We start from the raw sequence: 144,179 nt of genomic DNA, 5'->3' as shown, positions 1-144,179 counted from the left end.
TGCATTCATGTATTTATTTAAGAATGTAAGTTTTTTGTGTGAGCACAGAAAAAGCAAATTAAATACAGGTAGATTCAACATAGATTCAGATAAAGAATGGATATGCTAGCAGAAAACCTAGAGAGTATTGGAGGAGGTGCAAGTTAACTGAAGGTGAAGCAAATCAAAGTGTAGTGAATCAAGAGGCAGTAATGGTCAAATACTGGTTCCTGCTTGTTCTCGTGCATTGCTAAATTTTTACCAAAGTACTTCCACATCTAGAAAGATGGAGCAAAAAGAAGGAATAAAGAATTAGAAGCCCCATCAGAGATATCATGTGCTTCATCTTTTACTGTATTTTGTTCAGTCAAACTAGTATGGTTAAAAGACAGCGTTGTTGTCACTGTGACGATTCAAAACATCAATAGTATTTAACATAACTGACAATTCCTTCCTTAACACAGAATTTTTCCTTGCTCTCTTGGACACTTCTCTCCCTAAATTTTCCTTTTATGTCAACTGTTCCTTCTCAATTGTTCCTTTTATTTACTATGCCTCTACCTGGAGTAGTGTCCTGACGTCAGTCCTTGTGTCCTCTCTCTTCTGCACGTAATTTTGTCTAGTCTTGTGGCTTTACATACCATCTATATATCAACAACTCACAACACGTTTGCATTCCCAGTCCCTCACCTAACCACCAGCTGTGCATACACCATTGTTGTTTTGCCATCTCCAGTTGAAAACTAAGTGGATCTAACTCCTTAAAAACACAGTCCAGACTGCCTGCCTCTAAAACCTGTATTTCTGCAGCCTTCTCCCCAAGTCCATGTCAATTTCACTCTTCCAGTCTCCTAACTGCTCCAATAGCCGGCCAGTTACCTGTGCCTTCTCTCAGATCTCACAATATTCAGTTTGCCAACAAATTCTACTCCTCTATTTTCAGTATCTCAGAAAATGTATACTTTCCACTGCCTTCATGGCTCCCTTACTTGCACAAAATCATGGTCTCTTTTTTTTTTTTTCTGCAATTGACTACTAAGTGGTTTCCTGCTTCCATCCTTCCTCACAGTCCCCACTTAGCAGGCATATCCTCTTGAAGTCCAAAGGAGATCGTGGAGTTTCCTGATCTAAATTTTTGAGCAACTTCTCATTTTGTTAGGAGGAAGTAACAAAGTTCTTCCTATAAAACCTATAAAAGCCTATAAAAACCGACAGTCTGGTTTCATCCAACAATCTGAGCTCAACCTCTGGCCCCTCTTCAACTTTATTTCTTACTGCACACCATTTACACTGGCTTGCCAGGAGCACATCTAGGCCAAGGCCTTTGCACTCATGTCTTGCTCTCTCTCACGCTCACTACTCCTCCAAATATGGGTATAGTTTCTTCCTCACTTCCTTTAGGCCTCTGCTGTGTTGTCATATCACCAGAAGACTGCCTCAACTATTCCATGCAAAAATAGTATCCCTCTCCTTCAAATAAGGCTGCATGAGGGACACCCAGTTACATTTGAATTTTAGATGAATAACAAACAATTCACTTTTTAGTGTAACTATGCAGTTGACATACTTATGTGAAAAAAATTATCCCCAACTATTGCGTGAGACATCATTATACTAAAAAATTATTCAGTGTTTTAACTAAGTGTCCTGTATTTCATCTGGCAAGTGTAAACCCATTTTAATACTCCCACTTTTCTATTTTGGTTTTCTCCATAGTATATACTACCACCTGACTTACCACATATTTATTTGTTTCTGCTTGTCTCCTGAACTAGACTGAGGACAGGGACTTTGTTTTATTTGCTACTTCATTTTAGTACCAAGAACAATGCCTGGAATGCAGAGATCTGTTGAATGAATGAATGAGTATTGATATACTACAAGAGCTTAGGGATGTGGTCTTCTTGCTTTAGACTCACCTTTTATGACCTTTGCTCTTCCCTGGCCAGAAAAGGACCAGTATCTGAAGGCCTGGTTTGGCAGCTCTGGGCTTCTAGGAGAATTCTGCCTAAGCCTTCCCATTGTGCAGGCCTCTTTTCCAAGCCTCAGAAAGCTAATTTCAGTTTCTCATGCTTGCCTGGTACTTTACACTGGAACCAAAGGAGCAGAGTGGTTTGGGGATTCTTAGTGGGCTGTGTTTTCAGAAGGAAAAACCCTGTTGGATGGGGAATGACATTCTGAATTCCTCAAATGTCAGGGCAGAGCCCAGAGAAAGTCATTGTTTATGTCTAAAACAAATCTTTATTATGTGATTGAAAATGTTCTCAGTTACTCTAACTTACTTTTATTAAAAAGTTGAACGTGTTTTTATTTCTTCCAAGCAGTAGATAAAAAGGTGTCATACAAATATTGATTTAAAAGCCTAGCAAGTTTGACCTCTTTTCTAAATCATTTTTTGCTCTTTGAAGACAAATGTATGCTTTCATGGATATACGTGTGTGTGGAGGGGGGTGGCTAAGACTACTTTATGTCAGGAAGTAAATCACTATTCTCTTTACTTTCAGGAAGAAAATTATTATTTTCCAGTCCTACATTAACAAATGAAATGCAGCAATGCACTGTATTATCTAGCTTATTAAAATTAGTGTTAATAACGATACAACTTTTAAAGTGTGTAGGAATTCAACCATATTCCCTGAGAAAATATGCCAAGCAGGAATTATAACATATGAAATTCTATAACTTGAAAATTTAACTAGAAATAAAATTAAAGTGAAAGGATCAAGTCCACCTTACAGGTAAGAAAACAAAACAGTTTATAGAATAAACAACAATCTACTAAAACCCATAAAATGCTGTAATTTTTAAATTATAAATTCCAAGTTCCTCAAATCCCAAAGTAGCACTGTAAAGTTAATGGTTACAATTTAAAATGCCAGCAGTGACATTTTGCAATAAGTAATCCACTAATGATAATGTTCTAGTTTAACCACTTAAAACTTCACTATTTCTTTCATGGCTTCATAAAGAGCCTATTTCCCTGCCATGTATATTTTCCATACAGTTCTACCAATATTCTCCAATATGTTGTACCTGGAAATTTCAAACATGGCCCTTGCCCTTCAGCATACTTTACTTTTGTTCTTCATGAAGGTCTTTTCCCAATTACTGCCTCTTTGAGCCTCATAACCAACCTGACCCCCACCCCAGCTCTCAGAATCTCATTTTCCTCTTTGATTTATAAAGAACCATTCCTCCACTTTTAGTAGTAGCAGGTATAGGCCTCCATAATCTTCAGGCACACTTTTTTCTCTTTGAATTTGCTACAGCATATTATACTTATAATTTTTTTTTAATTCACTGAAAACTTACCAAGTAATTATTGTAGGCCAAGCACTTTCTCTGCAGTTTACAAATATTTGATGCTACCCTCTGAGTAGATCCTATTATTATTATGTCTATTTCTCAGAAAAGAATACTGAGGCCCAGAGACAGTAACCTAGAAGCCATCCAGAGAGCATAGCTCCAAAGTCCTGGGTTTCACCTGCCAGGATGACTTCCCTTGATCTCTGTGTACACGTGTCTCCCCACTGAACTGTGAGATCCTTCTGTTCAGTGGCTCTTCATTAATAAGCCCTGTATTTCCTGTGCCAGGCATAGTTCCTGAATCACAGTAGGAATTGAGGAATTACTTGCTATATTAAATGAAAGGAAGGAAAGAAGGAAGAAAAGGAGGGAGGAACACATCATCCTTTCTTTTAAACTCACTTGTTAAACTGTCAGTATTTTCTGAGCCTTCACCTATTTATTCTAACAAAGACAAAGAAGAAAACAAACAACAAAACAAAACAAATCCTTACCCAACCAAGAAAAACTGACGAACTAAGTCCTTATTTAAGCATAGCTCATTTCTTCCAGGACACAAAACACAAGATACACTGGAGTTCAAAGCACTATTCATTCAGCTGATCAATTATAAATAAAAGTTTATTAAATACATATTGAGTCAACCAATTCCCAGGGGCTTGCCTGTTCTATAATTTTTTGAGTGAAAATTCATCTTCTAACATATGTAATTTACTTACTAGTCACATTAATTGCTAACTGCTGTCTCACCCTTCTAGAATGTAAGCACCACAAAAGTACATCAGTCTTTTGCTTTATGCCCTGATGTATCCTAGCACATACAACCATACCTGACACATATTATACATTCAATAAATATTTATTAAATTAATGAATCAAAGTAAAAAAAGCATAGATGCTGTACAGAGTTTAGTGCATTTAGTAATAGAAAGGAATTCACAGGACTGGGGTTGAATAAGAGACCTACAGTAAAGGAAAATGTAAGTCAAGAGTCATTGAGAACTATGAATGATATTGCCCACAACCAAATAGGAAATACAAGAGAGAGTTTGGGGAATACATTTGGAATTAAATTTTGACTAGTTTTAATTTGAGCTGAATATAGAGCATCCAGCTGAAATCCAGGTGAATGTGTGTGTGTTTGTCTGACTAAGATATTTGGAGTACGAGTTGAACTGCCCCTTATTTTCTGAAGAGGAAGATGGGAAGGAGTTGGCTGATGCCAATTATTTTGTCTTATATTAGGATTGTGTTCACTAGCTGGGAAATGGGAAGACTGGTGGTGCAAATGAGAAAAGATTGGTAGAACACATCCTAGAAGAGAATTATGGAATCAAGAGCCATAAATGGAAATATAAATTTTGATAAGGAGGAGAGGCAAAGGAAAAAAGTGAGAGTAAACATAGAGATCCTTTTAAGAATGGAAAAATATTAATGGAACACAATTATAGGATATTGACATTACAGGAAAAATGCCTCAGTCAGGGTGTATATCTATCTATATCCATAGCTGTATCTGTCTATCTCCTAGCCTATACCTATACCTTTAAGGAATTGGCTCACACCATTGTGGGGGCTGGCAAGTCTGAGAGCCACAGGGTAGGCCAGGTGGCTAGAAACTCAGGCAGAAATTGATGCTGAAGTCTTGAGGCAGGATTTCTTCTTCAGGAAACCCCAGGTTTTGTTCTTAAAGCCTTCAAGAGATTGCATCAGGCCCATCCACATTATCAAGGTTAATTAAAGTCTACTGTTATAGATAAGAACCACAATCTAGCAATATCTAGATTTAGGTTTGATTAAGTAACTGCGTACTATAGCCTTACCATGTTGGACACATAAAATTAACTATTACAGAAAAATTATGTGCAAAGTTCAGGTTGAGTAACAGCAGGTCCAAAATAGCTCCTAGATGTATCTTATCATTTACTGAGGAACGAAGAGGAGGGAGGGTGTGAGAGTGGGAGACAAGGAGACACACAAGTCGAGAAGACAGCGACCTAGTGAGAACGTCAAGCTAGGCACAGGCATATGCCAGGAAGATCACTGGACCATGAAAACACCTGGTTCCCAATTTCCCATTTATTAGTGATTTTAATTTGGTTCTAGGGAACACCATTCCTCTGAGACTATATGGAAGTACTCATACGTCCTTCACCTGCATCAAAATATATTTTTTAAGTGAGATGATGTATGTGAAATATTGATATATATATCTTATTCTTATTATTACCACTATAAAGGTTTTATGAGTAGAACTCTATAGAGATGGAATTGAGTGAATATATGAACTCAAGAGATCCACCCAACTCAACACTGAAAGGAGAATGTCACCAAATGCCACTGTTCCACTTCATGTTGCCTATTTCGTTCCCTCAGTCTTATCTATTGGAGCTGCACAATTAAAGACTGCTGTGATTATAAAAAAACATCAATATTCCCTTTAAATTCAAACTATGATCTGAATGAATATATATTGCTTTTACCAGATTATGGTGATCAATATGGAATTAAAATCTACAAGTTCAAATGACACTTAGAGTTACTCTCTGAGTGAAGATTTAGCAACAAAAATTGCTGAGTATTTAATCAAAAGGTGATTCATAGTTTTAATCCTATGTTATTATTCCTTCTTCCAGATTTAGGAATGTTTTAGTAATCAAAATGTCTACACAGAAGACAAATAATTTGAAAGTCTTGAGTTATTGGAGGCTCACAAATTATACAAGCAAACTACATTTAAACATAATTAATAGCATATATTGTATTGTGATTAATGACTTGAGGGAACAGCAAAAGAAAAACACTTTCTTTTTTTCCCAATAAAAAGAGAAACATCTATGTGCATATACTATTCACTTTAACATGTTTGTGCATCAGAAAAAAGGCGCCATCCTTCCTATGAAAATGGGAGCACAATATTCAAGTCCAAATGAAGGGTATAGCAATAAGAATTAAAATATATACAAACCCGCATAACAAAACTATGGTCCAACATAAACTTATGAAAATACATGTTAGCAAGTAATTGTGCTTTGACCAGTAAAGAAATTATTTCTTGATCAATAATTTCTTTATGTAACTACATCATTAATACATTTAAATATTTATTTATAGATGATTATTTATTTGGTATAAAAGCTGCAAGGTATCCCAGGTGAGTTACAGAAAGAGTTAAAAGTCTATGCCAATTAAAGTTACATAACAAAATAACAATATGTCATTTCTGAAACTGAAATATAAATCAAAGCAAAATAATGCTCTAGAAAATTTTTAATTACACTAAAAATTTCAGAAACATTCTAGTTGAGTAAAATGAACTTCATGTACCTATCCTGATCCAATAGAAATGTTCCTTAATGGGTTCCCTCGAAAAGCAGCGCCTTAGAAGGGTTTAGGCACAGGTACCTTATTTTGGGAAATCCATCCAGAAAACAGTGGGGTTTAGGGGCTGGAAAAAAGTAAAACAGGAGAGTGAGGGAAGTATTGAATTGACTACCACTGTGGAAATTGGAGCTCAGTGTTTTTGGGCACTCTGAGAGAAATCATGTAGAATTCACCACAGAATCATCCACCTAAGACCAGGCAGAGGGGAATATTTCCTCATGGCTCCCACTCTCTCGTGGTCAAAGGTTGCTTGAGAATGTGAATCTTCTACCCTTTCAGAGGTGCATATGCCCCGCCTTTCACTCTGGACTGCAGAGAAGCCCAGGACAGAAAGCAAGAGGGTGCAGGTGAGCCCGACACTATCAGGCTCATCCGGGCTGCTGAAGGCCACAGCAGCGGCAAACAGGTGTGCTGACAGCCAAGGAGAGATCGGACCCAATGTCTCTAAAATGTTTGCCTTCTTCAAATATCATAGTTTAAAGTCAACCTGGATGGTCAAAGGTTTTCAGCAAAAACTAACTTATCAGAGCGATCGACTCCAGTGCTTTCAGCTAAGTTACGTAAGCAGAGTTATGGAACTTCAGCTCAGATTTTATCTTGGAAGTCTTCCTGTCAAGGCATATGCTTTTCTATATTAGGAAAGAGAGGCTCCTACATGTTTTAATACCACGCCACCCAGAGCAGGATGAGATCGAAGTATTTTCTTTCCTAATTCAGAGCTTTTTTTTTTTGACTGCATAGTTGAGACTCATTCATCTGTTAAACGAATACTGAATGCCTTCCAAGTATTGGTAGGAATGATGCTAGATGCTGGAGACACACTCGTGAGAAATTAGATGTGGTCTCTGCAGTGAAAGAGAAAGAGGTACAACTAGAGATGAAAAAGAGAGAAAAAGAGTGACGTAGGGAGAAGGAAGAAAGAGCAAATTAACAGTTACAAACCATGTTAAATGCTCTGAAGGAAAAAAAATCTAGAGTGCTAATCTGTGACCTCATAACGTAACCATCACTCAACAAGTCTTAGTCATTTGATTCCATACATTGCATACCAGTTTCTGTTTATCTATTTCAAGTCAGAATGGAGTTATTAGATTTTTTTTTAGCATTTACTAATACTAATGGAGCCAATAAAGAAATCTGATTCAATTTTGCCTCAGGATACACAGAGACCCATGTATTATGTTTTTTTTTCATTTTCTGCCATCTTGAAATCTTCTCATCCTTCAGCTTTCATCACATTATATTCACTTCCTTTTCTCCCACCTTCCTGACCATTGGTTTGGTTTCTTGGTCTAACTCTTCCTCATAATTTCAATATTGGAGTTTCCTGGGCAAGTGGGGTTCCAGGCCATTTCAGGGAAGCAGACATCACAGTAAAGTGAGTCAAAAGAATTTTTGGCTTCCCAGTGCATATAAAAATTATGGTTACACTATACTGTAGCCTATTAGATGTATAATAGCATTAAATTTAACAAAAACAATGTGTATGTCTTAATTTAAAAATGCTTTATTGTTAAGAAATGCTAACCATCATCTGTGTTTCAGTGAGTTGTAATCTTTTCCCTGGTGGAGGATCTTGCCTCCATGTTGATGGCTGCTGACTGATTAGGATGGTGGTTGCTGAAGGCTGGGATGGTTGTATCAATTTCTTAAAATAAGAAAACAATGAAGTTTGTCACTCAACTGACTCTTCCTTTCACAAATGATTTCTCTGTAACATGTGGCACCACTCGATAGCATTTCACCCGCACTAGAACTTTCTAAATTGGACTCATCCTCTCAAACCCTTCTGCTGCTTTATGCAAAAAAATGATAAAATAGTCTAAATCCTTTGCTGTCATTCCAACAATCTTCCAACCATTTTCACCAGGAGTAGATTCCATCTTAAGAAGCCACTTTCTTTGTTCATCCATAAGAGTCAATTCCTCATCCATTTAAGCTTTATCATGAGATTGCAGCCACTCTGTCACATCTTTCAGTCTCCACTTCTGAATGTATGTGCCTTGCTATTTCCACCACATCTGTAGTTACTTCCTCCATTAAAGTCTTGAACCCCTCAAAGTCATCCATGAGGGTTGGAATCAAATTCTTCCAAACTCCTCTGTTGATATTTTTACCTCTTCCCATGAACCACACATTTTCTTAAAGGCATCTAGAATGGTGAATCATTTCCAGAAGGTTTTCAATTTACTTTGCCCAGATCCATCAGAGGAATCACTATCAATGGCAGCTACAATTTATGAAATGTGTTTCTTAAAGAAAAAACCTTGAAAGTTAAAATCACTCCTTGATTCTTGGGCTTTAGAATGGAAGTTGTGTTACTGGGCATGAAAACAGCATGCATGTGATTGTACATCTCCATCAGATCTCTAAGGTGACCAGATGCATGGTCAAAAAGCAGTAATATTTTGCAAGGAATCATTTTTTTCTGAGGAGTAGGTCTCAACAGAGGGCTTAAAATATTCAGCAAACTATGTTTTAAACAGATGCGCAGTCATACAGGTCTTGCTCTATTTACAGAGCACAAGTGGAATAGATCAGCATAAGTCTTAAGGGCTCTAGGAATTTTACAGTGGTAAATGAGCACTGGCTTCAGCTTAAAGTTACCAGCTGCATTAGCCCCTAACAAGTGAGTCAATCTGTCCTTTAAAACTTTGAAGCCAGGCACTGACTTCTTCTCTCCAGCTATGAAAGCTCTAGGTGGCATCTTTTTCCAATAGAAGACTATTTCATTTACTTTTAAAACATGTTGTCCAGTGTATCCACCTTCACTAATGATCTGAGCTAGAACTTCTAAAGAAGTTGCTGGAGCTTCTTCATCTGCACTTGCTGCCTCACCTTGCTCTTTCTTTCCTTAAAACTCATGAACTAACCTCTGCTGGATTCCAACTTTTCTTTCGAAGCTTCACCTCTTTCATCCTTCATAGAATTGAAAAGAGTTAGAATGTTGCTCTGGATTAGACTTTGATTTAAGACAATGTTGTGACTGGCTTGATCTTCTATCCAGACCACTCAAACTTTCCCCATATCAGCAATAAGGCTGTTTCACTTTCTTACAATGTATGCGTTCACTGGAGAACCACTTTTAATTTCCTTTAGAAAGTTTTGGCTTTCATTCACAACTTGGTTGTTTGGTGCAAAAAGCCTAGCTTTCAGACTACCCTGGCTTTTGACATACCTTCTTCACTAAGCTTAATCATTTCTAGCTTTTGGTTTAAAGTGAAAGATATGTAACTCTTCCTCTCACTTCAACACTTAGAGGCCATTTTAAGGTTATTAACTGGCCTAATTTCAATATTGCTGTGTCTCATGGAATGGGGAGGCCCAAAGAGAGGGAGAGAGATGGGGGAACAGCTAGTCAGTGGAATGATCAGAACACACACATTTATCAGTTAAGTTCACCATCTTATACTGGCATGGTTTGTGACACCCCAAAATAATTATAAAAGCAATATCAAAATAATTTAAAAGTTTGAAATATTGTGAGAGTTACTGAAATGTGACAGAGACATGAATGAAGTGAGCAAATGATGTTGGAAAAAATGTCTCTTATAAACTTGCTCAATACAAGGTTGTCACAAACCATCAATTTATAAAAAAACCCAATGCCTGCAAAGTACGATAAAATGAGGTATGCCTAAATATCCTAATTTAACTCAAATACAGATTTTTCTAATCCCAGTCTTAATCAATACATTCAAAGTTATATTAACATAATTCCATCAGATATGCAGACATTTTGAGTACTATATATTGAGGGTAATAATTTACTTAACTTTTTATAATGAGATTTGGTTCTATTCCAGCCAAAACAAATGTTCTCTACTTTCACCACACAGAAGACATAATGATTGAATCCTACTCATCCTGTCATAGTGACACGTATGAATACCTGAATTTTATGTCTTTGGGAAAACGTCAAATCTGTCTAACAGCTTCTGGTTTCAGTATTCTCCCCCAAGCCCAATAGCAAGAAAACCTAAATAGCTACATATTCAAAAGGTTTAGTGCATTATTTAAATTCCATAAATGTAGAGTAGAATGATCACTATATTCCAGGAACAATGATCATTGAAGACTGAAATTATGGTCATTGCACACTTACAGAAGCGGAGTAGGAAGTGTGAGGGGAAAGAGGTGAAAAGGAAAGGGAAAGGGAAATTTTAAAAAATTTATTTTTAAAGTTGTTTTAATGAACAACTTGGTAAAGATGTAATCTGTTAGCAGCATTTGGTCAGCCATATCCTGATGAGAACATTGACAAGCCTCCACTCCAAAAAGTAAGGCCTATCTCCCAAGGAAGGGCAAGAATATGAGCACATCCTCTTCATTGAGAATTTAAAAAATTTTTTTACAAAGCCAAAGTGATGTTTACTTCAGTTCATGATAAGAGTTGCAGTTATGCTCTTGAAATAAGGCTCTTAGAAACATCAAGTTAAAAGAAAGAAATGTAGGAAAGAGGGGAAGCATGCCCTATTTTTTTTAATTGAATACACCTAAAATATGTGCCTGAAGAAATATCGTTTTCTTCCAGCTTTTTTCTTTCAAAATTTCAAAGGCAGGACAAATGCCCATAACAATAGGGAACAGCTAGAAAACTACAATATAAATATGTATTTTGTGGTCTTTGCTAAAACCTGCATTTTGAGCTATATTTCATGGTGACTGCTTTAGAAATGTCAATGCCACACAGACTCAAACTTCAAATTTGATCTATTGCCCAAGACTGATGTGGCATTCATATCACTGTTTTCATTTCTTTTAATAAACTAGTGCTGATTGCTTCTACAATTTAAAGAATTCCAAATATGAATGAATGTTTAGCATACTTTTCCCTTTTGAGTGACTAATGCAAGAAAGAAATGCAGAATTTAAAACAAACAAAATGGTCTTTTCCCAACACTAAGAAGTCCCTGGAACTATCCTTAACATATAAACATCAATAGAAATATCTAGGGAAGTTACTTCTCTTTATCTACTTAAGCTGAAGTGAAGACGTTAGGCAATTAGTTTAGAAATACCAAATCATGTTAATTGACCTCCTCTACTAATTAAATTTATTTGCTGATTGCTCAATATTCCACCCATTTTTTTTTTTTTTTGCACATGAGCTTTCAACTACAGCAAGGAACTATCAAATAGGAAAGTGAAAATATGACTGAATACTCAGTAAGTACTTAATACATGTTAACTAGCTATAGTTTTATGCAACATGTGTTCAATAAGTGTTCAATGTTTCTTCAAAGCTGCAATTTACATTATGTAATCAAGCTATGCCTAGTTGACTAAATGGGCATTTACCTTGAGATGAATATCTAAATTAGATCCCAGCAAAGGAGAATAAACAGCCATCACTGATGCCATGTGGTCTACTGGAAATGCACCTCTTCCGTTTGGCTGCTGTCTGTATCATGATTTTGTCATACAGAATGTCCACAAACTGGCAGTCACACACAAGCATACACAGACACACACACTCATACACAGACATCTCAAGGAAGCTAACAGTCCATGGAATCATTGAGTAGAGTGGGAATATTTTTCTCAGTTATCTAACAATCTATGGAATCATTGAGTAGAGTGGGAATATTTTTCTCATTTAATCTATATGATCTGTACAGTTGGAAGTAGATATTAATTCTACTTTTCACTTCCCAGAATTGAATTACTTTTCTTACAGAGATGAAAATATGTGATTCAATGACTTCAACATGTACACACACACACACACACACACTCTTCTGTCGCATATAAAAAAGAATCTATCTGGCTTCAGCAACACACATTTAACCTCCATGTAGGCTGATGAGAACTACAGATAGGTACAATGGCCTGGGGAGTAGGAATTTTTGCAGGTAGTTGTTATTGAAACAGAGTTTAGAGAGCACCTCACAGATGAATCAAAGTGGAGTTCACTTTAAATCTGCACTTTGATTGAAGAATAAAGTAAAAACCTTAAAATATTCCTTTTAAAAACTTTATAACTAATACTCAGAACTAAGAACAACAAGCTTCTATGAGTCTTCTGTTTCCCCTTTCAACCTTGTGCACCACATGAAGTTATATTGAAAACATTTTTACTACTTTAAGCCAGTCATATGCCAGAAATTCTCCATTAATCCAAATGATTACTTTCAATAGGCATATTTAAATCTCAGTCAGATCGGCAGCAGTTAAAAAAAAGCCTACATTTCTGGATCTCACATAATTTTGCACTAAGGATGTATAAGGTTTGCAAACAGGGAGATGAAAGAAAAGTCTTACCAAGTATTGGCTGCAACCAGCAATTTTATGAGTTAGTAATGGATGCAATAAATTGTCTAAGATCCTTCATAAAGAATGGTAGAGCATGCTACAAAACAGTAACAACAATTGTTTCAGACATTTCAGTTATTTTATTTCTTTATTAATACAGTAATATTTGTTAAGTATGTTTCAGGCAATGTACCAGGTGTTACAGATAGAATGATGGGCAAAAAGATGTCTGGGCCTTCATAAAGCTTTTATTTAAGCAGGAAAGTCAGGTATTCAGTGAGACTGCACAAATAATTATGGTGGGATGACATTTTGAAATGTTATTTCATATTTTCTATTTATTTTCTTGGGGCCCTTGGATTTTCTTTATTAATCAATTAACACCTCCTGTGGTTTTAACTCTGGGAAGGATGCCACCAAAACTTAAAGAAAAAAATAATCAAACCAAACAAGTCCATCTTTAGCTTGGTCCCCAAGAAGGAGCAGGGAAATAAACCTCAGGTAAAGAAAGTGTATTAATTAATGAGTTAGAACCAAGATAGTATCCTTCAAGATGAAAGATAAAATTTCCTGGAGGATCACAGAGTACATTTGGAAAGCTAAGATATTGCAAGGTGATGTGAAACATCTTTTCATGTGCCTGTTGGCCATCTGTACTTCTTTGAAAAAGATGTCTATTCAGGTCCCCTGCCCATTTTTAATTGCATTATTTGTTTTTTGGTGTTGAGATGTTTGAGTCCTTTATATATTTTGAATATTAACCCCTTATCAGATAAATCATTTACAAATATTTTCTCCCACTGCCTTTTTTTTAAAAAAAAATTGTAGATTCACTTTATTATAAGAAACAACACAGCAATTGTATCCTTTACTCAGTTTCCCCCTATGGAAACATCTTGCAAAACTATAGTACAACCAGGGCACTGACATTAGCACAATCCACCTGTCTTCTTCGGATTCCACTGGCTTTATTGTCCTCGTGTGCACAACTATTGTGGAAAGCAGTATGGAAGTTCCTCAAAATGCTCAAAATAGACTTACCATTTGACCCAGGAATTCCACTTCTAGGAATTTACCCTAAGGATACAGCACTCCAGTTTGAAAAAGACAGATGCACCCCTATGTTTATCACAGCACTATTTATTTATCGCAGCACTATTTACAATAGCCAAGAAATGGAAGCAACTTAAGTGTCCATCAGTAGATGAATGGATAAAGAAGATGTGGTACATACACACAATGGAATATTATTCAGCCATAAGAAGAAAACAAATCCTACCATTTGCAACAACATGGATGGAGCTAGAGGGTATTATGCTCAGTGAAATAAGCCAAGCGGAGAAAGAGAAATCCCACTGCCTCTTATCATAATATAATTTGGTCCCAGAGATGGAAGTTAGGCCTGAAGAATATAGTCAATGGTTCTGTAACATCGCTATATTGACACATAGTAACTGCATTAGTTGGGGAGAGGATTTAATAACGTGGGTAACTGTTGAATCACTGTGTTGTATATCTGAAACCAATGTAATATTGTCTATCAACTGTACTTTAATAAAAAATATGCTTAAAAAATGATATTGCAAGAAGAGTTGAAGATGATGGACTTGGTCCACTTAGAGTTTTTTGCATCTCATCATATTAAAATAGTGCTTATGTGCTCAAGTGTGGCTGAAACTGTGGCAAAAGGCCTCTCAGCCATTCCTGGGGCCCCAGGGGACCGTGGATTCCTAGGAACCCAGTGGAACTCGCTGAATTTTGCTCAGGGATATGCGAGGAGGCTGGTAAAGAAGAAAGAAAGAGAAAGCCATCAGTTTTGAACAATCCCAGCAGGCAGGATTCAAGCAACCTGTGTGAACCCAGCAGATGAAGACAAGGACACTGGCAACTCAGAGGTTCTCCTGGCCGTGACCCTGAAACTTGGACCCTTGTCTGAAGCCTTGGATCTGTGTAAACCCCTTGGTCCTGAGACCCAAGCCTGCTTTGAGTTGCTGTTGCCCACATTAACTCTCACCCTTACACATCCTTCTCCCCACCAACCTAGGGTCAGCCAAAGAGACTGCGAGCCTTTTTCTTTCCTCTAGGACCTTCCCATCCTAAATTCTCATGATTTATTTTCCAACTTTCTTCATGCCTCCAGCTTGAGAAAATTTTATCTAATAGGCAACAAGACAGCTTGGCTTACTTATTAGGTAGTTTTCTAAATATTTTCCCATGCCCTGAGCTCCTTCTGCTTCTGCCAAAGAGTAAGCTTTTGAAACTCAAAGACTAAGACTTTATTCATTTTTACTTTGCATTTTGAAGTGTTATCTCTTCCCTGACCTTTCAGGAAAGGGCCAAGGGGTACAAGGAAAAGAGAAAGCATCAGTGTTAATATTTCCAAACTTTAATACACCACATAATTATTTATGTACAGTGTAAAAAGCCATGAATAAAATTATAGAATTAATGAGAAGTATAAAATAGGGTGAAGCAAACTCAGGATATAAAAGAATTATAAGGAAAAAATGAAAGAAAATAGAGAAGAAAGTATGTATCTGTTTTCAAACTTATGTTTGGAAGAGGTTTGTACTCTTTGGTATGACACTGAGTAAATAGAGTTGGTAGTTCATGCCATGAAGGTATCTGAGATAGATCTCAGTATTTGAAGAAAGACATGAAAAAAATCATAGAACTGTTCTATTGTGACATTAGATGTATTTTGTGTATTTTTAAGCATGAAAATTTTAAGATGCACAGTTTTTCATTTTACTATACAAAGACATTTTAATTGCAATTAGCAAAATTGCTGAAACCCTGAATAGACACTGTTACCTCTAAGAATTTCTAAAAGCCTCCACAAAGAAAAATTATCCTCTCTGTCCCAAATTTCAACCCTCTCCCACTGTCCTTTCTCCAAAGCTCCCTTCAAATGCCTTGGACACAGGGCCAAAGCTCCCTTCAAATGCCTTGGTCACAGGGCGTAGATGAAAATATAGTATAAGCAGAGTCAGTGACGTGTCAATCATTTTCATTTCACCATGTTCACTAGTTGTAAAGGTAGCACTAGAAACAGAAGGCCCAATAAGGAAACGCCAGAGTTCTGTTAACTGTCCCTTGTAAAACACAACTCAATGAAAATTTGTGAAAAGAGATGACATTTTAAAAGGCAAAATCTTGACTATTATTCTTAGCTGACAAATTCTTTGGAAGCTTCTTAAAGGAATAAGCTGGCAATGTTCTCACATTGCAAGTTTAAAATGAAAGGAATCTCTGAACTTTCTTTTGCAACAAACTCCCTTAACCCTTTCCCACTCCCCCATAAAGCGAAACAAAGAGAGTAGAGGTTAGTATCTTTGGTATATAAGCCCCTCTCTTGGCCTAAAGCCAGATATAACCTGTAATCTGGGTTTATATCTCATTAGGCAAGTTTAACACTTTTATTTTCCTTTTTAGTTTAAATTTCATTTTCCCATGACAAAAATTGGATTGTGGTGGCTTGGAAAATGGGAAACTGGGCCAACTATGAACTAGAGCAAAGTTGAAGACAGCTCCAAGTATTTTGAGTATTTTCAGTAATTCCATGAGCTTTTCTGGCAATTGGTCATCCTGCCCTCACTGTGTCCTGTGGTATAATGTTTATGCCCAAATTTCACGATGCAGTACAGCACAACTTCAGGGATAGTGGTAGTTTTCCTTTTTCTTTTCTCTTCTTTTCCTTTCTTTTCTTTATAATTAAATGGCTTTTCCAAGCAAGCGTAATTATTTAATATTGTTTTAGCTCTGGAGTTGTGAGTTCATTAAAGATACTTGGTGTACTGGGCCTTTGAAGCTTAGCCACATGTGGCTATTGGATCACATATCCACTTCCCTGCCATGCAGAAGAAAACATCTCACAATATAACTATTAGTTGGCTTTGTGGTGTTGAGTTAGTGCACCAATCTGAGGTTAGGGCAGAGATGGGATCCCAAGCCCTGGGCTTTGTATTATATAGTATTGTATTTTTGATGTTGTACTTAAGGGTCAATTACTGTTTCCATTATAAACCCTGTTTTTCAAAAGTTTATAGCTCACCAGTTTTCATTTTGGTATGCAAGCTGCATGAATATACAGGTTTTAAAAATAGCTTAAATTGGGCAGTGCCATTTTTAGATGTGAACAGTAAAATGCACTTTCATTGGTTTCGGTTTGTTTTAGAAGTTGCCAATCTCCAAGTCTATTCTATCTTGAAATGCAAAATTGGATTTTTTTTCACACATTTTCATTACAGCTTTTCAGAGGAGAGATGATTAAAGGGAGCCAGGGGAGATAGTAAATGAAAATTCTAGGAAGAAAAGAAAACAATGAAAAATATCTTTTCTTGTGAAGAGTTGTGGGTAGACGTCATTTTGGTATTCAATCAGCACTTCCTGAGTCTTGGCACTATTTCATACCAATACTGTGGCGGGTCCTGTAAGGAATAAAGACCACCCTGCCCATAACCTGCTTGAAATCCTAGTTAGAGAAAAGCACAAATTAAGCAGAATAGCAACATACATTGAAGCATTAAAGTGGTAAGTCATGCGGCCAAGACTTTAAGAGGCAAAGGGAAAGCGTACAAAATTGTGCAATTTATTGGTCTCCCCAAAAGAGAACAAGGGATTCCAATGTATGGGCAATTGAACACATACGGAAATTTACCCACCTAGGATCATGGAGCTTTAAAACTCTATCCTTGACCATCAAAATCTGAAAATTCCTACTTAAGGGAAAAAGGGTTTATTCTGCTACTGAATGCTTCCAAATCATAAAAGTAAATTTTCTGTTGTATTAATTTAAGCTAAACTTCTTAAAACGGTCATCTACACTAAGTTCACTCTGTCCCCCAACTCTCACTCCTTAATGTAGTCCAGTCCTGCTTCCACGCCGCTCACTGTTCATACTGCTCTTACCGAAGTTACCGGTAACAACCTTATTGTTACTGCTAAGATGAAGACTGCTTTTTCCCTTTATCGCAATGGATCTCTATTTAAAGGATTGCCACAGTTTTCTAGCTTTCGTCTTATAATAATCTCTGTCATTTTTTTGTTCTATGAAGCATCCATTTCCCTCCCCTTGCTATTAACATCTCTATTTCCCTTTTGGAGAACGGAGTTTTGGTGGGAAGTAATGGTTGCTTCCCATGACGGAAGCTGAAGGGACATAACCTTTTCCCCAGCACAGCAAGTAGTTATGTAAGCACTGCTCAGCCAATCAGACACTTACTCCTGGGACTTTAAAGCTTGATTAAATCAGGGTACAGAAATGGTTGACATCATATTCATGTGCTGGCAGTGACAGAAACCCCCATCCCAGCTTTCACTGTATCATGTTTGTACAGTTTATGCTATCCAGTTCTCCAGAGATCACATTGTTCATGTCCATTTTCCAAACCTTGTTCTCCATGTTTTTTTCATTTATCTCCAGATAATCTTTAATAAATTTAAATTTCATTTAAGACAGATAGTCTCCCTCTGTTGCTTATAAAAAGAATGTTGATGGATTTAATTTCCATTTTTCTAGTTCTTTGTTATAGCTTTTGTAGATTAGTCTCCCTCTATCTCATTCTTATAAGTTATAATTCTCCCAGGCACTTGTTAGTAACTCTTCTCATTTCACCCTACATTATCTACCTGGGTTAGTTCAACTACTTCCTGGACTTCAACTTTCACCCATATGCCTATGGCTTATAAATCTACCCAGCCATTCCAAATCTCTCCTCTGTCCCTCATATTTCTTTTTTCATGCTATTTGCTCTTTCATTTATTCTATAAATATTTCATGAAATACTACACAGCAGACATATGACAGGCAATGAAGTAACCATAAGAAACAAACAGTAACAATTTCCATTTAATGGCAGTTAGCCCAGTGGATTCAGTAATTGTGAACTCCATAATTCCATAATTATGCACCATTAGCTAACAGATCTCATAGTCTAGTGAATTTCATAGATGCCATGTAATATTAAACATCCCACTTGGATATCTTGTGGTGAATATATCATCTTTCCTTGATGTCTGCACTTGTATATTCCTCCTACTGGGCTCCCTGATTCAATGAAAATACTCAAAGTTTTATGCCAGGAACTCGAGCCCACACTAACTTTTCCTCTCTGTTCCATTCCCTTCTATGTACCAATCATTTAAATACTGTTCATGCAACTTTCTCAGTATCTCTGGAAGCTGCCCTCCATCTGTTATCACTTCTCTCCTGCCCATTCTTTATCAGCTTCCATTCTCTTTTTCTAGGATTGACAAAACACTAGTCTCAGCTTTGATCTCTGAATGGCTGCTGGGATGAGCCTGACAAAATTCAAGCCTATGAATAACATGTTAGTTAAAATCCTTCAATGACTCCATAATAATCACAAGATTAAATGTAAAATCTTTTCTAACCTCTTCCCTTCTCACCGTTACATTTCTAATGCTTCCTTCATTGCCCCACAAATTTCCCACTTTAGCTACTGAAACTCTCTCACATCAGCAAATTAATTGTACTCTCTTTCAATTTTCCTTCTACTTGGAATATCTTTCCAGTTGCATATGAATTTCAACGAGGCCAACTTCACTTCATCTTTAGGTAACTTTACTTTCCCTAGGTAGCCTCACTGTTTATACAAACCTGGGTTATACCCTCTTTTATGAGTTCTTAAAACATCTTTTTCTCTCCACATTCTAACATTCATTACTCTGTATCATTAATTGCCATGTTTTATGGATAAATTTTACTAGATGGCAAGACATTTGAAGGCAGAAATCATCTCTTTCTACACTGCCTTAGTTCTTCTTTTTTGTATCTTTTATAGATTAATCTTCCTCTGTCTCATTCTTAAGTTATAATTCTCCCAGGCACTTTTTAATAACCCTTCTCATTTCACCCTACATTATCTACCTGGGTTAGTTCGACTACTTCTTGGACTTCAACTTTCACCCATATGCCTAGGGCTTATAAATCCACCTGGCCATTCCAAATCTCTCCTCTGTCCCTCATATTTCTTTTGTAGATTAGCATATGATCAGTAAGCATGAGCTAAACAAATGACTCTTAATACTTATCAAAAAGCCAATATCAAACTGTAAAAATACATGTGTTGCTTTTTTCCTGGCTTTAAATATTTTGCATAGATAGATTTAGCTAATGAAAGGCAGTTATATCCATCTGATCATTACAGAACTTATGTTTAGAAGCTGTGTTCCATTATATCAGTTATTGGATGACAAAATTGCAATAGGCTTTAGATGTGCCCCTCAGTCATATCTCAGTCATACCACACAATATACTACCAACACTCTGTTTGCTTTAAACCTGATATGTTTTTCAAAATATTTTAGAACCCACTAGGATTGCCTATTTAAGATGGATTACAGAAATCCAGAGTCCCAGATACGTAATTCTGTTCCTCATAAGGATCCCAAGAATCTATTTCCTTCATTCCCATTTCCTGCTCCTTTTCTTTCTTTAGGTAAAGGTAAAGAGATGTGGTTCCCTAAAGACCCCCCAAAGTGAGAGGATGTCATTAAGACCTGAAGCTATCTGGACTCTAAAGCACAAATCTGAAAGACTTACTTTGAGCTGAAGGATAATTGGAAATAAAATTACACTGAATGAGTACATAGTATGTGCTAGGTATTCTACTGAACTCATATGGGTGAAGGTACTTACACATATGACTTCAGCCCATAATAGACCAGCATTGTGATACACGAGGATCCTTGAGGGTCCTGAGACCTTTCCTGGGATTCCACAGAATCAAAACTATTTGCTTAATAATAAGATGTTTTTGCTTTTTTCATTCTCATTCTCTCATGAGTATACAGTGGAGTTTTCCAAAGGCTGTATAACATTTGATATGACAACTAATTGCATAAAAAAGCAGATATAAGAAATTAGATATTAGAGAGATTTGCTAAAATGTAAAGCAATGTCACTCCTCTTTTTATTTTTTTGTTTTGGAAAATGTAGTTATCTTTAAAAAAAACAAAGTTATGTCAAGGTAATAGATTCATTGTTTTAAAAATAAATTAATTAATATTTTTAAATGTCACTTTTAATTAGTAGAATACATATTGATATAATACCCAAGTATTGAATATCCTCAATAATTCTTGAATGTAATAGGGTTATGGGACCAAAAAGTTTGAGAACTGCTGACATAGACAGTGAAATAATCATAAGAAGGGGCATCTAGCCATCAGTGATATTGCGCTGAACATCACAGGAGCTGAAACAAGCCCAGGGGTGGGTGATGACCAGGTTTGCTTTAGTGCCCCATCCCACCATCTATCAGTCATAACAGTGCATCCACGTGAATGGAAGCAGTAGGCTTTCTGTGAGTGGCTGAGAACACTCTGCCAGACACTGTTGTTCCATTTTTCAGATCCTCAATTCAAAGAACATCATTATTTGATTCTCAGGGAAGGCTACTTTATTAGAGATATTTTTATAGTGCAGTAAATTTTGGTTGAATTGTGAGTAACACAAGGAGAATCTTTGAGCACCCATCTTTCTCCATTCTGCTAGCAAGTGTCCCATTGCAGTTAATTTATCAACAGTTAGCTGGGTGTTCTGCCAAAAAGGTATGTGATCAATGTTTGTAAAACTTACTGATTGATTCTTGTTTACAGTCCAGCAGAAGGCATGACTGAATTCTTGGTGGACTAGCCTATTAACTGTGTAGCAAATTACTTCCACGCATAGAGGTATTCAATTACTCTTCTATTCAATGTAATGTCTCATATTCTGAAAGAGTGAATACAAGGTCCATGCAAGTGTCCTCAGTGCCTTGAGAGAGGATTTTAGGGTTTCTCTTTGTAATGGACTTTTGCTGAGAGTAGCAAAGGCACCATTAAAAAGAACAGTTAACGAAACTTGTTTTCTTCATTACCAAACTTAATATAAATACTTCAACATGAATGTTCTTTTTTCTTTTTTTAATTATTCATGAAGTTTATCTTTGCTAGAGTTGGGGGGTGGTGATCTATAAGAATAATCTCAAAAATAATTGCAATAGGAGAGCAATAATATGATGGTTTTTTAAGCCCAACTAATAAAAGGAAGGATTTGGTAATCCAAAAAGAAAAAACACAACACAATAAAATTAACAATGCAGGTTAATCCTTAACTTGACCTATATTAAATAATTATCATGTAGAAGTAAAATCACAGATAATTTCAAGGTCTCCAGAGAGCTTCAGCTTAAGTAAATGAGATCTCAGATTTTTTACTCTGACATCCCTTATTTTGTTTTTCCCTCAGGTACAAACTCTCATGAGGACTCCTCTCCTGTGCAAGTAGAAAGGTAACTGCCTTACCTAGCTCACTTTGCCCCTTTTCATTTTGGGGTCTGCAAGCACTTGCCACTTACACTCAGATCATGTTTTGTGAGAGGCCACAGAGCTACTTTCTTTAAAGCTATCAAAGCCTTTCTCATTATCCTTTATGGCCTGTGCAGAAAACATCTCAACTATTAGACATTTAACTGGAGTGCAGTAGAATGGGTTTGCTGGCCCCCTCCAGTTCCTTGGGTAAAAGCTCTGTTCATAATCAGTTTCTGGTTTTTTAAATGACCCTCAAGAGGTTCCTTCCCGTCCACTTCAGTTCCCTTTTTAGTGTTCCATTGATTTTCCAGACTTTAGGAACGTGTCTGTAACCGCCTGCTTTTCCATGGGCTCTGTCCACTGAAGGCTAAAGGAACACTTTGTTATTTCATACACTGAGACAGGAATATCTTGAGAAGTAACACACCATTTATAACAGCACAGTTTACAATAGCATTTCCTGCAGAAAGAAGGTGCCTATCTCAGAAAGAGAAGGATGACTTCTGTACCCCATTTACTTTCAAAACTACAAGCAACACCCTTGTTTCTTGTCAATAAAAAGGAGGATAGAATAGAGTAGCAATCACAAAACATAAATGATATTATTCATCCCCAGAGTGCATACCAAATAGTAATTCACTCGGAGAGCTTGCATGAATTATGAATGGCAGGAAGGCACAGAGAGGGAACTTCAGAGTAGACTCACTCCACACTGCTGTTACAAGAACATTTTACAGTCAGAGAATCTACACGCACTATATGAGGATATTGCAAAGGTATATAATTTACTCTTGACCCCCCTCCTGCTCTAAATCTCATTTTAAATAATAAAGGGACACCACTGAGCTGTGAATTTGAAAGTACAACACGGATTACATTTTAGTATCAAGTCAGCTAATCAACATAAAATTTGAAAACCTCATGAGAGAGGTGAGCTTTTCAAAAAGTTGTTCCCCTGGCTCCACCCACACCTCAAATAATAACAAAAAAACAAAAAGGCAAGGGAAGAACAACAGAAAACCTTGGGTCCTAAACTATACGCAGAAGTGGAAGACAGAAATATAATCTTGTAGAAACTCGGGCATTTATGCAGCATTTGTTAATGTAATAGTGCACACTAAAGAGCTCTGCTTTGACCTGAGACTCAGGGGTAAATAAAGCCATTATTGTTTGTGTTGCTGAGAAAAAGTCTATTCATGTTGTAATATAACATGTCGTTATATTGTCTAGTTTCTTTTTAGACTCTGTAATAAAAAAACTGTAGTCATTTTCCAAAGAAAAGTCATGCAATGATCAGATCATAAGCCCTATAAATAAAAATATGCTGGAAACCTTCAGTCTTGCCTCAGAGTACCGTATCTATGCGTCCTGTTTTTTTATTTATCCTCTAGCATTTTCCTTGAGGTTCTTCTGAACTAAATAATCAGAAGGAATTGGGAGTATGAAGGGGGAAAGAAATATTTTTCTCCTGCAGAAAAAAATTATATGGAAGAATTTCTTACACATGCACGCGCACACACACACACACACACACACACACACACACACCAAAAGATAATAGTTGAGTTGAAGCAGACTCATTATTAGGAGTGTGTGTTAGGAGAAAGAGAAAAAGATAGAAAGCAAAGACTCATCCGAATGATCCTAGTTAAGGGCCTTACCAAGGAAACAGCTTAAGCTATCTTTGAAAACTGGTGAGTTGCCCAGCTTGGCTGAGTTTGAATTGAATGCTCCCAAAGTGACATTTCACAAGTAGGAATACCCTTCCATTTCACACTGCTCTTTCTCGAAATAGCAACACCATTTAGCAATATTTCATATCCAGACAATTACATTGTAGAATTATTGTAGTCTTAGTGCTTCATGAAAATTTTAAAAAAAAGTTCAATCCCTGTTTTGTCGCACACAAGAAATGAATAGTAAATATTGATTTAGAATGAATGCAAACATTTCCCTAGGAGTGGATAATTGCTGCCTTTCTATGCAAAACACTTATATTTGAAGAAGCACTTCACTGACTTTGCCATGCGGTATACATTCTTTAGTACATTTTAAATTATATGTTGTCCTGGACAGTGTCTGCTCTATAATTTCTTGTGTCTCTACACCAGAGTCGGGATGTAATTTTAAACTACGAAATTTCTGCCAACTAGGAGAATAGGCTTAACTCTTTCTCACTGTTGGGTTCACAAACCCTTACATGGGGAGATCTGGAAAGCCAAGGGACTAATGATCTCAGACCTGGAGCAGTTAAGGCTCTTTTTTTAGACTAACAGATATGCCACCACTAACTGGCTGCAGATTCATAAAGCAGAGACTAAATGGAATATAGAGTTTATGTGCCTACACCGGTTTGCAGTCCATCTAAGACAATGAATTCAATAATTAACATCAAAAATTTTGAATGAATCACAAGTGGTCTGATTGCTATAGAGAGGTCTAATTAAATAAGGGTGAATCATACTTTAGAATATATCTTTTGTCAAAATCTTTGTTGTTTTTTTAGTTTTATCCCTCTGCCAAGATATTTTCAACATAGCACTATTTAAATTACGTAAGGGAATACATTTTAACCATTTCAGTATCACCTTTGTAGATGGTGATTCAGTTCAGAAGTTCGTGTTAGAATATTTTAATGGGGTTCCTTAAAATAGAAACATAGAGAAGTACCAATTATAAAAGATAATACATGTAACAGTCATCATTTTTTACCTATAAAATTGTTCTTCACTCAAAAATACTTGCAAAGTAACCCCCTATTAGAAAGATTAAGCAGCCATCATTCCATTCTTTGTTTCTATGAAATTGGTTTTTGTTTTTATTCCACATATAAGTGATACTTATAAGAGAGTATTTATCTTTCTCTGCCTGGATTATTTCACTTAGCATAAAGCTTTCAGAATGGTGGTTACCAGAAACTGGGAAGAGGGGGAAAATGGGGAGATGTAGGTCAAAGGGTACAAACTTACAGTTCTGACAATCTAATATATAGCATGATTACTATACTTAGTAATAAGGTACTATACTTAAAAGTTGATGAGAGTAGATCTTAAGAGTTCTCACTAACAATACACAAAAAAGGTTAATTATGTGAGGTGATGGATATGCTAATTATCTTGATTTTGATAATCATTCCACAATGTACATATACATTAAATCATAACTTTGTACACTTTATATATATTTCACTTATTCCCCAATAAAATTGGAAAAATATAAGTAAATATATTGTTTAAAAAGGAAAAATGAAAGCATATGAAGAAAGGAAAGCAAAGAAATGCTAAATTTGGAGTAAAGTTTACTCTTCAGGAGAACAAGAGGAGACCAAGTGGTACCTCTCGCTTCCATAGAATCCTCACATGCATATTTGTACGACTTAGTCTCACTTACCCCCTCTGGCTGCAAATTATATAACTTTCTACCTCTTAGATATCCTAAGGTTTGCCATATAAAAAAGATAAACCCTAAGAGGAACAATAAAATTTCAGTGATTATAGCAACTATAAATATACTTGAAGAAGACAGATAAATGTTTTTTGCCATTCTGCTTGTCAGGTAGCATCTTGTAGTATCCACAGGGCTCTTATGTTTATACCCTCTCCCATTACTGGCTTATTTTAGACCAACTCACCTGGTTATAAGAACTGTCTGGGGAGTTCATTTAAAAAAAGAATCCCGATACCTTATTCCAGAGAGTCTGATCCAATGAATTTGGAACAGGACCCAGGAAACCTTTTTCTAATGCTCCAAATAACTTTCATGATTAAGTTTGGTAAGCATGGTTCTAGATTTTTATCCAACTCATCCTCTAAACTCAGTTTTACTTTTGATCACTGTGAACAGTATTTTCACTAGTCATACTTCGGGGGGAGAGAGTGGCATATACTCTCCAGTCTGCTCACTGAGAAATATCCTCCCTAAATGTTTCAGCACAAAAGGGAAACCCAACTAGGACTGACTTTAAGTTATAGCAAAGTAAAGTTAATTAATACCAGGCCCGTTTCTTGATGAAGGTTTTGATAGAGGTGTGTTTCAAGAACAGGAAGGTATGAGTTACTCCAGTGCAGACTGAAAAGGAAGTGGGCACAGTTAGTGGATACAGAACTGAGGGGGCTGGATGGCAAGAAACTGGTAAGTTACTTACAACCTAAATGAGTCCAAGCTTTGCTCCTTGGAAATAAATTAAATCCAATAGTTGATTGAAAATGGGCTTAATTTGCAAAAGGCTATGTGGATTTTGCTGATGTTAATTTTTTTAAATGCAAATGATAACATAATACTTCCACTGAAATTATGAATAGAGATAAAGCTGAGAATTTACTAGCACACAGAAAAATTTCTAAACTCCAGATTCAATCACAACCATTTGAATAAAATCCAACCTTGACTGTGCTTCTGCAAATGGTATCAAGAGGTATTTTGGGAGAAAATGTACTAAATATCCTAGAGGATGTCAATGCTACTGTGAATGGCATTAGTGACCATCAAAGGCAGTATTTATAACAGTAAATGGTCAAATTTTTACCACTATACAGATAATAAATGATTATATTAATGGATCTGACCATTTTATCTCTCCACATTCCTAACATAACCAGTGAATTTTGTCGGAAGTTTTGCCTTCTTAAGTGCATTTGTTAGCAGGATAAGCAGAAGGGGAGGTACGGGCAACACACCAAGATTCTTGCTAATAGAAGGAACCCTCAGGACAGGGTCTAGAATGAGCCCTTCACTCTTGGCATTCACTAACTTTAGGAACTACTTTATATCTAATCCAAGCCACTGCTGATTTTAACACACTTTCCAATTCTAGATATGCTAAAAGGTAAAAAAAAAATGTGCATCTTAGAATCTTGCAACTCTTAAAGAAAAACAAATAGGCAGCCTCCAGAGGTTTTAAAGGTATTTATCAAAGAAACTCAAAGGTGAGTAGATAAAGGTCTGAAAATGGTCAATCCCCAGGTCAGTCCCCAAGGCACTGATACCTGCAAGGGTGACATGAGTGGCTTAAAGTTACTTTGTCACAGCAGGAGAACGTTTGTCCTCCTAGATAAGGCTATGATAGGCAATGGACAAGGACATGTCTCAGAGCAGATCTGAGCAGCCAGACTGGGGGACCATGGAATCTTCTCTACCACCAGATGGAAGAGCTCCTGCTACTCTAGTCCAACAGAATTAGGTATATGCAAGCACTGTTGACCACTCTAAGTTGTTTCTCCTTCACTTTCTACATGTAGGCTTAGTGAATTTATCCCCTCATTCCTCTTCCATTACCCCTGCAGGTGGTTATTGAAAATACCACTTAGCATTCAGTGAGTGGGCCATAAAATTTCCCCATTTGCATCAGATTCAAGGCAAACACACATTCCCTAAAGATCCTACACTTGGACCTGGGAGAGTAAAGAGTGAGATTTGGGTTTGTACCTCTCTTGGAAGAGATGATTGTGCTTATAGTATACAGGAGGGTTGCATTATTTGAGGCAAGGGCATTACAAACTTATTCAAGTATGAAGAAGAGCCCATGTAGAGAAAAAAATGGGTCACAGGTGGTGACCATTACAGATATCTGAGGAAAAATCTAGACTTCAACATGGACATCATCTATACCACATCATTTTGATATCAATCCTCTAGGATTGCTAGCTGTAAGATCACCTATGCTGGAAAGCATATTTGCTATTATGTGGAAACAGCTTGCCTAAAATGAATTCATCATAGAGGAAAGTAAATCCTGAAGAGGGAACAGAGAAAGTAGAAAGTGTGTGTGTGTGTGTGTGTGTGTGTGTGTGTGTGTGTGTGTGTGTGTGTATGTGTACAAAGGAGTAGGGCAAGAAGGAAGAAGAGATAAGAAGAGTGGACAGATCAGAATTCCTAGAAGCATGAGAAAAAAATAAAAGTTTAATTTGGTTTTCTTTCACTGTCAATTGAAAGAGGCTGCAATACAGAAGGAGTTGGCTTTTGATCCAAATTTCACAACTGCTTTGCAAAGGTGACATCAAAGGAAACACTTATTGATTGTCATTAAATCAGTGAGAAGAGAAAGGAGGTTTTGTATCTTACCTCCACAGAAAAACTAAATCTAAATTCACCACAATACAAAATCAGGTAATATCCTGTCATTGAGGTCAGCACCAAACAGCCAAAATACCTAACACTTTTTGAGTTCTTATTATGTTCCAATCATTTATACACCATTAAGGACATACTTACATTAACTCCTCCCATCCCCTCAACAACCAAACGAAGTAGTTTTACTCCACTGTACAGATGAGAAAACTGAGGCCTAGAGAAGATAAACAATTTGCTGAAGATCACACATCCATCTGGTATTGGAACCCCAGGATTTTTTCCCTTAATCATCCATTCCCTTAACTGCTATGCTCAACTGGGGGCAAGTATACCAAAAAGAGCACTTTACAAATACCAGAGGAATTCTTGTATTTAACTTTATCTCCCGTCCAAGTCCAGAGTAAGACAAAAAAGTGTTTTCCTTCTGCCAACAATACCACTAACATTGCTACACTGATATTATTCAGCAAATAACTTTCCCTTAGTAATCATGGTGAGAGCTCTCTACCTAAACATTAGAGACTGTTTTCCAACCAGCACAAACTCAGCTAGAAATAGACCCCAAAATCCAAAAGTAGTGGGAGAGGTGGAATTTATTATTACTAATTGCACTTCAAGATTTATTTCAAGACCTGACCGACCATATTTCAGTGTTGGACGCTAGAGCAGAAGCTAATGTGCCTGGCTGTTCCTCAGCGTTGGTGTTCAAACTTATCCCACCTCAGCCCTCGTGACAGTACACCGCTTCAGAGAGCTGAGCGTTCAAAGGAATGCGACTTCTGCAAACAGCGTTCTTAATGCCAAACGATAAACCATCACAGTTGTGGGGAAACTTGTTCATCTACCAGGAAAATATTCACCAGTTGGTCATTCACTTTCCTTTGGCTATTTGGACATGTTTTTTTAGTGTGTATTAAAATACCCGTGAGATCTCCAATCTTAATTATGAAGCTTGAGAAAAAATATCCAGTGAAAGTTATTTTCAGGTACAATATTAGAACCTCCTTTTAAACTCCTTTACTTCAAGATGTATGTCATTGTAAGGGCAAAGAAATCAAATGATAAAAACACCATATACTACAGGTAAGAAATGACAAGTAAACCAGACGCAGGCCAGTTTCTTGCTACAAGTTCCAGTGGAGACAACGATTAATGTGGCTGAAAGAAGATGTAGTGTGGAGAGAAAAATCTCCCAGGATAATCAAGGGATATATTTCCAAGTCCATTTCGCCCCACAGAACTGTTTTGTTTTCTCACATCAATGAGCTAGAATAAAACGTGGATCCCATGATTAAGCTGGCAGAAGTCATGCTCCCTACCTGGATGCTCGCAAATTGTAAATCACAACTTTACAAGGATTTAACTTTTCCCTTTCCAAAATAATCAAATGTTGTGGTGAGGGGGCCACTAATCATGACAAAAAATATACTGCAAATTCTTTCTTTTGGTGCCAAGTCCAATAAGTTCTCTGAGTGAAATTAAATGCACAATCTTATTCCAAACCACAGCTTCCCTTGGGGATATTCAAATCTCAAGTGGGGGCTGAAAGGCCATTTGTATCAAAGCCCAGGGTTACACCCATTTTTTCAAGATTTTTTTCCCTCTTTTTTAACTACTGCCTATAGTATAAACGGCTCAGGCCCCTATGCTTTCCAGCCTTTACAGTCAAATCGGTGCTTCATACTTTCCATACTCTGCCTCAAAAAAGAGTGAGCCAGTCCCTGACTTCTCTTAGTTTCTCACAGTTTTTGTTTATTTTAAGAGATTCTCTGCTGAACTCTAGGGGAGGGGAAAGAAAAGGAGAGGGGGAAGGGGGGGGAATCTGTTATGTTGTAAGCAATTACTGGCTCCATCTCTTAGATCTGCAATATCACAGGAATTAGAGATGGAAAAGACCCATTAAGTCACCCTATGTACCCTGTGCCAACACAGCGCTATTCCCTACTGCAGATTATCTCTTCTGAGAGGTTTTAATATGTTTAAAGGGTCGCCAATGATAACACAGTCTCATTTTATTTCTTGGCTGCTTTATTCTGTCCAGTCTACAGCATGCCATTTCTAAGGATGGCTCTAGGGTGACTTCTCTAAGGACATTTTGACTTCCCATGAGGAATTAAAACAACATTTGTGCTCTCCAACAGCTATGTTCCGCAAGTTCAGAATGGAAGCATCTAGAAAAACAAATTTTAAAGAACCACCATTTAGTCCCAGGGACGGAAATGTTACATATAAAACAATTTTACATAGACCTAGTTTATATAGCTAGCACAGTATACCATAATATAATTGTGTGAGTGTGCATATATGTTCACATAGAGTGCAAATATTCATCATTACCCCAGAGTGTTCTGTTTTCTAAACATTGTGCCAAATGCTGCATAATTCACAAAAATGTGATCCAAAATATTTAAGGTTATGTTTCTCACAATTTTCTTCTTATCTCTCTTAAGTCACACATTTTAAATGTCAACTTGCCTAGAGAAACATTTAATTTCAAGGATACTCCTCCATCAAGAAATTCTTTAATCTTCCCTAGTTTAGTTTTTCTTCTATGTTCTTATCCTAAGATAATATAGTGTTTCAGTTTACTTTTTAACATGCCAAGCCTAGGTATCCCTACATATTAGACTACAAGTCTCATACCTCAGGAAATAAATACAATCTTAGGGAAACCTAGCATAAAGAATGAACACATTGTGTGTTCTTGACTGGCTACCATCTTAATCCATTGTCCTTAAAGGCTACCTGGAAGAAATAAAATCAATATTATTATTTGAAAGCATATCATCTTGAATTATAATCAACATTGATTGAATATGTGTTTTTATTAGGCCATATTCCAAGTTGTGCAGTATTTTCTGGGCATAACATAGAATACATTTTCATTTTTAATACATTTAACAAGTTGGCCCATCTTTGATAATTGTGGTGGAGATAAATAATTTCTCACTGCTTTACTGAAGGCAGAAGAGTTTAGTAATCAAAAGTCTGAAATATGGACACTTTATAAATGTTGTGATTATAGGTCACTTCTAGGTGAATTTGGTCAAGTTATTCATAATACTTTATTGGCTGTAAGGGGTCATGGATTCTAACACTGAGGATTATTTTATGTACTGTGAAGAAAATAAAAGCAATGCTAATTAAATGATGACATGATATGCATTTATCACTTAACATTTTTAACACAGTAGCATTAAATATGTCAGCAGAATACTGATGTTTCTTATCTTTAAGAATGCTATACCATTGTCTCTAAATTTTTTCCAAATCACTTGGAACTATTCTGCAAGTTTTGATTTTATGTTTCTTGATCTGATCACAAGGAGTGAACAGCAAGTTTTGAGACAACAATCAGGAAAGTGTTTTGAAAAGCAATTATGGGAGGGGTAAAACAAGTGAAGGGAACTAAGAGGTACTTGCCGTTATGAAATAAGTCATGGGGCTGTGATACACAACAGCAGGGAATATAGTCAATAATATTACAACAAGTTTGTATGGTGACAGATGGTAATGACTTATCGAGGGGATCATTTCATAATGTATAAAAATATTGCATCACAATGCACACCTAAATCTAATAGGATATTGTATGTCAATTATACTTCAGTAAAAAAATAAGCAGCAGTTATACTCAACATATGTAGTTCTAACAACCCACATATAACTCAATTGAAGTAAATTATATTATCTTTGACCAAGTGCCTTCATAAGTAGGCAATGAGAACTATGCTATGACTGGATTATAAGATGCAATCAATTATAAGACACATCTTGAGATCAAAGTTGTATCTGTAAAAGAGAGAGAAAAAAAAAGTATGCCCTCAATTCCATTGAGTTTTCTATTTTGTCCTAGGAAGTCCCAGTCATAAGCCTATAATATAAGCATATTTCACATGAGTTATGGGTAGAAAAGACATGGGCAATTTTTGGAATCATAAAAACAAGTCTTTCAGATCCCAGGTTTGCTACTAACCAGGTGGGTGGCCTCAGGCAAATTTAATCTTTCTGGCCTCATTGTGTAAAATAATTTCATGATACAACTGAACTATGAGATGTAAATGAGATAAAGTATATAAGGTACTTTCTGTGATGCTTGGTACATAGTAAGCACTAAAGACATTTTAGTTATTTCCCTGAATGTACTAAGGATCAGTGGAGTTCATTTGTAACAAACATGGTTATTTCAAAGAGAAGGCGGCAGCAAGGGAGATGGTAGAAACAATAAAATAAAAGGAGCAGAGATTAAAGACTAACAGTTTTGCAAAGGACTTTATTAAAAGGCAAAGTCTGTTCATGAAAATTAGGATTGACAGTTTATATACTATGCCACAAGAAAAAGAGCTTAATTTACCTCCAAAACAAATGTATATGAAAGAGAGATTCATTTTATTCTGTGTAACTTAGAAAGTAGAATTAAATTAGAAAACACTCAAGGAAGAGAGTTTGGGCTTCAAAATCTATCAGGTTCTTTTCCACTTTTGTTGGGGTAGCTTTTGAGCTTGTTCTTCCCTTCCCTCTTCCCAAGAGAAGGGCTTTTGTCATGACTAGTTCCTAGGATTCCCTTCCCACAAAGAGGTAGTCCCTCACCACTGTGGCTAACATAAGTCCCCCATTAAGCCTCGAACAGAGCCCTATTGATTTACTTTATAGCTCTAATAAGATTCAGTTATTGTATTGCTCATTTATTAGTATGGCCAGCAACTTAAAAAATGGCATGGTGTTAGGGTTAAGAGCATGGGCTCCAGACCATCACACCCTGCTCTGCCAACCTTTAGCTGCTTTTCTTTGGCAAGATACTTGCACTTCCTTCCTTACCTGCAAATGGGAAAAGAACAGGTCCACTTCACAGACTTGTTGTGAGGAGTAAATGAGTTAATACGTGTGAAGTACATGGTAACTAACATGTAGTGTGCTCCCCCAAAAAATTAGGTGCCAATGTTTCAGTATTAGCTCCCTTTGTTTCAAAGCCTAGTTTCATGCCTGGCTCATAATTGGCAGTCAGAAAATGGGTAATACATAAATGAAAAAAATGGATATTCTGAGGAATGTGTCTAAGGGGACAGTTCCAGCAATGAGAGACATTGCTCTTTGAATTCATAAGTCCCTGTCAGTCAACAGAATTGCTGATTTAACTCTCAGAAAGGTTTCAGAAGTCATTCTATAATCATGTGGGAGATGTACTAGTTAATCACTAAAGTCCCAGCCAACTGGGATATTCTAACTGATCTAAGGTAGTGCTCTCACCACTTCCCCTCTTTGGTGTCCGAGTTTTCTCAAAGGTAAAGTAAAGGTTTTTGACCAGATAATCTCTAGGGTCCCTCCTGTTCTAACATTCTTTGATTCTATATGTAAGCCAGTTGAACCTGTTATTATTATATCTTTCCTCCAAAAACTCCCATAGGAGAAAAGGTTTTCATTCGACAACTCAGGTAAACTGATGCAAATAGCAATTGGAACAGAGTCATTTTACCCCAGGAACAAGGAGCCCTGACAAACTGGGGACCGTGTCTGTAGTTACTGCCACTTGGCGACAGGAACATAAACAGCCCGTTTTCCATGCCTCTTCTTTCCACCACTATATTCTCCTTCACTTCCCACCATCCACAGTGACATAGCCTTGCCTTATGCAGCTCCAAGGAGAGGAATTCCACCCACACAGAACTGCAGAAATCAGAGCCAGAAAACCCCTATTAGGTCATGCAAGCCACACCCCTTCCAGCAGAGCAGGAACATCCTATCCAACTGACATTTCAGCTCCTCTTCTGGCTCCAAAATGTGGCTGTGCTTCAGTGGTTCCTGTATATGGTTTGAATAACAGTTTATAAGCATTCTGGGATCCTTTGAAAATAAAGGTTCCATATAAAGTTATATTGCCATTTTGTTTATTATAAAGTGTTTTTGGCCTTTTTAAAAAAATCTTTCTGGGAATAGTCACGTGCAGATTTTTCAAAGAAGAAATTGTACTAGTCAAGCCTTTGACCCAATTTTTATCAAACTTGATAGTCATTTAGAACCTGGTTGATTAATTCCCTGGCTTCCCTGCTATAGATGTACAATAGAAAAGTTAGTTTTGTAAACAATTAAAATATTGCTTAAAGTTTTATATGTTAATTACTGTTAATATATTTTCTTATATGTTCCTCAAGTATATATTTATTTATTGTTAATGTAAATGCTGTTTATTTTTAATTGTATAACAATGCTTTATTGCCTTTGAATATAAACCTTTCTAACTGTTAATTTGCTGAATGTTCAACATTTAAAAGTCTGTTTGCTTGTTTCATTGTGCTGAGTGTACAAATCCAACTTAACATTACTCCAGGTGGCCAAAAAGCCAAATGATTAACACAAATGTCAAACACCACTGGGGAGCCAACCCAAATCCTTGGCTACCATCCAGCTACTGCTCCAGCTCAAGGACAATGGCATTACTTCTCTGTGATGAAGGGAACATGAGGGTGGGAAACAAAGTCCTAAATGACATAGTAAGTAGCACTTTGCATGCTACTTAGGGTTTTCTTCTCTTGGAGAACTTAAGGCAAATAGCCAGGATAATATTTCTTTTTACTACATACACAAACAAAATTAACAATATCACACCCACTTTGCAGAGATGACAGCATGATTGTGGAGAAACAGGGCCAGTGGTCATTGTTACCCAAATCAAGTAACAGAGTCAGAGGGGTGCTAAAATCTATCTTCTAAGCCCGAACCCATAATCATATCCAAGAGACTACAGTTTCTTAAAAATCACCAGTAATGGGAACTACAAAGCACTTCACAAAATGTAAAATGCCTTTAAAAGGTATACTAATCATAATAAGCTTCTGAACTGGGAGAGTTTTTCTCCATCTGAAACTATACTAAAAAGAAGAATCATAAAAAGGAGCAATGCTAAATTTGAGATATTTTTAAGAAATTGCTATACCTTCAGATAATATTATAATGGGGTATAAACTTATCAGTAAAGTTTCATAAGCTAAGGATTATTTCCTGATTTTACAAAGGCTGTTTTTCACATTAGAACACTCCAGGTAAATGCTGTCTACTCTGACATATGACTGATAATGCAAAGGAACCCAACTGTGGACTAGAGTTAGGAATAAACTCAACTTTTAAAACTTTCCAATGGAACAGAGTCCAGAGAGGATTAGAGACAGATATGCCCTACTTAGAAATTTCTATTTTCATGTTTTTAGCAAATAGAAGAAGTCTTCAAAATAACAAATGAAAAGGGGGCTCAAGGGATAAGAAGCTATTGAAGAGAACATTGGGAACACAATTTTGGATCATTTAGAGGAACACAGACTGGGTATAAACTAACAGAAAGTACTAAGGGGCCAAGTGAACAACTAAAAGAAAACAATAGGTTCAGCAGTTTTAAAGCCATAATAGTAAATTAATGAACCATTATGGAAAGGTCAACATTTCCCTGAGAGGAAGCATTTCTCATAGAAATGCAGTCATTAAAGGTATTATAAAAGCACCAGAATTCATGCCGTATTCACCAAAATAAGAATTCTTTATCTATTTTCCTTTTAATGCATCTGGCCATTTAAGCAGAGACACCACCTCCAGTGGGAAGCTTCACCTAGAGTTTTTGCATTTTTGGGACCATCTAGAGGCTGCTAGAGATAGCCAACAAGTCTTATTTCAAGTTCACGTTGAGCAATGAAGATCACAAGAAGGCTGCTTGGGTCACTACACTGAAAATCCAGAGGCCTCACAGCGGCTCGGTGAGAGACTCTGTAATCAATTACTACTGCCTGTCATGGTCCTGAGATGGGGGACTCCAAGCCGCTTGATTTTCTGATCCAGTCCAACACTCTTAAATTACAGTTGAAGAATCTGACATACAGGGAGCTTACACTTAGGACTAAAGAGCTGGAATAATTGATGTTAGGGTAGACAGATACTTGGTTATTTTTCTTTGGAGAATTCAGGGATCCACCCTTTTGTTCTGCCAGTGCATTTCAAATGCTGATGATTTGGAATTCTACAAGCGAAATAACTAATACTCAGTTACACGTCTATAATAATATAGTCTTAGTTCACTCAACAAAAAAATAATCTTAATGCTTAAATGCATTCTCATGTCTCATCAAGCTTCTAATATATATCTTTCTGGGGAAAACAACATTTCTCACTAAAAACTTAATTTCTATCTCTAATAAATTTAATCCAATGGGTGTACTGTTTCTCCTAGACCCCATTCTTAGGCTTCTTTCTCTCTGTTGAAAGAGTTTATAAATCTAACTGACTTAATTCCATTCAGTGTGATACTAAAAAACTAGTCATGAAATGTAGCAGAACCATTAATGTACCAACTTCCTCTAAAATGCACACCAAAGTCCCTTGAATAATTTCAAGTACTAGCCATATTCCCTTGAAGCTTACAGCAAGAAGTATGGGCTATCCATTGGCCCAGCGTTAACCTTCCACAACCACACCCAATATAGAATTACTTTTCATAATTTCAAATGAAATGTTCCAGGTCACCAAATAGTTATTGCAGTTGTCATGACTGGATATCTAACATCTATACCAAAATGAAAACACCCAGTACCAACTGGTGTTGTTCTTCACCTAAATTTTCCTATGTCACTTGGGTTTTTTCAGCTTGTGCATTGGTATACTCATTCTAAAACTAACTTGAGGGCAATCACAAAGACAAGAAAGTAAATGTCTCTACAGAAAAGCTCCTGGTGAGAGGAAACACAGAGAAACCATCAGATGGGTTTGATGGATGTGCTTCACATGTGCTTGGATTCTTCCACCATATTTTTTAGGACTGTCTATATTGGTATTCATTGGGAAATTAATGGCTTTAACACAGACTACCCTTTAAAAAAATAGCAGGGGATAGGGTAGTTACAGGGAACATTTTATGACTTTTACTGCTTTTTCTCTCCAGCTGCACATTGAAGAGATAGTTTGGCTCAGGCTTACCTCTCATGGCAGCATGGGACCATGGGGACCCATGGAAGGTTGTAATGAGGGGCTTCATTAACCAGTTCCATTATTTCAGAAGGCCTAAGGGAATTACATACTTACCAATAATAAGGCTGCTAAAGCTGGAATGTCAAATTACTTTGCTTTGGGGCAAAATCTTATCAATTTCATATGAAAACTCTTACTACCTCATGCTGATAAGAGTCTCAGATTGGCAACTATGTAGATATTTGATTAATAAAGTGTAAAATAAAAACAAATGAATTGTTTTGTTTGGACATTAAAGTATTTCAAAACCGAGTCCCAGACATAGAAGATAATCAGAGAAGACTAATTAACATCAGTGTCTTAATGCCAATCAGTATCTTCAATAATGATGGTCGTGACAACACTAAGTAAGTGGCTAAAACTTACATGGCATTTACTAAGTACCAGGCACTGTTCTAAGCATTATACATACACCGATTCACTCAATCATTACAACCACCATATTAGGTAGGTACAAGCCTAAAGTAGGGTTATAAAATAAGAAGTGGGAAAAGTAAGACAGAGGGTAATCAAATGACATGCCCTCAGTCATACAGATAATTAAGCCACAGCAAGAATTTGAACCCAGGCAGTATAGCCTTAGAATCCATACTCTCAAATCTTCCTTTCAGGAAACTCTCTGGATAGGGTCTCGTTTTTAATTATAATGAAGATAATGTAGCATAATGGCTTTCTCATCTGTAAAATTAGGAATACTGATAGTTTCCTCAAGAGATGTTGATAAGATTTAATAAGTTAATTTTTGTAAAATTCTAGGCCAATACTTCACACAAGGCAAATTCTGTTAGGTGTTGGTCAATATTAATCATAACACTTTTCAAACTTCAAAGATTTTTTTCTCTCCTTAAATGCAAATCAACCTTCTCACCTATGTTCATTCAATATGAGTAACAAATTAACTTTAAAAATGATTTTGCTTTTGTCTACCGATATGCAAGGGAATTCAAATGGCTGCCTAAAAACAAACCCTTTTTAACTCCTCATACTGGTGAATGTCAGTGCGAATACACCCTTGAAGCAGGGAGGGAAAGGGGAGGAGGATGGGAGACTGTGCAGAATAGAGGTGCATTGTAACCAGGGACCTAAGTGCTGCCTTGGACGCTTGCTGAGTTTTTCTTCTTTTCTACCTCCTTGTAAACATTCCTGTGAGATGGGTAATTTGCCCCTAACTCTATGCTCACTGAAACAAACTTTTAAACTATAACATCTACCACATGATGTACGCATTCCTTGGACTAGCATATCATTGCATAATATTGCTCAGTTTTAATAAAACTCCAACCTTTGAAGCTCTGCTGTGGGGGAGAGTTATTTCACAGCAGCTTTGAAGTATACTCCCTTAAATAAAGTGAGAGAAAAAGCCATTGTTTATTTCACTACTATTTAAGAGTTAATGAGAGATTTGCACCTGTACAGCTGTTGTGGACTGAAACGAGCTCATGGAGTGAATGTGTTTTCTGCTTGAGACAGTTGTAAATGTCTTGAGTAAAAACACTGAGGACTGCTAATGGATAGGTTTATTTTAAAGCATGCCATCTGCTATCAATCACAGAGAAGTATAGGAAGCAAGTTTGGCTGGGCTCCCTCCTTGTGAGCCTGATAAAGACAGGGCTCCAGGACTCAGGAACATTGAGTCCTCAAGAGAATAAAACATCAAACCTACTCAGCAGCTCCACTAACAATAATAAAAATGCCTCTGCCTAAAGGTGACATTCTGAATTTACGATTATTTGTGTCTATAAAGTGTATTCTTTGGCTCCTGACTCATTCTGACTGTCTCACTCTGAGAACAATACATTAAGCCTGCCTGGAGTAAATGGAAATCCTATCCTTTTATAAAACCAGCAGCCAGTACCTGAGACGATCTAATGCCCTGTATGAGCTCGCAGGAAGATTTTAGGTTCTGTTCTGTTCCTTCTTCATGAATGTTAGGACAAAATTACAAATGAAATCTATGTTAATGCAGTAAATATATATAAATAATGTAGGCAACTTTATGTTTCCTGAAAGACAAAATAAAATGAAAGAAAAGAAGAGAGTGAATTGCAACTAGTTCTATCATTCTTCCATTGTGTGTCTATTACAATGCTGTTGGAAAATTACATTAGAGATATGTTATGGTAAAATTTAGAGCCAGTTGTTCAAAATTGTTATGTTCTTTGTGTCGTCTGGACCAAGCGTGTTTTCAAGAGGACAGACGTTATTTCCTCGGAAATCTTCCAGCTGTGGAATCATAACCAATATTGCTTTCAAAAATGGATCCCAAAGTATTCCTTGAAAAATGTTGAGCCTGGCTTATTAAAAGTGCTGCCTGTTGAAATCCTCAGTGAATGAAATGAGTTGTGGTGAAACTGGAACCTTCCACAGCTTATAACGTTAGATTCTGCCTCAAATCTGCAGCTTAACTTAATTCTACTGCTAGCCCAGAGAACAGAGTTGTGAGTATTTAGGGAAAATCCACCTGGCCAGCAAACTCATGAGTCTAATTAAAGTCAATAGAGAAATTAAAAGAGGAAAACACTGGGTCAGTAGTGGTAAGGAGAAATGTGTAAGGAAATAGATACTCAGGGCAGGAACCTACATTTTTGGATGATGTATTTTTTTTAAAATAATTCTTCCTAAAGATGGAAGAAGAATTGGGATTATTTGACTTACTGTATATTATGGGTGATACATTACAGTTCAATAAGTTATTTTCATGCTGAAGAAAATGAATGTTCCAGATTAAATACTGAAGAAGTAGAAATCCTGATAGAATCAATGAATACATTGGCAGATCTGCTGTTAACACAGTTTTTGTAATAGGAGGAGTATTAGCAAATTAACAGTATATTATTAAAAACACTAGTAAAAATATTAGTAATATATGTAATATTAGTAAAAGGTATTATTCTTGCCTTCCTTGGAGAAAAATATCTAACTGAATTGAATTGAATTCTATAGGAATATTATAAAGCCAATCTTAAAAGCTAAATTTTTAGAGGTAAAAAAAACGCTGGAAGAGTTCAGAAAAGAGGCAGAAAAGCAGAGTGCAGTAGTCAGGAAAAACTGGTTAGGAGACTTTACATCATTTCCTTAAAGACAGAAAGAAGATACAAAATGAATGAAGAAAGCCTGTAATTCATACTTAGAAGGATACAAAAGATATTTATCTATTGAAATTTCAGTGTGCTTTCTGAAGCATCATGCGATTAATTGCTGAGTCAAATTACAAAACATACCTGGGGCATAAGGAAGCATCAACAATGCTCTAGTCTTTGTTAGGGCTCAAAAAATTAAATTTCCATAGCCATCAAGTAGTAAATGGAGTAGAATTTGAGTGAGGCAGTCTAGGTCAGAGTTAGAGTACAGCCAGCGAAGGGCTCCTGCCTCCTCCAAGCAGGCAGCCTCTGCCCAGTACACTGCAAGTACTGACTGCAGAGGAAGAGAACCCAGTTGTCACATCCTCCAGTTTATCAAAGGAAGTTGGAAACCTGGCTTTTAATGAATACTGCCCAGTTTTTTAAAAGACTTTATGGTCAAGCCCAACACCTTATTAGTGTGGGACAGGTCCACCAGTACCCTGCTCTGGGCTTTTCAATAGTCCACATCATAGGGAAACCTCAATTTTTAATACTAGAAATCCTGAAAATAAGTCTATAAATGTTACGAAAAGCTCCTAAATTACATTTGAAGTCCTTCTACTTGGTGGAATCACTTAGTTTTTCATGAGGCCAATTCTGTGAATTATCTTAGAAGAGTCAGTCTGTTTCTGAAAGTGCTGAATACTTAATTATTATTAGGTATGTTTCTTATACCAGATTTCAGATCCCTGACAAGTCACTCAGTGGAGCACTAATGAAAACAGCACTTGTGGGGACTCTACTGCCAGAATTAGACGTTAGTGGCCATATCCAGAAGAGAAATACCTGAAAAATTAGCACAGTAATTTGTTTCTTCAAACCTGAGTCATTTAATCTCTTAAAAAAGCAGTGGTCTATGAACACGGTAAAAGAATTAAATTGCATTTATAAAGTGGTTTCTAAAAGATTTTAATGTTTTCAATAAAAAGGATGGGCCATTAAAATAGAGTTAATACATATTATTCAGAACTCATTACCTTAAATATTCCCTACTTAGAAATCCCAAATACTCACTGAATTGTAAGAAGACTATAATACCAGGTAGATATTCTGTGATATTTCCACAGTTAATATTTGTAACATAAGATCTACAGATTCAGAAAAATAAAAGTTTAAACCAAAATTCATCTACCCTTGTACTTCAGGAAATATTATTTTATTATCCTATACAAAGAAAGAGGCATATGAATTATTTAAACAATGTTGCCAATTCTGACTATACATAACTCTATATCATCAGAAAAGTGTTTCTGAAAACATCATGCATTTATTAATTTGGTCAACACATATTTATTGAATTCTTACAAGGCTTTATATTTGGGGCAGAAAAATACCTTACTAAAAGAACTTTGTGTTACTAGATTGGAAATAATGTATTCTGGTTTATTTTCCCTGTAGTTTTGATTTTGAGGCAATCTCAAATTCAAAATCATCCACGTTAAAAGTCAAATGCATAAACAGCAACAGGTTCAAAGTTAAAAGCTCTCGCTGCATATCAACGCTTATCAGACATTGTCTACACAACATTTTAGACTTCTGTTAATATTGTGACAGCCTTTTTCAATTTAGAATGTCAAACCACTGGCAATATCAAGAAACAGGTGATCATTTGAGAGGTAAATACCAACCAAATAATCCGAACTCTAATCAACATCAATGGCCTACGTGTAAACAAAGGAAGAACCACATTAATAAAATGCAGTACGTTGCATATTGGAACGAGTTTAGTGTTAGGACTTGTTCTGGCTCTATCACCAAGTGACTGTAACCTTGACTGATAAGAGATAATCACCTCTTTGTGTTTATTTCTTTCCTGGGAAAGTTGAGAGAGGAACAAGTTGGTCCCTTAGTCCTCTGCCCTATCTAGAATTTCTTTTCTTATTTAACCTATTTATTTTCTGTGGTGGTTAGATGTATGGAAAAAAAGGATGTTTTCTTAAATATACTTTGATATAGATATGCTCATAATTTATAATATTTACAAACTGAGTAAATATTTTTCTTTTTTATATTTAATAGATATGCATTTTCCTTCTTACAAAAAGAAGTTTCACCTAAATCTAATATCTGTCTATCCATCCATCCATCCATTCATCCATCCGTCCTACCTAGAACGTCAAGATACAAAGAAAATCACCTTTACAATTTCGGTATATTTCGTATTCATCATTCACTCTGTGTAATTACACATACATATTTATACAAGTTGTCATTGAGCCATGTTAGTTTCTTACTCTTCACTCTATGTTATGTCAAAACCTTTAGCCTGTTTCTTGGGGTATTCTTTAAAAACACAATTACAAAATATTTTATTAGATGGATGTATCATAGTTGACTAAACGATGGACTTTTAAGTTATTTTTACTTTGTATTTTGCAATGAAAATCCTTACTAATAGTGTACACTTATGAGCATTTCCTTAAGATCAATTCCTAAGTACAGATATTTGAGTTTTAAAGCTTTTGACTTGTAGTACTACAATGTCATCCAGAAAGTTGTGTCAATTCACTCTGCTACCAGTAGAGAAGATTGTTAATTTTTGGTTAACACAGTGGTGTTTACTGCATCACCATGATAGGTGGCTCATAGAAGATTTATGCTGCTTTGTAGACAGCACAAGGGGAGGAATTCCACCTTAATCTCTAATTTTCCTAATCACAGTGTGTGAGTGTTCTTAAAAGCTTAAAACTGGGCACTGTGCCCACCTCTTATACACACACACACAGAACATGCATGCACACATGGCCCCCGTGGTCATACATGTAAGATGAACTTTCTGATGACAGCAAACAGACTTCCACTGACATACACAATCAGAAAAAGGGAATTTTTGGAGACCACTTGGTTGTAAGCCAGCTGTCAAGAAGCCATGGAGAGTGAGAGTGAGTCCTCAGGGGATCCTGCCTGGTTGAGAAAATAGTTTCTAAGATGATAGAAGTGTTATATGGTGGAGATGGAAGAGATCTGTCCCTTTATCTACTAGAGAAAGATAACTGTGGCCAGGAAATGAAGTATTTTCAAAACCCAACAACAACTAAAAGAAAAATTTGCTAATTTTGCCAAGCTAGCACAAGGAACTCGGCCACTAGTCAAGAGGCTCCATGTCCAACTCAGAGCTGGGTCATTTTAACAAAAATTTCCCTCCTCAGCCACCTAAGTGTCTGTTGAATTAGGCAAGAAGCCAAGATGAGGCAGAAATAGTCACTCACATGAAATGTCCGTTTCCACTTGGATCTCTGTGGCCCTTTCCTATGTCATGGTGAAAAAATGCTTCCTCTGTTCGAATGTTTTCAGGATGCCTTGGTTTGGGGAGGAAGTCAGATCTCCTGTTCAGAAGGCGTCCATAGGAGGGGAAGCCACAGCTTTGCACACCCAGAACCAGGCTATCCATGCCTTTAAAAATAAAAGAAAGAAAAAGAAAATAAAAATTATTCCTCACCCACTCCTACCCATGATTTTGATGTTGAAAGAAACCTGTTGTGGTTTAAATGACTCGGTCAGTTCTTTTGGGATTTTCCAAAGCTTCCTATAAAAAGAAATCTGTGGGAAATGAATGATTGCATAATCACTAACATATGCCAACTTCTCTAAACCTGTTATCTTTTTGGTGTTTTGAATTGCATTGTCCCAACTAGTGAATTTCTATTTTCTAATAGTTTAAAGTGGTGATGCAGTTTGTATAGTCCCTCTTTCTCTTTTTTTAACCTTTGAAGGGTACCTAAAGAAAAAGCAAATGCCACAAAAGGTAAGGCGACATTTATGCAGCAAAATTAGCAGGACAGGAGGATGAAAGATGAGAAAATAAGGCAATTATTCAGATAAATGGTGGATGGAGGGAAAACTTGATTTTCTCTATTACCTGTATACCTTGAACAATATTATTTTTAGCCTGAATTAGAGTAAATGCATCTGTTTTTCTTCTTTGGTAGTGGAGGCTTAACAAACTAGTAAAATTATTCATCTTTTTTTGTCCATAGTAAACAGAGAATTTGTTCATCTTTGCTTTAAAAAATATTATAATGCTTGTGTCCAGAAAAACATCTTCTAAATTAAAGAAAAAGTGGAGATGAAGCTTACAGGCTAAGGCATCACATGGAAACAGGCCGGTGAAGGGAATAAAATGGATGCAGTTCACTTTCTGTGAGGATAAAGACCCCAAATGCCTGATCCCCAATTTATTGAATGAGTATATATAAAGAATTAGAGGCTGTTCTTCCTGGCGGCTGCATATGGAGAGTCCACAGGTTCACACATACTGGCAGTAGTAAAGATCCTATAAGAAAAGGGAAGCTAAAAGCAAACCCATTCTTTTTTTCAAAGTCCTTTGACTATTACTGTCCTTTGTGAACATTTGAAGAGGTACTGATGGTTGACCAGAAGGGGCTTGTGTTAGTACCATAGCAGACATTCAGTTAGAATGGGGACCCGTGGTTCTTGTTCCCTCCTATACATGGGAATCACCTGAGGAACTTTAAAACTACCTATGCCTGAGGTCTATTCCACACCAAGTGAGTACATTTAAAAAATGTATCCACAATCCACTTGCATGCTTTTATGGCATCTAGGGCTTCTCTGTCTTAACCCATACCCTACTCAATTAACCATTTTTCAAATGTACTATCTTTACAAGTAAATTAGACTATGAAATATTTTACATCTACTATATTCACAATACCTAAAATGCTATCTGAATTATACAAAGTGTTCAATGCATATTTCAAATAATAGTAATTGAATGATTTCATACTAATAAATAAATGATCATAGGGTAACTTTTTAACAGTTAATTATTATTTTATAAGTGATGTATACATTATGAAAGGAAAGTTTTAGCATAGGACATTATTGTTCAGAATAACTTTACAAAAATGCTGAATCTTGACCTGAGCATTAAAGGTAGTAGGAAATACAACTTCTGCAGAACTGAATGAGCAGACATTGAAGTGATTAGTGCTAAGCATTTTGCAGGATAAAAGAACTAAAATTCCACTGTCCTCTGTACTCATGCCAGAGTATCTGAATCTGTGAGAAAATTCACCAATTTTAAAGGGATTCTAGAAAATATTGAAAACTAAGTATGTATGAAAACATAATTTGTGATCAAATAAAACAACAGAACAGCGAGGAGCTAGTAAATACTTACAGGTAATAAGTAACATTTCAATTACTTCACTTCATTTTATGGGAATGTTTCTAGTTTGGGAGATTAGGGAAAAGCAAAAGAATGACATCTTTATCAACATCAAAAATTATACATCATATCTTCATTGATAAGATGGAGATCATGGGCTAAGTCATAGTACAGTTAAGGGGAGTTATATCTTGAAGGTTTCACTTTATTGCAGAATAATAATACTGTGTGGTCAAAATTGCCCTTGAAATTGTTTTTAATGTGCCTCAGTAAGAACAACCCAGCCAGTTCACCCTCCAGCTATGGAACTAATCATTTTTTCTATGATAGAGCATTATATGAAGTAGTTGGTTCATGTTTACAAAGCATATTGTATATCCCCCCAAAATCTTTAAAAAGTAGAATCACACTCACTCTGACAAAATGATCAAACTAAGAACTTCATAAAAACTAGGAATCTGATAAGAGCCGAAACCACAAGGCAAACTTCAATTCAGCAGAATGAAGAAGAAAGAGCCTCCATTATGTTCTGTGCTCGCTTTCTCTCTCCCTCTCAATTCTCTGCTCCTATTTGTTTCATGTAGAGAATAAAATACAATTAACATAAGCTAAATTCATCTCTGATGAAATGCAACTACAGTCATTTGATCATTATCAAGCTAAGAAGCATATTTAATATGGAATGACATAGGCTTCTGCTCTTTTATTTCTGCTCAAAATTTTTGTGAATGGCTTGGATTACGCCATGTAGACTAAGTGTATTTTTTTTTTTTTGCTGATAATTTAAAGCTTGGAGGACAGCTAATATTTTGGAATACAGAATCATTATACAAACAGACCCCAACAGTCTGAAATTGCAAAGGGATATATCATTTAACAATGAAAAATAAAACCTTGTGGATTTCTGTTCCAACTATTAGTAAATTTAGTGTAAAAAAATGCCTAAATTTGTATGAAAAAGACCACCTGTTGAATGTGAGCCAGAAATCAAGAGCTACAGTGGTGAGAATTCTGTTAGAGTATTAATAATCTATAAACTAATCCAAGACAACTACATAGTAGAAAAGCATTTTAAGATTTTATTTTTAATGATACATTTAGAAATTAGTGATGAGGTGGTAATAAAAGGCAGAGATTACAAAACAAATATCAATTCCCGTGTTCCAATTTCAAATACACGTAGATCTCCTAAAGTCTCCAAATACTTTTAACAAAATACATTTTATTGGTGATTGCCTCAGTGGCATCGAGGTAAATGAGTGAGTCTAAGAGCAACTTGGAGGTCCTTAAAAGGAGTTTAAGAGCAGAAATTTTTATAGTTCTTTCATATGATTTAGATGAAACAAAACAAGGAACATTTTATTGTGAAGAAATGATATGGTTCATCTGCAACAATCATAGATTCACCTTATAATGGTAGAACTGGAAAGGACTGTAGCAACATCTGGTCTGAATTCCCTTTCAATGAAATACTCCTCTGATAGTGTATGGATTCCCAAGAAAGAAAAGAAATCGTTCAAGTTTACTGATACAAGTATCAGTAAGGTGTTGGAATCTCTTTTAAAACATGCTTTCTAAGTACTCTTTTAATCTTCTAAGTATTACTTAACTGGTCACCTAACTGCTATTTAAATGTAAATTTGACAGGCAGACTCAACTGTTGGAAACTTCTAGTGATTCAAATTGACATTTTCAGCCTCAACTTCTCAAACTCCAGACTTTAAGTGACAACTAATCATCCCCACTTACATATGCAAAACTGAATTCTAATTTTTACTCTTTCCTACTTGTTCCTCTTCCATGGTTTTCTTCTCAATTTATATTGCTATCCATTCTGCCCTCTTAGTTTTAAATGGAGTGTTTAGTCCATACAAAGTAACTGTTAATATTTGGGTTTATATCTGACATTATATTATTTGCTTTCTATTTGATCCACTTGTTTAACATTTTTTTTTCTTGATTTTTCCTTTGTTAAGCAAACATTTGTAATTATTCTATATTCTCGTATATTAGTTTGGTAGCTATACATTTTCTAGCTTTCCCTTTAGTGGATACCATATAAATTATAACATGCACCCTTAGTTTATTACTGTCTACTACAGATTGCCTTGTCTTCATATATGGTGATTCCATTTTAACAGCTACACGGGGCCCAAACCTTGGATTCTTTCCTTCTCCCACAGATACAATATATCAGGAAAACCCTTGATTCAACTTCAAAATATATTCAAAATTCAACTACTTCTAACCACCTCCACAACTTGCCCTCTCATGTAAACTAAAACTTAGCCTATTCAAACAGCCTCCTCACCAGTCTTTCTTCCCTCTTGCCCCCCAGAATCCATGTTCTACTTCTTGTCAGAGGGATCCTTTAAAACATAAGCTAGACGATACCAGTACTATGATCAAAACACTATGAAGGCTGGCCATCTCGTTTAAAATAAACTCCTGAATCCTTACATTATTCTTCAAGGTCCAGCATAACCTGACCCCAATCTCCTCTGAAGCCTCACCTCCGATGACTTTGTCACTCAATCCTCTCCAGCTTCACTGGTCCCCTTGTTTATTCTTCATATACATACCACACAGCACCTGTCTCAGAGCTTTGAATGTCTACCACCCTGGCCTGGAATCATCTTCCTACAGTTACCCACTTGGTACAGTGAGTGTTATCTTTCACTTCACTCAGGCCTCTGTTCAAATGTCACCTCTTCAAAAAGAGATTCCTGAAACACCTTTTCTAACTCAAGATTCATTCCTATTTTTCCTCTTCTCTACTTTGTTTTTATTAATAAAAAAATTTGATGCTTTAACCATTTGTCTCTTTGTCATCTTTTTAATTCCCTTTTAAATGCAAACATCATGAAGATAGTTTACTTGGTTCCCTCTTCACTATCTAAGAAAGGCTTAAATAGATCTCGACAGAATGCAAAGGATATGTATGGAATGAAAGAATGAATTAATAAATGATTTCTAATCACTAGAAAGTCACCTCCCTCACACATATTCTCATTACCTTGTTCACATTCTCTTTTACAGTTTTTCAAAAGAACTCCACAGAGGCAGACCTCAGAGATATTGCAGATTTGGTTGTACACTGTCACAGTAAAGCAAATATAGGAAAAGTTAGCCAAATGAATTATTTTGTTCCCCATTTCATGTGAAAGTTGTATTTACACTATACTCTAGCATATTGTGCAATACAATTGTGTGTAAAAAGCATACCTTAATGAAAAGATACTTGATAGCTAAAATATGCTGACCATTACATGCACTTTCAGCAAATCCTACTATTTTTGCTGGTGGAAGGTCTTGATTCTATGTGGATGGCTGCTGCTTGAATAGGGTGGTGGTTGCTGAAAGTTGGGGTGGCTGTGACAATTTCTTAAAATAAGAAAAAACGAAATTTGCTGTTATCAATTGACTCTTCCTTCCATGAACAATTTCTCTGTAGCATGTGATGTCGTTTGATAGCATTATACCCGCAGGAGAATTTCCTTCAAAATTGGAGTCAATCCTCTCAAACCCTGCCACTACTGTATCAACTAAGTTTATGTAATATTCCACATCTTTTGCCATCATTTCTACAATTGTCACAGCATCTCAAGAAAACATGTTCTTTGCTCATCCATAAGAAGCAACCCATTATCCATTAAAAGTATCATGAGATTGCAACAGTGTAGTCATATCTCTAGATGCACTTCTAATTCTAGTTGTCTTGCAAATTTCACCCCATCTACATTACTTCTAAAGCCTTGAACAAATCAGTTATCCATGAGTATTGGAATCAACTTCTTCCAAACTCCCCTGAATGTAAATACTTTGACTTCTTCCTATGAATCATGTTTATTCTTAGAATGTGGCTTTTAGAATGATGAATCCTTTACAGATTTTCAATTTCCTTTGCCCGTATCCATCAGAGTAATTACTATCAATGGCATCTATAGCCTTATAAAAAAAATTTTTTTTAAAGAATAAGACTTAAGGGTCAAAATTACTCCTTAATTCATGGGCTGCAGAATTGATGCTGTGTGAACAAGCATGAAAACAACACTCATGTTATAGTGCATCTCCATTGGAACTCTTGAGTGACCAAGTGGTAAATAAGCAATAATATTTTGAAAGGAATCACTTTTTCTGAGCAGTGGGTCTCAGAAAGGGCTTCAAATATTCAGTAGGCCATGTTGTAAACACATATGCTGTCATCCAGGCCTTGTTGCTTTATTTATAAAGCATAGGCAGAGAAGATCTAACATGCATCTCAATGGCCCTAGGAATTTCAGAATGGTAAATGAACATTGGCTTCAGCTTAAAGTCACTAGCTGCATTCATCTGTAACAAGAGTCAGCCTATCCTTTAAACTCTGAATCCAGGTTTTGACTTCTCCTCTCTAGCTACAAAAGCCCTAAATGGCATTTTCTTCCAACAGAAGGCTGTTTCAGCTACATTGGAAATCGGTTGTTTAGTGTGGCCACCTCCACTGATTAATTTAGCCAGATCTTGCTAGATTACTTGCTGTTTCACCTTGTACTTTAATGTTATGGAAATGGCTTTGTTCCTTAACTTTCATGAACCAACTTCTGCTGGCTTCCAACTTTTCTTCTGCAGCATCCTCACTTCTCTCAGATTTCAAAGAATTGAAAAGAGTTAAGGCCTTGCTCTGGATTAGGTTTTGGATTAAGGGAATGTTGTGGCTGGTTTGATCTTCTATCCAGACCACTCAAATTTTCTCCGTATCAGCAATAAAGCTGCTTGGCTTTCTTATCATTTGTGTGTTCACTGGAGTAGCATTTTTAATTTTCTCCAAGAATTTTTCCCCTGCATTCTCAACTTGGCTGCTTGATGCAAGAAACTTTGTTTTCAGACTGTCTTGGCTCTTGACATGCCTTCCACACTAAGTGTAATCATTTCAGATTTTCATTTAAAGTGAGAGACTAGGGACTCTTCCTTTCACTTGAACATTTAGAGACCGTTGTACAGTTACTAGTTGTCCTAATTTCAATATTGTGTGTCTCAGGGAATAGGAAGGTCCAAAGAATGGGTGACAGATGGGGAAAGAGTCAGTGAAATGATCAGAACACACACATCTTTTTATGGGCACAGTTTATGACATCCCAAAATAATTAAAACAGTAACATTAAAAAATAACTTATCACATAGATAGTAACCAGAGTAGAGGGGGTGAGGATTTAATAATATGGGTAACTGCTGAACTGTGCATTTGAAACCAATATAAGATTTTAGATCATCAACACTTCAATAAAAAATATATATATATGCCAGTTTAAGGAGTAACAAAAAATAACTGATCACAGATCATTGCGACAAATAATAGTGAAAAAATTTGGAATATTTTGAAAATCACCCAAATGTGATACAGAGACCTGAAGTAAGAAAATGGTGTTGGAAAAATAGTGTTTACAAACTTGCTCAATGCAGGGTTACCATACACCTTCAATTTGTAAAAAACACAGTATTGTTGAAGTACAATAAAGAGAAGTGTTATAAAACAAAGTATGCCTGTACACTGGATTATCCACATCTATGTCTTGCCCAGAACTCACCTTCCGGGACATTGTGACGTATACCATCCACACAGCTCTATGTTCCCTCCACACAGACCTCAGGCCAACCAAGGACATCCTCTCTTACTCACCCCAGCTGAAATGCCATCTCTGCTTTCTTTCATTATTGGTCCAGTCACCCAAGAGATGTTTGCTGTGGGATCTTGTTGGATTACTTACCCACTCAGAATTGCTAACTGTCCAACCTATTTTTAAAAGAAATTAACACATAGTCAAAACTGTTGCTACTAAGGTCAGAATACAGCTGAAATTAAAGAGGTGCACTATATTAATTTCCCAAAGTAGTCATATTTCTCTCTCTTCTGGTACCTCCTTCTCTCTCTCTCTCTCTCTCTCTCTCTCTCTCTCTCTCTCTCTCTCTCTCTCTCTCTCTCTCTCTTTCTTTACCAAATAGAACAGCTGTCCAAATAGGAATAAAATGCAAGCCAAAGATACAAATCACATAAGTCTCTTTAAATTTTCTAGTAGCCACACTGAAAATTTTAAATTTAAAAACAAACAGAAATTGTGGTAATACACTTTATTTAACCATATATGTAGGGGTGTGTGTGTGTGTGTATGAACATTATGAGTCCAACATGTAATAAATATTATGGACAAGTTCTTGTGTGAGCTATGCTGGGATTATAACAGTTGAGCCATGTCATCAGTCTTTAAGGGTATTAAAGCAGTGGGCATTTCCACATACAATATTTAAAACCTGTACTTCTCAGAGGGGTGGGGGACAGTAAGGGAATGACGGATGGGAGTTAGAAACATCTCAAAGACCTTTTGAAATGTTCATGTAGACAGAAGAAACATGTGAGAGTCGAGAAAGATACCCCGGACAATTAAATGTCACCCCACTTCTTCTACCAATTTGAGAACCAGAGTGAAAAAGAGAAGTCTTCCAATGGGAATGGATAATTAATAAAGACTCTTCACTTCCAACACTCGAAGATTAGCTGTAGAAGCTTGGCATGCTCCCAGCTCCCTCCTAAAGCATCCCATATCACGTAACACTCATTTTTCCAAGGAGAGGTGACAGACTACATGCTTAAAGTCCATTTTAGCTAAACACATCCCTTTTGACCTAATGTGCACACCATCTCTAGATGAATGATCAGAGGCTGCTCACTGCGAAACAAATCACTGCTACCTTTCCCTCGGCACCCTCTCGCTCTGCTGGCCTTCCTCTAGGCAGGCGTTTTCATAGGATAACACCTGGTCTCCCGTCCTTTTAACTGAGACTTTTAACCTCTTTGGGTTGAAGTGGATGAGGTGGCCTATTAGAACAAAAAGCTATTGAGAAAGCCAAAATTAAATATCAAAGAGCATTCAGGCCAGTGTGGGACGATTCTGGTTTGCGTTTGCTTTCCCACGCCATTTTGTATCCCACAGCAGGGGCTGTCATGTGTGGGGAGGTGCGTGTTCCCATCAGCTGACCAGTGCTCTGTGAATTCACGTTCTGGCATCTGAATTCTGCTCTGTGGCTTTATCTAAGACTTACATTGTAACGATAATCAAGAAATTTCAGAATTGTTCCATAAAAGACAAATTTTATGTAAATAAATATTTTCAAAATGCTTTGGAAAAAAATAATTCTTAAATCACCAAAGGGCTTTGTTTTTCACTGTCAGATGGTTTCTTTCTTATTTTCAGATGACAAACACAATGAAAGAAACTCAATGTTCCTGAAACTTTTCTTTTTCTTTTTTAAATATGCAAATTCTTGATTTGAGATTAAGAGTTTAGAGGCACACAACAGCCTGGGTAGCTTTAAATGCCTTAATTATTTCAAATGGAAATTTAAAATTCAGACACCTAGCATTACTTAAATGTACCCAGGTTTTTGTGGTTTAATAATAACATCTGTTTTGGTTTTTCAACCACAAAAGTGCGTTTAATCTGTTCTTCCTTTAGTTGAACTTTTCACATCTGCTTCGGCTCGGTTCCCATAAGCTAAAGACCAGATCTTTCCCAAAAGTAGGAAGTCTACCTGTATGCTGTGGTTCCAGCTCATGAGATCTGTTTTTAATACCAGCTGAATATTTCAAAAGAATAACAAAAATAAACTCCTTACCCATAATGCACTTCCTATGCTTTTTGGCTTACATATCATCATGTGGTCATTTTATGAATGCAGAGTTAGGCAGAAATTTTAAATTAAAACAGTGAATTGTCAGATCAGATACCCAGGTAGTTCCCTCACTCCCCAACTTTTTTTTAATGATGGAGAAAAAGTGTATGTTTTGAGTTAATTATTTGTGAGAAAGTTACACCAAGGATGGACAGTGTTTTAAAAACCCTGGTGGTTTGTTTTGGACACATATCTAATGCTTATTTGAAGGCCATGGGTCCCAAAAAGTAGGCCAGAAAATGTTGCAAGGACATTACTTCACAGATTTTCCACAACTGTTTGTTGTCGCTGGACTTTGGCTCTACTTCTACCCCATTTATAACCATCCCTGAGAGAGACCCCTAAAATCAGAGCCTCTGAAACCAAATCTTTGCAAGCATCTATGAAAAATAACCAAGGTGCTGAGAAGCAAAATTTGTTCTTTACTTACAAATTTGGATGAGAAAGTTATTGAGTAACTGGGTGCCTGGGTTAGTTATGTGTTAATTGTTTTTCTCAAGTGGTAGGATTAACTCTCTTTATCAGCATTTACATGAAATTAAACAAAGCTGAACATTCAGTTCTTATTTGGACAAGATTTAATTGATATCAAGTTAGTCTAATTATTTTATTTTAGAAATTTATTTTGAATATGTGAGATGCACATAATTATATATTTTTCCTGACATATGATTATGTAATTATATTTGGTGCTGTTTCCAGGACAGAGTAACACAGCACACTGCAATTAGTAGGTGTTCCACCCATGCTTGGTGAATGAGGCCTAATGAGGCAATATAATGGGGAGAGCTTGGTACAGTACCTTTGTCTGCAAACAAGATGATTCTGTGATTTGAATAATTTCCTAATGTCTAATGTAAATAGGGGTTGTCAATGGGGATGGTTAAGTTAATTCAAAATATATTTGTTAGTCGCATGATATGCACAAGTCATTACAATAGCCACAATGAGAAAGATGAGGACGAGTTGGAGATTTACAAGGTTAAAGTAGAAGACAAGCATGTAAACTATTAAAAAAGCTTTAAGAATAAGAAAGCACTGCTAGCATTTGAAACAGGCCTTGACAGAAAAGTAATCAAAATTTTGTGAGTTCTGAATAGAAGATGGGCAGGAAATGACAAGCAAGAAAGGAAGTGATCTGGTAATAGAGCAAAAGATTTCAGGTCTAAAGAACAGTATTGGGAAAAATAAGGAATGATAAACAGTATAGTTTGACTGGAGGACAAGATTGTAGAGAGGACTAGACTAGGATAAAGATAGAAAAGTTGCTTGGGGGCATGCTGTGGGACATTTTAAATGAATGCCAAAGAATGTGCACATAATTCAGTGGGAAATGAGGACCTTGGTCTTCAAATCAGGAGTTTTGTTAATGTAGTATTCAAGTCATTACCACAAAATCTCAATCATTTGCCAGCATAGACAGAGCTAAAGAATTAACATTCTTTTCCAAACCTGGTTAAATATATTTGGTATAGTTCTTAAGTTTATTTTTTGTTTAAAAGAGAATTCATGAAAGACAGAGAATGAGTGTATATGAGGAGACAGGGAGAGAGATCTGTCAAATTTCCTGATCTTTGTATTAGTTACTGGGCTTGCAGATTTATCAAAGAAGCTTCTTTAAAGGTTCTTGAAACAAAAATACACATTCCCTTGCAACGAGAAGGAAATTCTAAAAAGTATTGGTTGAAAAACAAATGCTCAGAAATTTTTGCACCCCAAAACTCAAAATTAAGTGCTTATCATGACCTATTAGAGTACAGGCAATGTAAGAAGTAAACTCCACATATAAACCTTTGGTCAAATGACAGTAAACAAACTATTTTCAAAAAGACAAGAAGCAAAGAGAATTCAGTTTTATCACTTTGTTGAGAAAGTCAAAAAACAATATAAATCTTAATGGAGAAGAGCTCCACAATGAAATACTCCTCTGGGTTAAATTAGGAGTGTAGCTATGTTGAGAAATGTAGAGTTTTGTTCATGTTTTCCCATCATGATGCATTATATTGGTGATTTTATGTATATTTATAAACACACATATGTATAAATATATAAGGATATGGGTCTACCCTCACTAATTCACCCATTTATTTACCTTTTACTGGATATGACTGTGTGCATTGAGTCTAGCATATAACGGTAAAAAAGATGCAGTATGTCTCAAATGTCCCAAGCCAAATTATTATTCTTATCCTCATTTTCTCCACTCCTGGCACGGCCCACATCCAGTATTCTCCCCCATCTTTCTTCCCCATATCCAACCCATCATAATGTTTTACAATTTAACTCATGAAGTATTTTTCAATTCCAATTCTATCACCAATTCTACCTCTCCAGTCCAAGCCATGACCATGCCGTATGTAGACTGCTGCAATAGTATGGTACCTGCTCTACATGCCCTTCTTCAGTACATTCTCCATGCAGCAGGTGGATTAATATGACTACTTTTTACCCACTCTCTATTCCTTTCCATTGTACTCAGGATTTTACTCACTGTTGTACCTCTAACATTGAGCTATGAGTGGGATTGAATTCAGTTTAATCAAAGATGTGGTCACTACTCAAAAGGGCAGAAAGACTGATAAACAAGGGGATAGATGAGGTCATTGGAAACACAGAAAGGATAGTAATTTTGTTCTTCCTCCCAGAGTTAACTTAGTTTTATATTAAAAATAAAGCATTATATCCACAAGGCAACATTATCTTTGCTTCTTTATAGGGTTCCCATGATTACTCATTGGCTTGGCTTGGCAAGATTAGAACAATCTTGAGCTGGTATACTTGATTCAGAATATGAGAAGCCAAATTCTTTAGAAGTCAAAAGCAAGTTTTGAAAACTCAATTCATTAAAAAAAAAAAAAGAATTTCCCAGATATTTATAGCCTTCCTTAAAGTCTCTCACTATTTCATTGGTCACAGTACTTCCAGCGGAACTGTGTTTTTAGGGAAGATTTGGGGTAGAGCCACTATGAAGGAGGCTATGTAGACTCGATTCTTATATTTCAGAATTCCATAGTATGTTTTCCCTTCTCATAAAGGATAAAAACACACCATGATAGAACAATTTGTAAGAATTATAATGCCTTTAACAACTAAGAAAAATGGATTAAAAAGCACTTTGTGTCTTCTAAAGAAATCCCCTGTTCCTCAAAAGCATGTTTTTAGAATCTTATTAGTGGCATTTGATCTGACTGACATATTGACCAGTAATTGGAATAGAAGATGGATCATTTCCACTTAGATCACAAAGGGAACATAAATATGGGACTGTAAATTCAAGAGGGACAACTTCCAAAGAATTTCTGTAGATAACCCCTCTTACTCTAAAACAGCTTTTGAAGTTGTTTTAGATTCTTCCTCAGATTCTTAAATAAATCAGTGTCCAAACCTATAACCAGTTGTAACCTATCATTTTTGTTTGGATTTGCAAATAGACCAAAGTAAAGTTGGTCTTAAAGTGAAAGTGACTTAAAATAGCCACCCTCTATTATATCAACAGGAAATGTTATATCAGTAGCTAAAACATTGGTGATGTTTTGTTGCTGTTTGGTTTGCATTTTTGCTTTTCCATTTTTGCTATTTTGTACTACTCGCACATTAACACTAACTGGTTTTTGGTACCATATTACCATTGATTAATGGCTCCTTGAGTTTGAGGTGATACAGTTATCACATCTTTTTTTAAATTTCCTTAGATAAAAAGACAAATAAGTCTAACACAATAGAAAATTTCACCATTACGGAAACAATGAGCTATGCATTAGCCAAGTACCTACATATTATACTCAAATATTTCCCTTCAGCTATACTATCAAAGTCTTTCAGTATTGGATCACTACCAATATTAATTTCTGACATGTTATTTGGTATTGTTTTAATCGTTTAAAAAACAAGGGAGGAATTAATTGCAGGTATGTACAAGAAAATACATATGCATAAATGCATTTTGAAAGGTTTTTTTTTGTTTTAATTCCTATTCCATCCAAGAAAAATCACAGTTCAGATCATGCATGCCATCAAAATTCTCTGAAGGATCCAGCTTGGTTTTCTTCTGGAAATGGAACCACACAAAAAGTAACTTCTTTATGGCACTTATGGATTTATCACTTAAACATATAAGTTCATGCATTTCCAGTGTATTGATCTTTATTTTGCAAATGTTTCAGCAGCATTTACTATCACTGAAGTAGCGGCAACATGTTCTACTTAAGATCAAACAATCTCCCGAAATCTGGCAAGATTTAACAGAAATTTAAAACAATACTTTCCAGGGAAAACGCTAACCATCTGCAACTGTTATTATTAACACTATTCTTTTCTCTTTTTTCTTTCTATATTATTTATACTTCCTGTTGCTCTCAAAGCTTTCTATCCATCATTAACAATTAATTGTAAGCAAATGGTTGAAGAGGATGTTTGTATTTATGATCTCTTCTCTACATCAAACAAACACAGTATCTTGTTTTAGTCACAATAATTTCTTGTCCATGCACAGGTCTACCTAAGCTCTGCTAAGAAAATCCAGGGTAGAACACAGAAATTGTTGCTGGAAGAAAGGGGGGATATCATCTTAAATAATACTCTTGCTGTACTTACAGGAATTAGATGAGTCTTTCTAAAAAGTAAACAGTTAAATATGTTAAGAAGAGCTATTTTAAGTTAATAGTTTAAGTTGGTGTTATAGTAGGAAACACACAGTTCAATATATTTTCACATAAAAAGAAATTGAAAACATGAGAACATACCCCACTGTTTTTTGTTACTTTGTCCTAAGCACAAAAGCCCAGATACATTGAAGGAAACTGTTCTTAAACCAAATTATGTCCCTGTTTCTTAACTATTGTCATAACCATTAGGATAAGTCATCCAATGCCACCCACTTGTATCTCTGCCAGAGCGAGTGCACAGCGACTTGCTCAATTCTGGAGTAGAGTTGCCTCTTTGATGTTGTTCAGCCACCATTTCCTTTCCGCTCACTTTTATCTCTGTCCTGGCACTCATTCCTGCAGCATCCTCCTCTCCAGATGGTCTCCATCTCCCTTTCAAAAGTGCCCAAAGTATTCCAGCTTCTTCCTCTTGATCTTTCCCCATCAACAGCCACATTATCCTTTAGGATTTTAATACCAACCTATTCCCTGTTTTATTCTTTATTCACAGATAGTTTTTATGGGGAGAAAAAGGCCACAAGAAAAGTTCACAAAATCCTCAGCAAATAGTGTTACATTTGTCTTGCCAATGGGTTTCAGCCCTGGGCAGTACACTATGGATTCAATGAGACTGAAAAATGACAGTGGAATGTTCTTGCGGTGAAAGGGTTTATAACCCACTTTATTCCCACAGTGGCAGGTCAATCACTAGAATCCTGTTCACTCAGAGCGAGTCTGCATGCAGCAAGCCAGTCTCTGCCTCTGGGCCTCTCTGTCCCCACAGCCATCTCAGTCTCTGTCCTCGGCACTGCCACCACTCCAGCCTCTGCTCTCCTGCAGCCTTGCAGCCATGCCACCATGTCACCCAGAGTACTGGGAAGAGCTCTTTATACAGAGTCAATAAAAACATATTGCCCACATGTGTGTAGTGAGCTAGCCAACCAGGGCCAGGTGAGAATCCTGGCTCTAGGAACCTTCACTTTATCCACTACATTATTAATCATGCTTCTCAACTATTTTCTGGATGCTTGTTTGGTACATTATTTACCCAATGTGTATTGAGTGACTATGATTTATCAGGGGCAGTGTTAGGCACTAGATTCAGATATAAATAAAACATGGTTAATGAGAGAAGATAAACAAAGTCTGGACAAGGTATGGGAGAAGAGGCACTAGAAATTCAAGGAGAAAACAACCAATTGTGCTTACGGGGAGTATCATAAAGAGGTTCATATAGTTGAGTCTTGCAGGATGAATAGGAGTTCACTAAGCTGACCTTGGGTAAAGAGCACTCCAGGTAAAGGAAACAGAGAGACAGATATGAAACAGCATGCCACCTTGGGAGGATTACAAGTAGTGTGTATGCTTGTAGTACAGCTTCTAACAGCAGGAGGAAAAAATCCAACAGATGAATTTGGAGAAGTACAATAAAAGGACATTTTATGCTCTGATATTAGAACTTGTCTGAAAGGCAACAACACACATTGAAAGGTTTTAAAATTTAGATAAAATACAATATCATTGTCTATACTTTAAAATAATTTCTCTGGTTTCATGGTGGTGAATGGATGAGAGAGAAAAAAATGTACTGAACAACCTGATAACATTGTTATTGACTCTATATAAAGAGCTCCACCCAGAGCTCTGGGCTGCTGCATGGCTGCAGGGCTGCACAGCTGCAAGAGAGCAAAGACTGGAGTAGGGGCAGCACTGAGGACAGAGACTAAGATGGCTGTAGGGGCAGAGAAGTCAGGAGACAGAGAGGAAGGAGGATTATAGACCTGCAGTCTGTTGGATGCAGACATGATTCTAGTGCTCGACCTATCACTAGGAGAACAAGCTGGTTTTACCCCAAGAACATTCCATTGTCATTCTTCAGTCTCACTGAATCAATTCACAATGAACTTGACCAGGGCTGAAACCCATTGGCAAAACAGTACATAATGAAGCAGTATGAAATATTACTCTTGGATTTGTAGGGAAAGAATGATGGAAGATAATGATTATCATGGATCAACTGTTTTTTTAAGGTGGGAAAAATTATATAAGGAACCGAAGGAAGTGACAGAGTTTATTGGAGGACAATAACATAAAAACAACTAACAACATGAGTGCTATGACAGAAAGAAGAACAAAATTGTGAAGTAATCATTAGGAGAAATACTCATCCATCCTTCCACAAATGCAAAGCTCAGTAATACTTTAAATTTACTGAATAACTACCTTCAAGCTACAGACTATTTGCACACATATACACAAACACAAAGAATAAAATTCTGTTGATACATTATTAAAAGACCCACCATGGTGTCTGAATTTCCTGAAACAAAGTGATGGAATAGAGTGTTAAACAGAAATACATATTAGAAATACTTCATTTAAGTCCCCTCATTCAATTAGATGAAGAAGATGAAACCCTGAGGAGGTTCCCTGCCACACCAAAGTCAATCAGAACACCAGCGACAGAGTTAGAGGCAGTTTGTACTGCAACAGGTTGATCATCATGCCTGCTGCCTTACCCTTTCAAAGTCTAAGTATTAGGTATAGATTTCAGCTACAAGGAATACATTTGTTGTGATTTGGATTAATCACAGGAATGTTCACAAAAGACACTGTTCTGTGCTGGTATGTATCACCCTGTTGAAACAGACACTCCAGTATGTCAAGCTGTAACTAGATTGAGTTGTATTACTTACTATTAAGTATGCATTGCCTGTCACAAGTTGTGACATAAGAACTTGTGACAATTTTCTTATTTCCCAAGAAATTTAGAAATATATTTGGAATGACATTTCTCACCAAAAATTGTGCAAGGAAAACACAAGGTTGGTTTGGCTGTTGTTCTCTGGTCCTTTCAATTTTTATTTTTCCAGTGGTGGGAGCAGGAGTGGAAAAAAATTCTGAAATTCAACTTTCCTTCCTAACCAAGCAAAAACAAAGCTTTGGTTTTCAGCCTCAGTTCACTTCAAATCTTTTACCCTAGTCCCACTGACACTGTCAGTTCAAAATCACAGCATAATGCAATACCCTGCTTTCCAATGTCAGTAAAACAAAAGCTTTATTGAATTAAGTATGTGTGAAAATGCTGCAAACAAAAACATCTCCACAGGCAGCACCTGACTGCCTCACAGCAATGCTCTCCATTGTCATATCAGAGCTCAGCAAGTGACTTCCTACCATATCAGGTTAATGTTTCTTTCAAAGTGGTTTGTCTTTTTCGGAAGAAGGAATCAAACAAAGAAAATTAGGGTAAATATTTTCTTACCCAAACCTGGGAGTAAACTGTTCTTCTCAATTATAAGAGTATAGCACAGGCTACAAAGGAATATATTCTCATGATACGTCTTTCAATCCACACACTTTTTCAGTAAAAACGTTTGTAGGTAACTTCCTGACTTTGCAACATCTCCAGGTGTTGTAGTTCTACTTTTAAGTGAGGAATAGACACAGTTGCACCAGTTTAACCACATACTTCGTGAACATTCAGTCTCTACCTAATAGAGAATTACAGACTTCTCTCGTTTGTTCCTCCTCCTTTATCTCAGCACACTTTGCATGTCCTATAGCTAAAATATTACTGCAGTAATACAAAACTCAGCACTACTGTGCAAGCCAGGAAGAGCTAACACAACTGTGCTAAGATCTCTATAAGTTCCTATTTTCTCTTATTTTTCCTCTGCTTATAGGGCAGCTACTCTCATAAGTGTTAAGGGCACTAAAACCTGGAATCTCACTAAGAGAATTAGTTTTGCTTTCCTCAACCTCAGCAGCTGTGCCAGCAGCCAGGCCAGTGCCTCGTACACAATTAGAATTGCCTCTAACTGCCTACATGTTGATGCTGCCAGTAAAACTGTCCATTGAGTTTCGTGAGAGCCCAGTTCGGATTTTGGTCTTTCAGGGATCTGTGTCTCCTCACTTCGCTATAACCTCGTATTTTAAATAACTGGAAAAGTAGCTTCAAAAACCATCTGTGATAGAAACAATCTGATATAAATGAATACATTTTTCTCCAGTGAGTTACCAAACAAGAATTCTAAATTATAAAAGCTAACTTTGTAAAGGCTACAGTAAAAGTGCTTCATGCATGGTTATTTCAAACTCATTCAACATCTTTTAAAAAATATACAGATGCCTTCAAAACAATAGCTTAAAAGAATCCATCCAGGCTTTTGAGGTTAGAGCAAAAGAGTGAGATATTACAAAAGGTGGGATGAGCTGAGTGTTATTTACTGTGATAATGTGTTTAAACTATGAAATTTAACACTTACAAAAACATAGACTTGGCTCTAAATCTTATGCAGAGTTCATGGAATGTACACTCATATTCACTCATTCATTCAGCCAGTCATTTATTCATTCAACAATTATTTATTGAACATTTGCAATGTTCCAGGCACTGAATATAGATCTGCAAAAATAACAAAGCCCCTGCCTTCCTAGAGTTTACAGTCTAATGGGAGGATACAAATAATAAAAAATCTCTATATAAAACCAAGAGAGATAGGATTAAGTACTATAAACAAAAATAAGGCGGAATCATTGCACCAGAGAGGCAGGAGATACTATTTTATATGTATAATCAGGGAAAGCCTCTTAGAAGAGGTGGCCTTTGAATAGAAACCTAAATAAAAAGAAAGTATGAGTCATACTACCATCAGGATTGAGAGCCTTATAGAAGAAAGAACAGAGAAACAGCCCCTGAGCAGAAAATTTTCTTGGAATGTTTGTAAAACAGCAAAGATGTCAGAGTGGAGAAGAGTAAGGAGGAAATAAACATGAAGCAAGAGAAAGGGTCTTGAAGGCCAGAGGACAAGCAATGGATTTTATGCTAAATAGGTTTGAAAGTACCTGGAGGACTGTGAACAAGAGAAGGACACACACTCACACACACAAACGTTCTCTTTCTGAACATCCCAGTTTCCAACACACAAAGATTTGTTAGGGACCCACACTCTCCAAAGGCTACCACCTTGGGCATTCATTGCTGCCAGTTTCTGCCCTCCAGTCTACGGAGTTTCTGTTTCCTCCAACAGAGGGAGTAGAAAAAAAGGGGGAGTCAAAGGAAAGGCCTTCACATCCTTTCACGTTTTATAGCCTCTTCTCACGCATGCCCTCTCTTAAACCCTAATAACTCTGTTAAGCAGGTAGGTGAACTGTAACCATATCTATTATATAGAAGAGGAAATGGATAGAAGAAGTTGCATAGAGAGAAGAGTAGTTGTATAGGTAGAAGAATATTATATAGAAGAGTTGAATTTCCTTGAACTGACATGTCAGTGAAGAGTGGAAAAGCTCAGACAAGAACTTAGATCTTCTGTTGAGTCCAAGGCTCACTCCGATATACAAGGCTGTCTCTCAAATGAATATTAAATCAGATTACTCTCCCACCTCCCTCCATATCTCACTCCCCAATAGCTAAAATGAACTTGGGCAGAAGTTTAAGAAAATAGAAAGTACCATTTAGAGAAAATAGATTAATTATCTAATGAGATGAGAGCATATATACTGTATTATTTTCTTAGAATTGGAGAAGTAACATCTTTAATATGTCTGATATTACCTTGTAAAATCCTGAGCAAACACATCCTCAATAAAACTGATTGACTGCTGACTAGGAGAGATAAAATAGAGTTACAATTTTATGTTAAGAAAAAACAGTCATTATTCTCCTAATTTCCTTCATACTTCACAGAGATGAAAATAACATGCATTTTAAAATATTTTTCACATATACTTAATCTTAAGGAGTCATATTCTTTATGGACAGGCTCATGTAACATTATTTGGAGTAAAAAACTTTTTTGTGAGGAATATTAAAGGTCTTCATTCAAAACCACTTTTTAAGACTAGATAATTACCATTTCATTTCAATATATATTGAATACCAGTTAAGCACTTGATATACCCTATTAGGTAGTAGGAGCACAAAGATGAATCAGATTGTCATACCATGTCAGATCATGTTATTTTGCAATATTAATATGAAAGGAGAACAGAGGAAATGACATTATTATGGATATATATCAATAATTTTGCTCACTATTCACCTTTTCCTGCCCTTCACAATCCTCTATTCTGGAAACCTTCACCTAAAGCCCACTTGGGCCCTTTTCCTATTCCACTTCTGCAATTTGCCAACCCACCTAATCCCATCTCCACTTGACCCTTTTCTCCCCAACAAAAAAAAGCAAGCTGATGGGAAGAACCCTCTGAAGCAAGGGGTTTTATCTACCTTAACAAGTCCTCGTTGCCAGAAAGATAAAAATTCCACAGAAAAGCCTCCTGTTAGAGGAGAGGAGTGGCCAATAGTTAGAAATCTGAAAGTTCCTCTTGGTCAAACATAGCAGGAAGATACTGAAGCCCCCCTGAACCAGTTATATCAGAGGCCACAGCAGAGGTCAGTGATGGAGGAGAAAACTCAAGTCCAAGGAAGCAATTACACAAGTAAAGGCCAGAAAAATCTGATCAGGGGTATTCCAAAAGAATCTCTATTATGGTAAAAACTCTGAAATTGGTGATATCAGCAAGATGGTGGACTAGGAAGCTCCAGGACTCATTCCTCCATGGAAACACTAAATAAACAACTTAAAACTGACTAAAATAACTTTACAGAGACTCTGAAAATCAGCCAAAGATCAACCGCAACCTAGAAAATATCCAATAAAAAAAAGCCATATAAAAATTAGTAGAAAATATCGTGTTTTTTTAATTTACCTTTGTCCCACCCAGTTTGGGGGAAAGAACAGTCTGGTCAATCTTCAGTCCCATTCAATGACTTGAACAGAATAGAGTTGGCCAAATTTGCAACTGTCTAACCTGTCTCCAAGCTGCCTGAGGGGTCTCTATGTCTCACCAAACTTGGAGCACAGATAGACAAAAGTGGCTTAGATCTCAGGCTAGGAGAAGCTGCAGGAAGCAACAGTCATTCCTCACAGAAACCAAAAGGGAACTACAGACACCTGGAGGCAAACGATTAAGGGCAAAGGAAACACTTCAGGATCTGAAAAGTATAATAACAAAATTGAAAGATAAGGTACAACAGCAACGCAAACCAGCAGAAGGAAGAATCAGTGAACTTGAAGACAAGTCATTTGAAATTACTGAATTTAAGGAATAAAGAAAAAAGAATTAAGAAATATGAACAGAGATTCAAGGACTTATGGAATATCATCAAGCTGACCACTATACCCATGACGCAAGCCCCCAAAGGAAAAGAGAGAAAAGGATTCAGAGAGCTTATTTAAAGAAATAATTGTCCAAAATGCCATGAAGTTTACAAAAGAAGTGAATATACAAATTCAAAAAGCTCCATGAACTTCAAACAGAATAAATTCAGAGATATTACACCAAGATAAATTCTCATCAAACTTTCACAAGTTAAAGAAAAACAATCTGGAAAGCAGCAAGAGGAAAGTGACTCATAAGGCACACAGAATCCTCAGTGAGATTGTGAGTAGACTTCTCAGCAGAAACCCTGCAGGCCAGAAGGTAGTGGGACCACATACTTAAAGGAATAATAAAAAAAAAAAAAGCAGTCAACTAAAAATTCTATATCCAGCAAAGCTGTCCTTCAAAAATGAAGCAGGAAATTAAGACATTGCCAGTTAAACAAAAACGGAGGGAATTCATTTCCACTAAACCTTCCCTACAAGAAATACTAAAGGGAGTCCTTCAAACTGATATGCAAAGATGCTAGACAGTAACTCAAAGTCATATTAAAAACATCAAACTTTTTGGTAAAGATAAATATGTGGACAAATATAAAAGCCTCCTGAAATCAACATCAATGAAAATGTATCAATCTATGATGAAATCATTTGCTGATTGAACATCATATTTACCCAGAGAGTTATATACAGCATTAAAATCCCAAGTGATATAAAGGTGCTCTCACTTAAAATTATTCTTCTAAAATATCAATACTCTGGAAGACTTAAAAATTGGGAATTGACCAAGTAAAATTGCTACTGCAAAAATAGTTCTTACTCTAGCACAATTTCTGAACAAATGAAACTCAAACATGCCAGTATTGATATAGATAAAGTAAACCTGTATTAAATAACTTTTCCATCTATAGGAAGTGAAAACAAAGAAAATAAAGAGTAACTATAAACACATTCTTTGGAGCAAAACTACATATGGCTGTTAATGAAAAAACTGAACAAAGTTCCAGAGATAAAAGTTTAAAATGTTCTTCAAAATTTATTAAACAAAAAATGATTTCATTTGAAGATGAAGTTATTAGAGGATTATGTTTGGCTTTAGTTCATGTCTTCTCCTTGACATTTCTCCAACTGCTATAGATTCAGAAAGAATTTGGCCACTGAAACTAATTTCAAAGAAACACACTTGTAAGTCAAAAATGGAATTACCTTGCTTTGTTTGATTATTTTTAAAAAATCAAATATTTTTTCATGATTTTATTTGTCTTAATTTGTGTGCTGAATTTTTTAATGACACCTCAAGGATCATTTTAATTTGCAATATTAGAGTAAGAATGTGTGTACAATATACATAGTTTTACAAATTTAAATTTTACTTAATGCTTTATAGTATGTTTATAAATGTTTGTACTTGAGATGTGTTAAATATTTATTGATTTTTTTTATTTAAAATTTTGAAAGCTGAGCATTTTGCTTTACAAAATACTAGTGAGCAAAACAAATCTTGGTATATGGTCCTTTTGCTCTAAATTGATGATTGCTATATCCTAGAAAAAGTAAAAGAAACAGACATACGAGCTGATTTCAATATAAAGTCTGAGTGATTTAAGAGAGGTTTGCTTAGAACCATATGGCAATACCAAAAAGGCAGGGACATTTTATGATATCAGTAGGCTCAACGCACTATTACTTTTTGGGATACCAGTCCATGTCATAGCATGCACATTAAAATGCTGCCATATATTTACAAATAAACATGTTCTTTATATAATTATATAATATTTGAGTTGAATTGCAGTAGCAATTGCTTGGTTGACATAATGACATGTTATGTTCTTAAGTATTCAATTAAATATTCATTTCAATTTTCTATTTTTTTTCCTTTGATGGTTGCTAACATTTATCATACTTGATTAATCTCATAATCTCTTTCCCTATGCCTGTAACAACTAGTGGTTAAAGTAACCCTAGGATGCATTCTTAGAAAAGGAGATGATTGTGATGACTTTTGAAGAATAAGTCTTTGAATGGTGAGCAAGCAGATGAGGAATATTATTCCAGGTGAAAGGAACAGAATGAGGAAAAGAACTGCATAATATAAAAGTAAAATATGCACAAACTACAAGCTACTTTATGGGACTAAAATGGAAAGTCTATGGCAACAAAATAGAGATAAAAATGAAAAGGCAGCTAGGAAAAGGGCTTTGAAAAGCTTATACAAGAGGATTTGGATTTCATCCTGGAAGAAGCTGCCCCTGAGTCATTTTACATAGTGGAGTGACAGGGCCAAGGACACATCTCATGTGGTTCACCTTGGCAGCTAAGTAGAGATGTATTTAAGAGAACAACATAAAGGCAAGAACACGGATTAAAATACTATTGCTATATGTGAGGACAATAGCCTCCAAAGATGGGTTCATTTGATGTGTTTCTCTCAAGAAGAGTACTAAACAACCCATTTTGAAAGAAAACAATTGAAATCCTATTTGGAATTATTTTCATATTATCCTTCAAAAATTCTCAGTGCTTGGCATTCATTTTACAATGTATACAATTATACATTTTATAATGTGCATAATAAATTAATAGAGAAGTTCATTTATAAATGACATAAACTGGAAACCAGGGCTAAAAGGTGTTTATCAGTGGGGGTACTGGAAAACAAAAGCTCAGAGACCCCATTATTCTGGATAAGAGTGACAATGGGATATTCTAGGCTTGTAGTTTTGCTGACACGGAAATACAGATAGAATTGTAAACTCTTCGGGAGCTAATGTCATTAGGATTTGGTGGTTGTTTGCATGTAATGCTTAGAGTTGTCAAATATATGCACATGAACACTCCTGTATGTTATTCAGAAAGCAAAGCTAGAAATGAATCTAGGGTTAGGAGGTGAGCAGAGTAAAGCAGCTTCATACAAGAGGAAGTAGATCAGTGGAAGGCAGAGGTATTCTAGTGGCAAATTAAAAGCAGATGGGTAAAGACCATGTGAAAATTGTTTCTGCTATAAATCAAAAAGTACTTACAAAATTTGGAAACAAGAAAACTACTCTTGAACTGCAGCATAAAACATTTGGGTTAGCTAACAGAAAGAACTTGGTGAGTAGTCATTGTTAAAAACTGTGTTAACACAGAAGGTCATCATTGCTGTTTGCTATTGGTTAAGCTTTCATCATGTGTCCATGCAGAAAACATACCAAAACACATTCTCTTAGTTCAGTGTTTTATGCACCTGTCAAAAAGTTTACATGGTAGTTTTAATACTCCCTAAGTCAGAATATTCCTTACTGTAGCTTGTCACTCATGGGCATCTTAATGACTTCCTTGATAATTCAGGCTTAAATGCCATAATAAGTAAAAGAAGCAAAAGATTGCAGATAATTAGGAAGAACATGTTTTCACTATTGCAGAATAGAAGACTAGAATTTTGAGAAAATCACACATGTATTTTGTTCAAAACTCCAGTTCATGTAGGAGTTAAGATACATTTTCAAACAATTTTAAATGTTCTGATATCATCAGGGTGAAAATTACAGGCTCCCCATGAAGTGATCGGTAGATGCAGCTGCCTCTATTTTGATTCAGGGCTAACAAAAGTGGTCACACACCCAAACCACATTCCTCATTGATTTGCTCTTACATAGTCTAAAATTCTTGTGATCTAGGATATTTTTGTTAAAAAACAAAAACGAGGCCCTCATATTCTGGAAGTCACTGTTAAACTGTAAATTGTACACTACCCTAAAAGAGAAGAAAGGCCTTGGGAACTGTCTTCAGTTTTTTCCCCTAACATATCAACATGAGTCACTCTTTCCCATGGGCCATTTGTAAAGCTGGGAGGCAAAGAAGTTCAGCCTTGAGAAGATAAGATACCGGGGATAGGTAAGCCAAGGAAATCTTTACCTCTGTCTTAACATCAGCCACCAGAACAGGCCTCAGGCAAATTACTGTGAGCTCTTCATTTAGGATATTCTAAGCCTTTTAGTCTAAAGACTATAAGATAAGCAAGACTATAAAATGTGTGTTCATATAATAGAAACTCAACTGAGACCACAGCTTTCTTATATACTGCTTGTATTTTGAAACAATTCAAGACTACTTTTACTCTTTTTAATAAACAATATTATATTATTGTAATATAATTATAAATCACATAAGATTTAATTATCATATAGTTACATTAATATTAACAGTGTTAATAAATAGTAATATTTTTCGGGATAACATATTAATTAGGAACCTTGAGGGTAGAGTCCAGTAAGAAGGTTAATTTAATTTCCTTCAAGGTTGTGATCCCCAAAAGTTATGTAAATTCATTTGTTTAGTAAATTTCATGTTGTTCTTACATGTGTTTATGGGAAACTTTCAATGTACAGCAATGGTTACCATTAATTTTCCATGAAGTTTAATAACTCTTGATACCATATATGTATGGCTAACTGTGCACTAGAGACTGCATGTTCACAACACTTTCTCATTTTATCCTCACCAAACTCACTTTACAGAAGAGAAAACTGAGGCTCCAAGTGTCAAAAGTTACTTGATCAAGGTCACAAAAACAGGAAGCAGCATGGGTGGGATTTGGACCTAGATTTGAATGTTCAAAGAAACTTCTTGGATCCCTTAAGGAATTACTCATTTTGTACTTGTTACGTATCATGTGTTGAAAGAATTTAATGCCAGAGGGGAAAGTACAAATTGATATGAATTGAACAGAGCAACTGCCTTCAAGGAGAGTACAGGCTAATTGGGGAACTAATATATACAAACATGTAGTCATATTAGATAAACATGTGTATACAAACATATATACTCTTAAGTCTGAGTTGAGGGGTCTATTATTGTGCTAATGAATTTTAGCAGTTTATCTTCCTTCCTGTATAAATTTACAGGTTCCTTCATGACACAAACATGGATATATTCTGTTCTGGGGAAGGGCATCAATGCCTGCTTATGTGGGCAGGAGGTAGAACAGCTCTTAGTGGACTAGAATGACATCCCTGCCAAATGGAGCTGTATTTCTGATATGGTAACACATTACCAATTGTGACAGAGCAGATGTTCTGAGAAACGAAGACAGGATTTGGCATGCAAGATTTTGGGGGTTCAACTTTCCTTGTGGGGGAAGGAGAAGGGCACGGGAGCAAGAAGGAAAAGATTTGAGATCACAGTTCTCATCTGATGGCTATGGAAAAAATAGAGGAAAGGAAAGATTGTGTGGGAGGGCCTTCAGACTGCAGGGCAGTTCTGAGAAATCCTCAGCCAGGTCAAAGGGAGAAGTCCTGAGTCTCAGGGGACAGGCCAGCACTAGCGCCCCTACAATGCTCAGCCACTGGTGGGATCAGCAAGGGAAGTGTGGCCTCAGGTTCACAGGACATCCAGCTGGGGCTTCCAGTCAACTCTGATCCAGGACAGTAGGCTCTCCTGAAGGAGATCTGAGCTATTCACACCATGGTTGCTACATCTAACACCAGCATGTAAATATGGTCTACAATAAGGTATTTAGTCTCCCAACATCCTTGAAAGTTACCCTAATGGGAAGCGAGTAAGTCTAGAGCATGACCCTCCCATCTATCTGAGGCTAGTCCCCTCAACCTGATCTAATATCTGGTGTGTGTTTTAACATGGAAAGAATCCCAAGTTTGTTTATCCTTTGGAAAAGAATCAAACCCTTTGCTGGGAATTGAATGAACTTGTGGCAAAATAGGACATTATTGGCATGAGAGAGTCCATGAAGGAATAAACAAAAGAAAGAAAACACTGTGGGATGCTTTTGCTCACTGGCCACAAGGGTGATTGAACACTTTATTGCCTGACCCATAGATTAAACAATCAGCTTATTCACCACTAAGTAAGTACCACCTGATTCTTATCAACACATTATCGTATGCAACAGTAAACCTTTATTGCTCACCTATTGATTACACAGCTTTTTTCCTAGACCTGCGAACTCAATGAGGTATTAGAAATAGCCCCATCCTACATACTATTAAAAATGACCACCATGGTGGAGGAGCCAAAATGGCGGCATGAGTAGAGCAGTGGAAATCTCCTCCCAAAACCATATATATTTTTGAAAATAGAACAAATACAACTATCCCTAAAAGAGAGACCAGAAGATACAGGACAACAGCCAGGCTACATCTACACCTGCGAGCACCCAGCACCTCGCAAAGGGGGTAAGATACAAGCCACGGCCTGGGGGGACCCGAGCGCCCCTCACCCCAGCTCCCGGCAGGAGGAGAGGAGTCAGAGCAAGGAGGGAGAGGGAGCCCAGGACTGCTAAATAGCCAGCCCTAGCCATCCGCACCGGAGTGCAGACACACAGAGCGTGGTGTGCTGGATACTAGGAAAGGGAACAGTAAAACCTGTGAGCAGGTCCCTGCAGCCGGCACCCCTAGGACAAAGAAAAGCGAGTGCTTCTTGAAAGTCTTAAAGAGACAGGGGCCCCACAGCTCGACGGAAGCGACCAGTGCAATCAGCCTAGTAGCTGGGAATCCCGGGGAACTCCGGGTGCCCTAACCCCCTGGGTGGCAGTGCAGCTCGGAGACCCCTCACGATTATAAACACCCTCATGCCCATTCCCCCTCCAACGTGGCTCCACCATAACGAACAGCATCCTGAGAGTGGCCATGCCCACAGCAACCACGGAGCTTTACTCCACAGTGGCCGGACAAGAATCAGAGACACCATCTGTGCGCAGCTGCCCAGCACAAGCCACTAGGGATCGCCATTATCCCAGGAGAGGAAGGCCACAAATTAGCAAGAAGGGAAGTTCTCCCAGCCAACACACACACCAGCTCCCCACAACTACCTCTATTGCCATGAAAAGGCAGAAGAATTTGATCCAGACAAAAATCACAGAGTCAACCCCTGAGAAGGAGCTTGGAGACATAGACCTAACCAATCTCCCTGAAAAAGATTTCAAAATAAAGGTCATAACCATGCAGATGGAGCTGCAGAGAAATATGTAAGAGCTAATGGATAAAGTAGGGAGGAAGACTACTGAAATAAAACAATCTCTGGAAGGACTTAAAAGCAGAATGGATGACATGCAAGAGGTCACTGATGGAATAGAAACTAGAGAACAGGAATGCATACAAGCTGACACAGAGAGAGATAAAAGGATCTCCAGGAATGAAACAATATTAAGAGAACTGTGTGACCAATCCAAAGGAACAATATCTGCATTATAGGGGTACCAGAAGAAGGAGAGAGAAAAAGGGATAGAAAGTGTATTTGAAGAAATAATTGCTGAAAACTTCCCCAAACTGGGGGAGGAAATAGTCGCTCAGACCACAGAAGTGCACATAACTCCCAACAGAACAGACCCAAGGAGGACAACACCAAGACACATAATAATTAAAAGGGCAAAGATCAAAGTCAAGAACAGAGTTTTAAAGGCAGCTAGAGAGAGGAAAAAGGTCAACTACAAAAGAAAACCCATCAGGGTATCATCAGACTTCTGAACAGAAACCTTACAGGCCAGAAGAGAATGGCATGATATATTTAATGCAATGAAACAGAAGGGCCTTGAACCAAGAATACTATATGCAGCACGATCATCATTTAAATATGAAGGAGGGATTAAACAACTCCCAGACAAACAAAAGTTGAGGGAATTTGCCTCCCACAAACCATCTCTACAGGGTATTATAGAGGGACTGCTCTAGATAGGAGCACTCCTAAGGCTAAACAGATGTCACCAAAGCAAATAAAATCACAGCAAAGACAGCAGACCAACCAAATACTAAATAAAGGCAAAAAATAGAATCAACTACCCACAAAAGCAGTCAAGGGAAACACAAAAGAGCACAGAATAAAACACCCAACATATAAAGAATGGAGGAAGAGGAATAAGAAGGGAGAGAAATTAAAAATCATCAGACAGTGTTTATAATAGCTCAATAAGCGAGTCAAGTTAGACAGTAAGATACTAAAGAAGCTAACCTTGAACCTATGGTAACCACAAATCTAAAGCCTGCAATGGCAATAAGTACATATCTTTCAATAATCACCCTAAATGTAAATGGACTGGATGCACCAATCAAAAGGCACAGAGAAGCAGAATGGATAAAGAAGCAAGACCCATCTATATGCTGCTTACAAGAGACTTACCTCAAACCCAAGGACATGCGCAGACTAAAAGTCAAGGGATGGAAAAAGATATTTCATGTAAACAACAGGGAGAAAAAAGCAGGTGTTGCAGTAATAGTATCAGACAAAATAGACTTCAAAGCAAAGAAAGTAACAAGAGATCAAGAAGGACACTACATATTGATAAAGGGGCCAGTCCAACAAGAGGATATAAACATTATAAATACATATGCACCCAATGCAGGAGCATCAGCATATGTGAAACAAAGACTAACAGAATTAAAGGAGGAAATAGAATGCAATGCATACATTTTAGGAGACTTCAACACACCATTCACTCCAAAGGACAGATCCACCAGACAGAAAATAAGTAAGGACACAGAGGCACTGAACAACACACTAGAACAGATGGGCCTAATAGACATCTATAGAAATATACACCCAAAAGCAACAGGATACACATTCTTCTCAAGTACACATGGAACATTCTCCAGAATAGACCACATACTAGGCCACAAAAAGAGCCTCAGTAAATTGAAAAAGAATGAAATTCTACCAACCAACTTTTCAGACCACAAAGGTATAAAAGGTATAAAACTAGAAATAAATTGTACAAAGAAAGCAAAAAGGCTCACAAACACATGGAGGCTTAACAACATGCTCCTAAATATCAATGGATCAATGACCAAATTAAAAATGGAGATAAAGTAATATATGGAAACAAATGACAACAAGAACACAAAGCCCCAACTTCTGTGGGACGCAGTGAAAGCAGTCTTAAGAGGAAAGTATATAGTGATCCAGGGACACTTGAAGAGGGAAGAACAATCCCAAATGAAAAGTCCAACACCATAATTATCGAAACTGGAAAAAGAAGAACAAATGAGGCCTAAAGTCAGCAGAAGGCTAGACATAACAAAGATCAGAGAAGAAATAAATAAAATTGAGAAGAATAAAACAATGGAAAAAATCAATGAAACCAAGAGCTGGTTCGTTGAGAAAATAAACAAAATAGATAAGCCTCTAGCCAGACTTACTAAGAGAAAAAGAGAATCAACACACATCAACAGTATCAGAAACGAGAAAGGAAAAATCATGACAGACCCCACAGAAATACAAAGAATTATTAGAGAATACTATGAAAACCTATATGCTAACAAGCTGGAAAACTTAGAAGAAATGGACAACTTCCTAGAAAAATGCAACCCTCCAAGACTGACCAAGGAAGAAACAGAAAATCTAAACAAACCAATTACCAGCAAAGAAATTGAAGTCATAATCAAAAAACTACCCAAGAACAAAACCCCCGGGCCAGAAGGATTTACCTCAGAATTTTATCAGACATACAGAGAAGATATAATACCCATTCTCCTTAAAGTTTTCCAAAAATAGAAGAGGAGGAAATACTCCCAAACTCATTCTATGAAGCCAACATTACCCTAATACCAAAACCAGGCAAAGACCCCACCAAAAAAGAAAACTACACACCAAAATCCCTATGAATGTAGATGCAAAAATACTCAATAAAATATTAACAAACCGAATTCAAAAATACATCAAAAGGATCATACACCATGACCAAGCAGGATTCATCCCCGGGGTGCAAGGATGGTACAACATTAGAAAATCCATCAATATCATCCACCACATCAACAAAAAGAAGGATAAAAACCACTTGATCATCTCCATAGATGCTGAAAAAGTATTCAACAAAATTCAACATCCATTCATGATAAAAACTCTCAGAAAAATAGGTATACAGGGCAAGTACCTCAACATAATAAAGGCCATATATGATAAACCCACAGCCAACATCATACTGAACAGTAAGAAGCTGAAAGCTTTTCCTCTGAGATCGGGAACAAGACAGGGATGCCCACTCTCCCCACTGTTATTCAACATAGTACTGGAGGTCTAGCCACGGAAATTAGTGGTTACCAAAGTTTCCAGGTTACTTTCCTTACTATCTAAGTGTCTAACTTAACTCACTTAGTATGCTGTTACAAACACAATCCAAAGGTTCTTTTCTATTTCTCTTCCTTTTTTCTTCCTCCTTTATTCTTTATATATTAGGTATCAAATTCTGTACTTTTTGTCTATCCCTTGATTGACTTTGGGGATAGTCAATTTAATTTTGCATTTGCCTCACAATCAGCTGCTCCATCCTCCCTACCATGGTTTTACTACCTCTGGTGACAGCTATCCAACCCTAGGAACACTTCCATCTATAGCAGTCCCTCCAAAATAGAGTGCAGAGATGGTTTGTCAGAGGTAAACTCTCTTAGCTTTTGCTTATCTGGAAATTGTTAAATCTCTCCCTCAAATTTAAATGATAATCTTGCTGGATAAAGTAATCTTGGTTCCAGGCCCTTATGCTTCATGGCATTAAATACATCATGCCACTCCCTTCTGGCCTGTAAGGTTTCTGCTGAGAAGTCTGAAGTTAGCCTGATGGGCTTTCCTTTGTATGTGATCTTATTTCTCTCTCTGGCTGCTTTTAACAGTTTATCCTTATCCTTGATCTTTCCCATTTTAATTACTATGTGTCTTGGTGTTGTCTTCCTTGGGTCCCTTGTGTTAGGAGATCTGTGGATCTCCATGGCCTGAGAGACTATCTCCTTCCCCAGATTGGGGAAGTTTACAGCAACTACCTCCTCAGAGATGCTTTCTATCTGTTTCTCTCTCTCTTCTTCTTCTGGCATCCCTATAATGCAAATATTGTTCCGTTTGGATTGGCCACACAGTTCTCTCAATATTCTTTCACTCTTAGAGATCCTTTTTTCTCTCTGTGCCTCAGCTTCTTTGTATTCCTCTTCTCTAGTTTCTATTTCATTTATTGTCTCCTCCACCAAATCCAACCTGCTTTTAATACTCTCCATCGTGCTCTTCAATGATTGGATCTCCGACCTGAATTCATTCCTGAGTTCTTGGATGTCTTTCCATACCTCCATTAGAATGTTGATGATTTTTATTTTGAACTCCCTCTCAGGAAAAGTCACGAGGTACATATCATTTAAATCTTTCTCGGGAGTTGTATTAATAATTTTACTCTGGACAAGGTTCCTTTGGCATTTCATGTTTGTATATGGCACCCTCTAGTGTCCAGAAGATCTATTCTGGAGCTTCTCAGCCCCTGAAGCAATGTTGGGGGTCGCAGTGGAGCAGTACTGGTGCCTCGGGGGAGGAAAGAGCTATTCCCAGCCTCCCGGCTGCTGTGACTGTCTGCACTGCCTGAGCCAGTGGGCCAGTCACACAGTTATAAGTTTTTGTCCCAAAGCAGCCGGATATGGATCCCTGCTTCCCACAATCGGCTGGAATCTCAGTCTCCCCAGGAACTCTGCCTGTCTTAGCTTTCCAACCTGGTAGTCATGCGAGTCTCATGAAAGCACCATGAAATGTAGGTTTGTGCTCCCAGAGCAGATCTCCGGAGCTAGGTATTCAGCAGTCCCAAGCCTTCCACTCCCTCCCTGCTCCGTTTCTCTTTCTCCCGCCTGTGAGCAGGGGTGGGGGAAGGGCTCGGGTCCTGCATAGCCACAGCTCTGATACGTTACCCCATTCGGTGAGGTCTGCTCTTTTCTCCACGTGTGTGTAGTCTGGCGCCGTTCTCTTTCCTGTTGCTTTCTCAGGATTAGTTGCACCAATTAAGTTTTCTAATTGTGTCCAGTTTTAGGAGGAAGCCTCTGTCTCTCCTCTCACGCCACCATCTTTTTAGCCATGGCAATTAGAAAAAAACAAAGAAATACAAGGAATCCAAATTTGTAAAGAAGAAGTTAAACAGTCACTATTTGCAGATGACATGATATTGTACATGAAAAACCCTAAAGACTCCACTCCAAAACTACTAGAACTAATATCAGAATTCAGTAAAGTTGCAGGATACAAAATTAACACACAAAAATCTGTGGCTTTCCTATACACTAACAATGAACTAATAGAAAGAGAAATCAGGAAAACAATTCCATGCACAATTGCATCAGAAAGAATAAAATACCTAGGAATAAACCTAACCAAGGAAGTGAAAGACCTATACCCTGAAAATTATAAGATACTCTTAAGAGAAATTAAAGAGGACACTATCAAATGGAAATTCATCCCATGCTCTTGGATAGGAAGAATTAATATCGTCAAAATGGCCATCGTGCCTGAAGCAATATATAGATTTGATGCAATCTCTATAAAATTATCAACATCATTCTTCAACAAACTGGAACAAATAGTTCTAAAATTCATATGGAAACACCAAAGACCCTGAATATGCAAAGCAATCCTGAGAAAGAAGAATAAAGTGGGGGGATCTCACTCCCCAACTTCAAGCTCTACTATAAGGCCATAGTAATCAAGACAATATGGTACTGGCACAAGAACAGAGCCACAGACCAGTGGAACAGGTTAGAGACTCCAGACATTAACCCAAACATATATGGTCAATTAATATTTGATAAAGGAGCCATGAACATACAATGGGGAAATGACAGTCTCTTCAACAGATGGTGCTGGCAAAACTGGACAGCTACATGTAAGAGAATGCAACTGTATCACTGTCTAACCCCATAGACAAAAGTAAATTCGAAATGGATCAAAGACCTGAATATACGTCATAAAACCATAAAACTCTTAAAGAAAAACATCAGCAAAAATCTCTTGGACATTAACATGAGCAACTTCTTCATGAACATATCTTCCTGGACAAGGGAAACAAAAGCAAAAATGAACAAGTGGAACTATATCAAGCTGAAAAGCTTCTGTACAGCAAAGGACACCATCAATAGAACAAAAAGGTACCCTACAGTATGCATGAATATATTCATAAATGACAGATCCGATAAAGGGTTGACATCCAAAATATATAAAGAGCTCATGCACCTCAACAAACAAAAAGCCAATAATCTAATTAAAAAATGGGCAGAGGAGCTGAACAGACAGTTCTCCAAAGAAGAAATTCAGATGGCCAGTAGACACATGAAAAGATGCTCCACATCGCTAGTCATTAGAGAAATGCAAATTAAAACCACAATGAGATATCACTTCACACCAGTAAGGATCACCACCATCCAAAAGACAAACAACAACAAATGCTGGTGAGGTTGTGGAGAAAGGGGACCCCTCCTACACTGCTGGTGAGAATGTAAATTAGTTCAACCATTGTGGAAAGCAGTATGGAGGTTCCTCAAAAAGCTCAAAATAGAAATACCATTTAACCCAGGAATTCCCCTTCTAGGAATTTACCCTAAGAATGCAGTAGCCCAGTTTGAAAAAGACAGATGCACCCCTATGTTTATAGCAGCACTATTTACAATAGCCAAGAAATGGAAGCAACCTAAGTGTCCATCAGTAGATGAATGCATAAAGAAGATGTGGTACATATACACAATGGAATATTATTCAGCTATAAGAAGAAAACAAATCCTACCATTTGCAACAACATGGATGGAGCTAGAGGGTATTATGCTCAGTGAAATAAGCCAGGCGGAGAAAGACAAGTACCAAAATGATTTCACTCATATGTGGAGTATAAGAACAAAGAAAAACTGAAGGAACAAAACAGCAGCAGAATCACAGAACCCAAGAATGATCTAACAGTTACCAAAGGGAAAGGGACTGGGAAGGATGGGTGGGAAGGGAGGGATAAAGGCAGGGAAAAAGAAAGGGGACCTTATGATTAGCATGTATAATGTGTGTTGGGGGGGCACGGGGAAGGCTGTACAACACAGAGAAGAGAAGTAGTGACTCTACCGCATCTTACTACGCTGATGGACAGTGACTGTAATGGGGTTTGTGAGGGGGACTTGGTGAAGGGGGGAGCCTAGTAAAGATAATATTCTTCATGTAATTGTAGATTAATGATAAAAAAAAATGACCACCACATTTGTAAGGAGTGTTGCCCTCCACATTTATATCATTTTAAATACATGAAACTTGTGAAACAAGATATGCACAATGTGAGAGGTAAATTTAGTTGAACTCCAGACAGTGTGCCTAGGATGTTACAGTGAATATCAGATTTAATCAATACAACAGCCCTTTGAGGTGCATTATCTCTTCCATTTTATAGTTGAGGAAACTGACAATTAATCTAATTGGATAACTTACCCAAGGTCACATAGCTGATAAGAGTAGGAAACTGAATCCAGTTTGGATAACTACAAAGTGACTGCTTATAGCGAATCTTCCTCCACATTAAGTGACATCTAACAGTAAAGTTTGTTGATGGCACGTATCAAATGATTGCTTCAAATAATAAAATGCACTAAAAATTCAAATAAGTGATAGTACTGAGTCCCTTATGTCTGATAGGGACCCAATAATATTTGTTGAACAGCTGACCAAATAGAAGGACTAAATGTATTCACAGCAATGGATTTAAGTTTGTAAAACCACACATGGGATGACAGAGGTATTCCCAAGTCTGTAGGTCATCTTAAACAAAAGGAAAGAGATCCAGGAATTTCCATGAGAATATAAATTGGAAATGGAGGGAACGGTTTTATATTTTAAATGAGGTAGTCTAGATAGTCTGATATTCTTCACTTAATTTCTACTTTTCATACATTGTGTATATATATAGTGAGACAGAGTCTATATGTATGGCCTATAGGATAGTGTGTCTGTGTGTGTGTATATATATATAGCATAGTCTTAATTATTATGTATATACGTTACATATATATATATATAAATTATATGTCTCAATATATAGACTCTCTCTATATTTACATAGTCTGAACTATTCCTCAAAACTCATGGCTTGGGGTCTATTGTGCCATCAAACAAATGTGGAATACTCAGAGTAACTAAGTAATTTGCCCAAGGTCAAACAGCAAGTAAGTAGTTGATCCAAAATTCAAAGCAGGAAAAATCCAAAACCAACATTCTTTCTGCTGCATGACAGTACCAAATCTCAAAAATAATGTATGAATTTTCAACCACTATATAGGGTAGCAAACCAGTGTCCACAGTGAACCATTCAGTAAGGAAAGAGAACTCCTAAAGAGAAAGTGATGCTGTGAAGTCATTCCAGGAAGCTATCACCTGAGTTCTAAAACTTTCTCACAATCTTGATAGTTCAACTGGTGCTGTCATACAACAAAATCTAAAGTACTTCATATTTTAACCTGACAAATGTTAATTAAATCTATTAGAAGTTCACCAAAATCATGTTTTTCTTGTAACTCACTGCCTTCCAAATAAGAAATAATGTTAACTATTGTGAACTATTTGGATAGATACCCCTGAATAAACTACCAGAGTTCATACCTACAACTTCTTGGCAAGACTAAAGAGCTGCAAAAATCTTTAGACATGAATTGGTCAATTCTTCTTAATTACTAATCTTGGTTCATTGAAGTATGACTAAACACATTCATTAAACTCAATGCAACAAAAATTGAGCACTTATTACATAAAATCTGTTATCAATGCCCTGGGTGGAGGGGGGAGGAGATCAAAAAGTATGGCATAGCCCTGACCTCAAGGAACTTTGAATGTTATACTAGAGAAAAGCCATATACAAATGAAAATAGAAGATGGCAGAATTTGAAATGTGCTAAAATACCAGTACACACAATGCATTCTAGGAATCTATAAAAAGGAGATATTATTTCTTGCTGGAGGAACTATAGAAGGTTCAGTGGTTTAAACTCCACTCTTGGTACCAAAAACATGTATTAGTTGTTCATACCACCCAAGAAAATAACCTCCAAAATTGTGTGGCTTGAATACTTATCATCTCAACAGTTTCTGTCACACACCTGGCACAACTTATCTAGGTGCCTCTGCCTCAAGATCTCTCACAAGGTTGCCATCAAAGTGTCATCTGGGATGAAGTTTCTTCTGAAGGCTCTACAGGGGAAGTATCGGCTTCTAACCCAGTCACAAGTGGCTCACAGGATTCAGATCCTCTTGAGCTATGGGACTGAGAGCCTCAGGCCCTCATTGGCCATGGGCTAAAGGCCTCCCTCAGATCCTGGCCATCCACACCTTGCCCTCGAATAGCTCCCCAGATGGCAACCGGCATCCATTAGAGAGAAAAATCAGAAGAGCAAGAATGAACAAGACCTCAATAACAGCCTTCATGTAACTAATCCCAGGAGTGACGTCTCATCCCTTTTGCCTTACTATGTTGATTAGACATGAGTCACTGCGTCCGGTCCATGGACAAGGGGAGGGGACCACAAAGGTATGATCGTCAAGAGGTATGATCATCAGGACCATTGAGAATGCTGTGTGCTGGAGTTGCCAGTTAGGAAGAATTTCATTTGGTAGAAATGCAAAGAGTTGAGGAGTATAAATTTCAGGGAGAAAATGAGCATAAACGCTGAGGTGAGAACACACAGGGCTATGCTTGAGAAAAGCAGGGAATTATTCCAGCTTGGTGGAAAGCTCAATACATGATGAATATTGGAAAGCAAGTCCTTGAAGTAGGGCAGGGTTAAATAATGCCATGCTAATGAGTTAGCACTTTATTATTTTTAATTTGTGGTGTTTTTATTATTTTCTTCACGTAACAGGGAGAGGATCAGATGCGCCTTGAAAAAATTAGCCTGGAAGTGGTGTGAAAGTTGGACTTCAAGTAGGAGACATTGTAGGAAGTAGAATCCCTTAAAGAAGCTATCCTAAAAGACAAAGACAGAGTGACTGTTAGGACTCAAACTCAAACAGCAGCAGGCAGAGGGAAAAGGAGCGCTTCTATTGACAAGCATACCATGCTTTACTGCATATTTGCTATAAATTCATTTCCTATTAAGAAAAAAGTTTCAACTTCAAAATCTCAAAATGCCTACTATTATATTGATTTTCAAAGGTTTTTTCCTTTCCTATTATTCTTTCTCCTAAGTCTTTCATGCTCTGCTTCAGGGCAACTGTTACCTATTGAATGTCATGCTAGCAAAAACATTTGATCTGAACCTTGCCCATTTGCCCCCACTGCTCAAAGAAGGAAACATATGACCTCTTTGATCACACTTTTTTCTAAAATGAAAACATCCTCCAATATGTGATTCTTATAAAAGGTGAGTGTTAAAATTTGGGGATAAACCACATTTAAGCCCAAGGACTCAGTTAAAGTTAATGAAAACATATTGGGATGAGAGAAGCTGTTGCAAAGCTTGCTGGATATTTAGTTCTTTTGCAAACATCAGAAAACCTGTCCAGCCTCAATATAGACAAAGGCTACAATGAGTGCTCAATTAGTAGCAGTTTCTCAGCATTTTGTTCAATTATCTAATAAAGAAAATGAGAACCTCAGTACATGAATTTGCCCCATTATGGAAGCAACCTTCAGCTTTATTAGTCAAATCATCAGTGTGATGCTTGTAAAAATGAGACAAAAGGCAGCTCTTCAATGATAAATATTGCAATACAGCTACTGTTCACATCTCCACACACACACACACACATTGTGAGCCATTTGCTGAAGTATAAATAAGAGACAACCAAGTGACAATTCAGATACAAAAAAAATAGACAAAGTCCAAAACAGAATGGATTATCCAGTTACCACTCTGACATTATTGCCGCTTTTAAGGAACAGCTGACTTCAGTCATTAGTTTCCATCATCTGCTCTGTTTTCTTTTGCAGACTTTTGTGATGGAACTTTTCACAGAAGATGCTGGGTAAAAATCAGAAATAGATAAAAGTCTAGGAAGCAATCCTTCAAATTATCTACTGCTCTCCCTTTAATTTCAAGAAAGGATGCAGTTCCTAGGAGCCCATCCTCTCACAGATCACTTGGAGGCAGAGATGTGGGAATATCGGGCATCAACAAGGTCACTGCCATATCCCCTGCCTTCTTCTGGAGTGCTGCAGGCTGAGAGCAAAAGGATGGAGACCCAGAAACAGTTTAAAAGTTAAGCTGTGAGGACTGAAGTCAGGGTCAGGGCTTCTGGAAAGCAGACACACAGCACCAGAAGTAGCCCCGTTAGCACTGCGCACATATGGTCTTCCTTGTATTGCTGTCCTTACCTTTGGATGCATTTTTTTTTTTTTTACTCTTGAACACAAAGAACATGTTGTACACATTCCAACAGCTTCCTGCAGCCAGATGTGTCTGACTTGAACAGATATATTTTACAGAATCCCTATCACCTCTGCAGACCCCTGGCTTCTACGTTTGATACCCTTCTTGCCCTAAGTCTCCTAATTAACACTCAAAAGACCCCTCATACTCCAGACATCACAAGAAAAATAATGGATATTAGACATCCACTTTTGGCAGCCTATTGCAAATAGCATGCTACTTTCTCCAAGATCTTTGAGATCTACTGTATACCTGGCCTCAGCAATCCTTAGGCCAACATTTTTAGATAGCTGTCTTCTTTACTTCAAATGCCCCCTGAACACTTTCTAAGTAGCACAGCTCTATGGAACTCAACAAATATCACAAAATGATATTCTGTATCTCACAACTCTTCAAGTTGCTATCCAGTGATAGTGAAATGTCATCCTGCTAAAATACCATTTTATTGTCAACTGCTCAAATAGTGCTATTTAAGCAATTGTACCCACAAATTATCTGATAATCTAGTATCTTACCTTCACTAACACCAGGAAGGCTGCAAACACCTGGAAGGATTTTCAAGATACAGAATAGTTTCTTTAGATTTCAGAATAAATCCGTACCCTGGCACAATAGACGTCTATGATCCCAGCTTTGAGAAAGACACATGTTACTTCAGCTATTTTCAAGTGAAAAACAGTACCCCATAAACTCCCCACTTCTCATCCTGCAAAGAGGATGCCAGATACCTTACTTTATTATCTAGTCTATGAATTTGGTCATATTAAGAAAGGAATTAAAATACAGACCCAGAAATCAGAGTCTGTGGGACAGCCCTATTACTTAGTTCTCTGATTCAGCATTACGATGACTTTTCCAGAAAGCACATGTCACATTGTAAGCCACACTTCTTCACAGTTAGCTTATAATTCTCTTTTGAAATGTTGTCAGGTAATACTATTCTTGGGCAAAGTAAATTAAATAATAAAAATCGTTGCTCACACATGATTTTCCTCAAGGGCCATCATTTTAACAAGAATTTTTTCAAAATTAGCTAATCTGCAGTTTGATTAAAACATTGTGACTCTGGCTCTGCTGTCCTCACTCCAAAAGAAAGAAAGTAAAGACAGAGCCCCATTAGAGAAAAAGCTTAAAAGGCTAAAAAAAAAACAGACAAAATTATCAAATATTCTAAAGTAACATAAAGGCACCAACATACATTTGGCCCTCACTACATACCAACCTAAGATTGTGATTTAACTAATTGTCCTGACATTACTAATATAGACAACTATTCCAAAAATTTCTGTAGAGAGTGAACACTTAATGAAACTTTCTTGAACATTTCCCCTATTAGAAGAGTATTTGCTAGAGATGGATGATTTTTAATCAAATAACAATAGATAGTTGGGAGCTGAATATACAGTTAGCATTCAGCTGGTCACAGAAGTTCTTAGAAGAAATATTCTATGGGCATTAATGAAGTTCAATTGCTTTTTCATTATAATTTAACATTTTAAGTTTGTTTTGCATGAAATAATATCTACATTTGTATACTAATACATGCTGTGAATATCATTCATGAAGACCAGCACAGAAGGCCACTTTTACACTGTTGCATATAAGAGTGGCCATTTTTACCTTCTTTTTCTCTCCTTCTGAAATAACACATTACTTATTTCTAAAAGCACTGGCTACTGTATACTAAGGCCCTATTAAGTTTCAGGATCTTTAGCCATATCATCTCTTATCTTCACAAGGTGGTATTATGTCCCTGATTTTGCAGATGGGGAAGTTGAGGCTCAGAGAATTAGCAGGGAACAGTGTTGCTACTCAGTCCCAGCGTTGTCTGGTCACCCAGCTCATGCTCCTCCTACTGTTCCACTTTGCCTACATGAAAATGTTTTAAAACTCAACCAGGGCTTTAAAGAAAGGGAAGCAGAATAGTGCAAAAGATTACATTTCCTTATGTTTGTCTACAGAGAACTTCTGAATTAGACAGTTTTTTTTGCCAACTTAAGCCCAAATGAATTCCGTGCAACAAACAGGTGAGAATATGAATATATACATAAATAGACACACTTATGCACATATCCCTAGAAATAAATATTCAAAAGTAATAACTGAATACATAGCAGTGTGATAGCACCAGCATTAAAACAAAAAAGCAGATGTAGGTGTCACAATGTGAAACTGATAACTGACATGGACACAAAAATCAAAGCACATGCAGACACATATGCATCTTGAGCAAACACTAACTTTAACAGAAATGCAAAATCATAGGACATGTGAATTTTATTGTATTAGTAATGAATGCAATGTGAACTGCAGATACTGTATAAACTTTGTTGAGCCAATTAAAAAAAATCACGTATTTTCCAGGTATGTGGGAAAGATATGGAGGGAGGGGTGTAATTTTCAAGAGTTCTTTAAATGATGGGAGGGAAGAGAGACAGATAGAAAGCACATTCTGAATGAAGACTCCAGAGTTAAGAGTGTGTTGAACAGACAAAGTGGGTGGTGAGGAAGTCTGCCTGTTAAGAAGTGGAGGAGGCATTTATTATAAGCAAAGGATATGTCAAAATTACCCTTTTTAAATAGATGAATTAATGTTTAAACCCATAAAGGATCCAATTGACTGAAAATTATTGAGTCCCTTATGGAAAGCCAACAGTGATTACAACTGAGAGAGCTGTCATTCTATAGCTTGGAACATATATGCCATATGTGTTTATCTTTTTCACTAGCCTACTTACATGCGATAATACTACAGCAGCTTTCAAGATGAACATTTGACAAGCCAGCTCACCGCCGACTGACACCTCCATTTCAGCTGGCCTGACATATATAAAAAGAAACTGAATGTTTATCCGTGTGCTTTCCGGATTTGACATATGTGCTATATAAGAGTCACAGAAGGAAACTTCAGAAAAGAAATTAAGGAATGTACTTGTCAGTTTATTAATCAAAGTTTACCTGCTTCATATTACACAGAGACAAATTAAGCTGGCTACTACGGTACTTCGAAAACATCTGCTAACAGAGTCAGAAGCAATGATAAACAAACGAGTTCCCTTTGTGGTTGATTTTCATCCAGCTGCATTTAATTATAATAGGGCTATCAAAGAAAGTTCCCCATTAACTGTTAATTCAGAGTGACTTCAGAAGAAGGAACTCCCAGAGCCTCCAGTGATATCCCTCCAACTCCAACAACTTCCTAATCTCTGCCAGTGCTTGTGAAGAGACACATTAAAGAAGCTTCTTATCGGTTCTAGCTGTTACTGACGGCCAAGGTGGTAGGCGGTGGTTTTTCCCAAGACAACTTTTGTAATACTGTGACCAATTAAACTTTAAAAATGACAGAATTTATGACGTCAACATTTCATTCCAGCTTTAGAATAATTAGAACCACCTCAACACAGGAAGAACAAATCTCATTTTAGTGCACATTTTAAGTAAAATGCAACCTCAGTCACATTACATGTCAATGTAGTCACCAAGGCGAAAAATAAAAGTGACACTGATTTTTCAAATTCAAGTTGAATTGGTTTTCAAATAAACAAATATCCAATGCATCTCAGAAGGACATTATTTCTACCCAACTCGATAATGAATCCCCATCTAACCTTGCTTATGGATCAGCATTAGTTCTTACAAATTCCCAGGATTATAATATATTCTCCCTTTGAAGGTTCCTAGCTTGAGACTGGAGAATGGAAATGTGATGGTGGCAATTCTCTTTCTCATGTTTTCTTGAGTAGACAGATGAGTGATTCCTTACCCAAACTTAGCTTCTGCCTGGCCAGGAAGCAAACAAAATCAAGAGCTGATGCACACACAATGCACAGCCATATGGGTGTCTTTGCTAATTCCACCTGAAAGCATGCTACACCTCATTTGTTTAAGGAATGATCTTGTGAGGTGCAAGTTAGAAGTGAAAATACATAACCTGGGAAAGTATCCACATTCATTTGGTACTGACTCTTTAGCAAAGCAACAAGCCACAAGTAGAGAAGGTTTACAAAGAAAATAATGATTCAGAGAAACCCAGATTGGGAGTGCTAGGCATTTGCCTGAGTTGGATCTGGCCAACCCCCAAGGACCCATGTCACAATGTATTTTCCTAACATCTGCAAAAACTTAACTTGATCATGGAAGGTGCATGATATTGGGAGAGAATGGAGGCAATTTCTGACTGTTGAATATGTGGATATTATTGGAAGGTATTATTTTTTGTGTTTGTCTCTTTGTTTTTCAAGGAAAGTTAATTTTTCAAAGTGAAGTTAATTTTGTAACTTCTGAGTTTTCCTCTGTTATTTCGAATCCTCAAGAAGCCAGTACTGTTTATAAGAATTCCTTAACTTATCAGAATGGAAAATGGAAGTTAGAGAAGACACCATCGCTTTTAAGTGTGCTTGGTGGAAACTTACTTCCAGTCTTCCATCGGAGTGAGCATATGACATTAATTTCACCCTTGGCACAAAGATCAAATGATGTTGCCAATGTCATTGTTCTGTTTATAACAGTATTTGTGATGACATGAACATTGCCTTCCTCCAATTGGCTTGAGAACAAGCATTATTCTTTTGTGCTTGGTTCGTGGAGCTGGGGTATGTCCTATTTCAAAAAGAATGTGCAGGAAGGAGCATGGCTTTTGGTGGTAGTCAATCAAAATGAAGGATTTTCCAAATGTTGTTTTAGAGGAAGTGAATTCATGCCCACAGTCATTTCTCTACTCTAAAATTCTCCAGGCTGAAAGCCTGAGCAAATGCAGGCATGGGACCATCTTCTCATATCCGACTTTGCGTATTCTTTTAGATACCCAGGTAAGTTTTGCAATGAATAAACATTTGGGGGCATGGAACACCTGTGGTAGAAATCTTATTACCTCCTAGTATAAAGAGCCTTCAGAGTGAGCTAGTATATCAGTTCAGTTTCTCTTATTACCCAATTCAATGTCTTACTTTTAAAGAATATTTGGTAGTAGAACTCACAGTCTCCTCTGTAGTGTAGATCTACCCCAGGTGTTGACTGTTCTTACAGCTTTACGTGAACCCCAGAGAATGCAAATATACTCATAAAGTATGTTTCCATTTTATAACATCAATAAAGTCCCTAAGATTTTACCATTATATAAATATACAACTAAATGGAAAAGTTCACAAAATTTTCAGGAAATTCTAGCAGACAAAATGAAGCCTGAAGTACATGAGCAGATCAGGATAGTGAGGGGGCCAACTTGTCTCCCTGACCTTTCTGTGCCTCGGGTTCTGTACCTTTAGCTCAGGTATCACACTTGCTTAATTTCATTGGTGCTTTCTTAACATTAACTGTGAAAAGTGATTGGAAAGTACATTTTACTCTCTGCAGATAAGGGAATGTCTGCTGTAAAAGATAGAATCTGAATAAAGGAACAAATGGAAGAAAATGGTCCATGAAAGATATCTCCTACTTGTATTATGTGGGTCTGTAAAAGTTTACAGTTACAGGTGCTGAAGGGAAACAGGCACTGCAGCCCAGTATCCCCTAGACTCAACACTCAATTCAACCATGGTAGCTCCAGCTTTATCTACTTTTGACAGGAATTTGGGAAAAAGTGCTTACTGCTAAAAAAAATGAAGTCCATTCATCTAGTTCAATACTTCCACTTTACAAAGAAAAAATAAAAGGAAACTCAAAGACATAGTGACTTGCCTGTGTTCAACATCTACCAGCAAGAACTAGATAGAACATGAAAAAGACTAGTATGTCTTTTGCCTGCAAGTTCAATGCTTCCTGTTTTGTGGTAACACAAAAAAATAATAATAATAATGTAATTTCTCATTACATTTAACCCCACAGCTAAATTTTACCTCTATCTCTCATTGTATCTTTCTCTAACTGTTGGACACTGTCAAATGTTCTGCTCCTCTTATAAATTATTTTCTTGATTTTACAGCATTCCGCAAGGATTTCTAGTCTGTCCACCCCTGGACCTCAGAAAATCATAAGGTTGCAAGTTGCTCTCGGAGAATTGGGAACAATTTATTTAACTTACTTGGCATGCTGCTTATCACATCAATATGTAAGTGTGATTACTTAATAAATACCATTTACTGATGTTGACTTCATTTTGCAACTTCCTTTGCAGCTTAAAAATCAGGTTCAAAATTATTCTAAGTTGTGAATTTATTTTCACAGTAATGTTCACCCAACAAATACTTCCTAAATACTTCCTGTGTATAAATAACTGCTAACCCTCCTGATTTTAACATGGAGTATGGGAAACACAGACAAGATTATACGTAAGTGTAAATATCAATGTGTTACTGGAGTCCAAGGGAAAAAAGATAACTTCCAACCAGAGAATATAGGAAGAGGCAGAGAAGCATATTTTGTAAAGGTTATGGCTCTTTAGCTGTCCCAGAAGAATGAGTAGAATTTCAGAGCCAGAAATAGAAAGAGGGTTTTCTAGGTGATATCAAAGATGGGTCAGCAGTCTAAATTAACATCTTAAGCAATTGGACTCAGTGTAAAATGCGGCTGCTACAATATTCCAGGACCTAAAAACATTTCAATACTCCACCTCGCATCTTCTCTTAGAAACCTCTGCCAGACCTGGTGTTTCCATTTCTCATCCTGTTACCCTCTAATTGGACTTTGTATTTCTCCCCTTTGGATGGATATCTCCTCTGCACTGCCTTCCAAGGTTTCAAGTTTAGTTCCACACATAGACGTGATCTGTTAGAACTCCTTGACTCTGGGTTTCTCTGCCTGCAGTTGGACTCAGTCCCCATTCCTGCCAATCCAGGTCCCTTAAGCCCCTCTACCTAGCATCTTGTTCTTCAGACATTGTGGGAGTGAGAATGACAAGAAATAGACAAATGTATTCAGAAATGGTCTCAGGGAGAAAATTCTTTTTTTTCCATTAATCACTCCATCTAACTATACTCTATCATCTTTCACTTCTCTGTTGTTTAAAAACAAATCCCACAGACTTTTGAGTCCTTTCAGTATTTAAAATCTAGCCTAGATCAACATATAGATTTCATATCCAAATCAAAGTACTTTTTCCCTCCTACCTGAACCTTGGCTTTTGACCTGGCTGCTGCAATGGAGACGCACAGGCCAGTTTTTGCTTTATTTACTCCCGGTTTTTGGTTGGTTTGAGGGTTTTGCGCACTTGCACTGCCTCTCTGCTTTCCTGTTATTCTGGGCTTCTCTTGTGTCTCAACATTGTTGGGCTGTCAGAGGGGGCAAGGATGAGGTAAAAGTATGAGGGGCAATTGTCCAAATGCTGATCCTCGCACTTGTTATGGGTTCTTCAGAGTCCGCACCTCCCACAGGTTTCATGAGATGGATGATGCACTCGAAGGCCGACCTCTTTTCTCTTTCATTTCCTGCTTCTACCTGTCTGTCCCCCAGTTTCTTATGAGTGCAGTTCCCACGGCACAGGGGGCCCTCTGAGGCCAACATGTGATACGTGGACTCACATATCCCCGTCATGTAAAACACTGGTGCAGGCTGCCCTGCTTGCTGCTATCTCTCCTGGCTCTGTGCTGCAGATGATCCAGCTTTTTCTCACTCAGAATTCTACGTCTGCAGAACTTTAAGAAAACTCCACGAGATACATGTGAAGCTGTCTTAAGAACTTTTACCTTCCTCTGCTCTGATGTTTGTGCCAACATGGGCCTCATGAGCTTCCAGAGCTCTGCAAGCTTTCAACAGGAGAGAAAGATGTCATTCTCCCTTTTTTGATAGATACTCCAATGTATATGAGCAATTTTCTGGTGGCCCTTCTCAGGAGGCTTGGAAGGAAATGGAGAAGATAAATATAAAAAAGAAAACTCTGCTCTTGCCTACAGCTTACCACTCATTCAGTGCCTTCCAATATCTAGTTGTCTCCTTACACTGGGTGGATTTGTGGAGTGGGGTCCGGGAGCAGCGAGCATGTCATTTTTTGGAATACAGGGCCATTTGTTGCCTGTTTCTCTCAGCTTTGGTCCATCACTGAAAATTCTGAAGCAGTAGGAGAAGTTCCATTCAACACTATTTATAATAATATTTATGCCAAAAGGGTTGGAGGGAGTTGCCAGTTTCTATGGAGATGGAATTTTTATGCAAGATGCTGTGGGACAGAAACAGTTTTTTGAACAAGGCAATGCTAATATTTGTTTTATAAAATTTAGTTTGCCATGCTTTACTTAAATATGTAGATTCTTAAAGTTAAAAAATCATTGTTAAATGGTTTTTGAAAGTTATTTTGCTTTCTCTGAATGCAGTAGTCATTTTTGCTGCTCACCAAATACGTCATCTCTTTCTTGGCAGATGGTAGGATTGCATTTCTCTGCCACCTTGAAATTGATACAGCTGTACAACTTTGAAATATAAAATGTGAATGGCAGCCAACATCATACTTAATGGTGAGAAACTGAAATCTTATCCACTAAGATTAGGTATACAGCAAGGATGTCCCCTCTCACCACTACTTTTCAACATTGTACTAGAAGTTCTAGCTAATGTACTAGACAAGAAAATGAAATAAAAGGTATTCAGATCTGAAGGAAGATAGAAAACTGTCTTTGTTCATTGATGATGTGATCATCCATGCAGAAAATCCAAAGAAATCAACAACAAAATTCCTAGAATAATAAGTGATTGTAGTGAGGTTGCAGAATATAAGGTTAATATACAAAACTTAAATATGCCCCATATGACCGAACACACAGAATTTGAAATTAAAACAAAAACCACATACATTAGCACTCAAAAAAACCCTGAAATACTTAGAATAAAACATGTACAAAATAAAATCTAACAAAATATGTACAAGGTCTATATGAGAAAGGCTACAAAATTCTAGAGAACAAGTCAAAGAACTGGAAGGATATTCCATACTCATGGAAAGGAAGTCTCAATATTGTCAAGATGTCAATTCTTCCCAACCTGATCTATAGACTCAGTGCAAACTCAATAAAAATCCTAGCAAGTTATTTTATATATATCAATAAATAAATTCTAAAGTAATTAAGACAATGTGGCATTGGTGAAAGAATAGACAAACAGATCAATGGATCAGAATAAGAGCCCAGAATAGACCTGAATAAATATAGTCTGATATTTGAAGACTAAATAAATTTGATCTTTGTCAAAAAACAAAGGTAACAGAATGGAGCAAAGAGAGTCTTTTCAACAAATGCTACTGGAACAACTGAACATCCATATGCAAAACAATGAATCTAGACACAGAGCTTACACCCTTCACAAAAATCAACTCAAAATGCATCACAGACCTAAATGTAAAATGCAAAACTAAAAATCTCCTATAAATAATATAGGTGAAAACCTAGATGACCTTGGGTATGGTGATGACTTTAGAAAAAAAAAAACCAAAGGTACAATCCATGAAAGAAAGTATTAACAAGCTAGAAGCTAGAATTAAAATTTTAAACTGATGCTCTGTGTAAAACAACATCAAAAGAATGAGAAGAAAAGCTACAAACTGGGAGAAATTACTTACAACAAAAGACACAACTGATAAAGAGCTGTTATCCAAAATACACAAAGAACTGTTAAAACTCCACAAAGAGAAAACAACCCAATTATAAAATTGGCCGAAAACCATAACAGATACCTCACCCAAGAGGATATAGAGATGGCAAAGAAGTATATGAAAAGTTTATGTGGCAAATAAAAGATACCACATCATGCATTATCAGGGAAAGGCAAACTAAAACAATGGGATGCCAGTACACATCTATTAGAATGGCTAATAGATGGAATACGGACAACACTAAAAGCTGGCAAGGATGTGGAGCAATAGGATCTCTCTTTCATTGTTGGTAGGAATGCAAAGTTTGTATTCTGGAAGACAGTTTGGCAGTGTCTTACAAGAATTTCATACTCTTATGTTACAGTCTAGCAATCACTGTCCTTGGTACTTACCTAAAGGAATAGAAAATGTATGTCCACACAAAAACCTGCACATGGATGTTCTTAGAAGCTTCATTATTCATAATTGCCAAAGCTTGGAAGCAACTAAGACGTTCTTCAGTAGATGAATAGATAAACTGTGGTACATTCAGAAGATGGAGTATTACTCGGTGCCAAAGAGAAATGAGCTGTCAAAACATAAAAAGACCTGGACGAACCTTAGGTACATATCAGTAAGTGAAAGAAGTCAATCTGAAAGGGCAACATAATGTATACTTCCTACTGTATGACATTCTGGGAAAGGCAAAGCTAAAAAGTGAAAAGATCAGTGGTTGCTAGCAGTTAGAAAATGGATGAATAAGGTGAAACAGAGATTTTTATGGCAGTATCTGTATGATACTATAATGATGGATACATGTAATTGTACATTAACCAAACTTAGTATAACATTTAGAGTAAACTGAAGGCAGAAGATTTGAACAGACACTTCTCCAAAGAAGAAATTCAGATGGCCAACAGGGACATGAAAAGATGCTCCACATTGCTAATCATCAGAGAAATTCAAATTTAAACCACAATGAAATATCACCTCATACCAGTTAGAATGTCCAACATCCAAAAGACAAACAACAACAAATGCTGGCAAAGACGTTGAGAAGATGGAAGCCTCCTATACTGCTAATCGTAATGCAAATTAGTTCAACCACTGTGGAAAGCAGTATGGAGGTTCCTCAAAAAACTAAAAATTGAAATACCATTTGACCCAGGAATTCCACTCCTAGGAATTTACCCTAAGAATGCAGGATCCCAGATTTAAAAAGACATATGCAGCCTTATGTTTATCACAGCACTACTTACAATAGCCAAAAAATGGAAGCAACCTAAGTGTTCATCAGTAAATGAATGGATAAAGAAGATGTGGTACATATACACAATGGAATATTATTCAGCCACAAGAAGAAAACAAATCCTACCATTTGCAACAATATGGATGGAGCTAGAGGGTATTATGTTCAGTGAAATGAGCCAGGTGGAGAAAGACAAGTACTAAATAATTTCACTCATCTGTGGAGTATAAGAACAAAGCAAAAACTGAAGGAACAAAACAGCAGCAGACTCACAGAACTCAAGAACTGACTAACAGTTACCAAAGGGAAAGGGACTGGGGAGGGTGGGGGAGAAGAGAGGGATAAGGGGAATAAGGGACATTATGATTAGCACACATAAAGTAGGGTGGGGCATGGGGAAGGCTGTATAGCACAGAGAAGACAAGTAGTGACTCTATAGCATCTTACTACGCTGATGGACAGTGACTGTAATGGGGTATGTGACGGAGACTTGATAATTGGGGGAATCTAGTAACCACAATGTTGCTCATATGATTGTATATTAATGATACCATAATAAATAAAATAAAATAAAAATAAAAAAGAGTACACTGTAATACAAATTGTGGACGCTAGGTGGTTATGATGTGTCAGTGTAGGTTGATCAACTGTAACAAATGCACCACTCTTGTAGGGGTATTAACGATGAGGGAGGCTCTGCATGCATAGGGCAGTGTCTATATGGTAAAGCTCTGTGCCTTCCCTTCAGTTTTGCTGTGAACCTAAAACTGCTCTAGAAAAATCATCTTAAAAAATTTTCTAAAAAAACATAAGAATGGAAGTGACATATGAAGGTTTTAAAAGTCAGTGTATGATGTATAATGCACTCTATGTTTTTCTGACACAATAACCATAGTATTCCAGAGACCGTCTGCTATCTTATCCTGGTAATATAGACTGAATGTTTGTGTTCCTCCAAAACTCGTATGTTGAAACTTAATCCCCAGTGTCATGGTATGGGGAGTGGAGGCCTCAGGGTGGTGATTAGGTTATGAAGGTGGAGCCCTTATTAATGGGATTAGTGCTGTTGTAAAACAGACCCTGATTGCTCCCTGCCACATTGGGACACATCAAGAAGAGAGCCATCTGTATAGTAGGAGGCAGGCTCTCACCAGTCACTGAATCTGTTAGGGTCTTGATCCTGGACTTCCATGCTCCAGAACCGTGAGAAATAAATGTTAGTTCCTTATAAGCTACCCAATCCCTGGTATTTTGTTATTGAAGACTGAACAGACTAGGACTAAAGTGAGGAGCACAGAAATCAGAGCATCCACCCACACTGTAATTCATAGTCCACACCAATAAGAAACCTTGTTGTTTTGGGCCTTGGAAATTTGGTGTCCGTCTGTTACTATAGCATCACTACCTCTCCCTCCTGACGTAACGAGTATATACACATTTTATACTGCAGAGTCAAGTAAAATACTATGACTCAATTTTCCAAATTTCTTAAACTTTTCTATCCTTTTTCCAATCTTGTGCTACACAGAGAATAGATCTCCCCATTTATATTCTCTTAACTGTTTCAAATCTGAAACTGTTTCAAACTGAAACAAATTAGTCTCAGTTTTCATTTCTATGTCTCATACACTTGATGTCTTGATTGTGTTTACCATTCTATCTTAAGGTAAATTAATGTCATATAAAAAGTTTGGTTTTCCCTAAGAGTGGTGATCTTTAAAAGACTAGTTATGGTAGAGAGGTAGGGCAGATACTGGATTCTAAATTCACAGATCACACATGGTATGAACAGAGCAGAAGCCTAATAGAGAAATAGTGCTGGAAAGTATACAGTTCACCTACTTTTTTGAGAAAGATTGAAAAGAGAACAAAGGAGTCTGAAAAAAAATGTGCACTAAAGGAAGTTAATATTCAGGGAGTAACTTCGGTTAAACTAGAAGCAGCTTCATCTCTTGTGAGTCTGAGATGGGGAAAAAGTGCGATAAAAGGTGTCCTTACTTACACAGATGTTTACTGAGCAAGGCAATTGCATAGGGACTCTTGAGGATTAAACTATGTCTAAGTCAGACCTTCTTTAATAGGAGGCAACATCTTCTTGAAAGGAATATAGTAAAGAGAATAACCATATAATAAATACTTCAAGAGAAGTGCCCTTGCCTCCTAGAATTCAGTTTGAGTACGGGAAATAGATAAAAAAAAGTAAAGGCAGGTTTATATGACTAAAATGAAGCACTTTATCAAGAGAATAACATGAGAGCCATTGTATCTTAGTACTCCAACCAGGAGTACCCATTTTTAAGCTCTGAATTTCAAAGCAACACACATTTCTTGAAAAGCTACTATATGTATGTAACTTGTGCTAGCCTTTGCTTCAAAATGTTTATCATCACCTGAAATACCACATATTCCTCTACTCATGAATTTAGAGAAACTTATTGCTCAAAAAATCTTAAGCCAAGCCTTCAATACTGTATAGTAAATGAATCCTTCATGCCACTCTATATTCAAACATTCTTTCCCAATAATAAAATACTAGTAAGTTTCTATACACTAACCAAAGGAATTGTAGGCCCCCCAAATAAATTAGTGGATAAACTCTATCTTTATACCTCAACTGCTGCTGTCCTCTACTTTTCCTCACCTGGGAAAATCCTCCTATTATTTTATTCCTTTGCCACTCATCTTTTCCCCTAACATGCTTCAAAACCATGTTCCAAACCTGTCTACTGGGATGTCTTGGTTAGTTAACTCCAATCCAATTCTGATCAGTGTTTAATTTTGGACTGCATCATTACTATAGAATTAGCCAATTTCATTGTTAAAATAAGACATTTTTTAGATGAAGAAACTGAAGTCTAGAGATGTGTTGGGGATTGCCTAAGACCATTTAGGGGAAAGACAGGGCTAAAATCCATTCTTCATTTTATCCATGCAATCTATGCCATGTTTCGGTACTCATGACTGACTGTAAGCTTGATATTTTTCTTAATTTATAGAGGGTTTTTCTTCTCAAATAGAATATAGTAATTTATATGTATTTTTAAAAATAATAACTATTAATTATTAAGAAATTCATATTAACACATTCGTTCTTCAAACAATCCAACAAAATCAGTCTTATAATTATTATCATTATTATTATTTTATGGGTGAAAATTTTGAAACAGAGAGGGCTGAAATGACTTTTCCAAGATGAACACAGTAGTTAACCTTGGATTCAAGTCCAGGTAGTCAAGGGGTATTTATACCCTTATAGAAAGGTATTTTGTACCCAAATAAAGCAGAATATATATATATACCCTAATTGGTGTAGACTCAAGTAAGTCAGCTTAAACTATTACACATTTATGCCAATGATACTGATATTTTCCTAGAATATTTTCATAAGCTTCTGGAATCAACATGAGAGTATCTGGTATACTCTTTTGGATATTCTCAACTACAGCAAACTCTTTTCCTATGGAGACAATTTCTATTTTGGAAACAGTCAAAAATCAGTCATAGCAGGGCTAACAAGTGTGATGGCTAATTAAGTTTTATAAAAGAACATGGAATTGTGAGGCAATGAGATGAGGTTGTGGCAACTTGCTACAACATGGAACCAGAACATGCAATCAAATCATGGAGAGGAGCAGGTCCAGCTAAGGTATTAAAAAGGACCAGTTCCTTAGAATTTGGTTTGAATCCCTGTAGGAAATTAAGCGTGAAACTAACTATACCTCTGGAGTTTTGCTTGTGAGAGTGAATAGATTCCATCTTCTGTCACTTGCAAAATGTTTTGACTAATGTGCATCTTGAGATGACTATATAAAAAGATACCAATCACTAGCTGTCTAAGTTTCTATGATCATGGATCATTATTCTAGTCACCCCTAGTGACTACAGACTCATTTGAAAACACAGTAGGGATTTAGTTTATAATAACTATCATAAATTACTACCATAAAAATATTATTAGTTTATTATAACTAAAGTTTAGTTTATTGACACTACTATTTAGCCTATTATTACTATTATAAAATTCTTCTAGAAAGTTTTTAGAGGCATTCTATTTTCACTTAAATGCCTTCAAACATCTGACTTACATGAGTTTAATCTCAAAGTCACATCCATGTATTCTATGAGGGTGAGACTGAAGGGTGGGGCAAGCAGAATTTTATTCATACAGTCATTTTTGTGAATCACACACTCTAATAATAATTAAGTTTGTGCACAGGGATGCAAGAGTAATGACTTTTTGAAAATATCTTTACATTTACAAGTGATAACTATGACTAAAATACTCAAATATTACAACTGTTGATTTTGAAAGTCAGTTTATTTGGATAATCTGAGACATGGTTAAAATGGATATGATCTGAAATTGCTCCTGATTGAGGCTGATCCTTTCTATCTTGCAAGACACAATTATGTACAACCATTTTAAAGTGATGCACATCCAAATTAAGCAGGGTGAATAAAACAATACATAATAAATTAGAATTAATTTATATTATGTGAAATAAAGTCTAAAATGTCAAAACTGCAAATATCTCTCCAAGAAGGCTAGATATATCATCCAATTGCTGCATAAAATATACCAAATTTACCTAAATATACTATTCTTATTCAAACAGGACACTCCAACTTTTGTAGATTTCTTCACCACCACCTCTATTGGTGAAAATTGCACTGCCCTGTGATATTTAAGCTACATTAAATTTGATATGCACACATCCACTTGAGTTACATTAACATTTATTTTCTGAATTTGGTTTCTGGTTTCAAAAGAATGTATTGAAGACAAGTAATTTTCAAATGAGAAATACAATTTGAACAAGTAACAGTTATATATTATGAATGATTTAAAACTATCTTAATAGAATCTGATATTCTTAGGAATCAAGAACCTATATATATATATATATAGGTTCAATCCAAATTTCTAATGATGGGCCTCGAGTGGTCTCAGCCAAGCAGTAGAACCAAGTAGACCATCCTCGTTTGCCACAGCTTGGGTCAGGGGTGCTCATACGACCCAGTCTAATGCATTCATGGGCGCAGGCCTCTAGATCACAGTGACCCACTGGCTGGGGACAGGTGACTTATACTGATCCAGTCATTATAAACTTGAAATTTGTGTTCAGGGTTTGGAAAAGAGAGACATTCCTCTTCTTAGACTTGAACAAGAAAATTAGAATTATATCTCCCCAATTACCCATATCCAGACAAGTTTATCTAATGCAACACTGATCTGGATTTTTCTAGGACCTATATAGAAACAAGAGAAGTGGGATTTGCTACTTGAAAAGTGAATTTAAAAAACATAGATAACCAAACCAAATAATTAAATCTTAGTAAAATTAAGTCTCAACATTTTTTGGTGATGTGTACACAGAGATTTAATCAAGGCATCAGAAAGAACCTTACTAATCAACATGTAACAATTATAAAACTAAAAATTTCTTTCTGGTACTGAATATTTGCATAAATAATTTGTTGTGTTTGTAAACAATCTTATATACACACTTCAAGACAACAAAACCATACTTAACTATAACCATAGATGAACGTTTGGCATTGTCAATATTCACAAGTTTTGTGGAAATCACTGACAAGTGTTGAAAATAGCACATAAATTCCAGTTTTATTTATTAAGTGGAATTTCTGGATGTCATAGGTTGGGACAAAGTTTTCAAAGATAAACATTTCTTGGGTTGGCAAAGAGAACACTAAAAAAAATAAAAGCCATTGAGGTACCTGTTAAATATTTTGTTTGGTAACAAGATTATTGGAAGATATGTAGTTTTAGATGCACTGCTTTCAATATCCTAGTTTTTCCCTCATTTTGTTTGAAATACATCAAACAGAGCAATATTTTAGGTCTCCTTCATTTTTCAAGATTATTCAGTCACATTTCTTATCCCTTCCCCTGTCACAAAACACAAAACTCTTCAGCTTTCCCCCCAAGCCCCTCATTTCTAGAATAATCTGTTCTCTTGACAGACACAAACTAGTTGAGAGTTTGTGTTAATAGGCACCTGACATCATTTTCCTAAGTTTCTTTTGATGCTACCTTTTAATTAACAGGATGGAGACTGAATAAGCTTGTTGGATGTTTCAACAAAATAAAAAGGAATATATTATAAACCCACAAAAGTACATTGATTGTGTCTACAAAGAAATATAATTAAAAAGTATAAATCGAGGACTGCTATTTTACACTTGACTTCAGTTATTTTGAACACTTGTTGTCTAGAAGTGCTCATTGTTAAGGATATGATTTTATGTGTTTAGAGTAAATCTGCTGTAAGCAATTTTATAGTTTAATGAAAATAATTATAGTTTGAGTAAGTAGTATGAAGTGTATCTGATGCTACTTTCCCAAAATAAGCTATGATATAAATTACCATGATTTATTACAGTTATTCTTTTGGTTATGTTTGGAGTGGATTCTAGCAAGTAAAGATCATCCTAAATTGCAAAAAAAAAAAAATATTTCAAGCTGTTTTTCCTCAGATCTCATCTTTAATTTCTCTATAAAATTGATAACAATTTCCACTGTGGTACAGTATGTGCTTCTGTGAAGATGGCATTATTGTGCTGTCAATTTGACAACTTACTTTAATTTACACCATTTGGTGAAAGAATACATTTTCAAATCTTTTTTTAATATATCATATGCCATGGTTCCCTCTTGCTCCTCATTTTTTAGCTGATCAAACAGTATTACTATGATCTAATGCAAAGCCATGCATATCCCTACTTAAAACTATTTACAGTGGCTTCAACTGTGGTCTCCTTTTTAGGTATGTTTTTAACTTCTTACCCAATGTCAGAGTAATAGAAAGTTTTTCTTTTCTTTTTTAAATTGAAAGTGTTTCAGGCCTACTTAAAATTTACATACCCATGAATCTACTCAAGTGCTCCTTTGAGGGATAAAAAGGGTTCTGATGGCATATAGTTATTCCATGAGCTACTAGATGATGGGAAGCAAAGCTCAAATAACTACACTTGAAAAAAGAATCTGATTAGAAAAATCATGGCTCAGTTCCATATTTCCAAGCTCTTCACTTCACTGATCCTATCAATTCATCCTTCCAACAGACACACACAACCAACCAAGTGTCTGATCCTGAGCTAGATGCTGGTGAAAATGATCAGGCCTGGATAGAAGATGAACAATTAGGCTGATAATGATGCTAGAACATAATGAAGGCTACAACAGAGCAAGGCACGAGATTTTATCAGAGCACAAGGAAGGACATCAGATGCACTACAGGAAGTTTAAATCCCAATGCCACAAACTAAGTCTGTGCTTAAATAGATTCAAAACATCCAAAGGAGCAAGCATTAAATTATAAAAAAAAAAATTCAGATAACAAAACTTGCAATATCTCTCCTCATTATCACTTGGAGACTATCACTTGCCCTTTGAATTTCATTTTTTGAGCAAAGTCAGTCTCTATTGTCTTAAAATTATAGAAACATTATGAGTCTTTTAGATACCTCTTTTAGGGGTTCCGTGAAACCAGTTTCAACATGGAAGCTTCCCCCACACATGACACCAAGCAGTTCTTGTATGCCAGCAGCGTATCTGAGAATTCAACTCAATTCTGACACTATCTGTGACCAGTTCAACTAGGCCTAGGTTCTTTGTCTTCTTGAAGGAAAGAATTCTGTGAAGATACAGCCTTAAGACAGTTTTAAGAGGGAGGAGTGTTTTAAGCAAAGTGAAAGTACATTCTCAAGAAGGGTGGACAGCAGGCTGTCTGGAAACCAGATGCAGCCCAGTTTTTACAGTGAGGGTTGATTTTTAAAATTGTGGAAAGTCCCTGTCTTGCCAATGGGTTTCAGCCCCGGGCAAGTTTGCTATGGATTCAGTGTGACCAAAGCAACTGACAGCAAAACGTTCTTTGGGGTGAAAGGGTTATATCCGACTTTATTTCCAGGTGGCAGTTCAGTCACTAGAATCCCATTCACTCAGAGCGAGTCTGTATGCAGCAAGCCAGTCTTTGCCTCTGGGCCCCTCTGTCCGCACAGCCGTCCCACACAGCTGTCCTCTGGGCCTCTGTCCTCGGCACTGCCACCACTCCAGCCTCTGCTCTGCTCTCCTTGTAGTCCTGCTATCATATCGTGCCCAGAGCCCTGGACAGAGCTCTTTTTATAGAGTCAACAGCCATGTATTGCCCACAGGTGTGCAGTGAGCTAGTCAACCATGGCCAGGTGAGAATCCTGGCCACAAGAACTCTCATTTTATCCACAGTCCCTCCCATGTCTTATATCATTTAATAGGTTGATTGGCAGTTTCAGGTTAAATAACATTCTTCCTAGTGGGCAGGTGCTTACCCATAAGTACCTAAGTGAAACACAAAAGAAGGGGGTGGAAACCACAATGTTAGGGTAATGAAGCCCAAGGTATTCCAGGTCACCTCTTTGGTCTAAGTGCTCCTGTGCCCACTTGTCCTGGTGGCCTGGAAGCCCTGTTGGACTTTTTACATCTCGTTTGGCCCTGATATGGCAGGAGACTGAACCACAAACAGGAAGGGTTTGGGGGCATTGTTCTGCCATCTGGTGACAGGAGTAGGTGGGAAAGGAGAGGATCTTGTCCAGGACAGCGCAGGACCTGCCCATGTGCACCTAGCTACCTGACATCATGGGATAGCATCAGGTTCCACAGGTTAGAGGTTCAGTCCCAGGAGACTACTCCCCAGCCCAAAGTTAGATGCCAGCTGCAAGTCCCAAGCTGTTACCAGTGCTTTTTACCAACCAGCTACAGATTAGAGGTTCCAAAGACCTCTTCCTTGGGTTTGATTAATTTGATAGAGTGGCTCACAGAATTCAGGGAACACTTACTTTTACTAGTTCATTAAAAGATGAGATAAAGGACACTAATCAAGAGTCAGATGAAGAGATACAGAAGGCAAGGTCCCAAATAAAAGAGCTTCTGTCCTCATGCAGCTTAAGGTCTGGCTTGGTGGAACAGGGAAGCATTCAGTTTCCCCAGGTATGGAAGCTCTGAAGAAAGAACTGAAACATTGTTCTCTAGAGTTTTGAATGAAGTCTTCATTACATAGTCACGATTGACTTAGTCATTGGCCATTGCCTGACTCAACCTTCAGTCCCTCTCCCTTCCCCAGAGGTTGAGGGGTGGGACTGAAAGTGCCAACTTTTTAATCACATGGTCAGTCCTCCTGGCAACGAGCCCCCACACTTGGATAGGGTCCGAAAGATGCCTTCATTAATAACAAGACCCCCATTTCACTTTGATGCATCTCAAGCATTTTCAAGAACTTTGGATCAAGACAAAATATATTCTTTACCTGACCAAAATTGTATTTCCTATAAATCACTGTATCATAATACCTCTCTCCTAATTTGTTTCTAAAATTGACTTCAAAGCATCTTTGAGAGTTTAAATTGCTGATCCTTAAGGGCTTATTCAATAGTAATTTGAAACACCTTATTAAAGGACTCAGCTACTCTGCATTACAAAGGTCTGTCTTGGTTTACTGTGAGGATACCAGCCATTGCAAACACAATGACAATTACAAGCATGGATATATGTACAGAGCCTCTCAAAACTGGTTGCTTAGAGGAAGTGTTTTTAAAAAACAACTCTATTTTCTTACCACTCAGAGTTCATACATTGCAGAAGAATGATTTTTCATGTATTTCTTAGAATGAATACATATCAAAACAGTTGCATTTTGTGTTGGTTATTTTTATGCCACTGATTCTTGCTAGGAGTAGCATTTGTTGGAAATATTGATGCTCATGAATTGTCTAAGCATAGGTTTGAAATTACATAGACCTGGCTTCTAGTTCAGTTCCCACTATTTTTACTTGTTATATGATTTCAACTAAGTTATTAAACCATTTGAAGTTTGGTTTCCTAATTTGTAAAATGGAGGCAGTATTTCCTACCCAAAGTATTGTTGTAAGGATTCATTATATAACAAAGTGCCTAAAAATTTTTGTGTCATTAATAAGTCATTCATAATATTTGATATTATTAAATGTCAAATACCAAAGAAGGGATAGGAAAAAAGTCATTTTCTAGGTAAGTCATGGCCATGGCAGGTCTATTTAGCTCACAATATACCAAAGAGGAAATAATGAATGACTATTTTTCTTTTATTATATCAACATTTTCTAGGTACTAACATTAGAATGTTCTGCCCCCATTAGTACTTTGATTTGCTACATACAGCAAATGATAATGGTATCATTCGGATTATCTGGAGGTTTTTAAGGAACTCAGATTCCTGGGTTCCATCTTAAACCCACGAAATCAAAATCTTCTGAGGTGATGCTGAGCAATCTGTTTGAAATTGCCCGCCAGGTGATTCTGATGCTCAGCCAAGTTTAGGAAACATTGTATTAAATGACCCAAGTCAAGGTTAAGTACAGTAATACAAATAATACCTTCCTGTTTAACCTACTTCTAAGATTTCAGTACAAAAGACTGACCTCCATCTAGCTGGAGAGCAATTAACTCCTATCTGTCTTTATTCATCCATATAAAAAAGGGCAGCGAAAGATAACACTGGGTCAGTTAAGCACCCTTTTCACAATGCTCTTCTTAATGTGCTATTTTTATGTCAATTTGCCATCGTTTAAAACCTTAGAAGCATTTTTCTGAAAAAAAATTTTTTTTTTTAAGGATGTGGGATTGACACATATCTTAGATCAGAGGCGCTCTACCTTATTATACACTGCTACTACCATTCGGGGAGTTTTTATATACTGATGCCTGGGACCCACCTCCAGCCATTGTGATTTAATTGGTCTGGGTGCTATCTAGGCATCCAGATGTTTACAGTTCCCTACTAACACTAGTGTGGGGCCCAGACAAAAATCACTGCCGTTGTGACTGACAACTCACCTTGAGGTGATTAGCTTCGGCAGTACTTTCCCCCTATCCACGAGTGTGACTTCCAAACTCCGCTAGTCCCTCAGATTCACAGAGGAGCTTTATAAACACTAGAGAGGACAATTCAGTAGATATAAAATAGTGTATTATTTAAAATTTCCCCAGGTAGCTTTAATAATAATGATCATAATTTCAATAACTAATACCTACTGAGCACATATGTGCTAGGCAATGTTCTAATCTCCTTACATATATTAATTTAATCTTCAGTAAAACCAGTGAACAGAAAGGTCATTGTCCTCCTTTCACAGCTGATACAACTGAGAAACAGAGAAGGTAAATAACTTTTCCTAAATTACACAGAGAGTAAGAGGCAGTTCCAAGGTTTGAATCGAGGCTGTGATAGATCAGAGACATGCTTTTTAATTTTTGTTTATTTTTAACAACAACTCCATGAGGCAGATGCATATTACTCTCTCTGTATTGGTGAAGAAACCCATGTGGAAGAAAGCAATTATTTGAAAAGAACTTAAAAACCAAAGTAGTTAAATTATAAGCAGAGATACTGGTTAATTACACTAGCCATAAAACACCTATATCCTCCAATAAGGTAAACTTATATCATTGCCAATCCCTCTTCTCAGATTATAAAACCTTCCCAGCCATGAAAGTCAAGTGTTAATATTTGGACTTGGTGATTTTCTAGATAAATACTTTTATTGCTTTTCTTTTCTTTTCTTTGCTGGATTGGTTGCCTTTGTATATACAGATATTGCTTCTGGCATTGAGCTAGCTGGTGTAGCTGGTATGATCCTTCAGACCCTTTGAATATTTGTTGATGCCAGTTCCAAAAGACCTTATTCTCTCTCTTTTAATGTATATGTTGGCATATTGTGGACTAGGAGACAGGTCTCTTGGGCCAACAGACAGACATCATATTTGTGTCATACCAATCCATAGTACAGTTCAGAGATAATAACACTTAACAAGGTTTGCTGACTGAAATAATAAGATTATGAAGCCAAGAAACCACGTCTCTTGAGCTTCATAAACCAGCCAACTTGAACATCATTTATGTGCTATCCTATGTTCTAATTTATCTAAGTAACAGGTTCCTATAGAACACATATTCTTCCCTAGTGAAATCAGCCCTTCACTTCATGACCAAAAATTAACATTTATGTCAGTAGAACCATTTTCTCTGGAATTTCTGGCTATTTCAATTACAATGACTAATTGCCAGTGAATCACAATACTGTGTTAGCTAATTTGGGATTTTCAAGGACTTTAATGCTATGTCCAACATAGCAGCCACTGGGCCACATAAAACTCTTGAGCACTTGACATGTGACTAGCTTGAGATAGGCTGTAAGTGAAAATACACACTGAACTTTAAACAACATATATTATATATATAACATATCATTAGTAACTTTTATATTTTGAAGTAAAAATGGATACATTTGATAAAATATATTATTGAAATTACTAAATGTACTAGAGAGCATTTCTCTAAAGTCTCACTGATTCTTCCGAAGGCTCCTACATTTTGACTATGGTACTTCTATAGTGGGATGACCTTATACAATTTGCCCATTTCTCTACTCCTCAGTCACTTAACATAACCAATAGCACTATTTTTCAGGCTTGCTGTAGGAATGACATGCTATCATGATTTCAAATTCCCAACGCAAAACCAGGTTTCTCAATGATCTTTTCATACCACCTGCTGGCAAACACATTCCCAAAGGCAGTCACGGCTCAGAAGCAAGGAATAATGCAGCCATTCTTCTCCTTGAGAAAAGAGATAACTCATCCTGAATGAAAATGCATTTGAAAATTTCAAATTCTTCAACTTTTCCTGCCCTTTTTATATAGGAGCCATTGAGAAAGTCCTTCAAAGGTTAAAACTGTATATACGCCTGTTTACTCAAATTTCTGGTTAATAAATATCCAGTGATCAGGTGATCCAACCTAAAGGGATTGAACCAAGTGTGTTGAGGAGGCATAGATTCAACTGAAATCAATCAATTAAGTATTTGCAGCATCTTTAGGCAGTGGAATTGTCACTCTAAAATTATTAAATTCAAATTCTAAATCAGCTTTCACCATTATATAGTGTTTCATGTTAAATTTACAGCAGTGAAGATGTTGTTACTTTTAATCAATTGACAGAACTAATTTTAGGATAAAATACAGTTCAGCACCTGACAAAAATAATTTAAATTTATTTATCATCTTATTTATGTGCTGATTTTGCTCTTCACCAGAAGTTATCTCATCTGCATTACTCAAAGTAACATTTCATACTTTTGCTAAGTGCTGCCACTTAGAATGTTTGATATTAAAAACTGGGATAGAAATGTGTGAAATTCTGCATTTTTATATTTTTTTCCACATCAGCAAGGAAATTAAATTACCATAAACACACATAGACACTAAAGAATTATTTGGAAAACAGCAGAAAAATAAAGCCCCTATGTCCATAATTTTTTAAATGGACCTGGGTAAAATATCTGTCAGTAATAAAACTTTGTCATTGGTTGTCCATTATAGGGTGGGATGTGGGGGATAGTGGTGCCGGGTAGGGAGACTGGTGCTAAAAAAGTAGTTATCTTGGATCTTGACTCATATTCTTAATGTGTGTTTTTAAACCAAGATGTTTATGCATGAGGAAATAAGGAGGTAAGCCCTTGCCCCCAGACACGTATCTATTCTAAGTTGGAAGATCCTAACACTTATTTCAGTACTTAATACACAATGTGTTCACATGCTGGAGAGATGGATTAATTGACTGGCATAGCTTTATAATGAAATAATGTAAAGACTGTTTAGCAAACTCAGTTATTTCTATATTTATCAAAGATGGTCTCCATGTGTTATTCAGTTGCAAGCAATTATTACAGAAACAATAATTCATGTACCAAAACTGTCTGTTTAATTCAGAAAGGCAAGTATTTGGACTTTGTTAAAAAGACACCTATGAACTTTTAAGAGTTTCAATTTGATATATATCTAATGAAAATATGGTTTGCATATGGCTAAGAGCAAAGAAGAACCCCCACATAAGACTCTAGTGCAAAAGTGAATTTCTAAAACAACAAATTAGCTGAAATGCCAACAATGCCACCAGCCTACTGAGCAAAAGGGGAAACAGGCAATAAGGATCTGTCTTTTCATTTCCTTTAAGTAAAGGCAAAATAAGCCTACCTGCTTACTCAACAACTCTCTGAATTGCCCATTTATTTTCTAATATGTATGTGATGAAATTTTGAGGCCAAAAAATACTTCTCTGATAATATCAAAATATGTCCCCTTCAATCTCATATGCTATAGGACAGGTATATTTGTGAATTTTACAGAATATTAGTATATAAATAGACAACATTAAAATAACATTCTAAATTGCACATCTCTGAACAAAAAAAATAAGAGGAGGATATGAATATAAGGGATTGTTCAGGAGTTTGGGATTATGAAAGAACATATCAGAACCCTTTTCTATCTTGAAGAGTATGATGAATACTATTGAAGTGCGTTGGACACCTCTGGATTGCCTGGTGTCAATAGTGAAATCCCCAAATACTCCCAAGACTCTCCTAGCAGTACTTTCAGCACATCAGAAACTACCAAATAATGGGACTCTTCTGAAAAAGCCTGTCTTCATGTGATTTCCAACTGTCTGAATACCAAATAGACCTGAATGTTTATCAGATCTAATCCAAACTGCCAAGAGCTCAGAATTCTGCCCATCTGTCACTAGGTTATTGGTTCAAGGCAATTTGAAGACAAAGAGCAAGAAACAAAATCAGTTGGAAGTTTTTTTTTTCAACCTCATATCCCCTTTCTTCATTGTCTAGTGAACAGCAAGTCATGTGCTTCCAAACTGACTTGAAGTTGAATCCCTTGTTCCAAATCTACCAACTTCCCTCAGGAATTAGTTAACACACACACACACACACACACACACACACACAGTTTGAACGACTTGAGGCTACTCATTCACCTCTCTCCTCTTTTCTCTCTTCTCCTATCTTGTTCACTCCCCTCCCCTCCTTTTTCTCCTATCCAGTGCCTTAAGTGTGAAGGAAATGCCAAAAACAAACACAAGGGACCTTGCAGGAGTATAAAACCTCTACCTATTTAGGCTGTTTCACTCAGGGAAAATACATGAAATTTATATAAAGTTAAAACAGAGATTCATATGAAGTGTGCCATTTGTATTTGCAGAATTAAAGGACTTCTTTATTACAATGTTCTTTTATCTCACCTTTGTCATTAAAATATAGAACACCAGCAATAAAACTAAAAGTAAACATGCACATAGCCTTATCCATGTGGAGAAGCAATATATCTCCCTCACTGATAACAGCTGTACTACAACTATCATTTGAATAGTGCAGCTGCCACAACAATATCAAATTTTGTAGTTAAAAAGCAGTCAAAACTTTAATGTTATAGTGGAGGTACATATATATTGCACTATAAATAAGTATCGTCTAATGACAAAACGAAGCACGTTTTTTTCCTTATACATACCATTGAATAGCATATATCTCACCTACTGCAATCTGTCATAATAGAACTCATTATACTTGAATGTCTATAATACAAAACTCTGATTTATACTAATTAGGTTAGCTATCCTTGAGACATATGAGAACTTGAAAACCCTGGTCTGAGAGGCACACTTTACCTCTTCCTTTAAAAAAAAATTTTTTTTTCCATTTCTTGTTTCAAAATAAAGTCTAATGGATCTTTGGAAAGATTTGGTGCTCTTTTCCCTCCATATATTTTAAACTTGTGGGCTTGACTGGCAGAGGTGAGAGGTCCATGCAGTTTGGGAAAACTCAAGCTGGCAAATGTTTAAACCTAAAGTAACTAGCTGTTGAGGGGGCTGACTCAGAGCCACCCTATCTCAACCTGAAGATAGTATCGCCTCTCTCAGGGCCTTCCGGGAGGTGGTTTTCGGGCTGGACTCTAAGCTTCCAGTATAAAAGTTTAGCTTTACACACACATTTTGAAGAGTCCAGCTTCCCATGAGGAGGGAAAGAAGGGTGTGAATACACATGGAATTGTCCCTCCTTATCCCTGGGGGATATGTTCCAAGCCCCCAGTGATTGCCTGAACTGCTGATACTACCGAAGCCTGTGTATGTTTTTTCCTATATGTATCTATATACCTCTGATAAACTTTAATTTATAAATCAGGCACAGTAAGAGACTAACAGTAATTGATAACAAAATAGAACAATTATAACAATATACTATAGTAAAAGTTATGTGTGTGGTCTCTCTCAAAACACCGCATTATACTGTATTCATCCTTCTTGCAATGATTTAAGATGATAAAGAGCCTATGTGATGGGACAAAGTGAAATGAAAGATGTAGGAATTGTGATGTTAGGCTACTACTATTGACCATCTGATGATAGGTCAGAAGGAGGATCATCTGCTTCCTGACTATGGTTGAACATGGGTAATGGAAACCACAGAAAGTGACATGACAGATGGGGGTGGGGATGGGGGACTCCTGTACCAATAAAAACAAAAACAAACAAAAATCTTTAAGAGGAATGTTTATATAGATTTTTGAAAAGACAGATTTGTTCCTATTCCATGAACTGGTCAGTTGATATTAATAGGATGTTTAAGTAAGATGGAGAAAAACATGATACTGCAACTCATTGATTGTCAATCTCTCCATCAATGAGCAAAGGTAGTTGATCCAACCAGTCTTAAAATGCTGATAAAGGAGCCTACCACACCTTTGGAAGTCTTACACTTGACAATTTGTTGTGTGCTTGTTACATTATGTTCAGTCAACTGGCATGGTCAATACCAAAGTAACGTACTTCAGTTGCCCCCCTCTTCCTCTGTGCCATAATTGGTACATTTGGCATCAGAGAAGCCACCTGAAGTACAGTGCCCCTCACACTGTGGAGTTTTAACCTTTTGCTTGTGGCATTGCTGCCTGAAATACAGACAAACCAGCACCAAGACTCCTACAAATGAAGCAGCAAATGCAGGATTAATAAGCACCAGGGGTGCCCGCAAATGAAGTTCCTTTTCTAGGCTTTTAACAACTCACCAATTGGACTGTGTTACTGTAAAAAAAAAAAAACATTCAAAACCAAAATTATGTTGGTCTATTTCATACATCATGCCTCTTTGGCAGAGTCTGTCCAAAGGTGGAAACTAAAAGCAATGATCATGTTGGGTACATCACAGTAAGTATAAATTTAAGTGAATTGGATTAATTTCCAGTTCAGTCTGGTAGGTCCGAGTGGTCCAAAAATGCACACTGGGACATTTGGGAAAGGTTTTTTAACAAATACTTATTAAGTTCCCACTAAGTCTAGAGCCCCAAATATACCATAAGTATTATTATATAGACATAAATTATGATAAGCATTTTCTCAAGGGCTACAAGACATGGAAGATATTTCCATATCTTTGCATACCAAGAGGTAGACTGTTTCAAGCACATGTCTCTGGTTCTCAGAGAAGAAGTGATTAACTAAAGAACACCAGAGTATTTTACTCAAGAGTATCAAATGGACATTTTCACTTGACTGTCATAACCACCACAAAAAGGCGATGTTATATATTCTCCATTTTGCACATGGTAAACTGCAAATTACAGAAGGACTTGAAGATGAGTGTGTTTTCAATACTCAGAGATGATGAAAGGGATTTCAATCTTAGACAGAAGCATGAACAGAAGCCCATAGTCATGAAAAAACCTGGCACGTCTGAGCAGAAGTGAATGATCTTATGCTCTGGTACATGGAGGATGAGCTCATGATAGCTATGGAGACACTGGGTAAGCCCAGCAGAAAAAAAAGAGAGCAAAGATGATATAGTAGAGTCCTAGGCTCTAACTTTATCTGTCAGTTAATCCATTCAGAAATAGAATAATGATCTAAATGGAAAATAAATAGAATGCGGGGTTGGGGGTTGTCTTGGTTTAGGTCACTCTACCATACCACAGACTGGGTAGTTTAAACAACAGGAATCTATTCCTCACTGTTTTGGAAGCTGGGAAGTCCATGACCAAAGAACCAGCATGGCAAGGTTCCAGTGAGAGCCCTCTTCTGGGCTTGTAGATGATTGCCTTCTCCCTGTGTTTACACATGGTGGAGAAAGAGAGCATTTCCTGCATGTCTTTTTTATAAGGGCACTAATTCCATTCATGGGGACTCTTCCCTCATGACCTAATTGCCAAAGGCCCCATCTCCTCTATCATCACATTAGGGGTCCAACATATGAATTCTGGGAGATAACAAGCAATAGTCCACTGCAGGGAGAAAGTAAGAATGAGGTGTTAGGACCTATAACTCAACAAATTGCAAAATACATCTCTCCTTTCTGTCTTGTTCTAAGATCTGTTCCTACTTCTGCATATGAATTACTAAGTAAAGCTGCATTTTCTATGAAATGAGCCATTTAAAGAAGAAATGCTAATGTATGCATTAATATATGCTTTTTTTTTTCCTGTGATCTTAAGTCTGGGATAGATGAGTGGCCCTTCTGAACTAGAGCAGACTGTCCCATAAAGAACAAACACAAGAATGAATGGTGGTGAGTGTCTCCATACTATCCTAAGATAATAAGCACCTTTGAAGGAGCATTCATTTCTACAGCCCCAGAGGCACCATGCACAACCTGGAGACAATAATATTCCCACTTATCCCCAGGATACTGGGAGATCTGACTCACTATGCAAAAATATTGTTGAGGGCTTTAGATAAAAAAGAGTAATAAACAACAAATCTACAGAGGCTAGAACTCTCTGCAACTTCATAAGCAAGACTCTGGGTACAGGAAGAGATTTGCTCTCTGTATTTTGATAACTTAACAGTCATTGTTACACAATTATAAGTATGACATAATTGTCACAATTAGGAAATAAGTTTGCTATCTTCCATGACTGAAATGCTCATCTATAAGCACAGTCTCAAAGAAACTTGATGGAAATAAGGATGAGGTGAGCTAGGGAAATCTCTGTGCTGTAAGACAGGCGAAGCAGGGTGTCACTCCTAACTTTCAGTAAATCTTCCAATTCAAATTAAAAAAATTCAAACCCATTGTCAGCAAGTCTAAAGTGACAGATCTTCCATTCCCCAACTTATTTTTATGAGAAATACCATGACATGGCAGCAGATACATCCAGTAACTATTGCCAGATAGTGACAAATCTGATACCTTTTGTCACATTGCAGTCTATATTGCTAGTTTTGTGTTTACAAGCACATTGTTATCTCAAAATATGAAATGCTGCCATTTAGAGAAACACAAAAATTACTCACTTCCCTGGAATTCCGCATGACAAATTAGTACTATGCTTTAACTCTAATAAATGTAGCTGTAAAAGAGTTTTCATAAACATTCTTGAGATGTTCTTCTGGAGTAGCTTTATTTTGGCACCCTACTTTTCCTGCTTAAACAAATGAAAAGGTTGGCTGATATTGTCAAAATACAGCACTTCTGGTGAACCAAAAGCCATTTATTAAAATAATGTATTGATGCAGAGTCATAAAACACAAAATCATATTTCTGCAGGAAAAACCTATTACCCTAAGCCAAGATTATTTTATTTTAAAAGAAAAATTATTGCAGTTGTGGATTCTGAAAGTAATGTGATGTGGTTTAGACCTTGGCCCTTTAGAGACTAACCAGGTGGTTTTTAATGCACCATGATATGTTATGTAAAGGAGATATTTGTGTAATTAACAAGTCTTGTCTTTTTAAAGTGTATTAACTAAAAGTAGATTCTGGATATCTTATGACTCAAAATAACTTAAGAACACAAATATGATTTGCTCTAATTGTGGTAAGGCATTAAACTAACACATAGCCAAGTGGGACACTAACCAACACACACACACACCCTCCTAGCCGGTCAGACTCTCCAGAACCGCCCAAATTCTTGGTATCATTTGATTCTGGTCCTTTGTTATAGCACTCCACTTTTTGCTCTAAAAGTTTCGCACTAAAAAGTGGGGAGGTGAAACCATAGTTCAATTCAATTTATTTTTATATTGCCTCTCATACAAAGTCTCTCAAAATGCTTTACAGTAACAGATAAAATAATCATATAACACTTGCCCATATTCGAAACAGCAGCGATCACCCAGACAGTGAGGAGGTCAAGTTGTGTGGTCATGGGCCAAAATCCCTGTCAAAGCACCCCTCGTTTTGAAACCATATAAATGAACATTTCAGCAGCAACATAGCCATGATACCATTCGCCAAGCCCCACATTCTCCAGGGAGACGTAAGAGGCTTCATTTTTCTATTCATATACAGCATTGTCTCTCCTAAACCTGTGGTGATCTCAACTGGTGACCAGCTTCCTCTCTATGCAAAACTAAAAAGCTGAAGCACAGGAACGTATTTTCTTTCTATTGTTGCCAATTACTTTAATCACACATGATTTATGGCTTCCTGGAAAGCAGTTCTTCTGGGGCACCTCTTTTCCTTGTCTGTTTTCCATATTTTGACCCCAGAGGTAAAGGCTAAAGACTGGAAGACTAGAATGGTTGGTCTTTCTTTTAGTCAAGCTATAGTGCAGAAAAAACAAATGCTTACTTAAGACTTGAAAACTCAGAATGAATCAATGACACTCTGGGGCAGGAAGAAGGAATAAGGGAGGATGATGGAGAAAGAATTTTTGCTAGATAAGGCAGCCCACATTAAATAATAATTCCCACTGGAAAGAAAAAAAAGCAAAATAACTAACAACTAATGTCTGGAAAGGATAATGAAAAAGCCAATCCTGGCAAAAAGAAATTAGGTCAAATCAATATATCAAGTTTGTGTAGCACTTTTAATTTACAGAAGGGTTATTCTGGACTTGATGTAGGGAAATTGGAGATGTTACTGTTCTCTGAGAGTGATAAAGTTGTAACCCAGGACGGAAAGTACAGTCAGCAGTTGAAAGCTACATGTTCACAAAAATGTTCTTTTACAGAGCAAATAGCAGCTTAAAATTATCAGGCCACAGTGCAAGTGATTCTCAAAAAAGAAGCCCTGATCCCCACTCTACTCCCACCAAATAGTTTTTCAACATACAGTGGTCTCTATCAAAAATGTATTTTGTTCAGAAAGTACAAACATTAAAAGAAGTCTCTGGCTCTGGGAGAATTCACAGTATTTGTGTCAGTAAATACTCCAAAATTATTTGATTAAGAAGCATGTTTCTAGAAGGATATGAACCTTTTCTATTCTCTACTTCTTTAATAGAGTCACATTTTTATAACACATAGTAACAACATAGAATATATTGTAACTCGTTTCTTGACCTTTTAATATTTCTATCACTGATTGTCAGAGTTGAAAACTCTCTCTCTCCTGAGGTGATGGATTATTTAATTAACCATTGACCTTTTCCCAACATTTGTTGTCAATGAGCACAGTCCCATGAAAGCTGCCTGCTTTGGATATTGGTCAATCCTGCATGGTTTATCAGTAGTAGAATGCCATTTTTTATAACTCAGATCAAGTAACCAGAATTACTTTTTGCCATTTATTTGTCCAAACCTATTTTCAAATGAGATCATTTCTGTTCCCTTTTATCCATCTATTAGAAAAGAACAATAGGCTTATTGCACCTTTTTAAAACAAACTCCATGTAACAAACATATCTGATGGACTTTAACTGAGTCAACCTACAGAGAAACCAAGTTTTCTAGCTATGAATCTTTTGGAAAAAGTTGCAGTAGGACCCCAGGTCCTAGAAAAATCCAAATTTTTCTGGCAGCTAAGATACCCCAGGAGAGTAAAGCAAATCTTTTGGAAAGTTTGAACAGTTGCTCTTAAGTTCCACTCATTAGTATGGGAAATGTCCCTGCATTTTTCCAAGGGCCATTTTCTTCACAGAAGATAAAAAAATTGTGGAAGATGTTAGCTAATTAATTTGCAAAATTAGAATATTTCATTTGAATGACTGACTTCAGTATTTGGAGTAAGTAGCATCTTCATATACCCTTACAACAGTCCCACACCAACCCATTTTCCTTCAAAAAGGCTTTTCATCTTGGATGCCACAGCAAGGCTAAGAAAATTGCAAGCCCATGCCAGAGTTTTCATGGAGGATGTTCCATTTCTACAGACACCTCTGCTCCCAGGATCAAGTCATGCAGAACCTCAGAGAAGGGGAAAGCTTTCAGGGGATCTGAACTGGCCTCTTTCTCTGTTGGTACTGTTACTACATGATCAGGTTCTCAAAGTCTGTTTGAAAGTATCACAGAGTAAAGGGATTTGGAACCAGACAATCATTGGCTCAAGATCTTAGTTTTTTTCCTTTATGGGTGATACTGTGCACCTCATTTATTTTCTAGGTGTTTCTATAACCTCATCTATACAATAGGAACAAAAATATCCACCTCTGCCATTTGCTGTGAAATTGAAAGAGGTAATACATGTAAAATTCCTGGCAAATAGCAAATATCCAATAAAACAAAGGTGAGCTAATGGAATACTGAATTCTCCAGTTTGTGATGTAGACATGGCCATTATCTCTGCAAAGTGGAATACGATATATTAGAGATGTTTCAACAACAACTGAAGTCCATTTCCATCTCCCTGGAGTCAACAGTGTTTAAAGTCTTGATATTATGGAAGTATATTGTCTTCATTAATTTATGTTAATTTTTAATGTTACTGTGGCAATATGGTAAAATATATACAAAAGCCTGTATGTGTATGTGTGCTTATATATACAAACACACACATACACATACACACAGATACTGCAGGGTGAGAAAGTCTTGACCCTAAGAAAGTAGATTTTCATTAAAGCCTAAACCTGGGACATAATACAAAGCATTAATTGTAATAGCAGCCATTTTTTGCTTGATAAGAACAAAAAGATAATTCTTAAATTGGAAGATGTTTTAAATAGCTGCAACATAGTGTATCTATTGACTGTATTTTATAAAAATGTGACTCAAATTGAATTATAAACCTTTACAATCATGTCCAGTGAAACAACACATGCCAGCTACAATGATGTTCTTTTACATGTAATTGTTAACCACATTATTTCCTCTGGCATCCATCAATTTCCCTTCAAAGCTAGAGAGCTTATCTCCTGTTAGAACAGAACTATACAGGCAGACCATCAGATATCTAGATGGTTAAGTTGTATGTTTGATACATGGGTGGTTAATGTAATATTATGATGGATATCTATTAGCACATAATCACTGAAACAGACTCTAACGTCTTTGACAGAGGCTGCCCTTTCCATGTCAGTGTCAATCCACCCCAGAATCACAAGAATGAACAAATGTGACAGGAGAGGCTGCACCAATTATAGATGAAGGAATACTATCTACTCCCACCATTTGATGTGATTTATTTGGTGGTCCTTCTGCATTTGCAAGCAGCAGATTGTAGCTGTTTATGAAGTGACAAATGGTACTCAGTGACATTGAATGACTTCTCTAATCAATTTAACTTGTCTAAAAAGTGGTCATGAATCGTAGTATTCGTCGAATGTCAGTGGATACCAAAAAGTGTGAACATTTTGCTCTAAAAACATGTACTCCAAGTATATACCCAAAGAGTGAAAGGAATAAGTAATAAATTTAGTTTATTTTAATGATAATTGTCTTTCAAAGGAGTACAAAAAAACATGTTTTGTAAGTTTTTTACTCAAGGATATTTTTTCAAAGTAGTATGTTTTATTGATTTGAGAGAAATATTTTTTTTAATTCTAGGTTTATTTGGGAAAGAAAGACATATATATATATCTATATAAATACATAATTCTCTGGTGGAAAGTAAAACAATTTAACTAGGATTGCCAGTGAAATAATTGAGGCTGCTATTTTATAAAAAGCCTTTGACATATTGACTGAAGTTTTCAATTATTATTTAGCCCTTTTTAACAAAACTATTTTGGCCTAAGTGATTTTATTGATGAATTTATTGAATTAATTATAAAATTTTGAGAATAATTATCTGGTATGCACAGGTTCAGTCATATGAACAGAAGTCATTTCCCTTAAACACTGCAGAAATATATACACTTCCAAACTTACGTGTATTTAAAAATAGGACTTTTGTCTCACACATATTACTAGCATAATGGAGTAAAATCATAGGCTGGGCTAACCTACACTAAGTGTGTTTACATATTTATTTCAATTTATTAGTTGTAGGTAGTCTTTTACATACTTAATTCAAACCACTACTGCTATAAGCCAAGAATGATTTTTTCCTATCTCTGTATTATTCAAATTTATTAAATAATATTTCACATTTGTTTGACACCATGTCAAACTCAGGACTCCCAAGGAACTGCTGCAGCTTTGGAACTGTTATGCTTTCTCGGACTTTAATCATTTCTGGCAAGGCTCCATTTCCTGTCAGAAAGTGAAACAGCTTTGGAATGTCATTTTCACGAAAGAAAACAGAGAGAATCCGAGAGGAAGTTCTCCTCCACTCCAGATCCCCTAAGATACTCAAACACACTCACAGGAGGGCTGGAATACATCAAACATTAGCAGAGGGAAAAGGACACAATTTTCCCACATTAAAAATACATGGATAAAGTTGAACTTCTGCTAAAAATAGTTCCCATGACTAATCCTATTAAGTTTAAAAAGTTGGGCAGTATCTTCCTTAAAGCAAAATTACTCTCCGACATCACACTGCATGGCAGCAACGCCCCACCACCCACCCAAAACCAGCAGCCCCTCAATGTTAGGCACTCATCTTTCCCTTTGTAATGATATTAGGAGAAAAGGGAGAAAAACTGACATTGGATTGTCCCTTTTATGCAGGTCTCAGACATCAAAGGAAACCAAAAATAAGATCAAAATTATCTCAAAATACCAAAAATTCTGAAGAGCAATGTACTGTCCTTACACATATGCAATGTTTTCCCACTCACTCTTGGGCTCGCTCCGGGTCCCCAGGGAGCAATGAGAGTGCAGAGAGCAACTCAAGAATTCTGAGTTATGCCACTTCAAGGCCCAGACAATGCTGGATGCAAAAATTGAACAGCAAATGTAAAAAGTCTATACTATTTTGGACATGCAAGCTCTTGATTTTTGCCTCATGGGACAACCATATTAACTGGAAAGGAAGGAGGGGGGAGAAAACAAGATGACTGAAAATGCCCGACAAAGCTGAGAGGTTCTGAGCCAAGTACATATATTCTCATCTGAGAGAGAAGAAGCCATCAGTACTCCCACTGCCCTGCAATTCACACGGATCATCAATGTTCGTTTGGTCTCCTAAAGGGGGAGATATGGGAATATAAAGTACTCCCTGCAAAAGGAATCATTAGGTACCATGATACTGGCATATGTTAGCTAAGTGACGAGCAATGGTGAGGGTCAGCTGCAGTGAAACCCAAACCCAGCTGATGCCATTAACATGCTGGATCTAATGAACCCCACAGACCACATTAAAGCAGAGCAGGCAAAACGACAACTGGCAAATGGCTTTTAATGAAATCATCAATCCAAAAAAGGAGGGAGAAGTGATGTCATTTAAGAAACCTTTGTGGAACCACTGGACAACCACTTACTTAAGCACTAGTTTTAAAGGACAGGAAAGTAATCTATTCCTAACTGTTTATAAGATACTTTAGAAATTATTTGTTTTTTAAACAAAGTGGTCCAACTTTTCTAGTTTTGCATTAGCATGCAGTAGCTGAATTGGTCGCCTGATGTACAGTTTTCCACACTGTCATCAAAGTGTGCAAATGTCTATACCTACAAATGTCATAATAAAAGATTCTTTCTTATAGGTTCTAAGTAGAATTGTACATGTTTAAGCTAATCCATAATTCAGAGCCACTTAAGCACTGGACTGTAGACTGTACACATACATTATTTTGAAAACTATGACCTACAGCTCTACCAACACATAGTTCTGTCCTGAAAGGCTTTGTTCACCTTCAAACTAACTGCATTTTTCAGTTTGCCTTGCATGTATAAAAGGCTCTGGCTTAATAGTTAACAAAGTAATTGAGATGGCAACTTTTGAAGTCGACCAAAGGAAAGTAACTCTCAGGTTAACAGGCAATACAGTGCGTAGTAAAGAATGTGGGTGCCAGAACCCAGATGGCCCAGGTTTATCTCTCAGCAATGCACACTAATTCTAAAGTTGTAATTTCTGTGACAATGTGGCCAGGAGGAAAAGAAAGAATATAAGGAATTAAGATAGACATGAAACAACTGACAGCATCAAAAAGTGGTTTTTCTTCCTCTTTTGAGCATCAACCCTGCAATTCCCACAATGCTGAATTTATATCGGTAGTTACTTGTTGAGTTAGTGAGTTCTGGATGTGGGTATACATGGTTTGTCCTCTGCCTGAACCACCTACTGACAAATCTGAATCACTGTCCCCTGGGACTGGGCAAGATCCAGAAGGCTATGAATTCAAACTTCCAGAAACTGTTCAAAGCATGTAGGTCAACAAACAGAAACAATCAGCATGGAAAAGCCATTACTCGTTAAAGCAGGAACATTCCACATCTAGAAAGGTTGCAATTTTATAAGCCATTTATAATGTTTCAGGGCAGCATGACCCAAGTTCAGAGAACTCCAGGTTTCTATTTAAAGAGCCACATTCCAATAGATTTTTTAATTTTAAAATTTAAAATAAGCAAAGTATTTGTCATTTTGCAAAACAGGGTATAGGTGCAATCTTAGCATGTGTGGATTCAGGGCTTCTGCAATGTGTGAAAATATTACCCCATTTCCCTAGCCTTAGGGGTTCAAGCTGTGATTCCGATTCCTGTGTTCTAATTCTATGTGGCCGCTAACTAACTGTGGAACTACTTAATTTCTCTCTACTTCAGTTTTCAGTTTCATGTAAAATGGGGACCATAATCACGCTCTCTCATGTGGATACTGTAAGAACTAACTGCAATCACACACTGAGCAAGTAAAACACTGCCTGGTACACACAAAACCCACAATAAACAACAGCTATTGTAATTTGTTGTGCTAGATATCATTGTCCATGTTTATCATGTTATGTGAAACTATCTTAATCCCAGATTCCTGGGAACCAATACCCCTTCTTGTGCCTATATGCACAGCACCTAACCTCTGGTACAAATTCTTGCATGAAAGATTCTTCTCGGATCCTCCCCAGTTCTTCTGCATCAGTAATGGCTCTAAATCTTAGGAATCCAGTGAAACCACCATCTCATGTTCCTCTCTCTGCCTTACTGTCCCCTGCTTTTCTCCTCAATTGGAATGATTTATTTGGCCATTGATATGCATTTTTGGTGTCCTAAATTCAAATGCAACAATCAGGAGAACGTTTTCTACAGCATAAATATATCTGGATTTATTGGCCAGCAGAGTCCACGCATAGATGATTCCAGTGGTGCCTTTACTTTCTATTGGTTGCTTTTGTGTTGGCTTCTCTGTAAGCCCAGTACCACATCCTAATCCCTAACTGCTGACAATGCCTGTAGGGGGAGAGTCACCAAAGTTGACTCTGATGAACAGCTTGCTGCAGCTCTAATGGGGAGACATATAAAATGCATCATACATTAAATTTAATGTTGCCTCATTAGTCTTAATTAGATTCCTACATTACAGCAGGATTATGGTTTCTCTGTGTTTATGTTTTCTCCTAAAAAAAGGAGTTTATCCTAGATAATACTTCAATGTACTTTTTAGACCTTTGAGTAAAAATGTCCAGCTACTGATTAGTATCAGTAATATTCCTGATCTTATAAAAATAATATCAAAAGAAAGACAAACTAAATTATTATATATCTAAGGAGTTTTGTCATTCATAAAGCCTATAAAAGAAGTCCTGTAACTCAGGAATAAACTTAAAAACCACAAACATTTGTCTACTATTTCCTTTATTCCCCTTCCGATCGTAATGCATAATATGTAATGTTTTTTCAATAAAAGAATAGTTTATTTCTGCCTTCTCTTCCCCATTTCAGTGTTTAACTTATTTTATTGACATCAATGTGAAGACCTACCACATTCAGCATAATCATACATCTATTAAAGAAGAAAGGGACTTGAAAAACCATAGAGAGCAATCATTTTTTAATAATGAAGAAATTGTGGCCTGAAATTCAGACTTCTCAATTCCTGCCTCCAAATTCATATGTTCACGGAATTGCCATACCTGCCCAGATTCTGAAATACTGTTGCTTGACTGTATTTTCAACAGTAATCATACACTCAAAAACAAAGAAAATACAAAGTAAATCAGGTCTATTAAGAAGAAATTTTCTGTTCTCTTGTCAGTGCATAGTGCAAGAGTTGGTGGTGTGGAAGTCTTGAAAGACTACATCTTATTCATATCTATATGCTAGTAATTTAAGGATTATAACAGACATTAAACAGAGGATAAAGAAAGTTGGTCCTGCTGCAGACTGAAGACTAACTAGTTTTGCCTCCTGTTAGAAATGGACATAATTATTTCTTATCTTGGTCTTATCCTGTATCTCTGGGTTCCCCACTGACCTCCATCAATTGCTGAGTGGCCAACACCACTGCACAGCAAAGTCTCATCTGGGAGGAAAATATCAAGATCCAGGAACCAAAGGAGGAAATGAGAGAATGAAGAGGAGAAAAGAATTTCGAACCAAATAATATTCTTGTGCAACTTGGAAACACTAGCTTGAGCATGGAAAATATTTAAAATTTGTTAGCCCTTTGAAGCTGTGAGCATGAGGAAGAAATAGCCATAGGGAAAGCTGGAAGGCTTGGAAAGAGCCAGTGAACACTGACAGGTCAAAGAAAATTGTAAGCCAAATAGCTTTTGGACAATATCCACATATTCATTTCTGTAATCTACATATTTTGGAAATGAAGACCTAAGTGCAAAACTAGCATAGATACCTATATGTTCACCAGGAATTATTTCCAATTGTCATGAGTCATGTTCTATAATTTTATCATAACTAGTTGTTAATTTAATGACCCTTCATAACAGCTTCCTGGATATATATTCTAAACCCTGGAGTTTCTAAACATTTTTAAAAAGACTTCCAGATCAATAAGAACATTAAAACTTATATTGTGATGAATAAAACTTTTGATTGCACAGTAGAATATGTAGATAAACTTCTCTAAAAGTTTACTGAAATATAGAAATAAATTCAAAGAAGATGAAAACATGCAGTATAACTGCTTATGACTTCAAATTATCTAACTCATTATATAATCACATTTTCATTCTAGAAGAATATAAGCTTAAAAAGTTAAGCATTATATACTCAAAAACAAATAAAAAAGGTGTTCCATGAGCCTTTAATAAATTTATAGAGAGGGCCAATTCTATAGTCACATAATGAAATGGACAGTAGCTCTGCTATTAGACTTTTGGTTTAGTAGCAAGCTATCAAACCACCCACGAAATGTCAAAATATCCTATACACCTCAGAGTTCAAGATGTCCAGCTCTCTGTGATTTATAGAAACATTATTTATAATGTATTTTCTGTTCATTTCTGCCCAGTGCTGCACCTTTTATAAACCTACTGATTAATATCAAACAGTGAACAAATCTGACAAGCAGGATTACCAATCTAACAAAACTGTTTATAGTGTGAATGAAAAAAGCACACCATTTCCAGCAGTGTACTTAATAATAAAACCCTGTTGTACTTAAGTGGTAAAGGGATTACTTAACTGTCAAAGTTCTTTTAACTATTAAGAGTTGCCACATTAAAGATATGCTATTCACAAGCACCAGCAGAATATTTCATACCAGGTTATTCATCACTATCATACTTTCATATTTAAATATAATATCATTGATGTGGATAGAAATAAAATAAATTCTATAATTTAAAATTAAATTAGGTTTCCCTAAGTCATTTTTAAGGTAGAGAATAAACAAAGATTTAATTATTTTCTTATAGAGATTTAAAATCACTTTTTATAAACATTATAAATGTTTTGTCAAGTCTTATCAATATATATTATGGTTAATATTTTAACATTTTACTTTAGAAAATGAACTTTTATAGTCTACGTATTTTGGAAAAGAAGATCTATTTGTAGAACTAGCATAGACACCTATGTTCACTCAGGAATTATATCCAATTACCATGAGTCATGTTCTATAATTTTATAACTAGTTGTTAATTTAATGATTCTTCATAAGAGCCTCCTGGATAAACCTCATAAACTCTGTGGACTATTTTATAAAATCCTTTCCTTATTGACAGACATGCTAGTCTACTTTTTCAGTCATATAGTTAGAATTGTAGAACTGCAGTTTATAGAAAGGAGGTGAAAGGTTATAATTCCATAATCATTAAGACTATTGAAACATCAGCAGAAAAATAATTCATGTAATGAAAATCAATTTTTGTAAAGAAATTTGACAGATGAATGAAGAATTTAATAAAACTAGTGTAAAACTCTTTAAGACTATAAAGTTCCCAAAATAAGAAGCAGAAAAAAAATCACCCAACAGGTTAGTCTCATGATGATTCCAAATTGTGTTTTTATTAGTATAAGACAGGATATATTAAAACTTAAAAATGATAATGTCCTTTAAGTTATTTTTTTTATTTTGGTATCATTAATATACACTTACATGAGCAACACTGTGGTTACTAGGTTCCCCCCATTATCAAGTCCCCACCACATACCCCATTACAGTCACTGTCCATCAGCATAGTAAGATGCTCTAGAGTCACTACTTGTCTTCTCTGTGCTATACTGCCTTCCCTGTGCCCCCACCCCTACATTATGTGTGCTAATCATAATGCTCTTTTTCCCTTTATTCCACCCTTCCCATCCATCTTCCCCAGTCCCTTTCCCTTTGGTAACTGTTAGTCCATTCCTGGGTTCTGTGAGTCTGCTGCTGTTTTGTTCCTTTAGTTTTTTCTTTGTTCTTATACTCCACATATGAGTGAAATCATTTGATACTTGTCTTTCTCCACCTGGCTTATTTCACTGAGCATAATACCCTCCAGCTCCATCCATATAGTTGCAAATGGTAGGATTTGTTTTCTTCACATGGCTGAATAATATTCCATTGTGTGTATGTACCACCACTTCTTTATCCATTCATCTACTGATAGACACTTAGGTTGCTTTCATTTCTTGGCTATTGTAAATAGTGCTGCAATGAACATAGGAGTGCATATGTCTTTTTTCAAACTGGGCTCCTGCATTCTTAGGGTAAATACCTAGGAGTGGAATTCCTGGGTCAAATGGTATTTCTATTTTTAGTTTTACGAGGAACCTCCATCCTGCTTTCCACAATGGCTGAACTAATTTACATTCCCACCAACAGTGTGGGAGGGTTCCCCCTTCTCCACAGCCTCGCCAACATTTGTTGTTGTTTGTCTTTTGGATGGTGGCAATCCTTACTGGTGTGAGGTGATATTTCATTGTGGTTTTAATTTGCATTTCTCTGATAACTAGTAATGTGGAGCATCTTTTCTTGTGTCTATTGGCCATCTGAATTTCTTCTTTGGAGAAGTGTCTGTTCAGATCCTCTGCCCATTTTTTAATTGGATTATTTGCTTTTGTTTGTTGAGGTGTGTGAGCTCTTTGTATATTTTGGATGGCAACCCCTTATCGGATATGTCATTTAGGAATATATTCTCCCAGACTGTAGGAGCCTTTCTGTTCCACTGATGGTGTTCTTTGCTGTCCTTTAAGTTATTTTTAATGGGCTTAAATATTGTCCATAGAAGAAGCAATAGTTTTACAGAGTCCAAAGTATTGATTTTTATTTCACATATGTATGTTGATCTTGGCCTATTTTCATGGAAATCATAAGATAAAAGTTTCTAAAGATTTGTACAGTAAGAAACAAAGAGGATGTGAGGAAATGAAATCCTTAGACCTAATTCACTTTTCCCCAAAGTGAATAAAATAACTGCAGCTGGGAAGTAACATCCCCAAAAATGATGGAATAAGGAGTTCCAATGATCCCTCCCTCTTTGGGATTCTGTCAAAAACGTTCAGAATCAACTCTTTTGCAACTACAAACTAACAAAAAAATCTTACAACAACCAGGGGAGTGCTTAATGAACAAAGAAACTGCTAAATTTTAGCATTTAAGGAAATCCCTATCAGGTCTCTGGCTGACTGCTAAGATATGGAACAGAAACTTCCATGGCCACACATGACAATGGATACAGTCTTTACAATAGTAGTTTAGAAATGTTACTAAAAGGTGCAGTCCACAACTCACAACTGCCAACTCTAGGGAGGGAGTACAATCTGATTTCCAGAGTTACCACATTATAATATGCATAATGTTCAGCTTTCAACCAAAAATTACATAACATGCAAAGTAATAATAAAGTAAGGCTTACTTACAAAATAAAAATAATTTGGCAGAAACTATACCTGAAGAAGCCCAGAGATTCATACCAGACAAATAATTTAAATCAACTATCTTCAATATGTTTAAAAAGTTAAATCTATGGACAAAGGATACCAGAAGAATGCTGTCTCAATAAGTAAAGAATATCAACAAAGAGATAAACAGCATAAATAAGATTCAAATAGAAATGATGGAGCTATAAAATATAATAGCTGAAGTGTAAAATTCATTAGTAGGTTTTAACAGAGACTTGAGCAGGCAAGAAGAGTCAGTGAACTAGAAGAAGTGTAAATTTAAATGATATAGCCTAATGAAAAGAAAGAAAAAAGATCGGTCTGAACAAACACGATCAGATTCTAAAATGCCATTGTCCAGTACATCAATATGGTATTTCCAGAAGAACACTGAAAGAAAGAAGAGAGAATTTGAAGAAATAAAGGCTGAAAATACTCTTATTTTGGTGAAATACATAATCTACACATCTGAAAAGTTGTACCAACTCTAAAGAGAAATACAAAGAGATCTACCAGAGAGACACTTTATAATCAAACTATTGAAAGACAGAGAGACTCTTAAATCATCAAGGGGAAGCTTTAACTTATCATGTACAAGGGATCCTCAATAAGACAAAAAGCCCGTTTCTCGTCAGAAACCATCAAGACTGGAAAGCATAGGAATGACATATTAAAATAGTAAAAGAAAAAGGAAAAAAAAAACTGTCAACCAAGAATTCTATATCTGGCAAAACTATTCTTGAAAAATGAAGGAGAAATTCAAACACTGCCAGACAAACAGAAGGAAGTTCATCACTAATAGATGTTCCCTACAAAAAATGTTAAAGGGAGCTTTACAGGCTGAAATTTAAAAACAGTCAGTAACTCAAAGTCATACAAAGAAATACAGAACATCAGTAAATGTAAATACATAGGTAAATATACAAGCCAGTTTTTGTTTTGTAATTCCTCTTATTTCCTATATGATTTAAAAGAAAAATGCTTAAAATAATTGTTATAAATCTATGTTAATGGGCACATGATGTAAAAAGATACAATTTGTGACCATACAACATAAAATGGTGGGGGATAAAATTATAAAGGAGCAGAGATTTTATACTATTGATACTAAGTTGGCATCAATTCAAATAAAATTGTTATACATTTACGTTGTTAATTGTATTCTCAAGAGTAACCACTAGGAAGATAACAAAAAGATATACTGAAAACAAAGTAAAGTGGGAATCAGAACAGAACACTAGAAAAAATCAACTAAACAGAAAAGAAGGTAGTAATAGAGGTACTGAAGAGTAAAGAAAACATAAGACATGTAAAAGTAAAATTAAAAACTGGAAGAATTAAATCCTTCTCTATAAGTAATCACTTTAAATGTAAAGGGTCACTGGCTGACTGCTTTAATGTAAAGGGATCACTTTACATTATGTAAAGGGATTAATCACTTTAAAAGTAAAGGGATTAAACTCACCAAGTAAAAGGTAGAGATTGGCATACTGGTTTAAAGAAAAGGCATCATCCAACTATTTGCTATTTACAAGAGACTCATTTAAATCCAAGACACAAATGTGTTGAAAGTGAAAGGACCGGAAAAGGTATTACATAAAAATAGTAGCTAAAAGAGAGCAAGAATGGGTATACTAATAGCAGACAAAGTAGATTATAAGTCAAATATTGCCAGAAGAGAAAAAGGACTTCCCATATTCATAAAAATACCAATATATCAAGAATATAAAACAACTGTGTGCATTGCTACAATACAGCAGAATTTATGAGACCTGCATTTCTCTATTTAAAATACAACATGATGGCAACCCCTACATTGCCAGCCCAAACCACTTTGTAATGCTTTTCTATTTGTATAGATCTGCAAAAGGAAGACCATTTATAGAAGGAGAATTTCTATTTTCTTTTGTTTTTGGTTCTCAAAAGCCTCAAGTCCTAAATTACTCCATGGCAAAGGCTTCACCTGTCCCCACATAATCCTCTAGCCTAGAGGATTTCCTGCTGATTTGGTAATTCAACTCAAAAGAGCAGTTTAATTTTTACAGTCCGGGTGTTCTTTAATTTATGATTTTTGTGCTTGTTTTAAAGTTGTTCTATTTGGAAAATACTCCTTAATATTTGTCCAATTTATTAATTGTAACCTTTGTATACATATGTTACATTGATAATCATACAACTAACCTACATATATATTTTTAGTATCATTAATGCAGTAAGTCATTTTATATTAGCAGGGTATTCACAAGTGATTAATCTGAATCAAATATATATAAAGAAGAGTATATAATTGGGTCATTGATGAAATATTCCATTTCAACTGAATTGCCAACTGAAAGAATAACTAAGTAAAAATTACCTCGGTGATGTTCAGTTCAGTTAAGTTTTGAAGTTTACTTCATTTTTCCTTGTCATTTTGTAATAGATTCTTGGAAACTGTATCATCTAATTTTCTTCAAACTTCTTGGACAAGTTATCTCACATTTTGTTTCATTTTTTTCCTTCTGTTTAAACATAGTCATTAAAAGCTCTTATAGATAAAAAGAAGAATAAAATCCACCAAAAAATAGTCATATTCCTTAGGAAATGTTATAATTTAAATATGAAAGGAAGTTTGAATTTTTCAGTTTTATTTCTCAAATGTTTAGACTCCCTTCTCCATTTCAATGTCTTATGCACTTGGCATTTATAGTTTGCCAAGTTCAGGGGTTTGTAAATGACATATCTTAATTAGTTCTTAACCTCAACTTGCATAATCTCAATTTTACAAAACTTACATACTTCAGTAGTATAGACTGTGTAGCCAAAACTATATGAAAATCATGCCATGTGAGAGGATTGGAGTGACCAGAGGAGGAGCTGGGAGGAAGCTATCTGTCATCCATCTCTGTTGCGGTCTTTCTCCTATTCTAGTCAAATTATTAACTTCTCCAGAGCAAACCAGCTGCTGAACCCAAAACACATATCTCATTTGCAGGCCTAAGATATTCTTTGTACACCAGGGAGAAAAAGTGGTTATGGCAGGCCGGTTGCCCAGAACTAAGAGAAGCCAAGATTTGCTAAACGGAGTTCTCCTTATCACTGAAACTGCAAACCCAAACCTCTGCTGTAAAGGAGACTAAGAATGAAGAGGCTTCCGTTTGCTGCCCTAAAGGAGACCAGCATTCACCAATAGAACACCACTTGCAAACAGGGACCAAGGATCCATCATGTGGGGGACTGCCACTGCACAAGGCGGCCAGCAGTTAGACTGGCACCAAGGGGTGAGGAGAACAATAAGCTGGCAAAAAAATACTCTGCAATGTTCTTCAGGGAGTTGCGGCTAAAAGGAGGTGACAAGCAGAGCAGAGAGAGTAGGCAGCTCCTAGTAAAACAGAACTGGAGAGGAGATTGATTAATTTAACCACTACAAAACAAACTGCAAATATACACAAAATGATTCAAGAACAATATTAGGAAAAAATTACCCAACTAAGAAACACAGCTATTGAATTTTAAATTCAATACATAAGTTCCATGTGACTATCTTACTGATCAGTTTTGAATACTTGTCCTGAGAAATTAATTGTTCTGTATCTCAAAACAAAGAAAAAGTCAAAGGAATGGAAATTATAGAGAAAAAGCTAACAAACTTAGAGGACTTGCCCAGAAGATATAACATACAAATAATGCTTTACAGAATATATTCCATATGAATGAGAGGTTTAAGTGTAAAATATAAAACAATTAAAAATCATATAAAAAATTCAGAATGGCATGCGTTTTACCTAGGATTAGGCCAAAAGGTTTAAAAAGGAGCAAAAAAGAAAATATTTGAGTATGCAAACAAGTTATAAAGTGGAAAGATAGCATAAATAAAGATAATATTCATGTTAGAGTTGGTAAAATATCTGAAAAGAATATGAAAAGTTGCAGATAAATAACCATGATATAGCAGTTATAAACTGATGAGAAAACTATGACAATCCTATATGTAGTAGTTGCCTATTGCCATATAAAAATTTGTCCCCCAAATTTAGGAGCTTAAAGTAATAATCATTTTCTCACAGTCACCATGGGTCAGGCATCAAGGAGTTCCTTAACTAGGTTCCACTTGCTCTTGGTATCTCATAAAGTTACAGTAAAGCTGTTGACCACTATAGACATAGTCTCAGGGAGGGGAGGTCTGCTTTCAAGATCACTCACATGGCTTTTGGCAAACTTCATTCTCTTACAACACGCGCCTTCTGTAGGGCTGCCTCATGACATGGCAGCAGACTTCCCACCAGGTAAACCATAAAAAAGTGAGCAAAGAGAGACCTCAGGAAGAAATCTGCAGACTTTTATAACCTAATCTCAGCAGTGACATTTCATTACTTCTTCTGGATTCTATTTATTAAAAGCTAGTAACTAAATTCAGCCCACACTTAAAGGGAAAAGTTTCACAAGGGCATGCATGACATAAGGCAGGGATCACTGAGACCATCTGGGGAACACCACCCACACAATGGAAAGATGGGCAAAGGATTCATAGGCAATTTAGAGAAGAGTGAATCAAAATGGAAAAAATTATATGTTTACATATAGATACAGATATCAAACTGCTAATTGAGAAAATTTATAATGAATCATTTAATAATGAGACATCCAATTTTACCCATAAAATGGCAAACTTTTTAAAAGTATAATTCCTAAATTTTAATTTTGTAATTAAAATTCATACATAAAAATTTTATATATATATATCTAGAGGTGTGTGTGCAAGGACATTATTTATAATAGCTCAAAACTGAAGTTGGTTGAGAATGGGATGAATGATGATTAATAGGAGTGATGGCTACATAAATTATGGTTCAACTTTACCATGGGATATTATGCAGTCTTTTAAAATAATTAGTTAGATGTGTTCTAGTTGTCTTTGAGGGATTTTTTATAAAATGTTATAAAAGAATTTGATACAATGTGATTTCATTGTTGTAAAATAGATGTAACAATATCTAAAAATCAACAATTATATAATTGTATATATTTATGAGAAGGGAGAAATGTATAGAGAGAAAGTAAAATGTATGAAGGAATAAATTTCAGATGCACATTGGTAACTTCTGGCAGGAGGATTGTTTGGAAAAGAGGGTGGGGAGAAAAGCCAAAAAATAGTGAATATATATATATATATATATATATATATATATATATATATATAATATAATGAATACATATATATATATTGAATAATGAATATATATATATATAAAACAAAAAATAGTGGAGATATATATATATATTTAAAACCAAGAGAAATTTTATATGCATACAAACATATATTTATACACCTAAAGTCAACAGAAATTTTAAAGTATGCCCATGGTTACATATATGTGAAAACAGAGAGGCATAGATGATAGGTAGACAATAGACAGATGATAGATAGATAGATAGATAGATAGATAGATAGATAGATAGATAGATAGATAGATGATAGATGCCTATGTATCTGTCTACACACATATTTGAGTGTGTGCAAGTACATATTTATACATACAGATAGATGAAAGGATGGACAAAAGTAAATGGGAAATGTGTCACTCTGACAAGCTCCTTAGAACCTGAAAAGAATCAAGCAAAAAAAGTTGCTGTGTCTGCCCCACTGTCAGTCAGGCAGCTTTTCCTTGTGGGTGACTATCTGAAGCCAGAGAGTTCAAACCTCAGATCACATGTGCACTCGCCATCGGACCAAATACCTACTGAGTGGGAGAATCATCTCCAAGTAGGAGTGAGAGACCTACAGCACAGACCTGAGCACAATACCCTTTTGCCAGACAATTGTTCCCACAATTCTATGCACTCATTTATCCTAAATCACTCCAGTATGTGTTTGGCTTATAAACTGATAGCTCTATCATTTTACGTCCACGTGATTTTTAGAGTAAACCACACTTGATATACAGGAAAACTGTTACAGCTAGAAAAGGTACACTTTGTTAAGCAAACAAGAAATATAACACAGAATGAAGATCTTTCAAGTCTGTAATTGTTGCTTTCTCTCCAGAGGAGTAAAGTGTTTTTAAATCACTGTTAAGAAGCACCAAGGACTGTCTGCACTATCAAGCATAGATCTTCGCATCTAACCATAAGTAAAAATGGCCTAATGTCTAGTGCTTCATAGAAAGTATCAATTAGCAGATTAATTTTGCAGCATTTAAGGTCTAATTTTAAAAGTTTATTTACAAAACACATGGAAGTTCTTTTTGGGGGAAAAAAAGGTGAAAACATATTTCTAAATAACAGTGTAACCTCAAAAAACTTTCTCTGACCACAGTCAAATTCAGATCATCTTAACCATCTTTGGAAAGAGGTTTTTAAAACCACTAGTTCTTGCAATGCTGTAAAAAGACCAAGAAACAAATAATATTTTAGTATCCAATTTGCCACTAAAAAAGAGAACTTCTGTCTTAACATATTTCAAAGTACCATTGACTCATATGAAAAGAGCCTTTTTACTGGTGCTATTGTGGAAGCAATCCTTCAGTCTCAATTCATTCTTGAGCAGTCTGCTCTTAAATGCTTGTATATTATGCTATCTTCTTTCAATATGGCCTTTTCACAGTAGTAACAGATCACGGCAACCAATTCCTGAATCTTTCTCAGAGACAAAACATTCTCTCTACACAGCTTCCCTTATACTTGACACTACATCATACTGCCTCCATTAAGGATAGGCCACACCTAACACTTTCCCATAGACTGCAATTTCACTCTAATTACTGTTACTTCACACTGCTGATGAATGGAACAGCTAAAATTTATATGCATACTAGATACCACTTCCTATATATCCATTCATCAGAAAGTTTTTCAGAGTTGTTAAGAGTAAATTAATAAATATTGACCATGCAAAAACACTCCATTATATAGGTCACTCAATAATAAAGAAAAGCTCTAGGAGATAAGTATAACCCAAAGAAAAATATTTCTTAAGTAAATGAAAAGATGAGTAATTTATAAGACCAAACTCAGAAACTATCCATCAATGATTAGGATATTTTGAAGCAAAGGCTAAATAATTCATGGAAGGAGAAAAACTGTAAATTCTAAATTAAAAAAACAGCATGATAAAGCACAAGTTAGTTAAGGGGAAAAAATTATTTATGGTACATCAAAATGGAAGATAAATTCTTAAATAGTGTTTTCTTTATAATAGTCTACATTTTTAAAATATAATAATAATCTAAGATATAAAAATTATAAAATGAAAAAAGAAAATTCCTTTCAGGAAAAAAAAAACACAGAATATTAATTTTTAGGTTTGAAGCAATCCTGGTAGGTGCTGAAAAATTGGTCTTGGAAATGATAAAGGTATTGAAAATGTCGCACATTTAGCAAATGAAAGGACCAAGATTCAAGCCCTGATATGCATTCCATGCTCTCAAGCAGTAAAGCATGTTGCTCTGGCTCATGGGTCCTTCCAACAAGTATCTTGCAACATAGTAGGAATGTAAGATGTGGCTATTAATTTGGGTTTATGTACAAGGGAGAAATAATAGCTCAGGAGAGTTTTAAGGTTTTGAGCCCAGACGACCAGGAGAATTATAATGCCATTAAGGAATAATAGAGAAAAAAAGGTGATTTGAATAAAATGATCAACGGCTTTTTAACCCCTCATTTTGTGTAGGCCCTCTGCTGCCCTCAAATGCTGGCAGTCACTTCTGTTCACTCCATGCAAGAGAATAGAAGTTATATTTCTAGGAAATATACCAGCCCAAAAAAAGATTCAAAGATTCTGACATCAAGTGTTCCCCAATGAGAAGCCCCAGCTAGATAAACTTACAGAGGGAACCCCAGTTAACCAAACCCATTCACATGCTCAGAGCCTCCTAGAAAAGTTTTAGTGTCTTATTTATAAATATTAGTAGATAATTAAGAATATCTGGGCAGCTAAACAAATAGTCTAACAGGAGAAGAGGCTGAATTAATCAAACACAAGGTAGGTAGAAGCACTTGAGGAAACATATTATACAAGAGGAAATAATCCCTGAAAAATGCTTTACTTAGTATTCTTAAAGTGAAAATAAATTAATTAATTAATAAATAAATAAAGAGGTATTACATCAGGAAACAAGAATAAGTAGCTATTAAAAAGGAGAATTCAGAAAAAAATGCCCTTGAAAATTAAAAATATGATAGTAGAAATTAAAACTCAAAGACACGTAGAAGATAAATTTTAGGAAGTCTCTCAGAAAATAAAGACAGAAAGTAGGAGAAAAATAAGGAAACTAGAGGATCAGTACAGACAATCCACTATGTGGAGTTAGTCCAAAAAAAAAACAAGGAAAGAAATCCTATAAAAAAAATAGGTCAAGAAATTCATGAATGGAAGACAGAGTTTCCATATTCAAACATACTAAGTGCTCATCATAGTGGATTCTGTAAAGTACACAAGAAGGCAAACCACCACCTTGGTAAGGGTAATACCTATGCACTAGGCACAGAGGCAGCCTGTCCAGATTGAGAGAGGCTAGAAGCCACTGAGACAGACAGAGAGAGACAGAGAGACAGAGAAATTGCACTAATGACATTCCCTATGCTCTCAACATAATGGGTGGAGATTTCATCAGCTGGAGATGAGTTTGGAATAGAAGCAGTGTAAGTGCTAAATACAGTAAAAAACAAAGCAGAATGAAAACAAAGGGAAGGAAAATTACAATATACAATCACTTATATATAGAATACATCTTGAGATGTGGGTAGTAATTATGTAGCTATGATAATATAAACACTATAGATCGATCTGACCCAAAATATTATCAAATTTGAGAATGGGGGATAGAAAAAGCCAACATTTTAGGGTGGGAAAAAGGAATGGTAGGAAAGAAACAGCTAAATCCCATCTTCCAGAGGCAACTGAAGAGCTGGTTCTGAACATGTGAGAAATATAAATACATATGTGTCATTTAGAATATAGAAATAATAGAATTAAAATCATGGTTTGCAGAAGTAGGAAAGAGCGAAAGAGCCCCTTTAACAATCTTGAACTCTTTGATGCTGCAGATTATGTACACCTATCTCACTAATAGAAATAAGAACTGGACAGCAAGAAACAGAAATAGAAAGTCTCTCTCAGAAAGAGCAGTACTGACTTGGATTTTCAAGGAAGGGAAAGATGAGACCTGAGGAAAGGAAGGAAGCAGGGCATTCAGCGGAAGGGCACCGATCCGACTGCCAATGACAATACTTCCCTGATAACTAGTCTGCTAGGTTTGTTTTTTGCTTTGTTTTTTCAGCGCTTCTTATTTTTCCCAGTTTAACTCTTCTTACTGACCCAAATGTACTGCCAGCTCACCTTCCAAATTACCTAACAATATAACTTCATCACCAGAGGTCATCTCAGTGTATCACCACGTGCTACAATGGGAACCAAGAATAGGTTCTAATGTCATCCATTTAAAATTATTAAATTTTTCATTGAATTTCCTGCCCTGAAACTTCATATAGTGATTAACTAATTGCCTGGTTAAACTAATAGCACAAATAAAATATAATCCCAGTTTATTACCATTTCAACCTATATAAGACTCAGACCAAACTCTTGAGGGGACAAAATTGCTCCAATATATCAGAAACTAGAACTGGTATAATATGTGTACTTCATCTTCATTTGAAAACATTCTAGGAAATTGAGAGTAACTGCATTATATTAACAGAGCAATTAGAAAGATAGCATAAAATGTTATTTGAGTAAAAAAAAGAAAAGCATGTTTTTAATGGTACTCAAAATACTTTTATAAACTCTTGCTGAATTCTGAAACCAATCCTTGACATAGAGGATGCAAGACAGACATTCCTCTGCTACTTAAAAATGGGTTTCCACCCTCACCGGAGGCCCTGGACTGGTTATGGGAGCCAGAAGAAAAACCAGTGGTCTGACTTCCAGCCCTGAGTTGATCCTCTGGTTAAAAACAGTCCTTTCTCTAAATTTCCTACCAAGCTGCTTTATTTATTCTCTAAAATATGTTGTAAATTCAGAAAACAGGAATATAAAATTCATGTGGAAGACACCTATTTTACTGTATGAAAAGCTATTATAATATTAATAGAGTAATATAAATATTTAATAAAATCAACATAAAATAGAAATTAATAAATAACTGTGTCATATCCAGTGATTTCATCCTGAGTAATATCACAGAAGTACAAAGACAAAAACATAGATTAAGAGGGTCCAATATTTCATTTCATGTGTTCAGTAAAGTCATGAGAGTTTAAATATGTCCAAAACTAAATATTCTCCAATTTTATAACTATTGAGTCTCAGAATGACTTATTTCTTTTCTGGATAATAAATCTTTATATTCAGAACTGCATTACTTTAAAGAAACTTAGAATTATGTGTAAAGATAGAAAACCACCAGAAAAGCACGTAAGTCACTGATTTAAGCATATTAGTGTCTTTCAAAGAAACTATAATTCATTGTAACCTTCTTAAACTCAGAATGGTTTAATATTCTTTACCTTACTATATGCTTTTTGAAATCAGTAAAATGAAAGCATAAGAAAAATAGAAAGTTTAGCATTGACCTATTCATCAATTAATAGTCTACATTTCAACTTACATTATCATATTGTGTTTTTCAGAAACAACTCAACCTCTGAATACTTCGAATAAGAGGACATTGAGGTATTAAACTGCAACACAAAACAGAAAATGTTTCAGGAATACATTTAAAGTGTGTTTGAAGAGCAGGAGAAATAATAATTAATACTATTAATTCCCTATATTTGGAATTGCCGCATACACAAATACATGCCAATGCATCTTTGATAAGTCTTTACTATGATTATTGCACAACAGAAATTGTAAGAAACAGAGCAGTAATATCAATGAGAGAGAATTTCACTGAAAATACTGATTACATTTGATATGGTTTGAAAACTGGCTTTGAGTGAGTATCTGCTTAGAGAAATGCTTGGAGAAAGAATGTCCTTGGGAACAATCATAAACAGAAAACTCTATAGACTGGATTTACAAAGAAATAAATATATACATAGTCTATAAAGGCAATGTCTTGAGAGCTATGCTGGCAATTTTCCAGGAGCCCTGGGAACATGCCTAATTTCCATCTAAATTTGCACACATCTTTATTGCAATCTCATACCCTGTGAAGATTTACTCACTCTCATGTCCTTTGGCACAAGGGAGAAATGAGATGTTTCTCTCTCAGTCTCTCCCTCTCTCATTCTTTCTCTTTCTCAGAACAGGCAAATGAGTGATGTCCTTGCAAGACCATCAGGAGTCTAAGTTGCTTTCCTTAACACCTCTCTTCAGCATCACTGATGTTTAAAACACTGGAAGGAACACAGTCACTACTTTAGTTGTGGAATTTACTACCAAATAATTTCCATGCTGGGAATTCAATAGTTGTACAAATGAATCACTGAACAAAGCTACATCCCACTGTAATCCTCTCTGAAACTCATCGCACCTGTGCATGAAAAACCTGTATTATTAAATACTTTTGTATGAGTTTGCTAAAGTTGATATTCCTTCAAAAGGACTGCTTCCTGCATATCCATCTGAAAGCTATTCCTCTTAGTTATCCTACCTTTTTTCTATTTCCTTCTTCCTCTATGAGTGAAAACATAAAACATACTCAATCATAGAAATACCCTCTCTAGACTAAACCCCATTGAGTCACTACCTTCTACCCTCCCATTTACTGCCAAGCTTTTTGAAAAATAGTTTAGGGTTCCTTTCTCTACTTTTTAAAACCTTCTCTCCCTCTTATAAACTGTTTCAGTTCCACAAAGCATGTAAACTGCTTACTTAAATGTCACCAAATACCTAGGAGTCATCAAATCCAAGTGTGTCTACTCTTATCGATGATGATGGTGATGCTGGTAACTTGTACCTTGGTGAGCATGAACTCTATCCCCGGCACTGTGCTAGGCACTCTGCATGTGTTAGCAAACTTTATCTTCCCAAGAACCTTTCCTTTACCACAGTCTTTTAGCAGTGACTTGAAGAAACAGGAGTCTCAAGAAATGGACCCAGACATCCATTTCCTGGTCAACCTAATCAAGTGTATCAGGTTACTCAAGACACACTTGCCATTTTTTCAGCATCTTATATATTTTCCATTTTCATAAATTACCTGTTGTTTCTTCCTCAATATGCTCTATTTTCTTGCCCTGTCTTACCTGAATATTCTCCTGGCTCTAGCAGGTTCTGCCAACCATTCTCCTTCTGCTAATTCCCTTCTTCCATGAATCCTTCTCATGTAGTCTCACCTTTTCCATGATATTATCCTGTCACAGCATTTCAATCATCTCCTCCTAAGGACGAATTCCAAGTTTAGGTTTCTGGCCATGACTTTCTTCCTGATTTGGAGCCTATGTGCCCTTTTTCTCTTTCTTGTCCACAGATATCTTCTCATCTGGCCAACTTGCAAACACACAGAATCTCCATTTACACTATTTTGAAAATCAGCCTCCCCTTTTCACTTCTAGTTGTCTGAGTGAAGAATTACATTATTTTTCCCTGATGAATTACAATTCCTTTATGGACTACAATTCCAAATCTGGACCACAGCTCGGCCTCTTACTGTGTGTTCTTAAACAAAAAATTTACTTCTCTAGGCCTGTTTTCCCCTTGGTAAAATGGAAATAATACAGTGCTGTTGTATGAATTAAATGAATCTAATTGCTCTGTTAATATAATGCAGTTATTCTCCTGGTCTTGGGGTTAACAGATGTAGCTCAATAATAAAATTGCAATTCAGGGGGAAAAAATATTACATTGTTAACCCCAAGTTTGATAACAAATTCTTCCCCAATTCACTTGTCATAGAGCAAATAAGAAATTTTTCATGGCTTCTTTTCATTACTCAGTTCTATTAAACTTCCATTTTATCCCAACACTTCTTTTCTAGACGTTTCTATCATACTGCCTTCATTTCTCTATCCCACCAACCACACCCTAAATCCCTGTGGTTCATCTGACATGACATCCTTTACCCTGCCCTGCCTTTTCTTAAATATTTCTCTGCTCTCAGTAGTTCTTTCAATACACTTTGACCCTAATATTTACATATGAAACTTCAACTCATTCTTTAAGATAGAGATAAAATTTCAACCAAAATTACTATTATATGGACACCCAGTTAAGATTTATTTCTCTCTTTTCTGTGTCCAAATACCACACTAAAGTTCTGTTTATTGAAACCTGCCCTTTGTTGGTGTTATTTACTTATGTGACTGTCTATCCACAGACTGGAGGACACAGATTTCCTGTGTCCTTTCACTTTACCTACCATTGTTTGCACAGAGTAAGTACTTGATAAATATTAGAGAAATGTATATGAATTTTTATATATTCATACATATTATATGTATATATATTTCTATGAATAATTTCAGGCTTTGAGTGATTTGGGACATATGAACTTGAACAAGAAGCTGAATTTCTTATAAGAGTAGAGATTTGAGAGTAAGATGATTTGATACTGAGAGAGGATGAGGAAGCTATCTTTCTAGGAAGAACAGAGATGTCAAATTGGCATTTTCACATGTTGTCTGGTACTGTCGAATAAAAATCACCTCTCAACCTCACCTCCCATGAACAGCAATATTCTGTATTGCCTCCAAGTCACGGTAGAGTTCAAACTTGTTTAGGAGGGATGTGTTGATGGACTGAGGCCTCCTTCAAAATGGACACAGGCAAGAACTGAATGGATCAACCATATCTGAGTTATAGTGATATAATAATCTGCAAATATCCTGTGTTTCCAGGAAATGTGAACTAGTAATTTAGTGTAATGATGACCATGGTCTGGTCCCTTTCTCACTTTATGCCCAAATCCCATAGTTACCTGAATAAGCATCACAACCACTTACTTAGCCAAACATTTATGAAGAGCCAGAAAAAGATAGTATTCTAGTAAGTAGAAAAAGTAATAATAATAAAATAACTACTACTTTTACCTACTGACAATATGCCAAGTCCTGTTGTAAGCTTATTATCCTTTATTATCATATAGTACTACCCATAACCCAATATTATTAGCATTTCCATTTTACATGTGTAGAGGCCTACAGAGATTGAGTAGCTTGACCATAATCCCACAGCTAGTAAGAAACAGGGTCAGAGATTAAGTCTGTTTTCATCTACTTAATACAAATGTTCTCAACCACAGTATTTACTGCAATTAAGGGATCCAAAGGTATATGATATATATACCCTGCCACCAAAATGCTTACAACTTATTTGACCAGATTAAGCAAATATACTTAAAAGATTACCCAAAATGGTTGGGATTTGAGTTTCTAATTTCATTTTCAAAAATGAAAACTTGAAAGATACTTGAGACTTAAGCATTCTGATTGCTTTACAATCCAAATTTAGCAAGTATTTTCAACTAAACATGGTGGACCAGACCATCTTTAGACAATAGTAGCACCAGATTGACCACTGTGCTGAATAGAATTAAATAAGTCAAATAGATCTGTTGCTCTGGTGAACCACTTATATGTAATCCAAAAATGTATCCATAAATATTTCTACAGAGCATTCTCTAGGTCTTTAAGAAATGCCTACCTAATTTTCTTGGCCTTCTGGTAGCCTTTTAATAAATATCTTACTAGATTTAGAATACTTTTCTTTCCATTAAGTGCCCACAAGTAAAATTCTGTATATAGTCTAATATAATTCTTAATTTCCTCTGCTGTTCTGGGTTAAATGGCTATTATATTTTCAGAATTTCATTTCAAGGTAGTCTTAAATTGTAAGCCAGTAAATTGTTGTGTTTCTACGTTATGAATTTCCTAAGACAAATATCATAATTGTGTTTCTTTTCCTACTAACGTCAGTTTATTCTTGGGAATCATTTAGATGAGATAAAATCCCCAGGAATATGCAGTGAAGTTAAAGCTGATGTTGTTCAAACAAGGGAAAACAAGAAATTTTTATTGGAATTTGAACAAGAATTGCTCTCTGGGCAGAGATATAAATTAGATAAATAAATAAAAATTAATTTAAATAAAGAGCTATTTATGAGAACATGTAACAGGAAATGCAAAATTAATATAGACATTAAATAGTGCCTCAGAAATAAAGCAAAGGTCAAATGATGTGAGATAAGGAAATGTCAGTTATATATTGAATTTTAAAACAAATAATGTTCTCTTGTTCTATCTGTACAAACCTGAACTGTTTGATGGGATTTCAATGTACGTGACAGACATAAATGAATTCACAATTTTGTACCTTTCCACTTTATTCCATAAATAAATGAGGTTTTACATGTAGGAAAAAAGGCAGTACAGTGTAATATTGGAAGGTGCAATCCTTTAAATGAGAAATATTGCTGGTTTATATTAGGTTCCCAATATGTTGTTCTGGTATATAATTACATGATTAGGTAGGGTATTTTTTTTTAATTCTCTTTGTACACAGCAGAGCAGAATGCCTTCTTTGGAAGTTGAGATACAAATTACCTAATTAACTCTTATACTCTGTAATAAAATCACATATATGAAACCTATGCAGTACATAGATGGTTATCCTGAATATTCCATTGCTTTGTTTTTATAGAAGGCACAATAAAGTAACATTTTGACAGCTTTTCTAAAAAATTTTGCTTTTAATCCTTAATTTTATTCTAATTAAAAATACACTTTTATATATAGAAGATGTACAGTATATACATATATTATATATTATATGTATGAGAATGTTTTGAGAATATATGTATGAGTATGAGGTATGTAATGAGAATATTTATATGGGTATGAAGAACTGAGGACAAAAGATTTGCTTTATGTTAACATGAGACTTTCCTTCCTCATTTATTTGAAATAGAGAATAAAATTTTTTTTTTGTAATCTGCTCCAGAAAAATAGTCTAGTCCTTCATCCCAGTCTCTCACCCTACTCTCTCCATTTATTCCTATTTCAAGACTGCATCAAATTGCTTTCAATTTAAACTCTCTGCCAAGTGCACCAAATATTGTTCTTTTTCTTGGTGAGGTACTTTGTGCCCACAATTCTGTTACAAATTATCTATTTAACCAGAAATGATCATTCCATTCAGTTATGATTTCCACAAATAAATGCATACCTGCTACATCAGATTCTGTTCTAGGTTCTGGAAATACAACAGTACACACCAAATAGAAAAACCCTTATCCCCATGCCTCCAGATTTCTAATTGGCAATTGTTTCCTTTGAATTGGTAAAATAAGCAAGCGAAACCTGAGTCTTCATTTCCAGTCACCAAGACAGTCCTAAGTGTGTCAACAAAAAGTACATTTTAAGTGCTTCAAGATCATTTGAAGGGCTTCTCTCCATTCTGAAAATATATGAGAAAGGTATAAGCAAACATTTGTTTTCTTTGGATGGCTTAGAGACAGTAGATTCCTAACGCAGGAGTAGGATGAATAGCAGCAGGAGCTCAGCAATCATCTGACTGGGAGAACCTGACCTCAGTTACTACAGACGCACAGCTAAAGGAATTGGGCAGCAAAGAACAAAGTGGCTCCGATCGAGGTCCAGACGCAGAAAGGGATGCTGATAACCAAAGGGAAACTTCTCCAAGAGAAAAGTGGAAATTTGGGCTGGTGGTCCTATGTCTATGAGACAGCCTCACGGATTCTGGGAAGAACGGATCTGACACAGTACAGACAGAGCAACAAATGCTCTTCGTGTTCTGGCTGCCGTCATATGGAGTTCTCCCTTGGGAAACAATGGCCAGGGAGACACGGGTGTGAAATAAGACACCTATAGCTCTGGAACCACAGCGTGTAGCACCACAGAGGCCTTGACAAATGAGACCCAACTGAATGGCAGGTAGAAGCCATTTCACTCAGCAACAAACTTTAGAAAGCAGGACCACACCAGCCAAGCCCCTGGGGTTCTTGAACAATTCGGGAGGTAGGAGGAGGCCTCTCCCTATGGTAGATATCCTGCAAGTGAGCATGTGTGGGAATAGAGTGATGTACTGAAGTAAGGAAATTACTACCAGATTAGTCCTCTGGGATGCTGAAAGAGCATTCAGGTTGAATTAAATTAAGCTAATTGATATTTGTCATTTGCTTGGCATTCCTTACATTTGCCCTTTACTTTCAGGATGAGAAAAGTTTAAACAACAACAATGCTTAAACTCTGAATTTTCAAGGGAACGTCAGATTATAAATGGAAGGTTTGTAACAGCTCTTCTTCCTGACCCTATAAATATAAACCATAACATGAAACACACACACACACACAACCCATGTGCTGCTTTCAGGCTCTACTCAACTTTCTGCTGTATTTTACAACTATTCCCCATTGTGCTATCCTCAGAGGTGATAAAGGAGAGCTGTTTATTACCAGACTTTCCCAACCTCCATCTTTTTATTTCCTTGTGTCCATATACTTGAAGACTGTGATTGTGTCTTAACTGAAATAAATCTTGCATGGAATAGCTAAGCACTATAAAGAAGCTAAAGCACAACCACACCATTCTTTCATAGAGTAGACAAAATAATTTTTGCCTCTGATGACTCTAAATGTCAGACAGGTAAGAGCATCTAAGATATCAAACTTTAACCCAACCTTTACATTCCTGCAGGATTAGGTCCCCTCTTACCTGCTCCCTAACTCGCTCCATTGCCCCTCACATCCTTGGCTTCCCAGTCCTTACATACATCCTGCTACTTTATGTCACAAAAACTTTCTCCACTGAGTCACCTCTGCAAGGAAACTTCTTCCTCCCCCTTTTAATTAGTTAGCACATCGTTCAGATCTCAAACCAACTGTCATTTCTTAGAAGCAGGTCAAACCCCCATTACATGTTTTCATGGTGGGAGAACTGCCTGTCACAGTTCCTACTTTGTATTGCAATTATATTTTAATGCCTGCCTATCTCCCAAGACTGTGAGCTTCAACAGAGCTGCTAACATCTTTATTTTCTTGTTCTTTGTTGTATATCTATGACTAGTGCAAGGTAAATATATAATTAATATTTACCAATGACTGATTGAATGGAAGAGGTGAAGATCTCAATAACCTGTAATAGTTGTGTCAACTATAACAAAATCTAATATAGAATGAAAAAGTACAAATT

The 144,179-nt window shown here is 36.4% G+C and overlaps 1 long non-coding RNA gene across 3 annotated transcripts; it reads right to left on the bottom strand.

Moving 5' to 3' along the window:
* Positions 1 to 30,224: 30,224 nt before the first annotated feature.
* On the bottom strand, positions 30,225 to 101,563 carry LOC118972837 (uncharacterized). 3 transcript variants are annotated; one of them, XR_005061945.2, is made up of 5 exons: positions 101,421 to 101,563; positions 51,224 to 51,337; positions 48,584 to 48,664; positions 43,646 to 43,829; positions 30,225 to 30,482 (listed from the first exon to the last, which is right to left on the bottom strand). It is a non-coding gene; the product is annotated as an uncharacterized lncRNA (long non-coding RNA). The 3 variants fall into 3 exon arrangements; XR_012133559.1 differs by lacking the exon at positions 48,584 to 48,664; XR_012133560.1 differs by lacking the exons at positions 51,224 to 51,337; positions 101,421 to 101,563 and adding an exon at positions 48,793 to 49,018.
* Between the last annotated feature and the right edge of the window lie 42,616 nt (positions 101,564 to 144,179).

Source organism: Manis javanica, chromosome 7, assembly GCF_040802235.1.
Source record: "Manis javanica isolate MJ-LG chromosome 7, MJ_LKY, whole genome shotgun sequence".
NCBI classification, from domain to species: Eukaryota; Metazoa; Chordata; class Mammalia; order Pholidota; family Manidae; genus Manis; species Manis javanica.
Note: the sequence above shows the minus strand (reverse complement) of the source record. Positions and strands in the feature narration are given on the sequence as shown.